Source organism: Pseudoliparis swirei, chromosome 4 (genome assembly GCF_029220125.1).
Source record: "Pseudoliparis swirei isolate HS2019 ecotype Mariana Trench chromosome 4, NWPU_hadal_v1, whole genome shotgun sequence".
NCBI lineage: Eukaryota > Metazoa > Chordata > Actinopteri > Perciformes > Liparidae > Pseudoliparis > Pseudoliparis swirei.
Window position 1 is genome coordinate 26,432,517 of NC_079391.1, and position 144,179 is coordinate 26,576,695.

The window sequence follows — 144,179 nt, forward strand, 5'->3', positions numbered from 1 at the left end:
AGTGTGAGGCACTTTATGTTTGTTTGTTGACTACCGAAAGAACACCGACATTAAACATTGAATGCGGTCAAATTAATCCTAAGGCGGGGGGAGGGTGTAATATTGATTCGGGTCAAAATGACCCTAAGGCAACACAAGGGTTAAAGGGAACCTTTCACCAAGTCAAATTCCTTGTATGTGCAACGTACTTGCCTAATAAATTATTCTGATGTCAACGGCAAACCATAATTTAAAGTGAGTTGACTGATCTATTACCAGCTCTCCATATGTTTGGCCACTTTTCCTCTCCAAGGACCTAAAATGCCCTGATTCTCACCAGATTCTCACCCTGATCTCTACCATCTGTGGAAGGAATCCGTTTCTGTGGTGTTCGAATGTGGAGCCACATTTCAAGGAGCATCAATGAATAATGAACTCTTGCCAGGTCCGAACCTCACAAGCTCACTCATTGGCGTTCTTACTCGATGGGAACCTGTTGCATTCATTGTTGACATTTCAAGCCATGTTCCGCCAGTTGGAGGTGGCTGAAGAGGACAAATGTTTTCTTTGTTTTCTCTGGTGGCCAATGGAGATGTCACTAAAGACCTAGTTGATTATAGAATGACTGTATAATTGTTAGGTGCTGTCTCTTTGCCCAGTTGTGCAAGCTATGCGTTAAGAAAAACTGCTGAGGATAACCAATCTGAGTTTGCAATAGAAGTGTGCCACTGAAGGAGAAGCTATCCGGATGATAAGAGATCTCGTTGCTCTGTGTCGGAAGGGGGGCTTCAACTAGGAGAAATGGAGTGGCAATAGTCGTGTTGTTTTGCAAGCCATTTTGGAGTATCAAAAGGCCAAGGACCTAAAGGAATTGGATTTGTACCAAGACAAACTACCAGTGGATTTAGCTCTTGGTCTGCAGTGGTGTGTGGAATCTGACTCTTTCAGATCCAAGATGGAGTTAAAACAACAGTCTCTCACCAGATGTGGTATGTTGTCACTTACTAGCTGAGTGTACGATCCTCTGGGGTTCCTGGCACCAGTAATTTTGCCGCCCGAAATGATGAAGCAAGAACTCTGGGAGAGGTTGTGAATGGGATAATGCTTTACCACAAGACATCTTATCCCAAAGGAAAAGGTGGTTGGAGGATTTACAGTAGATGGACTTCGGAGGGGTCAGACATGCCCCACTACCTCACAGCAAAGGTGGATACTGTTACTGAGGTGGTGGATACTGTAACTGTAACATACATCGGAGTAGTAAATATTACTGCACCTCTGCGCATAACACTTGACCTTTGACCTTGTATGTGCGTGCACGTGCATTGTGTGTCTGTGTGTGTGTATTGGAACAAAGGACACATTGGTTGAACAGTTGTTATTTGAATATATTTCGGGTTTTATGTAGGTGTGGCAGCTGTCCCCAATCTGGCCTCGGCTGCTGGCTGGTTGGCAATTAGTCAGCAGCCGATGCTGCTCATATAAAAAGGGCAGCAGAGCTGGAGGTAGGGAGAGAAGTGAGCAGAGGCGGGGCTCCAGTGTAGCAGCTCTATTGCCGCAACCCGTGGGTTTCCCCCAAAAGCTCCAAGGATCAGCCAGGCACCAAGAGGTTCAATTCAATTCAATTCAGTTTATTTGTATAGCCCAATTTCACAAATTACAAATTAGTCTCGGAGTGCTTTACAATCTGTAGGTTCCGTTAGACGACATGTTTTATTATCACGCACAGCATACCGCAAACCTGCGCCTCTGCTCACTTCTCTCCCAACCTCAAGCTCTGCTGCCCTTTTTATATGAGCAGCATCGGCTGCTGACTGATTGCCAATCAGTCAGAGCAGCTGACTGATTGGCAACCAGCCAGCAGCCCAGGCCAGATTGGGGACAGCTGCCACAGTAGGGTTGAACAGGAAATACGTCATTGTGTGTGTGTGTGTGTGTGTGGGACGATGTCACAGAAGGATCTTGGGGCATGAGAGGTCATATAATATCTAACGCATAAGAGGTACAAGTGTCAATGATAGATTGATATATGGTTTGAAAAGGGAAATACGTCGCCTGCATGGTTCTAAGTCTATATATAGACTTAGACCAGTGGTCCCCAAACTACGGCCCGCGGGCCGGATTCGGCCCGCCTCCACATTTGGACCGGCCCCCTGAACAATATCAGAGACGCGTTCCGATTAATTATTTTTTTCACCTGGCCCGCTGCCATTGAGATTGCAGTGAGACGCAGAGAAAATGTGAAGTGGTGCTCTTCGCAATAAAACATCTTTGATGGGACGTGTCGCGTCTCGGCCAATCAGCGTTCAGATGTCGACAACGTTTGGGAAGTTAGGTTAGCTTGAATGTTAGTCCGCTATATCTGCTGCTGTCACGTTGCACGGTGTAGCGATACTAACGATGTGATTTTGCATATTTTTTGTGTCGATACTGCATTAAAAGTGCGATCAGAGCTAGTGACTCTCACTAGCACCCCCCCCCCCCCCGGCTGGCCCTCCAGCAGACAAGGAAAACGTTATGTGGCCCTCTCAGGAAAAAGTTTGGGTACCCCTGACTTAGACCATCATTGACCTTCTCTCTTCTCTATTGTCCTTGAATTTGTTGTATTTGTTGGCATGAAGAGTCTTAAAGTGGCGACAAACGTTATATTCTTTCAGCACTGAAACTGAGAAATGTTGGGGCACGTGACCTAATGTTGAAATCGGGCAGGCAGAATGACAAGCTAGCTCTGGACTAGCTGTGGCCGACTTGCTCGGCCCGAGTATAAACAGTTTGCTTGCTTAACAGAATTGCTGTTACGACATCCAGTGGACACTTTTAGAACAGCATTTAAAAATTAAAGCTAATTTTTTATGATTTTAAAAATCAACTCTCGGTCCGGATTAAATCCGTTTGCAGACCTGATCCAGCCTGCGGACTGTACATTTTACACCCCTGCTATATAATATTTAAAGTTCTGGTCAGACAGGTCTTTTTTACGGCAGGACGCAACTACAGAGCCGTTAAGACATTCTTCTATCAAAGGCCTATTTTCGCATCAGGGTGACAATGGCTCAAATGCATAGTAAGTACTTGCTTTATTTTATTATGTTTACAATTATGTGGTTGAGTTCAAATAAAATACATATATGTATTGTTCTTAAAGCTTCTATTTATTAAGGTTTCTCAACGAATGACTGCCGTGATTAAACTATCCATCCATCTGATGAGGGTGGGGGTTAATATTTATTTCATGCATATGTATTGTCTTTTAGATATAGTCAACATCACAAAGTGAAACACTGTCAGACTTCACTGCAGAAGGCCATTTGGATGTAATTTACAGGTAGATTACTGTTTGGCATCACATTTGAGTGCCTGTCATTTACTTCCTTTTGAGTGTGCTGTGCAATTGTGTTGCATGTTGGTAAAGAGGAAGAAGGATACCTGTATATGTATATATGTATTGCACTCATCTAGAAATGATTGGAAATCGAAAAGCGCTCAATCTTGTTTTGTGGGAAAAACCAAGACATCTTGGAGCAGGGGTCCCCAAACTTTTTCCTGTGGGAATACAACGTTTATGCCTTGTCTTGGCGGCGCCAGCGGCCAGGGGGGGTGCGTGCAGACAGAAGTGAGAGTGTGCTCACCTGTGCGCGCGCATCACGGCTGAGTGGTGCGCGTGCAGACAGCATTTAACGGAGCAGCGCGTGCGCTCTGATCGCTCTTTTAATGTAGTATCGATACTAAAAATATGGGGGGGGGGGATTATAGAGTGGCGGGTAGAGATTTCACCCTGTTATAATAGTAGGGATAACACTGGAGTTGATAAGCGTGTCTTCTTGTCTGATCAATACGCAATTGTGAGGTGCGCGAATGGACCGAGCGGCCAGCTGCTGATCACTCACTCAACAGGCCGACTTACATGAGCAGACAGTGCGCGCGCAGCATTTTTTTTCAGAGCACCGAAGACTCATTTTGACCCAGGAAAAATCCTGGATGCGCGCGCCACTCGCTATGAGTGCATGCGCGTGCAGACAGCATTTAACGGAGCGAAGCAGCGCGTGCGCTCTGATCGCTCTTTTTATGAAGTATCGATCCTAAAAATATGCTAAATCACATCGCTTTTAACGTACGGATACTTTGTTAGTATCGCTACACCGTGCAGCGTGACGGCAGCAGATGTAGTGGGCTAACATCCAAGCTAACCTAACTTCCCAAACGCTGTGGACATCTGAACGCTGATTGGCCGAGACGCGAAACGTCCCATCAAAGATGTTCTATTGCGAAGAGCAACACTCCACATTTTCTCCGCGTCTCACTGCAATCTCAACGGCAGCGGGCCAGGTCAAAAAAATAATAAATCGGAACGCGTCTCTGGTATTGTTCAGGGGGCCGGTCCAAATGGGGAGGCGGGCCGGATCCGGCCCGCGGGCCGTAGTTTGGGGACCACTGTCTTGGAGGATTCCGGGAAATGCATTTTTTATCTTTATGCATGGTGATTTTAGTCTTGTGCACAGAGTAGCTTCTGAAATCAAACTGTTGGGGACAGTTTGCCAAACAAATCAGTGGGTTATTCTAGTTGACAGCTCTGTAATGTATTCCAGCCTCAGCACTTATCTCTGTCACTGGATCCAGTCTGCAGGTTTGGAATCACTACTTGTGAGAGCAGAGCAGCGCTGGCAGCTTTTTTTCTGCGAGACCCTCAACAATAAACTGGAAATAGCCTTGTATCATTCTTGATTTCAGCTTCAATTCTAAAAGAAACATCAAGCTGAAATACCTGGAGCTGGACTGACCCGCAAGGTTAGAGGCTAATGAGAGCTTCGATACACAACTTCAAGTACAGCTGAGACATGCAGACGTGAGGACGTGTAGGAAGTGGGGTAGGCATAGCTCATGGGCAAGGTACCCGGTTCGATCCCTACTCTCCCCATTGTTGCATTTCTAAAGTGTCCTTGAGCAAGACACTGTACCCCCAGTTGCTCCCCGGGCACTTCACTGCAGCCCACTGCTCCTTTATAACTAAAGATGCAAATGCAGAGAAGAATTTACCCACAGGGATCAATACAAGTGTAAATTGTTTTAAGTGCAGGAAAGGCATATATTTTGTAAAGATATCCTATTGTACATATATTACTGGGTATATTCCATATCTCTAAATCACAAATGTTGACAAATTGTATTATTTATAAATATTATTAATAATCTTTGAATACTTTTTTTTTGTGGCTCAAGGTGGGTGTGGCCAGGCCCCGTGGACCTCGATTGGCCAGCCGCCACTGAGGTTACTATTAGACAGTGATCAGAGTTTTATCATGTTTGTTTTTATCCTTAGCTAGGTATGTGTACTGCTATGATATAGACTTATCAGTGCATGTTAACACTTTAACTTAGTTTACTCTCTATTTTATATTTATACACTTTGAATAAGTTTGTGTGAATGTATTTCTCAACAACTGTTGGGATTCATCCCTGGCCAGTGATGTGTAGGCAATTTTACGACTCAAACAATGTGGATTTATTCATGGAAAAAATTGCACATGTTCTGCAGAGTAATGACGAGTCTATATATCGGACGACGAATTGGAACTCATGGTCACTGTTGTTCTAAGTAGAACCGGGGGAGGCCGTTTAAAATAAGGAAACATACCGTATGAGATTTTATTTATTTTCTTAATCGGTGTTTCTCTGTTTGTCTTGCACTTTCTAGCAAAACAGCCATGCCCGACCCTGATAAAATTAAGATATGGAACACAACTGCACAGTGTCTCATTCTTTGATGTAGGCACTTTTGAAAGTCATCTTGGTGCGTCAGTCAGTAACACCAGTAATGTACACGTGAATGCGTGTGCATGATGAGGTGCGGGGTGTTGTTAGTAAAAACAAAGGAAGACATAACCGGGCATAAGCCAGCATGGATGGACCATCTGATCTAAACAGTTGATATGATTGACAGCCCTGAACAATGACAGCAAGGAAATTATGAATGAGGATGCATGCATGAGGAGTTAAAAGCGATAAATAGACATATATTTAAAGGTATAACACAACTAACTTAAACAAACAAAACAAATAAGCTGCAGTGTCAGCCACAGGAGCGCAGCCAGCTCTCCATACTCAGGTGTTGCGTCTTTATAGCTGGCCCTCCCACCATGTTCAGCTGTGACTAAACAGCTGAAGATGCACAGCCTGAAAGACAAACACAGCTGCCTCTGGGTTGTTAAGGATCAGTTCACTTGTTTGAGGCCATTTCATTTACATAGGACATGCACAGTTTAACTTATTGTACCAATGGAGTATCTATTTTGACCCTGATGAGAACAGTTGCATTGCAGCTTATCAGTTCTGTACAACCAGCCAAGTTGAATATGCTACCGCATTTTGCAGAAAGCCCTTTATTAAACATACATATTTAGTATTCATAGTAATAACATAACAGGTGACAAAGTATGTTTGGGAAGTATGCTGTTGTAGATAATCGAACCAAACTTTAAACAGGAGACTGGTGTCAAAATCCCACGAGAAATCTATTTTTAACATTTAGTTGAAATTATTATTATTTTGAGTTTTAGGCAACAAAACTACTTAGTTAGTTAGTGTTTTATTCGAGAGTGTAATCTCCCTGCACATAAGATGATGCACCTCCTCTCTATCTCCTTCTGTTTACATAGATCCTGGTTATCTGGATCGTGGTCCATGCTCATTATTCATAATTTATGTCAATTTTGTGTAACTCTGTAATGTTGTTTATTCTGTACTCATGACATCTAATGCTTCTGTCCAAGGAAGAGGGATTCTCCTCTGTTGCTCTCCTGAAGGGTTCTTCCCTTTTTGCCCTGTGAACAATTTTTTTCTGTTCTTTGGGGAGTTTTTCCTGATCAGATGTGAGGTCCCGGAACATCCCAGGTATCATATGTATACAGATTGTAAAGCCCACTGATGCAAATTTGTGATTTGTGATTCTGGGCTCTACACAATAAACTGAATTGAATTTAAATTGAATTTGTAATCTGCTGCTTCCTTATGAACCATCCCAACCCCTCAGATCGTCTGGGACTGGTTTACTTTCTGTTCCAAGAGTCAGAACTAAAAACGGCTCAGTTTTTCTGCTCCACATACCTGTAACAAAGTCCCTGAAAGCTGCAGGTCTGCTGAGACCCTCCAGACCATTAGCTCCTTTTAATCAAGATTGAAGACATACATTGGCAGAGATAAACTACACTCCTCTCTCAACAAAAATTAAAGAAGATAAATATCGATGGAACTCTATTTCTTTCCTCGGATTAACCCATAGAATTGACTCTGTAAAAATGAACATTCTCCCACGATATCTGTTCCTATTTCAAGCACTCCCTGTAGAAATTCCAGCGAAACAATTCTCTGAATTGGATAAAATCATTTCAAGATTTATCTGGCAAGGGAAAAAACCAAGGATTACATTTAAAACTCTACAACTTCCAAAAGAAGGAGGAATGGCTCTACCCAACTTTAAAAATTACTTCTATGCTGTTCAGATTAAACCCTTAATTAACATGTGTACCCCAATTTATTACGCCAGGTGGAAAGATATTGAACTCTATTATGAATGACCCCCCAATTCAAGCAGTATTAGCACACAAAAACCAGGGAAAACTTATAGACAATTTACAAAATCCATGGATCAAATTCAATTAAAAAATCTGGAACATGATAAAAAGAGAATATAACCTAGATCATAAATTACAAATACTTCAATGGTGTGCCTATGACCCGGGGTTCAAACCAAATGAAATGGATCATAGATTTAAATCTTGGATCCCAAAAGGTATAACGACATACTATTCTTTGACAGATAAAGGACAACTAAAGGACTTTGAACACCTAAGGGAAAAATATCGTCTTGAAAAATCTGACTTTTATAGATATCTCCAGATACGCAATCATTTCGAACATAACATTAGAAATACAATAGACCTTGATGAACCAATACTAAGAATATTTCTCGGTGCCTACCAAAACGAATCAAACAGAGGTATTATCTCTAAATCCTACAAGGGCCTTATGACAAAAAAATCCCACACTGCAGTATACTGTAAAGGAAAAATGGGAAAGAGATGGCAACCTCTCAATATCAAACGAAGACTGGTTAGATGTGTGTAAATTCCAATGGAAATGTACCAACTCTCATATATGGCGGGAATTTGCATGGAAGTGTGTTATTCGTTTCTTTATTACACCGAATAAGAAGGCACGCTTCGCGGGAGGGGATGCCACATGTTGGAGACGGTGTGGGGCTCAAGAAGCAAATCACTGGCACATATTTTGGGAGTGCCCTGTCATAAGGCCTTTCTGGGCAGATTTTCATCAAATATTGGAAATCATACTTAACACTGACTTGCCCCTGGAATTTGCAACTTTATTCTCAGGAAAATTTGATTTTCAAACAGGGCGACGAGATAAATACATGTTTGGCATTTTAATAACCGCTTGTAAAAAAGCGCTCACCAGACGCTGGCTGCTTCCTGAGCCCCCCACAATTCAGGAGTGGATAGACATAGTAAATGACATCTATGCTATGGAAAGGATCACCTTCTCCCTCTGCCTTCAGAGAAGTATGTTTATTCAACTCTGGGACAAGTGGGTGAAATATGCAAATCCAATACGGACAGATCCTGTGGAGATAATAAATGAATGACCCTGCAACGCTGCTCTAGTTTAGGAAACCTCTCCGACCTCTATCCCTCTCCCTCCCTAGTCTCCCCCTTGTCTGATGTATTTCTCTGTTTGTATGTACACTCCAAAAAATGTTCAATGTTATTTAATTTGAAAGACTGGATGGTATATATTGAATACTACACCTGTGCTGATGTATACTTTATAAATTAAGATACTATCCAAAAACGAAAAGAAAAAAAAGTATTAAAAAAAAAAAGATTGAAGACATTTCTGTTTAATTGAACCATATTGAAGGATATTAATCAAATTTTGCATTTCACTACTGTTTATTTCTTTCTTAAACTGCACTGCATTGCACCTTTTATTTAATTTTTTAGCTTTGTAATGCTTTACTTAATGTTCTTAATTGTTTTTGCATTATGTTTTGACACTTTTAATGGTTTTATGTGAAGCACTTTGAATTGCCTTGTTGAAATGTGCTATAAAAATACACTTGCCTTGCCTAGGGTGGTTTGAGAATATACAATCGTCTTTTCATAAGTGCTTTACATCTGACTGCAGAATGTAACCCTAACTCCTAAATCTATTCACTCTGTTGTAAAGAGGGCATGAACATTCAATCCAACCAGAATCATTTTCTTTTTATCTGTAGCACATGTGGTCAGCACCCTGCTTCATGAAATGAAAAAAGAGCAGTGTGATGAGTACCCTGAAGAAAAACAATGGCTAATTATTCAGACACCAACTTTAATGCATACAGTTTTTAAGAATTTGATTGCCTTAGCATATTAATTACACAGTTCAGTATTCAAGACTGCTTGCTACATAATTGTGACACTGCATATATGCTTGATTTGACTACTTCATTTGCTGTGGGTAAAAATAAACATACGGGATGAATAAACCATGAACTTCATATTGTTTCATGGTGCTCACTCTTCCAACCTTCCAAATACTTTAAAAAATGTTAATGAAATACTTGCCGATGGCTCCAACACTGACTATAAATCATCCATAACCACACTCGGTATTTCCATAGAATAGAATAGACAAGAACCAGTTTTCTGTGCTTCTTTTCTCAAATTAAGTGTCGAGAAGTATCAAAGTACTTTATCATTATTTCGTTCAGCATTAGTGATGACTGTACACTACACCGATATGCAGTTTGTGCTATAACCATATTATTATAGATCTATTATGTTCAGCGCATCACAGCAAGTCCTCCAAAACAACAACATACGTCATTTAGTTTAGTTTATTATAAGTAGCACCTTTGCATCCATTCTCTTGTTAGGTTGTAATAGATTATTTTGATTCTGTAGTCTTGAGCTTTAAATTAATACATATAGAAAGATATTATAACAGGAAATATTAGGGAGAATATTGATATTATTATGTGTTATGAAGCATGTATGCACAGAGTACTGTTTACTCTATGCATATGTCAATGGAAAGAAGTAATGTTATGTATGTGCATGGAATGAATTTCAGTTAGTATTTCAGAATTGTCGAAGCCGGTTGAAGCACGTGAAGTGACTTTAATGCGGACTATAACAGACGGGACTTTTATTGTGAAAATGCTTGTTAAGTGACTTGACCGGAAGTCACGTTTTGACCCAGGGTTCGTGACGTTTGACCCCTCCATTTTGATAGTGGACTTTGAGCCAACAGGAAGGTGTTAAAGGCTGAACTAACTTTGAAGAGTAGGTGATTGGCTGGTTTGCAACTAAGACACGTTGTACTGGGGGAAATCGCTCTTTCGTCTTGACGCCGGTTAGACAGCAACACATGCTTCCTTCCTGCTTGTACCTCATCACCACGGAACCCACGATCGTGAGCTTTTGGTTGTTTGTTAAACTTTTGTTTATACTTCTTCCCATTAAACACTGTTACATTTGATTCATGGCATTCTAGTCCTGATTTCCATCGAGTGCGAGGGGCCCCATCATAACTCACTCTTTACTCTATACCTTCCAAAACCTTTACAACTGTTAGGGAAATGTCTGCACGGCCCTTGCAGACATGAAGAGACGACACACTCTATGTTACACCTAGCCAACAAGCTGCATGGATGAAGAAAGTAGCATTGGATTTTAAAACTCTCTGTAATAAACACAAAGACATGAGAATCATGTATTTGTTCTCATAATGATATCCCAAATGTATGCTTTTGTTAAATGGAAATATTCTATCACAGTCATATTTGCTTTAATCAAACCTAACATCACATTTAGTCTATATTTGTCCAATTATCTATGGAAATAATTACAATATATCATACAAATATGTGCATGGATAATAGATGTTCATCTTAAATTGTGTTACAATGTTTACCTCTCTAAATAGAAAGTATAAAGAAAATATTAAATGTATCCTTTTGAACACAGTAGCGTGCAAGTTCTCGTAGTACATGAAGGTCATCTTCTGGAGAAGTCTATTGTGTGACAGGATCCCATTCATGTGACCATAAATAAGTAGTGCAAGCTCACAACGTGTTGATATTCAAGCCAGCAGGTCTTTTGGGATGAAACAAGGAGGTAAATAATAAACCACCTCTTGCATTTATCAAACAATATGAAACAATTTAATGTGGTAATATGCACACAGTGGGGATTGTGTTGTGTGTGCTTGTTTGGTTTGGCCTGTAGAGCAACACACAACACTGTGGGGAGGGTTTTCCATTGTCTTGTTTTTTACTTCTTAAAGTCAACACATTCTTACTCCCAACTGGAAATACCACTGCTTGATCAATGGTCCGTAGCTTCAAACCAAGATGCTCTCGGTTTGCTACTATTATCAGTTCAGAGAGATTCTCAGAGTTAGAGATGGCTTTTCTGTTCAGGAAAATAATGTTGTGGGTTAAAATAAGTGCATTTGTTTATAAAAATAACTACGCTTGTTATGCAACTGCCGTTTGTAAAGTCTAGAAGTTATTTAACAAAACTACAGTTACTGTAAATAATGTTCACCTCTGGTTCCACACAGGACATGAACAATGGCCTCCGGGTGGAAGTCCTGTGTTTGTTGGACTCATACAACCTACAAGGTTATCTCCCTATATAAACTACATCAGTTGCTCTTTCAGACCAATGATGATTGGGTTTACATTGGAGTTGGTTGAAAGCACTGAAACAGCTGTGGTATTTGACGGCTCAAGAGTCTGGGTGTATTTTCCACATCTTTGGCTCTACTGATCATACTGAGCATGAGTACATACAGTCTTTGACCGGCAGATGTTCTCTGGTGGAGACAAGCATCCAAAGCCGCTGTTCTTGTCCTTGTTCTCCTTCTCACCAACTGCCAAACCATTGCCAAGCGTATGCTGGTCCTCATTTCCGTCCTCCGTCAGGCTGCTCTCGTCCTCCTCATCGTCACTTCTTTCATCTCTGATCAGCTGTGAATTACAGTAAAGAAAGAAAGCCAATATGAGGGAGATGGTTGTAAAAAGATTTTTTTTGAAATGGAAGAAGAGGGAGTGGATATTCAGCAAATACAAGCAGCTGGTGGAGCCAGAATTCAAAGACAAATAGAACCAGACATTCACCTGAAAGCAGTTTTGGAACATGTGCTGCAGAGAACACAGAGGAGGAGTTTTGGGTTCTTGTCAGTTGAAACAGTGAATCTTTGTTGATACTACTTTTTGCACTCTTTTGCACTGTTGCTCTATCAGTGAACTATTCTTATTTATTAATAGCAACAGTTCATCTGAATAATCTAATGGCCTGTTTTCATTGAGTGTGTATGTGTGTTACATTAATGGTATTGTCAAATATAAGTTATTTCCCCCTGGTTGCTAAACAAGCAGAGACAAACTGTTTACAGGTAGACATAATGAGGTGAGTCTACTAAATGACCATCAGTGCTGGAAGGTTATGTAACAACTGGTCACAGCAACATTTATTTCCGCATGAGTGATAAATAAAAAAGGAACCAATGTAATTCTTATTGTAAAGGTAACATATATTCCAACTTTGTATCTGATTTAAAGAATATGTATTCTTATTATAACTCAGGTATTTATTTGGGTAGAGTTGTCCATCCTTTCTCTTGGTTATGAACTTTTTACTCGTCAAGTTAATGGTTGGAATCTGAGAACATGGTGACATCGCCACCTCTCAAAATGGTCTGTATTGGCATTGTTCCTTCTTGACTGTAATTGTTCACTACTATAGTTAAATTGAGCTTAGGATGGCTTTATCGGACCAAATAAAGGAAATTGTGGTATAGCATTGCCAAGCAAATATTACAACCCTAATCAAAACAAATTTGGAAATATTGAGAGACAACAGACTTACAGTGCCAAACATGAATTTTCTGATCATGCAGAGAATGAGGTAGGCCCAGAATATGTGCAGACAGAGAAGAATCCCCAGCATCACATTGAAGAAGTAGTAGCCAAAGAAGGCAGGGTAGTGGTGAACGGGGTAGACCCAGGTACAGTGGATCAGCCTGAAACACAGCAATTGAGAAACAACAACATCGTTATTTTTCCATCTTGTATGTCTTGATGTGTGTAAATAGATTAAGTTGTTCATATCATTGGTACAAATTAAATTCTGTAGAAATGTTATGTGAACAGAGTGTGGTGGGGTGGCTCATGTCATGGATATAAGACAAACTGAAGTCAAACATATTAGTCTTTTTGTTTTGAATCAACAGTGGCCTCTCTTTGTCGTCCCACACACACACCTAGCTCATCACAGGACGCTGAGTGTTCCGTGGTGTGGCTTTCTGCACACAAACATTTCTTAAAGCCTAAAAATATGCACTTTTGTGTGATGTATAAAACCATCAAAGACGGTCTTTAGAAACTGACAGCCAAGTGCATGCTTAGACTACATTGTATTTGGAAATACTGCCAGTAAAGAGGTAATGATGTTGTTCATGCCAGTGTCGTCAGTGACTTCAGTAACAGTAACCACATATGTGCAAACAACTTCATGTGTATTTAGTTTACATTTTTTATTACAGGAAAACTAAGCTTGTAAAAACTAGTCAAGCCCAAAATAACGTAAACCATATTTTTGTGTAATCAGTTAAACTACCTATCTAGCACAGCTATGCAGAAGTGTTAACTCCATAAACATTTTTTGTGATAAATGAAAGAGGCAACTTGTACTCATTTGATTCTTAAAAAAGAAAAATATTGTGTTTATCTCCTCTTTATTTTCTCTGTATATATGTGTACTCTTTGTACTGCAACAATTTGGATAAACAATGGATACATAATATTATATCTTTTCTTAGTGGATGTACCAAACACTGTATAAGGTGTCTTCAGTGTGTGATCAGCAACACACTTGTATTAGTTTAAAAGAAGAAAGAAAACATTACAATTAAATGTTCTAATCCAACAGAATCGATAGGAACTTAACTGTCATATAGACTCATGCATACACATCGTGTTCATATTCTCTCTCTCCCACATGGACACACATACACCTCATTTATGAGCTTACCAGAATGGGAAGATGATCAGTCGTGTTACCATAAACACCAAGGCAAACAGAACAAAAAGGCTTTTGCAGGTTTTCTCCCATTTGGCGTAGTTGAATAATTTTGCAGACTGAAAGATAAATGAGTTGTAGTGTTAATTAACCATATTTCAAAACACAGAGCAAATTAGAAATGATTTACTGTATAGTTTCTGCTCTATGATGCTATAATTATAACTCGCCAGGTATTCATTGGAATTACTTTCAAACTTGACCATTCTGCCAACAACAATGTCAATGTCCAGTACCAATGCAAGAAGTTGTGTGTCCTTTTTGTAGAGAGGCAGAAATTAAGCACTTGGAGATTGGGGTGGGGGATGGGTATGGCATTTAACATGGGTGAGTTACTTCGGGCTACATCCTGCCCTTCAAAACTATTAATTGCTATTCTCCACCTGTTCACCACATGACTTTGGACTTTCTTCACTTAATGAATTTAATGAGGCGACTCATTACATTTGAATCCACTGCCAAACGCCGCCAGTATTGAGCAGAATAATGCAGTTTTGTCACTGGTAATCCAGCAACTCTCTTCAAAGCCTTGGCTAGTGAAGTTGCAACCTGGGAGGGCAGAGATCTTTCCTGTCACTTCAGCGTTCCTGTCTGTGAGTATTGGACCTGTTAAGCCTCAAGTCTGCTTGCCAACCTGCCCCAGCCTGCTGGGTTCCAGCCCGCACCTCCGCCAGCCATCCTCCAGCCTGCATCGCAGCTAGCATGCATTGCCGTTCAGTGTCAAGAGAAGGGCTGTTAAAATGTGTGTGGCTGTGACTGACCTCCAGTAAAACGTCAGAGGCATCATGGACAATCATAACCAGCGTTCCTATTCTAATGTAGTTGACACACCAGGAAAATGATAAGAGGACCAGTGTGGCCAAGTGGTGGATGATCTGCTCCTTAAAGTCCTTTAGGAAGAAAAACATAAAACAATGTGTCAATTAACATATATAGTCTTTTACATACTACTAAACTAGATTCTGTCACAATGAATTTAAATACTTTCATAGCTTAGCTGATTTAAGAGGTTACCGGACGATCATAATTCAGTCCGTTTAGTTTGTTGTTTAGCTGTTTTGGGAAATGGAGAGAATGGGGGCATATTTGAAAGGACATTGGACCTTTTGTTGACTAAGTGAGGAGTTGTAGATATCCATGTGCTGAACAGTGGCTTAAGGGGTTAGATTTTCTGGATCTGTTGCTCTGTTTTTTTCAAACTCGCAAAACACCTTTCCAACTGTATTTAGTTAAATTGTCAATAGTGATGGTGGCTGAGAGGGCGGGACTGACAATGGCAACAAAAACACTGTTGGTTTGACTGTTAAAAGAGAATGTATATGTATAAAGTAACGTGTGATATAAAGTGAAATGAAATGTGTGAGAGGGATCATTACCTTCGCATTGAAAATGCGGAAGGTTATGTTTTGATCGCCGTGTATTTATTTATTTGTATGCGTGTTATTCGCAGAACTCAAAAAGTATTGAACTGAATCGCATGAAATTTGCTGGGATGATTGGTTATTATCCGGGGACCAGTTGATTATATTTTGGGATCGATCAGGTCAAAGGTCAAGGTCAAAGGTCATGAACAGGTCAAATCATCTTGAATCGCATGCAATTTGGTGGGATGATTGGTTATTATCTGGGGACCATTTGATTAGATTTTGGGATCAATCGGGTCAAAGGTCAAGGTCAAGGTCATGGAAAGGTCAAAATATATTTCTTACCATAGCACGATACATTTTTGTCCAATTGGCATGCAACTAATGCCAAAATGTTCATAATTCAATGCCCAATCTTGTGACATGCGAAGGTATGCGCTCTACCGAGTGCCCATTCTAGTTATACCTGTAATGATGCCTCTTACACTTTCTACAGTCACGCTTCAATTCACCACCTCACCATCTGTGTTTAGAAAATGTGTGTATGCACGGTTCAGAGTTTCTGTACAGGTGCCCTCATTCTACCCTCAGGTTTGTTTTCATAGATCACAACGTTTGCATGGGAAGTCACGTACACCTCTTTCAGGCCCTGTTTGTGTGTATACGCAACAGTTCTAAATGAGACCTCAGGAGTGCAGGAGATTCAACAAAGAAAAAAAAAGGTGCCTCTCACAACTGCTACTCACCTTTCGCTTGACATCAAAGGCAACGCTTAAGAGAAGAGAACCATAGAAGCTCATTTCCAAGATATAATACCAGTACTGGGACTCCAGCATGGACTACGGACAGAGAGACACAACACAAAACAGTTAGGAAAACATGGACAGCATGTAACGGGAAGCTGCAGTGTGTTTCTGTGTGCATCATAGATTAATGGCAAAGGACACACTGTATCTAAATAGAAAGTTTTGGAATTATCATTTCATTGAATTCAATGACAAGTGAGCTACAATGGAATGACATTTAGGAAATGGGATTTGCATCTAAAATCACAGATTCAGCACAAATCTTTTGGTTTGCATCTCTTACAAGCCATAGTTTTCTTTGCACTTTTCGTAACTTGGTTTTGGTATCGGACAACTGTTCTAGGGGTTGTAATTCTGTGTGGTGTAGCTCTGTGGCTTGTATTGGTCTGGGAAGCGACCACAGAACTCCAATGAACTAGTGTGATGTAGGACTTCCTTCAATTTGTGTGTCTATATATATACACACACAATTCCACCTTCAATCATCATCAGAGGCTGAGTGGCTGGTTATATTATGCACTAACAATGATTGACAATAGCGAGCGTCCTGACAGGCAGCATCACTGTGCTAAGAGGATCATAACACACCTCAAACACCTTTACAACAGATCGTTCTCTCAGCTGTGGGCAGGGAGCTGCTGCCTGATGGCCGTTAAGGATGGGTGAGGAGGAGTTTCTTCTCTCAGGCTATCTGGGTCCTGAACCAATGACTGACACTCATCCGTAACTCCTGTGAGTATTTAATTAATCCACCTGCCATAATTTTAACCCTTACACTTCTGCAACAACGCATCCCTCCACTTAGGGTCGGGGAAACACTGCATGAGTTTGATGCAGTGAGGCACACTGAATGATACCCAGCCCTAACGACAACAACTAAATGACTGTCAGTCATTGTGCAGAGAAGCACAACAACCACTGTGTTGCCTCGAAAAGAAGCCTTGTGTGTGTGTGTCAGTATGTGCGTGCACAAGTTATGCGGTGAGTAAAAACTGTGCAGACCTCTTATTACCTTCGCATTGAAAATGCGGAAGGTAATATTTTGATCGCCGTATATTTATTTATTTATTTATTTGTATGCGTGTTATTCGCATAAGTAAAAAAGTATTAAACCGAATCGCATGAAATTTGGTCGGATGATTGGTTATTATCCGGGGACCATTTGATTAGATTTTGGGATTGATCGGGTCAAAGGTCATGGTCAAGGTCATGAAAAGGTCAACATCTTCTTTTTACCATAGCGCGGTCAATTTATATCCAATTGGCATGCAAATAATGCCAAAATGTTCATAATTCAATGCCCAATCTTGTGATATGCGAAGTAAACTATACAAACCTGCTTTGGAAAACCCGTCCATATTTCCCAAGTGTCATAAAACCATTTCTTCTACAAAAACATAGAGAGAAATGTTATATTTGTGCATTTTATTTAAAATGTAGAAAGGTGTAGCTTTTATAAAACACCCACAAGCAGGTAACGTAAACATTGAACCACAGCTTTCTGAAGTTGCTTTTCACAGTAAGATCTTATGATTCTGGCTGAGATGGGCTACTTTTCCAATAATATGAGCTACTCACATCGTACAGTGCTACTATTCCTCCAATGAAAGCCAACAGGTAGAAGACAAACCTCCAGCTGTAGGAAGAAGAGAATATACATGCATAGATTATGGCTATTATTGAATAATGCATTACTATTATTATCACAATTGGATTATCAAACACACAAAGTAAGGACCTAGCCTCTCTGAATTTCTTCAGTATTCCAGGATGGTCGTGACTGCGTCTTCTTCTGAACCAGCGTAAAACTTGTCTCTCTGACAAACTGCTTTTCTTAGACAGCCCATCAATGTCTGCCTAAAAAGGAATTAACACACACAAACAGGAAAGACTTAGGTAATTTAGATGTACTGTATGTCTTTCTCACACCGGAAGGAACATTGCGGTGTTAATTTTTAAAAACATGCACACAAAAAAGAGGCTTGTGTATGTGATACGAGCCCACAGAACAGTATCCGTGAGTGGAAAAGCACCCTCTGACGGTTGTGATGACCGCAACCTTGGTTACACACTCAAGAGAGTATTTTGAGACTTTCGAGGTGGGGATGGAAGAGACAGCAGCTAATGTATCCTTCGATTGGTCTCATTCAACACCAACAGTCTCCAGCCTGTTTTGTTTTATGTCATATTGTCTTCCCCCTCGAAGATCTGTCACTTTTGGGTTTATTGCCACATTTTTGCAGTCATGAAGCTTTTACATCCAAGCTATCAACCTGTGCAACCATCGTTCTGCTCGTAGTCAACAAGTGAAGATGTTGAGAAGATAAAGTGGGAAAATCTGGCTCCACATGTTGCACCTCAACGCACCAAGCAACTTGAGGAAGTGGAAAGGGTTTTCCTTCTGGAGCAAAGCTGCACTTAGCCACAGCATCACAAGCAGCGATAAACTCGCTCCCAGAAGAGGTGCCCTCAAGCCAGGAACCAGTCTTTCACCCAGCAGACTACTGTTCTTTCCACGTGTAAAAAGAGAAGTCAACATCAATATATTTATCATGTAACTGCCATACTTCTGTAGTTATTATAACCCAAATGGTAATCTTTTCCTAAACCTAACCAAGTAGTTGTTGAAGACTGTATGCATAAAACAAGCGAAAATTGATACAAGTTGTAGGATATCATACGAACTGTTGAGTTGGAGAATGCGTTGCTCTCAGCTAGTCTGCCTCTCCTCCCTCTGAACATTTACATCTTCACAGAACATGCTTTTCAGACACGACAATGGTTAACCACTGTACACACAATTACTTCCACACAGGGAATACATTACCAGCTCGACTGGCTATCCGTTGGCTGCAAGTGTATGGAAACAGCGCTGAAGCAATGAAACAGGAAATCTGGGTTTTGTCCTTAAGACAACCTAATACTTATGGCCGACTGCCATGAGAAAGCTGGCCTGCCATGAACTGAAAGAAGACTCCCCGCCCCCTATCCAGTCATTCATAGACTTGGGTGATGATATGAATTCAGCCACAATATGTGTATAATATTTTTTTTCTCACGCACAAAATGAGTGCAAACAGAATCGGTTGGATTCATCATGTACACTGCCAATTTAGTTTTTACCACCGTGCATATGTTAGTGAATCAAAATCATTCTAAATTGACTGCTATTCACAATCAGCATTATTCCACGCCTTCTTTTCTCTATCTAAGGAAATACATTTCCCCGTGAAGGGTTGTTTTTCCTGAGGTTTTGGGACAGGGATGTCTATGTGTACAGATTGTAAAGCACTCTGAGACAAATTTGTAATTTGTGAAAATGAGCTATACAAATAAACTGAATTGAATTTAATACAGATTCATCTTGGAGAAAGCAGGGAAGTTGTTGCAAAAGAGTAAAGCATAGCCCCTCATTCATATACAAAAAAGTACTGAAACACTTATCTGAAGTCTTTCCATTGGATGATATGATGATGATTATGATTAAAAAGAGGCTTGGCCTGCGAGTGAATGTTCTGTCCCCTGGACAAGGACTGTGGCTCGGGTAAAAATCTAAATGGTTTGGCATTAAAAATTATGCAAAAAAGAATAACAGACTAGAATAAAAAGAAGAAATGAGGAGGACATATGTCAGCTCAAGATGAAAGTGAATTATTGAACCTACATCCAGTGAGATATGTCCAAGAAATAAGGGTGACAGTGAGGATATCCAGCAAAGACTTTCACCTGTAGATAATTCATCTGATAAATGTATTAGGGCTGTACAAAATAATTTGAAGCAGCTATTTTATTTTGCATGTCTAATAATTTAGTTAATTTTTGCACAATTGCACGTCAAGCTCAGGGCTCATTTTCTGACGCTCCGCTCCCTGGTCCACACATGAGCTGTGGAAAATAAAAACAGCTGGGCGTGTCTATGAACTGTCTTTCCGTGAACATCAAAGGGCCTACTCCAACTCCCTTAAAGATGCTCGCTCACAGTTCTATTCCTGCTTAATCAATAAAAACCGTAGCAACTCTAAACACCTTTTTCGAAGCAGCTATTTTATTTTGCAAGTCTAATAATTTAGTTAATTCTCCTGAAACCACAACCATTCTCTTTAAATGAGGCTACAGAGGAGCAATGCAACAGCTTCATTGACTTTTCCAGATCCAAGGTCAACAATATTTGTTCTCTGATGTCCAGCTCTCCATCTCGGCTTCCCTCTGACCCCATCACCTTATCTGTGCTGTCTCGTCTACATCTTGCTGAGGTTTAGGAGAGCCATGGCGAGGAAATCCTCAGTGTAACACACCTGTCACTATCTTCGAGTTCCCTTCAGTCTGGCTGTGTCGCACCTACTCTCAAGGTTGCTGTCATCCATCCCCTTCTCAAGAAGCCCACCCTGGACCCGAAGATTCTAGACAATTACAGGCCTATCTACAATCTTGCACTCCTGTCCAAGATATTAGAGAAGGTAGTTGCTTCTCAACTTTAGGACCACCTCAAACACAACAAGATGTTTGAAAAATTTCAGCCAGGATTTCGTTCAGCCCACAGCACTGAAACTGTAACACCCTGTTCTGTTTCTCCTGTGTTCCGTGTCTCCTGTGTCTCCTCTGTGTCTTCTCTGTCTTAATTGTTTAATTCCCTGCACCTGCCCTCAGCCACTCTTGTCTCGTTACTGTCTGATGTCGTACACCTGTTTCCCCCCCTATATATTGTGTCAGTCTTTCGCTTGTCTGCTGTCGGATTGTCGTCTCTAGTTCCGTGTCTTTTTCACGTCGCCCTGTCTGTCGTATCTGATCCTGCCTGCTTCGACCCTGCCTGCCTGCCCTGACCGACGATCCTCTGCCTGCCCCTTTTGGACCTTGTTCTTTTGGTAAACTGTTTTGCCTCATTAAAGAGTGCTTTTTTTGTTATTTATATTGCGTCCAGCCTGTCTCTCTGTGCCTGAGCCTCACCCCGTCACAAAGACCTGACAGAAACAGCTTTACTCAGGGGGACGAATAACCTGCTGATGATGGCCAATGCAGGATCACCCTCACTCCTCATTCTTCTGGACCTAATTGCTGCATTTGACACAGTGGATCACACTCTCCTCCTAGAGCGCCACTCTGCATTTAAGGGATCCAACCTTTCTGGCAGAACTGAGTATGAATCACAGTGAGGATGCAAGTCCAGAGAATTGCTTGGAATTTTTCTTTTGGATGCATGGCTGTGTTGGTTGATGCATCACTGATGCTTTGTTGGAGAGGGAATTGATGGATACCGTGTACATCTGTGGATTGTCTGCTTTCTAGAACGAAATCATGTTTGTCAGTAGCATAATGCTAACACGCACAAGAGCCACAAAGGTGGCGAGTTGTAGAGATTCATGCGAGATGAATATTGATATTTGGTTATCAATAAAGTTGATGTTTGAGTTATGTTTTAAGCATGCTCATATATTCTTCTCGTACAGGTTCTGCTGTTTAATTTGATGTGCAACATAATTATATTCGTTAGCAAAAAACTACCTTGTTTTACAGTTTTTTCCCTCCAATTTCAGAGGTTGCGCGTCAGCATTGTGTGTGATTGTGTCTGCATCTCCGCTCCCCTTTCTTTCCACAAATTTAAATTGTATCCAGTTTTAGCCACATCTTACGCTGAACTTTTTTGAGGTCCTGGCTGTTTTAATCTATATTCAATTCAGTTTATTTGTATAGCCCAATTATACATATGTCTTAACTAGGCTTATGGTGTTAGCCAACAGGTACTAAACCCCTTTAAGTCTAGCACTCCCTGGACCGGATAACCTGCCGAGGCTACCAGCTAGATTCAGCTTTTAGCTTTGGTGCTAGGTAACGCAACTGAGACAACAGATACTGGGAGTCCTCACCCTCTACTATGACTCCACTCACCTCTCCATGTCAACTGCTCCCACCTGGCTGATAAAATCACAGAGCTGGAGGGAAGAATATCCACACTGTACGAGATCCAGGATGCCGAAACACTCATGGACGCCATCAATTTCGATCTAGTACAAACCGGAACAATTAGTGAATGTTTCTGCCATCGCCTCCCCTCCTCCGGTCACAGTCCCTGAGCAGACCTGGCTCAGACTCTGGGCTAAGCCTAAAGCCCTGGTCCTTCCCACCACAAGCCCTGGTATTTGGTCTATTTTGTTTACAGCAGCTGGAGAGGCACGCATCCCTCTATTGCCACTCAACAATTCAAAGTCTAGTTGGAGAATAAATACAACTTTCCCTACAGGACTTCCCTCGGCTGGCAAGGGAATTCAGCCAACCTCAGGATCTTACCCAAATCCTCTCTGCCAATCACAAAACACTCCATAAAAATAGTTCTGTTCAACATCTGTTCGCTAAGCAACAAAGACCTAATCATCAATTAATTCATTACCGACAACCTTGATATGCACCAGCACTACTATGCACTAAACCAAACCACCCCCATTGGATATCATTACCTGGACAAACCACACCCTGATGACCGCGGAGGAGGAATCGCCATCGTTTACCGGCAACACATAAACACCAGCCAGACTACCATCCAAACTCCATCCTCATTTGAGCACATTCTAACCCCTGGTCCCCCCCTCCCAACCATACCTTTCATTCCAACCTATCTGAATTTCTGACCCAGCTCTGCTCCCTCACCTTCCATTCTGCTGCTCGGTGACCTCTACATCGACTCCTCGGACTGTAAAACAGCCACAGAATTTCTGGACATGCTTGGATGCTTCAACTTTACTCAGCACATACATTTCCCCACAACCACAGTCACTGTCATAAGTCACGGATGTCGCAGAGAGAGGACCCAAATGCCGACATATTCTGCAAAAAACTATTTAATTTCCAACTACTAACAGGACAACAAACACGTGGACCAAACAGTATGAAGCCACACTGGGAATGAGACGAACAGGGTTTACATACACAGGCAGGCGGAGGTGATTGGACAACGGGGAACGAGACACAGGTGAACACAATGAGGGCGGAGCTAGCAATCACACAGGACCAGGGCAGACAATCACAGGGAGACAGACGACACAAGGACTTCAAAACAAGACACAAAACGAGACACAAACTCCAGATCATGACAGTCACACCCTGGACCTGGTCTGCTTCTCAGGACTCCCCATAAATCGCCTCTCTGGTTCTGACCGTAACTATAGCCAGCTAATATAATGTTACAATCAATTGTATGTGTTTCAGCATGTTTCTGATGTTGATTGTATATTTTGTATTTATTTTTTATGCTGCACATGTTGCCAAACTGGTTTAATTTTTTTAAATTTTGCAATGTGTTGAGCTCTCAGTTGAGTGGGAACATGTTTACCTGAGCAGGATTTCTACTCTGAGTAATGTAGTAACGTTCCAGGATGGGGTTGTCCTCTGCTTTAAGATGGACCCTCTGCTTGATCCCAGCGTAGACAGCGAGTGGTGTTGCTATACATCTGGAATACATTTAATACACACAGGGTTCAGTTCGAACAATGTCAGTCAGCATAAAATGTAGTTTACAGATGGATTAAAATGAAAACCATGATTATTTATATGACTATGTTGTGGTTGGGCGTGGGTAGGCTCAGCTGTAGTTGGGGCTGAGTGGTTATAGGAATGGTGCTGGTAGGTGGTGGAATTAACCTTAGCTGCATCGGATGTTTGTGAAAGTGTATCTCCCCAATATATACGCTATTAGCGAGGTAAAACTGAGGGAGAGAACGTGAGCGGGGATCGCAGTCTGAGACACCCGCAGGAAACACGGAGCAGCGGTTGGTGGACGGACATGGCTGATGTGCTCGGAGGCGTGGTAGGAGAACGCACACACGACAACCCAAAAGATTACTGCACAATAAATAATTATTAAGAACTCGATCATGGTTTATTGCCGTCATTGGGCATAACCAAGTCGGTAACAGAAAAGTGTTACACTTGAGCCCAACGTGGGGCTTAAGCACATGGAGAACGATGGGCAACAGCCGGAGCTGCCGGCCTAGCCAATTATCTCGCTGGGGAAGATGCTTGGGGGAAGTTGCGGCAATCCAAAGGGACCAAGCAGAGGCTCACAGACAGTTCCTGAGGTGCTCCAGGCTCAAGCCGAGAGGCAGGCCTACGCTCTGGAGCAGCTCGCGGCGCGGACAGTTGCAGCTCCGCCAGCGCCGTGTCCCTCGATACTGGCCAGGGTGACCTTACACCGGATGAACGCAACCGACGGTGTGCAGTTGTTCCTGGATTCGTTCGAGGTGACAGCAGAGGCATGCAGCTGTGGTGCGACGGAATGGACGGTCCGGCTCTTGCCTCTTCTGGCGGGGGAGGCAAAGACAGCGGCCCTGGAGTGCGGGGACTGCCGGCCCGAACATCGACGTGGGTCCGTTGCCACCGCTCTATGGCCCTGGAGACCGTCATCACCTTGCCGTCGTCCTTCAACTCACGGTTCAATTCCTGCCTCTGCTAGTCTGTGATGACGGGTCCTTGGACATGCAAGACACCCCAAATTGCTCCTGTAGTTGTGCCTACCATGCATGAATATTGTATGGAAAGTTCTAATGTGCAGGTGGCTCCACTTCATGATGTTTGAGTGATTGGAAGACTAAAAAAGAGATCTACAAGACCTACATGACCTAGATCAGAGCTCAGCTGTGTGAGGAGAAGAACTTTAAGGTGTCCGGCAAGAAATACAATAAAGTACACATGTATTCAGGAATTGCATTTGTTACTTCAGTGCAATGTTTCAATGAGTTAAAAATATATATATTTTCACTGTTACTAATATAAAATGTATAGAAACTGCTGGTTGCATTTTCGTTAAGTATGACAAAAATAGGTTAGTAATGTAAATATATGTATTTTTTTTTCAAAAGTATTGCGCTTTCTTGTAGTACTTGAACATTGACGTGGCCCTCTTACGAGATGACAATACCAGCAGTGGCCCCAAGTCAAGTTTAAGTTTGAGACCACTGCACCTGAACTATCAAACATTACACAATCATTTAACATTCCATCTTGAACAAACATTAAAGGTGTTTTATATGATGGCCTTCGGTTATCAAGCTCCTCTTTTATGGAACCAGTCTCCACTTTCAGTCCGGTGGGCAGACACAGTCACCTCATTTAAAAATAGACTTAAGACTTTGCTCTTTAATAACGCTTATAGTTAGGGCTGTCTCAGGTTTGCCCTGGTCCAGCCCCTTGATACGCTGCTATAGACTTATAGGCTGCTGGGGGACATTTAGGATACACTGAGCTCCTTTCTCCTCTTCTTTTTCCTTTACGTCTCTTCATTGCACATTACTAACTCTACTTCTTCCCCGGAGTCTTTGTGTCTTCTCGCCTGATAGGGTCCATTGGACCTGGCTGTGTCTGAAGCTGGTCCTGGGTCCTGACCCCTTGCCCCTGCTTCCTGCATCCAGCCCCTGGCCTGGACCTGGCCTCCTTCCCAATGGCCCTGCCTCCTGCCTCAAAGGCCTGGCCTCAATGGTCTAGCATCCCTTGCGATGCCTCCTGCCTCTGTAGCCCTGCTCCTGTCATGTCCATGCTGATGCCCACTCCTTTCTTCCTCCTTCTGTTTCATGGATTGCCTACTACTCCTTTTCATATTCATTGAATGTGTTGTAACTCTTTAACACTGTACACATGCCATTTATTGCATCTGTCCATCCGGCGAGAGGTATCCTCCTCTGTTGCTCTTCTGAATGTTTCCTCCCTTTTTTTCCCAGTGAAAGTTTTTTCTGTTTTTTAGGAAGTTTTTTCTGATCCGATGTGAGGTCCTGGGACAGGGATGTCGTATGTGTACAGATTGTAAAGCCCAAATGTGGGATTCAGGGCTATACAAAATAAAATGAATTGAATATGCTGTTGACGTATAGTTGTAAATATCCTTCAAACTGTAACATACTGTGTAATCATTTGAGGGAGAGGGATATGCTGTTGTTACAGTATGGGATAATAGAAGCACCGAGTGTGGATCTTACCTTTCAAACAGGTATCTGATGAGTAGGAAGGCGAAGGTGTAGGGAATAGTGACGTAGAGATGTGAAGCTTTGGCATAGACCCGGTCTTCCCTGTCCTCCAGGTCAGCCCATGTCAGGTTCACAGGCAGCCAGATTTTGTCCCACCAGAACCACTCATACACTGTGTCCAACATCCCTCCAACCTTACAGCATGAGGTCACACAAACACAATACGTTATATTATACTTTGGTAGCCACCAATAGACATGCATTCTGTATCTAATATTTGTAAAGGTCAGGACTGATAAATGGCGCTGTGCCAACGGCTGCTTGTTTCAGTAGTGGCGTTTTGCTTTTATTTTATTGTCTTTTTTTTGCACTTTTCCTCTCTTTTTCTTTTTTTTTTGTCATTCACTTGTTTATTGTCTTTTTGCACTTTTCCTCTCTTTTTTTCTTTTCTTTCTTTCATTCTTAGTTATAATTGGGACACTGGACCATAACTACTTTTTGATAATTCTACACTGTGGCTTTGTCACTTTGTCGCGTTATTAACTAGCCCGAGCACAATGAAAACACCGCTGCGCTGCCGGCCGCGTCTACTCGCCTGTAGCTGATCGCGCGAAGCTTCAGCCTGAGACGCTGGAAAGACCTGAGCTACGGAGAAGGCTACGGAGAACAGATCGTGTCAAGCGGAGGGCTAAACGCAGGCGGGCTAAAACCCTGGAGATACAAACCACCGGGGGAACTGATCACTTGAGGAGCGTGGGGTCTTTGTGAGCGCGGCCAGGTACTTTTTTTCGATAATTTACTGTTTTTGTTCACTTTATGGGAGTGTGGAGGCTAGGCTACAACAAACAATGACGGGACCGTCGCCTACTGCGGCTCAGCTGAGGCGGCTGGCTGCTGCCGAAGCTTCCGCCCCCGGAGAAGCACCTGGATCCGAGCTGGGCTAGAGGAGAAGGGCTGCAAATGATCAGTGGGAGCTCCCGAGATAGGCAGAACGAGGAGATACAAACCTCGGGCGGGCGAGCTTTCGAGGAAACGAGGTCTTTGGCTCGTTATGGCGGCGCGCTCCGAATGCGGTGTCCCAGAGGATCTTCCGTGAGAGCAGTGTGGCAGTGAGTGTGTAGGCTCGGCTGCAGAGTGGTGGGAGCGGGGTGGTTTGATTGTCATCAGCTGGTCTGATGGGTCAGCTGATGACAATCTGTGTTTTGTGTATCTGTGAGGCTTGGTCTTTAAAGGGATGGACTGAAGACGGTGGAGTGCTGAGCAGAGACGCTGTCTATAAAAGATATTGCCAAACATCCCCCCCGACTACTCCGTTCCTGATGCTTATAGGGAGAACCTACTGGTGACGGCTAGCAACGTGTCACAAGCAGTCTCTTGTGTTTCACAGACGTGGCTGCACGCGGACTATCCGGATCAGCGCGCTTTGCCCCGGCTTCAGGGACTGTTGAGGACAGAGAAGACACAGAGCGGTAAGAAGAGGGGGGCGGGCTCGTTTATGTTATGTGAATGAGCGGTGGTACCGACCATGTGCGTGAAGGAGCTCTGCTTCGAACATTGAACTGTTGGCCGTGGGGATGCGCCCGCACTATTTGCCGAGAGAGTTCCGTCCGCCATTGTGGTTGTTACGTGCGTGCCATCAGCTGACGCTGAGGAAGACGTGGACACCATCACTCCACTGTGTCTGCTCTGCTGAATCATCAGCCTGGAGCATTGGCTATCACTGGTGACTCTTTTAACCACACCACACTGGATAAAGCTCTGCCAACCTTCCATCAATACATAGACTGCCCAACAAGGAACAATAAAACTCTGGACTTGCTATGCTAATACTCTAAGGGACATACAGCGCCTGCCCTTCCCCCCCTCGGCAGGTCTGATCATGACCTGGTCCGCTGGACACCCAGGTATGTTCCTCTGGTGAAGAGGCTGCGGTGACCACCAGGACTGTGAGGAGGTGGTCTCTGGGGCTAACGACGCCCTCAGGACTGTTGCTGAGTCAACGGACTGGGATGTTGTGTGGTGGACCCTGCAGGAGGGAGGACATCAACAGTATGACCGACTGCATCCGCGGAATACATCAGGACACTGTGAACACACCACCATCCCATCACGGACTGTCTTACAACACAACAACAAGCCCTGGATCACAAGGGACCTGAAAGCGCTTCTTAACATGAAAGAAAGCTGCTGGGTGATATTTCGAGGATAGGCTGAGAGAGCCCAAGCGCAGCCTGAAGGGAGGCAAGGAGAGGATTGAGGCTCGCATCAGCTGAACAACACAAAGGAGGTGTGAGGAATGAAGCAGATAACTGGCTTCAAGGTGGGAGGAGACAGCCAGGGGGCTCCTGGAGGGGCCAACAGAGCTGAACTGTTTTTTCAAGGGTTCAGTTCACAGCCCGTCCCCTCCACCCCACACCACACGACACCTCCACTCCCTCCTCCCACCTCTGTCCCCCCACGAGCTGGCACATCCAATGAGCCCTCAATCACACGGGGGCTCACCCTCCCTCTCTCTGTGACGACTGACCAGGTGAGAAGAGCAGGAGAAACTACTACCAGCGCCAGGCTGAAGGTCCTGATGGCATCAGCCCAGGGTCCTAAAAGACCTCGCCACCCAGCTGTCTGGTGTCCTGCAGGCGCCTTCAACCAGCTGAGGGGCTGGGGGGAGTCCCGTGTGGTGGAAGACGTCGTGCGGCCCCAGGGGTCCCTGAGAGCCTCACGCCACCCAGTCGTCTGGCCTCGCAAAGCGCCAACCTGGCCTCAGCCTGAGGCTGGGGAATCCCAGTGCTGCGTCCCTGTCCCCAAGAAGTCAACACCATCTGGCCTCACCGACTACCGACCGGGGCCCCTCTCCCATGTGATGAAAGGTGCTGGAGGCTGGTCTTGGCCCACCTCGAGTGGGGTGAAATCGCGTCGCTGCTCTGCAATTTGCTTCCCGCAGCCCAGGGGAGTGGACATCTCTACCTGCTGCATGCTGCTCAGTCGCACCTGGATGGAACCGGTGTCTTGTGAGAGTCTGTGAGACTTTGACTCAGTGCATTTTCTTAACACCATCCAGCCACTGCTGCTGAGTGAGAAGCTGCGGGGGGCGTGGTGTGGACGCGTCCACCATCTCCTGGATCTCTGCTACCTCACAGGCAGACCACAGTTTGTCAGAATGGGCGTGTGGCTGTCTGGGGTGGTCAGTGTGGGAGCCCCCCCCAGGGGCTATTTCTGTCTCCTTCCCTTCACCCTGTACAGCAGTAAGTGAGAGTCTGTCAGTCATTTGCTCTGTGCTGCCTACTCAGTCTGATTGTGAGTGGTGGATATTAGGGGATGGCGGGAGGAGGAGTACAGGGCAGTGGTGGTAAACTTTGTAAGTGGGCGATAGGGAACCTGACCTCAAACCGACTGAGCGAGGAGAGAGGATGGTGACTTGGTTGGAGAGGACAGCTCACACCTCTGAGTGTCCTGGGTGTCCTGGGGTGGGCGTGAACGTAAAGGAGGTACAAGTCGACGGTCATCTCGACTGACAGCAGCCTGACTACAAAGGCCAACATCAGCGCTGTGTACAGAAGGGGATGGATGAGTTCTTTTCCTGAGATCCTTCAAGCTTCGATCCTTCAACGGTGCAGCAAGATGCTGGAGTTATTCTACCAGTCGGTTGTCGCCAGTGTGCTGCACTTTGCCATTGTCTGCTGGGGGCAGCATCAAGCCGTGACACACCAGCCGTTCTTAAACACTGGTAGGAAGGCTGGCTCCATCATCGGCTGCCAGCTGGAGCACCTGGAACAGGTGGTGAGAGGGAGGACGTTGAAAAACTGTGTCATATATTGGCGACCACACCTCCACTCCACTCACCCCACCTCCTACAAGAGAGGAGGGTCTCCCTCACGTCTCGCTCTCACGCTCCGCTGCCAGAGAGAGATACAGCAGACATTCTATGAGGCTCTACAACAGTTCACCTCTTGCCAGATCACCCTAACCCTTCTTATATTTGTGTTTTTTATTTTTATTTTTATTCTTGTGTGTTGCTGCTACTGGCTCGACAAATTTCCCCTTGGGGATTAATAAAGTATATATCTATCTATCTATCTATCTATCTATGACTTGGCGGACATTTCACAGGAAAGTGTCCAGAAACGGAGGCGATAAACTGATTCAAATAATCTAAAGAGTCAGCCATTTAACACGATTGTTTTTGGCAACAACGTTCACTTTCATTTCCCATGATATTGTCGTGGAGAATGTTGTCCCATGAAACTGTATTTGGTTTATGTCTTGGATAGACAGTTTTCAGTAAAGAACAAACCCTCGGAACCGGATGAAAAGCATTGACTCAGCCATGAATCTCCAGCTCATCACCTGGAACTCGATAATACATCCCATAGCAGTGCTTTGGATTTACATGCCCCTATCAGGTCACGTGAGGTCATTTTCTCACGCTCCGCTCCCTGGTTTACACATGAGCAACGGAAAATAAAAACAGCTGGGTGTGTCCTGGAAGAACGCTGCAGACACACTAGGCTCACTGTCCATGAACTGGATTTCCGTGAGCATCGAAGGGCCTAAAAGGATCAGACAAATTAAATCATGTACCTGTACTCCACTCCAACTGCTCTGCTCAATTTACATATCCCCACTCTCAGTCATCTCCGCCCCCCCCCCCCCCCCAATGTTGTTAACATTTCCCTTCAGTCTGGCTGTGTTCCACCTACTCTCAAGATTGCTGTCATCCATCTGTCCCCTTCTCAAGAAGCCCACCCTGGACCCGGACATTCTAGAAAATTACAGGCCTATCTCCAACCTTGCTATCCTGTCCAAGATGTTAGAGAAGTATAGTTGCTTCTTAACTTCAGGACCACCTCAAACGCAACAACTTGTTTGAAAAATGTCAGTCAAGATTTCGTTCAGCCCACAGCACTGAAACAGCTTTACTCAGGGTGTCGAATTATCTGCTAATGACAGCCAATGCAAGATCACCCTCACTCCTCATCCTCCTGGACCTGACTGCTGCATTTGACACAGTGGATCTAGAGCGCCTTCAGACCACCATTGGACTATCAGAATCTGCACTCTAGTGGTGTTCCGCATCCTCTTCCTTATTTATATGCTCTCCCCGGTCATCTCATCAGCAAACATAGGATATCCTTCCACTGTTATGCTGACAACACAAAGCTTTACATTAAAACTGGGCAAAACCCCACTGAAGCCATGTCATGTCTCACTCCCTGTCTTGGGGAGATAAAGCCGTGCACGAGCAACACCTTTTAGTTAAACAGTAGCAAAACCGAAGCGCTTGTTTTTGGCGCTCAACACCAGGTTCAGTCTTCCTCCATAACTCCGCTCACATTTAACGGTCAGGTCAGTTGAGTTAGGTACGCCCCACTTTAACCCTGTCAGATGCAGAGAAGCTCGTCCACGCCTTTATCTCCTCTAGACTCTACTGTAATTCCCTCTTCACTGGGATCACTGGCAAGAACATCCAGAAACTGCAATACATTCAAAACAGCACTTGGATGAATACCGTCTCGCCTTTCCTAAAAAGGCTGCCAATTATCCACAAAGCCCACACTCTTTGCTGGGCACCACCTCGACAACCAGCGGTTGAATGATATTGATGTGGCTATACATCTCTCATCATTGACCAAAGTCAAACATAGTCTTGCCATAAGTACACACCGATTCCACACTAACTTGACCACCGAGCGGCGTAGTCGGAAGTTATTACCAGTATTACAATGTAGCTGTCTTTACATTTATCTTTAGCCAGCAGTTTTAAAGGGTCGTGAAACTGAGCGACTCATCAGTACCTCCTGGTCTACTGGAGAGCCCAGGCTTTTACTATAACGAGACAAATATGCGCAACACTAAGCGTCTGTGTTCCACAAACTTAATGAGCATTGGTTTCGGAAATCAGTAGCATAGTCCAGTAGTTCTCAAACTATTTTGCATGAAAACTGAACTAAATGGTCCGTGCTACATTTTTTATTGAAATAACAACTTTGTGTGACTCCTGTGACTGTGCTTTTTCAAATAATAGGACAAAAAAAATTGAAATCACTTTTAATCAAAGCAGATTGCTCCATCATACAAAAACAAATACAAAGTGCAATCACTTTGTTAGAACAAAGCAAATAAAGTTGCGCAAAAAATAAATAACATTTGGCAAATAGCTTGTTGTAGCTGCAATTAACATATTTGGCACTGGATATCTTTTCAAGATAATAACAACTAGAACGGGCACTCGGTAGAGCGCATACCTTCGCCGCAGGCACTTTTTTGGTACCTTTTCATGACCTTGACCCCGATCGATCCCAAAATCTAATCAAATGGTCCCCGGAGAATAACCAATCATCCCACCAAATTTCATGCGATTCGGTTTAATACTTTTTTAGTTATGCGAGTAACACGCAAACACGCACGCATACAAATAAATACACAGCGATCAAAACATAACCTTCTGCATTCTCAGAATGCGAAGGTAATAAGTGCAACCTGTTAAACAAAACAAGTTCAAATATTTGGCAAAAAAGAGTTTTACACTAAATATCTTTTCAAAACAATAACATGCAACCGGTGCAAAAAAGAATTAGTGCAGATATGTGTGAGCCATCAAGTTGGATCAGTATTAGTTCAAATTCACTCAGATTCTCAAAGGAATCAATATTCCCTTCATCGACAGCCTGCACATTAATCATTATAATTGAATAAATAAATTTGATTCCAAAAAGTTTAATAAAGATAAAATAAATGATAAACTGAGTCCACCTCCTCTTTGCAGAATACAATGTTTACAATTTCAAGTGTACTGTACTGTAGGACACGTCATGCATATGACGGATGTTTAATGTTTAATGTCTCTGAGGCAGCACGTTTCCTCGTGAGAGCCACCGAGCTTCATGTGAAACAGCTGAAGGCTTCCGTCTCCTACCAGAGTGAAAAGAGTGGTGCTTTCAGGGACCTTGTTTTTATGAAATCGACCATGCTGATAGCATCGGTCAAAACCTTGTGTAGTTCACGGCGCATCTAGGCTTCTCTGTGTATGACAGTGTTTTCATCTGGAGAGACACTCTTGATCAGCGCCTGCACCATCTGTGCAGAAAGCCACACAACTCTCCTATTTGAGCCCGGGTTCTGTCGGGTAACTGATCAGATGATGCCACTTTCACAAAGTGATTTGCCTGCATGCGGTATTCACCAAGTTTCCTCTGAAATAATTGCGTGGTTTATTTACGTGAGTGGGGTGTAATGTCGCCAAATGTCTTTTTAATTAGTCGGGATTCATACTGTCCGCTGAGTGTTCAGACATGAAACACAGACTGGTCTCTCCTCATCTGCATCGCTGTGTTTGATTTTCTTTCCCCTCCTGCCAAATGTCTCTTCGTTGTGCACACTACTAAGCTACACGTGAGTTGTAAAGGAGCTTGGAAGTCGCGATCGCGCATGTGCAAAGATAACCTATTAGCGACGTACTCGTAACGTAAACATGTATACGTACTTTTGTAATATGTGAAGTTCTCTGCACTTCCCCACCTGCAATATCTCGGCGCCCCACTGAGAACCACTGGCATAGTCCATGATGGGTTGATGGCCCTATAGTAGTAAAATGGGCATGGCCTAAATCTCTGGTGAACGGTAAATGGTGAATGGTGCACCTGTCCATCCTGGAGAGGGATCCTCCTCTGTTGCTCTCCTGAAGGTTTCTTCCCTTTTTTCCCCCTGAAGGGTTATTTGGGAGTTTTCCCTGATCCGATGCGAGGTTCTGGAACAGGGATGTCTATATGTACAGATTGTAAAGCACTCTGAGACAAATTTGTAATTTGTGAAAATGGGCTACACAAATAAACTGAATTGAATTGAATTGAATTAACCCTCCTGTCGCCTTCGGGTCAATTTGACCCGATTCAATGTTTAATGTCGGTGTTCTTTCGGGAGTCAACAAACAAACATAAAGTACCTCACACTTAAACTTGGAAAACAATATTAATTCTAATAATTTTCTGGAGATTTTAATAGCTGGGGTCATATTGACCTCAAGGGTAAAATATGTTAATAAATATAAAGGTGAAACATTGAATCGGGTCAAATTGACCCGAAGGCAACACAAGGGTTAAATGGACTGTACTTCTCTTTTCTAGTGTTCTGACCATTCAAAGCGCTTTAACACTACAAGTCATCATTCACCCATGCATACACTGCTGGGAGGAGCTACCATGCAAGGTGCCACCTGTCCATCAGGACAAACTAACAATCACACCTATTCATACAACGGTGAAACAGCTACGGGACCAATTTGAGGTTTTCCATCCTTTGATTGAAGGACGCCCCGCTTCGTGACTTTCTCTATATTGACTTTCTCTTTATAAATTTGGCATGTTCCAGGTAAAGCGGGGCTCTTACAGTAGCAGTGGTTCTGTTATGTTTTCATTATAAACATGAGTTGAGTCATCTCACATAGGTACAAGCTGAAAGCCAGCTGATGCTCTATTCTATAATGGAGGGCTCATTAGAGCTGACAAATGGGAATCCCATACAAGATGCAGGCTGATGTAGTCTGACAGTCAGAAGAGATACATTATGTGGATGGTTTGTTACACTTTAGATTCTGGGATTTCTATCAGCGCTTGTGTGAGTGTTACGTCCCGTGATTTAGACAGCCCTCTTTCAGGAAGAGGGTGGAGCAATCTCTGTCAGGCTGGTAAACCTGGAGCAACGCCACCTGAGAGGGATCAGCTAATCAGTGGGCGGGACATATGTACACCCAGAGTAAGTGTTTCTCTCTCTCTCTCGACCTCTGATTCCTTTGGTATGGTGCCGAAGTGTAGGCCACCATTTGTTTCTCTGCGGGTGAAGCTGGGTAGGGGTTCTCTGCCGTTTTTGTTGTGTCCATTTTCTCCTGTTTTGTGGTCAGACAGGGAGGCCAGTATTGTTATTCTGTTCTCTCATGGTAGGTCAGTGGGATCTTTTGTTTTCGAGTTAGCATGGGGGTTTTGGTTGTTGTTTTGGTCTTGGAGACTCTGACGCCTATTTCTTTTGCTTCTGTTTAATTCTACCCTTTGTTAAGCCCTACCTCTGTCAAATAAATACCCTTTATTGGTTTATGTATTTAACTTTATTGTTTGCCTCCTTCGTCTTCCCTCGTAGCTGTATTCCTTCTTTGTATGTTGCGGCCGGTGCACCCTTAGACAACCAAGAGGCCGTAACAGTGAGTCAGCTCTAGCATGAACCTCTCAGTGCAATGTGCTGATATGTGGCCCCCTCAACATATTCACTTAAATTTGACTGTTAAAATCTCTCTAGTCTCCTGGATTAAATTCCAATATATTCATTACAATTCATGTTGCAAGCCTATAATTTCACACCACAAACAGACTGCTCAGGGGTCTCTGTATCTCTTTCTATTAAATCCAAATAGAGAAATGTTTTTACTGAAACCCACCTGGAATTCAGTGAGTAAAGTCCATCAGAAAATATTCAGCCTGCATGTTGTACCGACAACTCTCTGCCTGACTATTCCTCTGGTTGACTCAAAACATTAACAGTGAGTAGAGGTAGATGAGTTTTCTCTGAAATAAGGGCCAGAAGTCTTACTTAGTGGAAGTTTACAAGAAAATTACCCGTAGAGAAGAATACAACCTCTAAATCAGCATTAAACCCCTAAAACATCTGCTTTCCATGACCTCTGGGTTGATTAATAAACATTAATTGTCCATTAGGTGTAGTTTGTTTCCTGCTTCAAGTAACATTAAACACGATTTTAATTCCACCTTTACATACCTGCTAGACCTAAAAAGGTGACCCAGCAAAAAAGCTGAGATAGAAAACAGGTCTCAAACTTTACCAATGTGTTGATCTGTCTGAGAAAGTGGACTTTTGTTCATCCCACTCAGCCATGACAAAGCTCACAGAGAGAACACCTGGAACTTATACTCACACCCAAGCTAAAACAAGCAAGTGGCTCACCAATCACACTCCTGTGTCATACAGGCTTACCTTTACAGTGTCAGTGCTCCCAGATAGAGCAGGTAAGGGTTGTTTCCACACCAGCTGATGGCTGTGTTTGCCGTGGAGGACGAACACAGATGGTAAAATCCTCTATTGCCCCGTTACGACTACCAGCTAGCCACTCTCTCTTTGTCTGACATTCTTTAGGGTCACACCCCGCCCTGCCACAATTACCTGCAAAGGTTTTTTTTTCTGTCCTCCAGGAAGTAGAAGTAAGCAAGAGGATTGCCATAACACACACACACACAAGCTTTTTCTTCTTTTCTCCCTTCCCTTAAGGGATGTAATATCCTTGTTTGTATTATGTTCCTGATAAAGCACAAAAGGAGGTTCTCCCATAAAACAAACCTTCAAAGGACAGATTAGGCAACCGTGAAATGATGTTGACTTTCACAAAATGCCAATTGATGAGCTTGGCCCATTATTAGCCCTAACCCTGTTATATATATATAATCAATGACAATATCTTACAAATGTATGCTTTTTCTGCACTTACACATTCAGCTTTAAACTGACAATGATGCTGCTTTCAGCTTTTACACTACATTTATGTATATATATGTACATGTGTATACATATATATATATATACATGTACATATATATTATATATATATATATATACATATTGTTATGCTGGTTTTAAGTGGGGTTGCAGTCTTTGTGGTTCAGGGTGTGTGTGTGTACGACAGAGCAAACAGTGTACTGGTACTCAACGTCAAGCTCAATCAATAGAACCTTTTACAGACACTCCTAACTTCTGACAAACATGCCACATGAAAAGGTACCTGGAGAGTTCTTATAGGGCGTGGGCCCATATAACGATTTTCACTAGAATAATCTTGGTCACTAGGCTGACGAGTCCATTTTACGTCTTGTTTTCTCTTCTGATCGTCATACATCTTTCTTGGCCATATACATCAGGTCTTTTTTCTCTCTTGATAGCCATTACTTCTGTGTATAAATTTATGCATGTTCCCAAAGACAATTAATTGTGATCAGTGCATATCCCTTCTTGCCACCCTGGATATCATGTTCATCTTTACCTGTCATCCTATATGCTATACAATCATCGTTAGTTGGTCTGTCACATGTTGGAATAACACTTTTCCAACTGGTAGGCTATTATCACTCCTGCTACCAGTCCACAGTTCTCTGTCTGCCTTCTGTTTTGTCACAGGTTGAAATTCAGTTGGACTTGTGCTTGCCACTATTTATTACCTTCGCATTGAAAATGCGGAAGGTTATGTTTTGATCGCCGTGTATTTATTTATTTATTTATTTGTATGCGTGTTACTCGCATAACTAAAAAAGTATTAAACCGAATCGCATGAAATTTGGTGGGATGATTGGTTATTATCCGGGGACCATTTGATTAGATTTTGGGATCGATCGGGTCAAAGGTCAAGGTCATGAAAAGGTACCAAAAAAGTGGCTGCGGCGAAGGTATGCGCTCTACCGAGTGCCCGTTCTAGTTGTTATTATCTTGAAAAGATATCCAGTGCCAAATATGTTAATTGCAGCTACAACAAGCTATTTGCCAAATGTTATTTATTTTTTGCGCAACTTTATTTGCTTTGTTCTAACAAAGTGATTGCACTTTGTATTTGTTTTTGTATGATGGAGCAATCTGCTTTGATTAAAAGTGATTTCAATTTTTTTTGTCCTATTATTTGAAAAAGCACAGTCACAGGAGTCACACAAAGTTGTTATTTCAATAAAAAATGTAGCACGGACCATTTAGTTCAGTTTTCATGCAAAATAGTTTGAGAACTACTGGACTATGCTACTGATTTCCGAAACCAATGCTCATTAAGTTTGTGGAACACAGACGCTTAGTGTTGCGCATATTTGTCTCGTTATAGTAAAAGCCTGGGCTCTCCAGTAGACCAGGAGGTACTGATGAGTCGCTCAGTTTCACGACCCTTTAAAACTGCTGGCTAAAGATAAATGTAAAGACAGCTACATTGTAATACTGGTAATAACTTCCGACTACGCCATTCGGTGGTCAAGTTAGTGTGGAATCGGTGTGTACTTATGGCAAGACTATGTTTGACTTTGGTCAATGATGAGAGATGTATAGCCACATCAATATCATTCAACCGCTGGTTGTCGAGGTGGTGCCCAGCAAAGAGTGTGGGCTTTGTGGATAATTGGCAGCCTTTTTAGGAAAGGCGAGACGGTATTCATCCAAGTGCTGTTTTGAATGTATTGCAGTTTCTGGATGTTCTTGCCAGTGATCCCAGTGAAGAGGGAATTACAGTAGAGTCTAGAGGAGATAAAGGCATGGACGAGCTTCTCTGCATCTGACAGGGTTAAAGTGGGGCGTACCTAACTCAACTGACCTGACCGTTAAATGTGAGCGGAGTTATGGAGGAAGACTGAACCTGGTGTTGAGCGCCAAAAACAAGCGCTTCGGTTTTGCTACTGTTTAACTAAAAGGTGTTGCTCGTGCACGGCTTTATCTCCCCAAGACAGGGAGTGAGACATGACATGGCTTCAGTGTTTTTTTTAATCCAATTGGCATGCAACTAATGCCAAAATGTTCATAATTCAATGCCCAATCTTGTGATATGCGAAGGTATGCGCTCTACCGAGTGCCCGTTCTAGTTTGTATTGGGTTTGTGCTGTTGTCTGTCTGTTTTGCACTCTGGTTGGAAATGTTGCCCCCACCTCTGCAATCAACTGTGTTATCACCAAAACAAAGCTCATAATAGACTAAAGCATTTTCTATAAGACTTCTTGGAAACATCCTTTTGGTTTCTCTTCGAGTCCTGTAGTTCTGTCATCCGGACTTTTCTGCAATTGCTGCCAGTCTCTGAAGCACTGTTTTGTCTATGCTGATCTTCTCCTTGAGCCGTTCCCTGTCTTTTCGCGATACACTCCTGGTCCATGGTTATCTTTTGCTCATCTCGGACTGCAACTTGTCTGCAGCCAGGGTGAACTGGGATTTGAGCAGCAAAAATATGGTGATGTGTATGGCAGTTAAGCTTCTAACATAATTTTACATGTCTGCTTCAAACTGCTCAAGCAGTGGTTGTATTCATTGTGTTCCCTGGTGTAAGGAACTGACAGTTCTAACCGTTGGCATTTTTTTCGGAGTTATATGCATCATGCGGTTAGTAATACATCTCATGTGTATTACTGCAAATGGTACGGTATCTGGCCATTCAATCTTCACTATGATTGCTATCTGAAATTATTTTGGCTATTTTGGCTTTCAATTGCTCCATCAACCATTCCTTGAGACTGAGTGTTGAACACATCGTAGTCTGTGCCTAATTATTATTGACAAAGTGTGAACCATTTCTTTGCTGATATATGCTGGAATGCCAAATCTTTGTTTGACTTCTTTGGTAAAAAATTATTGATGATATTAAGGATTATATTGCTTGAGCGTCACTGTTTTCAGCTGGTGTAGCTTGAATTGTTCTGCTGAATCCATCAACAACAATCAGTGTGTACCTCAAGCGGGTACATCAATGCAATCTGTCAATATGTGTTTGAATGGCCCTTATGGCAGTGGTATTAATGTGAAATGTGAGGTTGTAATGTTCTATGCATGCTGTATAGTCAGCTAAAAACTTGCCTCCCATAGCTGTCAAATTGGGCTGCCACAAAAACTGTCTAATAATCTTAGTCGTGACTGGATTAGTGAGTCTATCCTGCTTCTGGGAGTAGAGGTTCATCATTTATTACTTGCGCCATTACACAGACTACCACCAATCAGGTTAAAGGTGGACATTATTGCAATGGTCAGTTTTAAGATAGAGTCACAACAATAGCAAATTCACCTCCCAAAGGAATCTGCTTTAGCATCGCATCAAGGAAAACTTGATACAAAAAAATACATACATGTGTTGAATTTGTGTCAGTGCCAGAAAGCACCGCACAAGGTACAAAACAGCTTTCATACAAATCATGGGACTTATTACCTTGCAGAACTAAAACTGAATTTAGACCTATACATACCCCTAATACATTTCATGCAGTCCCTCTTGATGTTCCATTAGAGTTTAGACTGTCCTTAGCTTTGATAATAATGACAATAATAACAGCATTTAACATATATGTTACATACTTTATGAATGTGCTGAAATAAGAAAATCCTTTGAATCATTTCAGATTAATGTTTTAAAACAACTTTTCATTATTTACGACGACTCAAAGCTCTTTAACACGTCATTCACCCAATCACACCCATTCATACACTGATGGGAGGAGCTACCATGCAAGGTGCCACCTGCCCATCAGGACGGACTTTCTATTTACAGCATGGCTTCCATTGACTCCGCCGTATCCATGTTGAGTATGTAACTGATGTCGTCAGTTACAGTAGTATCAAACATCTACTTTACATAGACCTTAAACTATCTGTTGTAATATTTTATTTTACTTTTAAAATATGTCACCCCATCTGTTACTCACCAGCAACGACGGAGCATTACATAAATAAGCGACATGCTGCATTCACAAGATACAAGAGTTGTTGTGGCTGTTTATTAGCAGTATTTACAGACTCAAACGTGCTTTGACTACTACTTCACATGTTTTTATCTTGATGATTGTGTCTTATAACATTGTAACCAGTGAAATCTAAATAAATGAGGATGAAGTTGTTTTTTACCATGTTCCCTGAATGCAGCACCATGTGTCAGCAAGTGGGCGTGGTTAATGTGGCCCATCAACTTCCGGGAAAACAGCGTGAGTTGTGAATGCCCACATGTCATACCAATATGCTCTTATTCTCAAAGTAATGTCCTATTTTACTCGACACAGCTCGTGATGTTGTGTGAAGAATGTATAAACCAGACTGGGTCTTATTATTAAGTCCGTGACAGGGTTACACGAGGCTAGCAGTGGCAGAGTCGAATGTCCAGTCTCTCCCACTGTGTGTTCATTGTACTCTGGATGAGAATGTACACACACTGCCTCCGCTAGCTCACAGGACGTGAGCCGGTAACTGAGACTGTTCTCGTACAACCACGTGCTCACGTGAAGATAACGTGGCTGTTCTCTTATTAGTGACAACGGAGCAGTTTACGGCAGGTGTAGTGGTGTCATTTGTCTCAGCGGTTCGCCATGGGACTCTCCAGCCTGGATAAGATCATCGCACTGCAGAGAAACCCTGCCAACATCAGAAACGTGTGCATCCTGGCACACGTGGACCACGGTGAGCTGGCACACGGACATTACGTCTTTTCACTTCTACGGTTACGAGCCTCTAATTTACAGTTCTTAGATGAGGGCAATCCATAATCGACATTGCATATATAATATATATATGTATATGTGTGTATATATATATGTGTGTATATGTATATATATATATATATATGTGTGTGTGTATATATATATGTGTATATATATGTATATATATGTGTATATATATATATATGTGTGTGTATATATATATATGTATGTATGTATGACATTCACCACATGTCATACAACACATATGTTATTAACATAAAATGTCAACTCAATATTAACTTGAGTTGCCAGATCATACAGAGCAACTAACTGAAACAGCTTTCTAAATCTCTGGTGGGTTTTCAAACACTTTTCACAATCGGATTTAGGACCATTTAGGAGTCAAATGCTTTTTACTGATTTGGTGTAGCAAAATGTCATCATTTAGGAAAAACGATCATCACTAGAGTAAACGTTTCTTCTAGTCTAACCATTGATCCACTATACTGCTCAACAGCCACTACTTTATATGTTCTTAATTCTAACAACTGTATTTTTTAAAATTCATTTCAAAATTGCATATCATGTTAGGGCTGCCACTTAGGTCCAATAAGTAACATCACTTCTATAAATCATTCAAACATTTTAAAACAGAGAAAAGCAGGTAGTTTAAATGATTTAAGATTGACAAAGGTTTCTCTTGTTCGGTAATTAAAAGGTTTTGGCGTTACGTTTGTGAATCATTTGGAACCATCTGAATCTGTGCAGGCAAAACTACTCTCGCTGACTGCTTAGTGGCAACTAATGGTATCATATCAAGTCGACTGGCTGGGAAGGTAAGTGGCTTCACTTGCTGCAAATGCCATGTTTTTCAGTTGTTTCGTCATGATTTGTGCCAATTTGCGGTGTGTTAATCTGCCAGGTGAGGTATCTAGACAGCAGAGAGGATGAACAGATCCGAGGAATCACGATGAAGTCCAGTGCCATCTCTCTGCATTACAGAAACGGTAAGCCCGCTTTGGTGAGCCAACTCTTCATGATTTGCTATAATTTCCGGTTTTCCAGAGTGGGTGGCCTAACGCAGGGGTATACAATTCAAAGTCCAGTTAGAGAGCATTTCCTCATACAAAGATCCAGAAGATTTAGTCTCATATTTATTAAAGTAGCCATCAGTTGTATCACGTCTATGTAGACAATAACTGACTATCAAATAACTAAGTTCAATTGAATAATATCTCAACAATATCTATTGTTAGACTTCAAATTGAACTGGATGAAATATAAATAATATATACTCAGAAAGCTTTTAAAAGATGTCACTTAAAATATAGTACTTCATTTTAGAAAAAGTAAGTTAACTTAGTTGTATTTGCCTTGCAGCTTTACATTTAATTGTGATCAATAAAAGGCACGATATTCATCTCATACATTTTTGTGCAGGGAATTTCACTGGTTATGGAAACCTCTTAATCCAGCTCTAATTCCCTCTTTGTTAACCTCTTTGTTGGACAGTGAATTCATGTATCATCATTTTGGGCTCTTAGTGAGTGGGCGGAGCATCATCAGGGCCGTGGCATCAGACCCAGCCAGGTCCAATGGACCCTATGAGACGTGAAGTCACAAGGACTCTGGGGAGGAAGCAGAGTTAATAATGTGCAATAGAGAGATGAAAATTCATCCATGAGGAGACAGGTGCTCAGCGTATCCTAAAACGTCCCCCAGCCAAAGCCTATAGCATTTCATAAGGCTGGACCAGGTAAACCTGATTCAGCTCTAACTATAAGCTCTGTCAAAGAGGAAAGTCTTAAGTCTACTCTTAAATGAGGTGACTGTGTCTGCCTCCCGGACCGAAGGTGGAAGCTGGTTTCATAAAAGAGGAGCTTGATAACTGAAGGCTCTGGCTCCCATCCTACTTTTTAAGACTCTAGGATTCTATTTTCTGTACATTAAAAAATGAAGGCATAGAAAATGGACCTGAGTGGAAACGTTTGTTTCAGAGTATTTCTTTGTCTCGTAGTGGCTCTTCACATTGCTGCTTTTATAAATCATTGTGGTCTCTGAACATATGAGACATACTGGTTTTAAATTGCCTGTGGGAAGAATGAACAAGAGTCTGTCCATTCTTGGTAAAGACTCTGGTCTCACTTTCCACTTTTCTCTTTTTGGAGAATGCCATGTGAAATAACTTCTTTGACTCATGTACTATCCCAGCTGTTTGCGCTCTCTCCCCATCGCTCTCTTCTGTGTGTGTATAGATACATCCCACGTCTCCTTTGTTTCCTAATTTGAACCAGGAGTTGTTCTGCTTTGCCATATTGACGGCCGTCCCAAAGCTCTTATTCTGCTCTGAGGAGCGAAGACCGAGGAGGCGCGAGCGTGGGCGTCCAGGAAGTGTTTTAATGCTCGACACGCCTCCTCATTGTTCATCAGTTATTTGATTGGATGCCGCAGTTGATCGAACTGATCGCTGGAGTTTCATACCAGAGTGAAGACGGATCACAGATTAAACTCAAGTTATATTTTAGATATGTTTAGATTGTATAAATAAATAAACAGTTTGTTCAACAGGTAACAGAGCACAGAGAAAACATCTCCACTTTGACAGTGATGATAATTATCTTTACTATTGTTGATACAGTGATGATAACTGACTTTACTATTGTTAATACAGTGATGATAATTGTCTTTTTGTTAATACATAAATAACATAACTGTCTTTATTAGCACAGGGATGATAACTGTCCATTAGCCTTCATTTTATAAATACAGTTGTAAATGTTTTTGTAATTGTCTTTGAGTTTCTTGAAAAGCTCCCCTTCAATAAAATCCCCTTCAATAAAATCGAACATAATAAAGAATCAGCATAGTTTGCAACAAATTATTTTTAGAAGATCGATACTGTGTTCAATGTTAAACATGATAATCATGCATGCCATACATTCCTAGTACCTAATCTGAGGTCCTGCTCTTGAACTGTAGCCTGCCATTGGTTTAAATGACACATTGTGTGGCCTCTTCTCCTCACAGGCGACCAGGAATACTTACTAAACTTGATCGACTCTCCTGGTCACGTCGACTTCTCCTCAGAAGTGTCCACTGCTGTCCGGCTGTGTGATGGTGCCATCATCGTGCTGGATGCTGTGGAGGGAGTGTGTCCACAGGTAACGCCTCATTCTGTAACACATGTGTTACTGTAGATTCCGGTGAACATACGAAGTCTAAGTATGTGGACTTATTTTTTTTTCTGTAGTTCAGCGCATTGAATTGAAGTCGATAATTGAAATGAGACTATTACTGCTGTCGGATTACATTTGATTGTGTTTACATAAACCTCACATGAACAGTGTAGGTGCTCGCTCTCATGGGACTAAAAGTTACTTACAGTAGATAATGAGCATGCACGTGTCATCACGCAACCTTAATACCCATTCAATCTGATGCCAGGCCAGAAGATAAAAAGTGTAAAATAGGAATACTGAGTTCCACGGCCGATGGGCCCCATGATCTAAGAAGAGTGAAGATTCAGCAACTCGAATGTCACGTTTTGTTCAGAAATAAATTTTGGCAGAGTGCTGAGAAGAAATAACTGAACGTTATTAGCCATTTGCCCTGTTTCCAAATGAGGGGTAAGCAAATGCATCATGCACTTAGGTTGTCGGTGTTTTAGGAGTGGGTAAGATACTCTCATGCAGCCTTGAAGATCCTTGGAGGCATTCGATGACGTAGCAACCTGAAATTCAGCCGCTGGAAAACCGCTTCATGACATCGAGAAACAACCCGTCTTTTTAATTTACTCTCAGAAAGAAGAGAAACTTGAAACTAGTTTCTTTTACATTTCATCTTTTTTAAAGTTTAAATACAATTTCCAATAACTAAGTAACCTTTGAAGATTGTTAATCATTTAGATTTATAGTCTAGTATGATGGTCAGTGTTTTTATATAATTACTTTAATAACAACTAAAATGACTTATTTATCGAAATGTGATCCTTTTTAAACATGCATTGTGTGTAGACCCAGGTTGTTCTGCGTCAAGCGTGGCTGGAGGACATCAGGCCCGTTCTGGTCATCAATAAGATAGACCGACTTATCATGGAGCTGAAACTCACGTCTCAGGAAGCTTACTCACATCTGCAGAAGATCCTGGAACAGGTGAGGCTCGTGATCACTTTATTTTCCCTCCATATTTCATGCACGTCATCAGTAACGCGTCCAGGGAAATTGTTGCGCCACAAAGAAGCCTTCAGTGAAATGGTTCTGTTTGTGTTCAGCTGCCTTGAGTCTTGTGATTGTGTATTTTCTGTTAACTCATGGAAACATGAAGGAGCTGGTCGCCTTTTGCCCCTAAGAGTCAGTGTGCCTGTTGCTCTTTGTAGGTGAATGCAGTGACGGGGTCTTTGTTTACGTCCAAAGTGCTGAAGGAGCGAGCGGAGAAAGAAGAAGAGGAGGAGAAGAAGAAGAAAGACGGCAAGACTTTGAGTGGAGACCAGGTTTACGACTGCAGCGCCATGCTGGAGGAGGCTGACGACTCTCAACTCTACTTTTCTCCTGACCAAGGAAATGTGGTCTTTGCCAGCGCCACAGATGGATGGGGATTCAGGTGAGGCCAGTTCCCTCTTAAAGACGCAGTGAGTAGCATTCAGGGGGATGTATTGGCACAAAGGCAATATGGTATTTGTATCTGTGGTTCCATTGGTGTACGATCGCCTGAAATCAAGATTTAATTTTCGCTAACACACTTCTAAAGGGAGGGGTGAGCAGATGCAGTTCAGCTAGATGCAGTTCAGCTAGATGCAGTTTGCAACCTCACCACTAGATACCATGAAGTCTAAAGGTGCGTTCACACCAAAAGCGAAACAATTTTTTTGCGCGACCGATTCCCATGAAAAGTCAACGTACAGACGCTTGTGGCTGCGATAGACGCGATGTGGGCGACGCGTTTACAGCGGCGCAATTTTCGCCCCTAGTTGAAATATTTAAACTTTGAGGCGGTCATCTCGCAACTCGGGCCAATCAGCTCTTGAGTTCTCTCTCGTAGCGCTGGAAGCGGAAGTCTTTCAGACGTAACAGTAACTTCATCGGTGAAAGTGACCGAGCTGAGTGAGCCTACGGGTGACGTCATGAACCCAGACACCAGGGCGTTAGTGTGTGAAACGTCCACAACAAATATAAAGCAGAACTAGTTGTTAGTTATTCTGGTGGATGAAGGAGATGATAACGGTCTTTACGGAGATGAGACACGGAGATAAGCCCCGCCCCTCGCGGAGCGTCTCGACGCTTATGGACTGAACACGGTGAATGGTCGAGCGAGTAAACTCACGCGTTTTGGGCGACGCGAAAAATCGCGTCGCTTTTGGTGTGAACGCACCTTAACCCGCTGCTTCTTTTTAAGCTGCTGACATCAGTGGAGTGGAGGGTCTAAGTGGAGGCCCAGGTCCTCAGGTGTAGAGCTTGGATTTTCTTTTTTAACCACTGGCAGATTCTCAATAAATGACAAAGGGCCAGTGTTCCCGTGACATGTCTTTTGTGAAAGGCTTTTCTTTGTGCTGCGCCTTTTTTATGCGGCCAATCAGTGTGCTGAAAGTTGAAAATCTCTTTTCAGACAAGCGAAGTGCAGTAAATGGAGGAGAAACTTGTTTGGTCGTTTCTGTCTATCCTGATCTTTTCTTTTTTCAGAGCCTGCTTCACTTTGTCAGGCAGGTTCTGTTTAAGAGATTCATTGATTCAACAGGTCTGCCAGTAATCAGCTCGGTATGGCTCGTGAAATTTAACTCCGCTTCATAATTTATCAATTACTTATTTTCGTATCGGTAGGTTTGCATAGATTTTTTCCCTTTTTTATAAATGTTGTATATACTCGGGTTATCTTTGTCTAATGTTCACATTTGTTTGATGATCTGAATTATTTAGATGACAAATATGCAAATAAGAAACCAGGAAGTCACCTCGGGACTACAGATGAAAAATAGCTTCTTGCTAACTCTGGCACTTTTATAGAAATGTTTTTACTAATGTACACTGTCCCTCATCAAATAAACTAAAGTAAAAAAGAAGAAGAAAAAAGGAAGGGGGCAAATACTTTTTCACTGCACTATGTTTGGTGCTCATTGTGAAAAAACGAGAGTGGTGATATTGTTGTCATGGAATCCTAAACATCCTGAGAGAAGGACACAGGCCCTTATGCATTGTCTGGAAAGATGATGGAAGCATTTCAGAAATGTCTTCACTAACTGCCATTCTTAATAGTTAATAGACTGGTCCACAACAGACAGATGTTATGCTTATGTGTTAAACGTTTTGAATATGTGACTAGATTGGACAAAAGGATGTTAGCGCTTGTACAAAACAAACATGAAGTAGATGCAAAAAGCAATTGATTTATAGCACTTCAAGTAATTGAAGCGATCAAGCAGTGCATGGAAAACCTGCAAAAGCACTTGAAACCAAAGTTAAGAGTGCATTGTGGAAGAGATATAATCTTGCAAAGTTTACTCGCACAGAAGTCCTTCCATGGAAGGAAACATAGTGTTTTGACAGGCAGCATCACTGAGCGATTGGTCACTGTTAAAAAGGGCATTCTTATATCAAAGTAGTAAAATAAATGTACAGGACTGTCTCAGAAAATTAGAATATTTTGATAAAGTTCTTTATTTTCTGTAATGCAATTAAAAAAACAAAAATGTCATGCATTCTGGATTCATTACAAATCAACTGAAATATTGCAAGCCTATTATTTTTTATATTGCTGATTATGGCTTACAGCTTAAGAAAACTCTAAAATCCTATCTCATAAAATTTTAATATTTCCTCAGACCAAGTAAAAAAAAAAGATTTATAACAAGGCTCAGGAAACCCTTGCAGGTGTTTCGAGTTAATTAGACAATTCAAGTGATTTGTTTAATACCCTACTAGTATACTTTTTCATGATATTCTAATATTTAGAGATAGGATATTTGAGTTTTCTTAAACTGTAAGCCATAATCAGCAATAAATCAGAATAAAAGGCTTGCAATATTTCAGTTGATTTGTAATGAATCCAGAATGCATGACATTTTTGTTTTTTTAATTGCATTACAGAAAATAAAGAACTTCATCACAATATTCTAATTTTCTGAGACAGTCCTGTATACTATACTGTTAGTTTTCTTTCGTATAATTTGCTTCGAACTATTCATTTTGACAAAATTATTTAGTGGTCCATTGGGAGTTTATTTGTGTGATCTGGATGATAATCCAGCCTTCTGGCTGAGGCCCAGCAGGCCCTCTTCAGAGTCCTATCGGGATGCTTGTAATGTTGATAAGATGTTCAGTTCAGCCGAGTGCATTGGCCTTTTTCACATTTGTCACATTTGGACACATTTCTAATGTCACCTTTTACATATTGTCCCTGAGGTCCACTGCAACATCACAACGGGTTTGAGGGCTCTCTTGTTTGCTTTTTATGTTGAAATAACCCAGTAATTTAACCTGCCACACATCCATTTCATTGTGTACTCGCACTACCTTTAAGCAACTTTGATATATTTTCAAATGTCCACTAGATGGTGCTAAAGTTCTCCTACTTTGGTCCAGTGCAGGACTTTCAAAGTACAGTGCCGCTTCCTTACCTTTCATTACTTGTAATTGATAATTTTGTCAGTTACTTCACAAAATGTAATCTACAACACAGTGACATACAGTTTACAGTCTGGTCTGCATCTGAACCCAAGACACGAGATCCAGACATCGATCCTTTTACAATCTCTCAGCAGTCACAAAAGCAACGCTTTAAACTAAAGGAAAAAGCTGTACATTGCCTTATAGTTTGCAATAAAGATCAAAGCCTCTGTCAGTGAACCTGCATACAGCATGTAAATGGGAGACATTTTATGTTTTGTAGCATCCAGCAGTTTGCCCAAATCTACAGCCAGAAAATGGGTATCAAGACAGAGGTGCTGCTCAAAACCCTGTGGGGAGATTTCTACCTCAATGCAAAAGCAAAGAAGATCATGAAAGGAGCTCAGGTAATGTAGCTATTGAGTAATCATAAGTCTATGTATTTTAAATCCTTCTCCCATGTCCTTTTCACCTATCCTGTGTATTTTAAATTTTCTTAAACTGCAAAGGAATATTAAAAAACATGTAATACAACTCTTACTCCTGCTGTCTGGGTGCTGAATTTTGATGCATGTTGATTAAATTCAAGCAGAGCGATTTCTGAAAAGTGAAATCAGCACTATAATGTTTAAGTTTTTCTTGAAAATATATAATTCCTATTTTTTTTTGCATTAAACCATCAATATTACAAAAAGGCTCCGCTTTGTGCCTAACAACACACCTGAGCTGCTGTAAAGTCACAAAATCACGCTTATGTCGCTTATTGCTTAATCTGTTCCACTAATTGTTGGTGTTTTTTGTCATTGGTGAGATCAGTTCTCTGTCTGATGGCATCTTAAAGTGAGACTATATTACTGTTGAAGGACTCAGTCTTACACTCGTGAATTTTAAAGTAAAATTCAGTTGATTTTGTAAAGCCCAAAATCACAAATTACAAATTTGCGTCAGAGGGCTTTACAATTTGTACACGTATGACATCTCTGTCCCAAGACCTCACATCGGATCAGGAACAACTTTTCAGGAGTTATAACACATTCAATGAATATGACAGAAATTAATAATAATATGAAGCATATGGAGCACAATCCAGACCTCCCAAATCGGAAAAAAACGGAAGGAGGAAGAGAGCAGGGCCGTGGCAGGAGGCAGGGCCACGGAGGCATCCCAAAAGAGGCCGGACCAATGATGCTGGGCCCTTGAGGCAGGAGGCACAAAGGAGGCAGGGTCATTGGGAAGGAGGCCAGGCCCAGGCCAGGGCTGGATGCAGGAAGCAGGGGAAAGGAGTCAGGACCCAGGATGATTTAGTAAGCGCAACTCTCTAGTGAGGTAATATGGTACTATAAGCTTCTGAAGATATGATGGTTCATCACCAATAAAGGCTCAAGTGATTCTTGATTCCATAGGGAGCCAGTGCAGAGCAGCTAATACAGGAGTAATATGACCTCTTGTCTTAGTTTTAGTGAGTACACGAGCTGCAGCATTCTGGATCAACTGAAGGGACTTAAGAGACTGATTAGAGCAGCCTGATAAGGAATTGCAGTCATCGAGTTTAGAAGTCCTGGATGGACTGGCGGCCTGTCCAGGGTGTCCCCTGCCTTCACCCTATGTCAGCTGGGATCGGCTCCAGCGCCCCGCATCCCTAATGCGGATGAAGCGGTATTGATAAATGATGGATGGATAGTTTAGAAGTAACAAACTAGTGAACCAGTTTTTCTGCATCCTAATACTAGGAGACTTTCTGTCTCTTTCTGATAGATACCCTTAGATTCCTCATTCCTTGGCAGCTCCAAGCACTTCTAGCTGAACATATCTGACCCTTTCAGAAAGGTGCTGGTGCTGTCACTGTGGCTCCTGTTCAGCTAACAAATCATATTCTAGAAGAGGAGCTGGGAGCTCTTTTCTGATGAGGCACTTGGATGAGCCAGAGAAAACCACTACATGGACACGTAGCAGTGCTTGGCAGTCACATTTCTCAAAAACAACAACATCAGTAAAATGTCCAAAGAATAAGAATGAAACAAAATGTTTAACAAGATTATAGAATGATTGTGGGAGTTCTATAGGTGTGAAGGAGTCCATAATGGACTGAAAACAAGGTCTCAGTTTTCTCTTGCATTCGTTTTCATGTGTTTTCTTTGTCACCCTCCATGCTGCAGGCCAAAGGAAAGAAGCCGCTGTTTGTGCAGCTTGTGCTGGATAACATTTGGAGTTTATATGACGCAGTTGTCACAAGGAGGTAGGTGACCCGATGCACTCAGTTGCGTTTTAAAATCAGAAGATGTATTTCTTTCTTAATTGAATGATTTCTCTGAATTAATGGGATGTTTTAATATGGAGATATACTGTGGTAAAAAGAGGTTTTATTCACACCTACTGATGCGCCTACTTCTGAGAATACTCTGCTTTTTAGCTTATCTCTTATCAGGAAGCATTGAAGTAAAATGTCAAATAAAAGGTAGCTGATGATCCCATTGATGCATATATGTTGGCATGTAATAAATGTTTCATAAAGGATCAAGACGGCATCATTTAGATAGCGTTTTCTGGAGATAAAAACAAAAACAAGACGGAACTAACTAAAGGAAATGTGAAAGAAACATGGAAAGATGAGAACCAACTCCATGTTTGTCACATTAGAGACGTGTGTTTTGGAATGTCTTTGCACAATTACCAGCATTTCAAAGGGCATTATTTCAAAGCAACGTCAATTCATTTTAGTGTCACAATTATTTGATCTGCTCACCGTTAGTCGAGATCCTTAAGGGAACCTTTTGAGGGAACAGTCTCATAGCCTATAAGCTGTGTTTCCACTTTAGTTTAACTTTGTCCTGCTGGACTTCAAGCAGCTTTACTGAAGAGCTTTGTTTAGGTTTGCAGACATTTAGCCAGCCTGCCAGCCGGCTTGGAGCGCCTTCGTAATTGACAAAACTGACTACTGAGCATGTCAACCTCATGTATTTCTCAAAACTGTGGTCATTGGGAGTCTACAGATGGTTTTAACTTTGTTTTTCTTTCGTTTTATGGACTTAGGGGAATCTATTTTTACTGCTTTTCTAGAACAAACACACGCCAAATTGGCAGCTATCCACAGCCTTGACCCACACAGCCACAATGGCCTCATTCATGGGAAACCAGAATTGTCCTTAAAGCTTCCCAAACTAAATCAAACCCACACTGAGCTTGGATCATGTTAGGGAATGACGGCACATTTGTACTCAATATTTCCACTAAACTGCTGCAATGTACCCAGCTCAGGTCAGAGTGTGTGTCTGTAAAGAGAATTGATCCTGCTTGTGCGACTAGAGACAAGGAGAAGGTGGAGAAAATGGTCACATCACTGGGGGTAAAGGTTCTGGCCAGGGACTTGCGTCACTCCGACCCCAAAGTCCTCCTCTCTGCCATCTGCAGCCAGTGGTTACCCGTGTCCCAGGCTGTCCTATGTATCCTTTGTGTTTATTGTATCTGTTATCGGTAGGGCTGTCAGCGTTAACGCGTTAATCTATGCGATTAATTTGGCCGCGTTAACGCACTAAAATGTTTTAACGCAATTAACGCAACTTTGTTTACTTCCGGTGTTCGTTGAAGTTTTTACACTCAAACCGAGTGTCAAACCGCGGCAGTACGGTTTAACACTGTTTCCGTTTTTAAAACAATTATTTTCCCGCGAAAATAAGAAGCAGAAATCCGTTTAAACTCGTGGATGAATCAGTCGGGTTTCCTCCTGCTCCTCCTTCCTCCCGTCTCACCCTCTGATACACAGAGGAACGAAGGGGCGACGTGTCGGGGGACGCAGCGCGGAAAGAACTCGTCACACGAAACCTTCAACGTGATTGGTCAATCCGTTTGTCTGTCAACATTTTGGGGAAAAAACAACCAATGAACACTCAGTAAATCACAAAGGACCTCACAGGTAAGGCTCTATAGCAGCCTGTCAGTCAGAGAGCAGAGAACACGGCACCAGGATAACTGAGCCTCATTGAATAGAGCTGAGATTGTTCTGGAATGTTTGATGTAGAACACGGGGTATGTGTCATATGCAAATGCCTTTAAAAGGCGAATTTTGTTGTTGTTGTAAAATGTATAAAATGCCCCCAGCCTCCAGAGGGTTAACGTGACATATTTGAATGTCAGTCAGTCACCAAGGCCACTGGTTCTGCTGCTGTTCAGTGGTAAAGATGACAGGACCAATGGGGTCTCAATATACTTCTTTTTTTTAACTAATCTGATGTTTCACTGAAGAAACAATTCATCATCCACAATATTAAATACCTCGCTGGCACTTTATAGGTAGAAGCCTCTTTGAAAACACAGCTCTGTGTGAAGTTTGGTCTTTAAAAAGAATGAACTTTTAACTTTTAATCGCGATTGATTAATCGCGATTAATTAATCGCAATTTCAAAATGTGCGATTAATTAGTTACTTTTTTTTAATCGATTGACAGCCCTAGTTATCGGCTATGTGATCACTGTTTATTTATTCACTTGTCTGCCTCAATTCAGCATTTTTTGGGGATGTCTGTACTTTTGGTGTCATGTGTTCTTTAACACAGACTACAGTGATGGTGTGTGAGAAACTGCCCAGTCCCTTAGAAATAGCAGCAGGGAGGGTTGAGAAACTGATGAGCGTTGGAGCGCGACGATTTGACTCATTGCCTGAACAGACGCAGGAGCTGAAAAGAGGTACGCACACACAGACACGCACACACACACACGCACGCACATATATGCATATATATAGACACACGTGTGTGTATACATATGTCAGCCGGTGTATGTGATTTGTGTCATCTCAAATGAATAGTGTGTTTGAATAAGGTGTTGCCCTTTGGAACACTTTGGCTTTATGTGCGTTTGACTCTTCATCCTCCACAGCGTTCCTCCAATGTTCCAGTGGAGAGAAAGATCCGCTCATTGTCTTTGTGTCCAAGATGTTTGCTGTGGACACCAAGGCCTTGCCTCATAACAGACAGAGGTGTGTGTGTGTGTGTGTGTGTGTGTCTTTCACAGGGAACAAAGGGAAGACACCTTCAGGAGAGCAACAGAGGAGGAAGCAATAGATGCTATGTGTACAGAATGAACAGCGTTACAGAGTTACAATACATTCAATAAATATGATAGAAATGATGAAAAATGATTGGTAGGCATGGACCACGATGCAGATCTCCACAAGCCAAGTGAGCCAGCTTTATTATACTGGAAGGCCTGGATTCAGCACAATGTTAGCGGGCCAAGGCTGATTTGCACTGCATGAAGAATCGAAGTTCCCTGATAGTCTCATAGAAGACCCTGCACAAAATAATCCATTGGACTAACTTAGTGATTCTCAAACTTTTTCTGTGGCGCCCCACTTCAGAGGAGAAAAATATTCATGCCCAACCCCCCAACAAAATTGTAACTAAATGGTCCACACTGAATTTGTTATTGTTTTTATGAAATTGACCAAGCTGATGGCATCGGTAGAATCCTTGTGTAGTTCACGGCACATCTAGCGCTTCTCTGTGTTTGACACGGTGTGTCCACCGCACATTGGAGAGACACTCTTGATCAGCGCGTGCAAGCTCTTCCTTTTCTCTGCCATGGTCTGACATCATCTGTGACGTTACGATCGCGCAAGCATAACCTGTTAACGCCGTAACATATATATTCACACATACTTTTGTAATATGTGAAGTTCTCCCCACTGCCCCCCAACTGCAATACCTCGGTGCCCCAGTTGAGGGTCGTGCCCCACAGTTTGAGAACAACTGGTCTAACTGGACCTCCTGGATTGCATTTCATCTTACTTGTTCCTGGTGCGACTACAGCCTTCACTTCTCATGTTTCGACTGTATGTGTGTTCAGGCCGCTGACTCAGGAGGAGATCGCCCAGCGCAGGGAGTTGGCAAGACAGAGACATGCTGACAGCAGGGCAGCTGATCAGAAAGGCCCCACCCACTCCGAGAGGACACCACAGGAGGGTCCACCTGCACGACTTGACACAGGCAAGCTTGACTCATTTCTCTCCATCGCTTTTTATCCATGCACAACACTTAAACAAACGATGAGTAGAAATGTTTCTGGCTGACTTTGCAAATAGTTGACAGTTTATTATAATTGTTACATCATTGCATTTCAGAGTTGTGGAGAAAGGCTGGACCAAATGCTCAAAAAAGTGAGGTATTGGCAGAATGTATTCCACGGCATATTAGCCATCATAGTCAAAACCTAGCTAAAAGGAACACATATTTTACTCATGATGAAATAGATCAATCATTTGATGCAGGTAATATTCAGATTCAACTTTATTGCCATTGCACCGAGTACAAGTACGAGGACAACGAAATGCAGTTCAGCATCTGAACAGAGGTGCAAAAGAACGCAGTAGAAGTGCAATGTGCTGGATTGTAACGTATACGGAGGTCCTGCTCCAGGGAGAGGATGAGAATTGGGGGGGGGGGGGGGGGGGGGGAGTACTAACACAGTGGTCACTCCGTTGGCGTATCCGAGTGATCTCTGAGAGACTAGTGTCTCACCGATATCAGTATAAGGCTTCGGTCTTTTATCTCATCCCGTAGTTTGATCATTAGGATTTAGGAACCCAAATTGCAGACTGTTCCTGTGGTGTATGAATGTGAGATAGTCCTGATGGGCGGATGGCACCTTGCATGGTAGCTCCTCCCATCAATGTATGAATGATGAATGGGTGAATGATGACATGTAGTGTTAAGTGGTCGGATGACTAGAAAAGCGCTCTACAGTCCATTTACCATTCTGTCTCCCTTTCAGGTCAGATGGAGAGTCGAACACTGAAAGACTCAAAGCCAGAGGAGGAAGAGGAGCACCAGACCTTCATTGCGTTTGCGCGGGTCTTCAGTGGAGTGGCGAAGAAAGGACAGAAAGTATTTGTACTGGGACCAAAGTATGACCCCGCCCAGGCCCTCAGCATGGTAAATCCAGTTATATATCAACCGTTATAGTATTTCTCTCTCTTGCAACAACAATATTTAGTTAATTTACTTTTCAGCCCCAAAATATCTCTTTTTTAAAAGTCATTCGGGAGGTTTGCCATGCTTTTTGTTGGTTTGTTTAACTCCTGTAGTTCAGGTGAAAAACCAAATCATCCATTGTTGCCTTTGAGCTCTGGTCTGCTCACACGGCCCCGCTGCACACGATCTGTAACTGATGGAGGAAATCTTCGAGGGAAAAGTTGTCTTGATCGTCGAGTCCATTTGGTTCCAGCTTCTCACATGTCTCATACATCTTCTGCTACATCTTAGGGTCTGGACTATTTCAAAGATTAAAAATAATCTTTCAAAAGATAATTGACAGGTTAATCTATAATGAGCTTGCATCTCTAAACTTAATGACTTTTCTTTGTTACAAACAATGACTGAGTAGGAACAGAACATTTACCAAATAACAAACTGCACTAGACTAACGCTAAATAATTCTTCTTATTTTGTATTTCAGTGATTTAAATAATTTGTTTCAACTCAAGATCCCATTACATGTACTGTACTCTAGTGTTCCACATTGGATACAAGGCAACGAGTACAGTTAAACTGTGTGGATGGTTCAGTCTGGAACAGCAACAAACAAATCCCCCTTTTTATCAGAGATCAGAGACTCCGCTTGAGTGGTACAAACAGTATTTTATGGGACCTGATGAAAGAGAATCACAGCAGCTTTAATTCAAAACAGATATGACATCAGATCTTCACGAATAAATTACAAATCATTTTTGTTTTATATCTCCAGAAAAAAGTATTTTCTTGGTTAAACTTTCACAAACCAGTTCAGGAGATGTGACGAGGACAGATGGCTGGTGGATCTGTGGCGCTGTGAAGTGAAGGAGGTGTCAGCTGTGTGTTTCTGGTCCTAGGATCAGTGCTCCTCCTTGGACGCCTTGTATGTTCTAGGTTCCCATGAGACTTTCTTTTCTGTACACTAACTATTGTTTACATCTTGACGGATATCTGTTGAGAGATTATTGCATCCGCAACATAGAAAAAGTAAAACATCATTATATCATGATAGAAAAGGGGAAATTGCAAAACCTTTCACATTATGGAGAATATAATATAACAACATGAAATACACTTAAAGTTGGTGTTTAAAAAGGCACTTTAAATGTTCTGCTTGTATAACAAAACGAGTGACCGCAACAGCGCAACTGCTACTGCGCATCACTCAGAAATTTAAACACAAAGACATTCTACACATAGTTGTAGTCCTACTTAGAGAATCGACTCATTGCCTGATAATCATCGTATGTTATACAGTATCAAAGTGATCCAGTGAAAGTTGTTTGTACACCTATCGCTACATTGCATCGGCAACTGCTAATTCAGCAAATTGTTTTATGGTGCAGATCTGAAAATGATTACCAGTGCTCAATTATGCAACAAAGTTGGCCTTCAGCTATATAAAGCAAAACACAAATTTGAAATAGAGCTACGTAAACAAAGCAGCAATTGTGGTGCTCACTGCCAAAGCAACACTTGCTTCCATCACAGCATCTGAATTTTTGACACATGCAGATCATCTGAGCCATCAAATCTTTCCATTTACTGTTTCCATTTCACCTCCCAGCGACGAGGGAAATGAAGTGCCACCTAGCTGCCCCTCTATTGTGATCCCAATGCTACATTTGTGAGTCTCTTTGTTCTTCCAGTTCATTGCTTGTCTCCTCTCTGCCAGCTGCCAGAGGGTGTCAGTGCTTCAGACTGTGTTTCTGAGGTGCCTCATCTGTCCTGCTGTACCATGGAAAGCGTCTATCTGCTGATGGGAAGAGAGCTAGAGGAGTTGGAGGAGGTGCCTGTAGGAAATGTGCTGGGTAAGTACATTCCCTTTCTTCCTTCTGGTTATTGCAATAAATATGTTCTTCCTCTCTTTGTTGGACAGAGTTTGTTATATCAGGTGAGCGTGCTGAATATCAAACTGAAGCAGGCACTTGTTTCGAAGAGAGGCTATGCCCGAACATTCGCCATTCACATTTTTATGATTTGTTTTTAAGAAAATACACAATTTGTTCAACAACAAAGAACGAGTTATCTTTGCTGTGATGAGCTGAGAACAAATCAGTTCTAGAAAGTAAGATGGCAAATCTTACTTTCTAGAACTGATTTGAGGAACATGGCTGCGTACAGTATGTAACTGTCATTGCCAAATTCCACAGCTGTCTGCATATGTATGAGCAAATCTTGAGTGTCAAAAAGTTCCACTAACCAGAGAAACAGTGTTTCTTTAACTGTGGAAACAGCCATTGACACCAGACCCACTTGAATCACAGGACAACTTTGAGGTTCGTTGTCCTCAGATCATCGTAGATATCTCTCATATAGTGGAAAAGGCAGTACATTATACAAACTTCTATAATCTTGATAATATTGGCCAATTGAAACAAATATGTCTGTGTCGTCATCAAAAAGAATTATGCACTCCTCAGTGCAACTAGGAAGCCACGTTGTCCTCGGCTGAGACCAGTAGAAGTTTCACATGTATGTTGAACAACAGACTGCTGAACACGGAGTGGAGAGGACAGCAGAGGTTGTATAAATGTAAATAGTATAATATACATAACACGTATAACCTTCATTCTTTTTCCAACATTGGTAACACTTGTGGGCACTTGAACACATGTTGGATATTTAGCTGGAACGTTAGATTTCATTGTTTTCCAATTTTTGTAAAATGATTCATCAAAGAAAGTTAACTTGCATTGATTTTTTTAGGGCATTATACCTGCGTTATTATGCACTGAAGGCATGTTGGTGTTCCCACTACTAGCTATGATTGTTCCGTTTCCATAGAGGTTCAGGACTTGCAGTGAAAATCAAGGGCACAGAGAGCAGAACACGCCTTGAAACCTCTTGGAGTTCAGAGTACTGACACTGAATGGAAGTCTGACCACTAAGATACCCTCCATTGTTGTGAATTATGAGGCAGACGTGCATTACGATATTGAGTGCAGTCGTCATCTGTTCTGTGTTTGTGACAAAGCACAATAGGAACAAGTCAATAAGACAATTACCTTACAGACTAACAACAACAAAAATAACATCTGCATTTTGGATCATAAAACGGCAAACTCAGTGCAGGACTGATGATGGCGAATGTGGGCCGTCACTCACTACACACATGCTGGCTACAGCGGCACTATGCACCCAATAACGATCCATCCAGCGAGCTCGCTCTCAGCTGAGGAGAACATTTATGTTTATATATAACATGGTATATCTGTTAACATCAGAGTAAAAAAACCACTTCTGACTGTCTGTTCGGGAATTATTGAAACGTCGTTTTTTTAACGTATTGCTATCGGGGCAGTGTCTGTGGGGATACATTGATTTACCACTAATGGGAACGTGAAACAGGGCCCTAAAGTGTGGGCTAAGTGCTAAGGCTATGGTCCATTGTGAGGTTGACATTTTTCCTTTATTCACTTGACAAATTACTGACATGGCATATTTGTATGCGGGGCAGCTGGCACCCTGTCTGTCATCAGTGTATGAATGTTGTCTGAGTGAGTGAATGTTGACAGTACAGAGCTTTGAATGGTCGGAAAAAAAGAAAGTTGCCTATACCATTTACCTGAGAACTGTCGCCCCTTAATTATCCCCTGATGCTTTATATTTGTTGAGTCCTTTTTCTCTTGCAAACTTTAAATCAATGAAGCATAAAAGTCATATGAAGGCAGTAGTCCTATTTCTGTATTTCAATTCAGTATATTTGTATAGCCCATTTTCACAAATTACAAATGTCTCAGAGGGCTTTACAATCTGTACACACATATCCCTGTCCCAGAACCTCACATCGGATCAGGAAAAACTCCCAAACAACCCTTCACGGCGCTGTATTTGTCTTTGTGTGTTGGTAGACCCTCCATTGAGGTTGTTTTTGAATGAATAACAGAAGACATGCGCACACACAGAGGCAGGCTGATTAAGCCTTCCCAACAATATTGTCTCTGTCAGAGTCCCCTCAATCATTCACAGGATGAGGTTTAAGCTGCAGCTGAGGGACAGGTCTCACTGAAGACCTGAAGTTAGGATGAGCTGTGATTTGTATTGGTCATTGAAAGATTGGGTTAGTAATCCCGAGCAACTAGTAAGAGTCAGCGAGATTTTAAGAATGATACACCCTTAAAACACAGCCCACTGTTCAAACTCTTTTCCAATGAAAGTCGCTCCAAAAGACGCTAAATGTAGAGTCATTAACACCGACAGTCCATCCCTTAAGGTCTCCCTCAAAGCCCCTCCCTCAACATGATCACTATCATCAATTTGTGAAATTGGACTATACAAATAAACTGAATTGAATTAAATGTAATCAACTGACACAGCTGCTGTCAGTACTCAAAGCTGTAAAAGGCAGAGTTGGTAATGTTCTTCAAGAAATTGTAGAAATTCCGATGACATCCTGACATCTACTATTGAATCAAATGCTTTGACAAAAAGAAGAAAAAGATCTGTTGTCCGGGTCTGTCGCAGGACTGGAATCATTCACCAATCATTTCATTCCCCCCCAATGTAATGTAATGACACACCTGTCTGAATACCTGTCTGACTTCCTGTCTACCAACCTGGTTTCCCACCATTCTGCCAACCTGTCTGTCTGTTTCTCTACCAACCTGACCACCAATCTGTTGGCCAACCTGTCTCAGAGAATAATGTTGATATATTAGGAAAAATACAGTCCTTATCCTTTGAATTGTGTTTTTTATGGAAATAACCACTATAGATACCAGAAACAAAGTTAAAAGATAACTGTGCCAGCTGTCTCCAATTTGGCCTCGGCTGCTGGTGATTGGCAATCAGTCTGCCGGATCTGGGGGACCGGGTTTGGGAGGAGGGAGCTCTGGGGTCGGCCGGGACGGGGAGCTGCAGCCCGCCGGGACGGGGAACTGGGACCGGCCGGGATGGAGACGGAGCAGAGGTAGCTGGCGCCGCCGATGGGGCCCGGGGATCCGGACCGGCCTTCCAGTGACGGGTCCCAGGGAACAGGGGTCGTCGGTAGCGCCGACGAGACGCGGGGAACAGGGGTCGGCAGCTCCGCCGGGTCCTGGACCTCGGGGGTCGGCAGCTCCAACGGGTCCTGGAACTCGGGGTTCGGCAGCTTCGACGGGTCCTGGACCTCGGGGGTCGGCAGCTCCGACGGGTACTGGGGCTCGGAGGTCGGCAGCGCCGACGGGTACTGGGGCTCTGGGGTCGGCAGCTCCGACGGCTCGGAGGTCGGCAGCTCCGACGGCTCCTGGAACTTGGGGGTCGGCAGCTCCACCGGGTCCTGGGGCTCGGGGGTCGGCAGCTCTGACTGGTCCTGGGGAACGGGGGTCGTCAGCTCCGACGGCTCCTGGAACTTGGAGGTCGGCAGCTCCGACGGCCCCTGGGGCTCGGAGGTCGGTAGCTCTGACGGGTCCTGAGGCTCGTCAGCTCCGCCGGGTCCTGGGGCTCGGGGCTCGTCAGCTCCGCCGGGTCCTGGGGAACGGGGGTCGGCAGCTCCGACGGGTCCCGGGGAACGGGGGTCAGACGTGGCGACGGGTCCCAGGGGTCGGGGGTCCGCGGTGCCAGCGGGTCACGGGGAACGGGAGTCGGCCTTCGCGCCGACGGGTCACGGGGAACGGGAGTTGGCCGCAGTGCCGGCAGGTTTTGGAGGGCCTTGAGGAACAGGCGGTTCTCCTCCACCTGTGCCCGCCGCATCTCCTCCATTCGGGCCAGCATCTGCCCCAAGCTGCTCAACAGCTCCTCTGCCGGATCTGGCTGCATCCCTTCCAGGCGCTTTATTCCAGGGGGCCCCACGTTGGGCTCCACTGTAGCAGGTCGCACACCGCTACCCATGGGTTTCCCCCAAAAGCTCCAAGGATCAGCCAGGCACAAAGCGGTTCCGTTAGCTAGCATGCTTTATTTTCATCACACGCACAACACAGAGCAGACCGCACGACGACGCGTCTGCTCTCCACTCTCCACTGAGCCCTTTTATGAGGGTGGCCTCGGATGCTGACTGATTGCCAAACACCAGCAGCCGAGGCCAAATTGGAGACAGCTGCCACAATAACATTTATAATTTTAGTTATTTTTGCCTGAAAGGTTCCTTCTGTTTATTTAGCAGACACCAACGTGCCTGTATTTGAGACTCTGGAAAAACAGTCTGGGTCCACAGTGTTTTACAAACTAGAATGTTTGTGATATACTGTATATCTCCGAAAAAGCAACACCTATGGTGACAGCTTTGGTAGGAGTGTGCTGGTGCCGTTTGGTTGTGAAAGAGGCAGAAACAGAAAGTGATGCCTTTTAGTTTTTCTGTTACATTTACATATGAAGACTTTTAAATGAAAAGAAGAATCTCACCTGCAGCAGGAGATACACAAGACCGGCATCAGATCAGTTGGTACCTCAGGACAGGATACTGCTCTGAAGGATGTAACTGGTTCCCTGCCCTCTCTATGCTGGAAGAATCACAGCTCGGTCATTTCTAAGAAAATATATCGGGTTTTAATCGCACTCTAAAAGAGTGAAAACTTTGAAACTTCTAACTACCCAAACGTCCCAGGGAACTATAACTAAAGTGTCAACGCAGTCCACAAACACTGTGCTCATCTACAGAAACATGGTGGAAGTTCTGAATCAGAACATTGCATATATTCATGCATGCTGAAACGACCTGAGCACAAGTCCTGCATCATTAATTAGAGCAGCTGCATTGCGTGAGCTAATCGTGTTTTAAGGACCCGTTGATGTTGGAACGTAAATCTGTTTTTACCCCTTTTGAAAACTTGACGGCTGGAACCTTCCTCAAGTTTAATGGAAGGTTCTCATCCCACAGCCAAGAACCATTCTTCACCTCCTCAGTCCTTCACTCTCTCCCCCCACCTCTCCCCTCCCTCACAACCCTCTCTTCCTCCCTTTTTCTCCTTCACTTAGCTGCTTTAAATCTGTTCTCTTCAAACATAGTTTCAGATCATTTGATCTCAGGCTTATTGGTTTTTTTTGGTGCCGTGTTACGAAAATAACCCTTAATTTAGACTCGAGTTGAAACGGAACAAGATAAAGAGAAGATATTATGTGTTTGACCTGTATGTGTTTACAGTACAAGCTTTTTCTCTGAACCGTAGAGAGCGGTGAATGACAATAAATGTTAGACATGATGGTAGACTATACCATCAAGGAGATAATGAGATTGGCCTTGTATGTGTCTTTTCGTGTCTGTCAAACAGATCTTGCATTCTGAAGAGGAGTCAGGAAGTGAATTCTTTTCGCTCACGTTTACTTGTCTGTGTCACAAAGTCGTCCTGAGTTAACCATCTGTGGAGAGTAAGAGAAAACGCCAGAGGCTTTCTGGAGGCAGGTCAGCTCTGAGCAGTGTACAATTAGACTATCACCAGCCTTAAAAGATGCAAATGTGCTATTTCCTGCTTACCTCTATTGTTTCCCCTCTGTACAGCAGGGGCCTGGTCTTAGACAGAGATTCAGGGCCCGGCTGACCTCATCCCGCAGCATCACTGACATCTCAGAGCAATCATTCATAATGAGTATCTTCATGGTTCTAGACCCACTCGCACTGTGTTCTCCATTGTTACTGCTGGCTGCCTGCCCTCATATTTCATGTGGGCCGTGTGCTGCAGCCACTAGATGGCGGAACTGAGAAGGGCAAGGGAATGGCCGCTTCACTGGTCTGAGGTCAGTACAGCTGGGACTCTTGGATTTCACTGCAGCATCTGATTTCATTGACTGTAGCATTCTCATTGCCAAGCCCAGTTGTTCACCTTTTCAACTCCTGCTAGATTGAATACTTAGATGTCTGACGAGGACTTCATTTCAATGGCCGTTTTTGTCACAGCAAAAGAACATATCTAGCTGTGTTCCACACGGGAGCTGATTGGGTCCATTTTCATTATTTTCTAAATGATCAAATGTTTGAAATGCTGATGTAATTATTCATGCAGAAAAATCAACATTGGTACGTGCCTCACCATCATTAGAGATGAGCTGCCTACCATATTATACTATACTATTGAAATTGCATGTATTCAGAAGTTTTTAGATGACACAACAGTGTTGTCTTTGTTTGGCACTGAAGATGATTCTAGTATTCACCAGGTTTTTTGGAATAGATTAGTGTTGTGGAAATGGTTCAACATAAATGTTTGTCTTCCAGGGAACTCTGATCCTCCACAAGTTACTGTCCATAACACAGAGACTGAACCATAACTAATTGGGCATCTGTGTGGGCGCGGCTTTATCCAGGAGCTCACCTATGCCTTCTATGTGGAGCCAGGTTTCTTAGGGCCTGAGGTCATTTGGAACCAACAAACGGCCTGCTGCATCTCTCACGCAGCAGAATGAGAGATTAGTGGACGGACACGGAGGTGAACACTCACTCACAGACGCATTCATGTGAAGAATCCATGATTGAATTGATTCATTGTGGGGTTTTCACCTTAAAGATAAAGCCCCGCTAGTTGAATTACCAGACCAACTCCACTGACCACAGATGACAGACTCGAGCCGTAGTTTTACTTGCCACAAGGAGAATGCCCTGAGCTGTGCCTCTGCACGTCTCCAAAACACTCTGGCTCCATTCTCCCCCGACAGTGCTTTTATTGAAACAAGTGGTTACACAAAACAGGATGAGGTCTCTTATCAGTGATGAGCTTCATGACCTTGAGTCCTGTGTGGTGTGGGTGTGGGTGAGTTATGTGGGGAGAATTGAAACAAACCCTTGTTCCTGTGTCTGCTTATTAACCAGATGTGACCCTGGAACCTTTTGCTCTCAGGGTGACCGGTACAGAATAAACACAGCAATAATATGATTGTAATTATTAATCTTCTTCTAATAATTACAACCCTGTGGAGTAAACAATAATTCATAGGGCTTACATTCTTTAATACAAATTGAAAACACATGCTCTAAAACCTAACATGCATGAAGTGTGACTTGGCTCAGAAAGTAGAGCGCGTCGTCCCTCAATCAGAAGATCGATTGTTTTGATCCCAGTCCATGTCGATGTGTTCTTAGGCAAGACGTTTAACCCCAAATGTCTCTCGCGGGCTGCTCTTGTGGTGTATGAATGTTAGTTAGTCCAGATGGACAGGTTGCACCTTTCATGGTAGCTCCTCCCATCAGTGTGTGTGAATGATGACATGTAGGGGTAAAGAGCTTTGAGTGGTCGGAAGGCTAGAGCAAGAGAGAGCGAGAGAGCGAGAAAAAGAGAGAGACAAAGAGAGAGACCACGGCTGTGCTCTTTATTTACCATTTGCCATTGTGAATAGAGTTTTTTTGTTTTTGTGAATATATTCAGAGGCAATTGAAATTCAGCTCAGAATGTCCTGTCTCAGGGTCAGATACAGAGTTATTTAAACCTGCTGGAACACACCACAGCCAGAGGCGCTTTTACCTGGTGGATGCCAGCTGGGCTATATGGAGGGTTTTTTACATTTGCAGAAATTTCAGACTTTTAAAGTTTGCTATTGTAGTCATACTTTTTACCTGATGTATTTAGATCATGCTGGAGATGAATGGCCGTCCTCTCTGCATTGTGTGGCGCTTTACACACATCAGTATAAGAAGCCATTCGATGAAAGCTTTGATACACGTTTGATTTTCTTAATTCAGAGTCAGTCAACTGTGAATGTGATTACCAAGTTAAAGGTATAATATGCTACAATTACCTCAAATATGTTGCCTCAATCATCACTTGTGACCCGCTAGAAGTGTGTGGTGCTGGAAAAAAAGTGCCATCTCCCCGTCACCATCATTACCCGTGTCAGTTGCACCTGTGCCCCATATATCAATTACCTGCCACACGGCTCCACACTGCCACCATATGCCCCACACACAAACATATAATACAGACTTGGTTTAGGTGCTCCTACAATCATCATTATTAGAATTTCATACACATGGCGAATGATAAGATGACCGACTGCTACCTGACTTTTTTGGTTCAACTTTTAGCAGGTGTGAGAGGAACTTTAAGGACGCCTCTTACTGAATGTTTGTAGAAAGCAGTGTAATTCAGAGCACAGTAATAAACAAGTATTCCAATTATCACATGTTTTAAAACTGTTACTTTGGTGACACAGTTTTATGATGTGGCATAAGTAGTCACCTTTTAAAAATATATAAATACACCCGTCACATGATGTATTCAAATTCATTGTGATATGCTTTTAGGCCATCCGCCCAGCAGTGGGATTATAATAATCTGCAGGGTTTTTTTTGCTCGCCGTGCAGCGCCCTCACTATTACTGATGCATTCACGATATGCTCATATCTTGGCTACATGTACTTCAGCTCTCTCTCTTTCGCACGCGCACACACACACACACACACACACATTTGGCTGTCTGAAGCTTGAGTTGGACTTTCCAGTGCAAGGGAAATTCCATGGGATGTTAAGGGGGAATAGAGTTCCAAAGCTCTGACCTTGTATTTAATTAAACATGATTCACACAGAACATTTAACAATTTCCAGCCCCACATTGTATTGTTTTGCTTTTCAAACTGCTGTTTTTCCACTGCTACAGTGCTTCTCTAAATAGAAGAACCTAATTCATGCCATATGCCAGGCTCTGTGATGCTTCCTGACAATGACACTCAGACTATGACGGCAAATCAATGTCAAAAACCACGAGCAGAAATGAGATCGAAGCTTGCGCTTGTGTAGAGAGGGCTTTCACATCACTCCTATTGTACGATTTACTCCTACATCTCAGAGGCACATAATGTACTTTGTATTCCTCGATATCTGAGAGGTAAATAATGTACTTTATTTACTCTACATCTCAGATATAAATAATGTACTTTTTAATCTAAATCTCAAAGGTACATAATGTACTTTTTACTTCTCTACAGCTCAGAGGTACATAATGAATTTGTATTCCTCGATATCGCAGAGGTAAATAATGTACTTTATTTACTCTACATCTCAGATATAAATAATGTACTTTTTACTCTAAATCTCAGAGGTACATAATGTACTTTTTTCTCTTCATCTCCGTAAAATCGGTCTGAACGCAGCCTAGCAGGACTGTGCTGCCCCCTGGCTGCTAACGGCTAATGTTCACATGCTCTCCTCCTGCCCATCTTAGTCCACAATGTAGCATTATCGGCAAATGTACTTTTTACTCCTCTACATCTCAGAGGTAAACAATGTGCTATTTGCTCTACTACATACTACACATATTGAGTCGTCAGACGGCAATGCTGTTGTCCAAACATTTGAGATGACGATGATCAATGAATGGGAATCAAAACGATCGATACATTCCTATAGTGCAAGAGTACTGGCACATCTGCCTCTGGCCAAACCTCAGTCAGCCAGATGAAAGAGTGTGTGCGTATGCTTGTTTCCAATGAATCAAATTCAAAAGGTGATTTGTTATGTATGACCTGCTGAGAGGAGCCACGCTTAAGCTCTGCTGCTATGCATTTCATGGAGTGTCTGCAGCAGAGGTTTTGCGCTGAGCCAGGTTCTTTGAATTAATTTAGCTCTCTTTTAGTTTTATTGTTCTTTGTCGGCTTTGAGGACCACAGGATCCAGTCACCTTTGGGTAATTACAGGGTCAATCAGTTCCATTGTCTTTTTTTGCTGTTTATTTTTTAGGATTATTTTTGTCATGTCTGGCATTATTCCGATGCGGGAGGAGGCTGGGTAAAATTGGTCTGAACGCTGCCTTAGCAGGACTGTGCTGCCCCCTGGCTGCTAACGGCTAATGTTCACGTGCTCTCCTCCTGCCCATCTTGGTCCACAATGTAGCATTATCAGCAAATGTACTTTAAAAGAGACAAGGAGTCTAATTGGTATTTATTTTCATAAATCAACGCTATTGGTCAACCTCAACATCTGTCAATGGGTTTTTACAAATGTTTACCCTATGAACATTTTTAAAAACAACAAAGTGACTGAATTCATCGTCAAGCCGTCAACAAAACCGTAAATCTCTTTTTGAATGAAGAGTCACTTACAGCAGAGTAAACAAATAATAACGAGGTGATTTCGTCTGACTTCGTCTCAGGCAGTGTTTCCTGCAGTTTCATCATGACTCCTTCAGCAGCCTGCTCAGCTGGCCTTGTGACCTCTCTCCAGCACTGGCTCATCCTCAGCTGAGGCATTTCCTCCACAGCGGTGCGCAGTGACCGGCTCAATGTTGGCTTGTAAGGCCCAGGGTGAAGGTGGCTCGCGGTTCAGACCTTGAACTTTACAGCCTAACAAAATAACCCTAGTATTTGGTCAATGTAGGAGGATCCAGTGATATGGAGGTTGACTCATACAAGTTAAATAAAAATAGTTTTAATTCTAAGTACTTAAAAGTGTGTTGATTTGAGTCCTCTTTGTCATCAATATCTGATGTTGGGTTGATATTGACTCAATTACTGGATCAAGTATCATGACAGAAGGGCAGACCTATTTAAGTAAATTCTGTTTATATAATATTAACATTATTGACTGTAATATATGTTCAATGTTTAATTTTATTTTAAAGTGTTTAAACTTGAATTGTAAACTCTTTTCATTTGTAAGATCTTTTGTTTTCATTGAGTGTTACATTTTTACTAAATAGCTGGGTTGAGGTCTCACTGAACGTCCTTGATGTTGCAGTCTGTTGATGTTCTTCTCCTCTCTTATCAGGTATCGGCGGTCTGGAGGACAGTGTCTTGAAGTCAGCCACCCTGTCAACATCCCCTGCCTGCCCACCCTTCACCCCGCTCAACTTTGAGGCCACACCCATTGTTCGGGTTGCCATAGAACCCAAACATCCAAGTAGGTCTTGGGAGGCACACACAAACCAAATTAAATTAAGACATATTTCACGTTAAACATTTTGTCTTGGAGTAAAGTTTTGTTTTTCCATACCATCAATCGACAACATGCATCATGGGGCAACTGTGGCTCCACTAGTCCAATGTCGATGTGTCCTTGGGGAAGACACTTAACACCAAATGTCTCCCGTAGTTCTGTGTTATAAGTTGCTTTGGATAAAAGCCTCGACTAAATGTAAAAAATATTTTGTTACGGTCAATGGAGGGTGCCTGTGGGTACAAAGGGCGTAACAGCAAAGAAACGGCTTTAAAAAGGGTGAAACAAAGGAGGAAAACAAATTGTGTGGAATACTTGAGCAGCATCAAGTAGGATTTATTGACAGTTTATGGATTACAAAGGTAAAACGGAAGCAAAAAGGCATCAGGGTGTCTAAGGCCAACACAATAAACCCCCACACTAACTCGAGCATAAATTCAAACTGGCTTACCGTAGCGAAAAGAAAAACAATACTAAGCTCCTGTGTAGCCACAAAAAAGTAGAAAATTAAAATGGCAGAGAACCCCTATGTAGCTTCCCCCAAAAGGATGCAAATTGTGTGTGTGTGTAGTATCTTTCTTCGTATAAGCATTCAGAGAGTGGTGTGCCCCAAAGGGGGACATTTATTTAATGTGTTCCTTAAGTATGGCTAAGCGAATATGTATGCGTGTCTCACCGTCATTAATAATGGCAGTCAGCAAGCTGCCCTTCTTCTTGCTGGCGTGTCGGTTGTAGGACAAACACTGCAGGTCTCTGAAGCTGGTTGACCCCTTGGGACAGGGAGGATATTCACAGGCCTTGTGCTCCACATTGGCTTTCTGACAGTGTCGCCCACCAGGACCAGGCCTGGACGGACGGACAAATTAGGACAGACGGACAGACCACTTAGTACAGACAGACAGACAGACCACTTAGGACAGAAAGAGATCGAGGCTATCAAGTAGGGATGGATGATTACCTAAAATGTATAATTCTGTATTTATTTTGTGGTGCCGGTGTTATGTCACGGTCAGTGGCGGCTGGCCTTGAGCCACAAAAAACAAGAAAGGTATAACAAAATATTCTAAGAATATTAATTACATTATAATTAATACAAATTATCAATATCATATATTGTCATATATAATATGAGTCAAGTCGGGATGAAACACCCCCTTTCATAAAAATATGCATACATGCTTTTAAAGTGATGTCACACACAAACATACCAATCCTTTGAAAATTACAATCTGGACAAAGTATTTGCAACTAGAACGGGCACTCGGTAGAGCGCATACCTTCGCATATCACAAGATTGGGCATTGAATTATGAACATTTTGGCATTAGTTGCCTGCCAATTGGATATAAATTGGTAAAAAGAAGATTTTTACCTTTTCTTGACCCGATCGATCCCAAAATCTAATCAAATGGTCCCTGGATAATAACCAATCATCCCACCAAATTTCATGCGATTTGGTTTAATACTTTTTTACTTATGCGAATAACACGCACGCACGCATACAAATACACGGCGATCAAAACATTACCTTCCGCATTTTCAATGCGAAGGTAATAATGTTGTTAGCACCCTTCTTGTGTATAATCTCAAGATTATACTCTTGAACCAGTAAATTCCAGCGCATCAGTCGCAGTCTCTGGTTCTGGTTGTACGTCCGGTTGAGGAACACCAAAGGTTTGTGGTCAGTGTATAACTCAACAGCAGTTTCACTGGAACCCACATAATCTTTGAAATGTTGCAAGGCAAGGAGTATAGCTAAAGGTTCCTTCTTGATGGCGGAATAATTAAGCCTCACCTTAAACCTGACCGAGTAGTACGAGACCGGCTAATGTCGTCTGCTCTATCTTTAAGCAGCACTGCTCCAGCTCCAGTAGCCACCTCAATCTTGAAGGGTTTGGTGAAGTTAGGGGCAGCCAATACAGGAGCACTACATAGAAGAGATCTGGCACAATCAAAGACATGTTGACAGTCATAAATCTACACAAAAGGTTGCTTTGGACTACCAAAGCGAGTGCCTTATAAGTGGGATTGTCTGCGCTGATGCATTTAACCTGTTTGTGCATCAGGTTATCGTTGCAGCTTGTTTGGGCTCAACTGACGAGAGGTATCATGCTGTCATTGTGGTATCCGGTCCAAAAGATCAAAGATATTTGGTTATAATGTATTCCAATGATGACATCTTTGTCTAAGGAGCTGAGAGCTGTATTTTGGCTTCACAGTTTAATATAGACTTGCTAGAGGAGCTGAAGATCCTTGTATTTCATGTTCTTTTGTTTTTGTTTAATAGACATAAAGCTGGCATTGGTATGCATTGTGCTCTAGCCACCTGGTAGACCGGTTTATCTTACCAATGGGTTTGCAAACAAAACATAAAGATTGCAGTTTAAGATGTCCTCTGACGGACATCAAAAATGTGGTTGGGACAATTTAACGGGTCACAGAGAAGATGTTCTTTCCTGTGTTCTGGTGCCTTGTAACAGGTGGTGTAATACTTTTGTCGAAATACATCGACATGAGGAAGAGTATTGGTGCATTTTTTAATTTCATCCAGAGTTAGTGGTTGTACCCAGATCACATTTTTGAAGATATCAAAATGCTAGACTGATTAGATGACTAATTCAGAAGCTATCTTTAATAAAAAGCACTCACTGTTAATTTAAACTCGAGAATCTCTTCATGCTTGCATGCAGTCACAATTTCTAGTAAATCAATTTATTTAATGGGTGATGTTGCCAACTGTAGTTTATCGGAGAATGCATTGGGGCATTACGTTCTTCTTTCAATTTAATGTATTCTATAAGGAATCCCTTAAGGCCGATGACGCAAAGCTCCATCAAGTTTGTTAGCCAGGTGTCTTTGCTTACACAAGTGGTTCTTAAACTTTTGCCCCACTGCCCCAACAAAGTTGTCCACGCTGAATTTCTATTGAAATAACAACTTTTTGTGACTCCTCCATCTGTGCTTTTTCAAATAATATCATAAAGAAAATTGCAATCACTTTCTAACCCTAACTCTAGCTCCATCAGACAAAAACAAATACAATGGGCAATCTCTTTGTTTTAACAACGCAAACAAAGTTCGATCTGCGCAAAACATAACTATTATTTGGCAAAATATTGCTGATTGTGGCTGCAATTATCCTGTTTTGCACTGGATATCTCTTTAAGATGATAATAATACAGTTTTACACTGCATATCTTTTCAAAAAAATATTAACACACAACCTTTACAAAACTAAATTTGTGCAGATATGTGTGAGCCATCAGGTTATATGATTATTATGGGCTGCAATGAGCCTGCAATGAGCCAATCTTTTTAAAACGGGATTGCAGACTTGATACGGCTACTCAATTGATGCTCAATGTTGAGCTTTAATTTTGAAGGGTAGCAGCAGAAAAGACAATCTAAATTCATGTTCAATGTTGAGCTTGTGTTTTGAAGGGCAACAACAGAAAAGACACTCATTTAAATGTTTATGTAACGCAGTATGAATTGAAAGTAGGCATTTCGCCATGTATTGATTAATGATTTAGTTTTTTGACGTGTCATGTGAAGTTCTTAACCCTTGTGTTGCCTTCGGGTCATTTTGACCCGACTCAATATTACACCCTCCCCCCGCCTTAGGATTAATTTGACCCCATTCAATGTTTAATGTCGGTGTTCTTTCGGTAGTCAACAAACAAACATAAAGTGCCTCACACTTAAACTTGGAAAACAATATTAATTCTAATAATTTTCTGGAGGTTTTAATTGCTGGCGTCAAATTGAACCCAAAGGGTAAAATATGTTAGTAAATATAAAGGTAACAGGAGGGTGAAACATTGAATCGGGTCAAAATGACCCAAAGGCGGGGGGAGGGTGTAATATTGATTCGGGTCAAAATGACCCGAAGGCAACACAAGGGTTAATAAAGGTCTTGTCATTTCCACTTGTGCCCCACCTGTAATACATCCACGTCCCACTAGAGGGGTGCGCCTCACAGTTTAAGAACCACTGGCTTACACTCATTACACTCCGAGAAGCATTGCACAGAAATATTGATAACAAAAGTCCTTTCATGAAAATCAGTGGTCTTGAATTCACAGGTTTGAGTAGTGAGTGTTCGATTGATAATCTTAGAATAGCTTTGTGATAATGTTATGTTAATTTAGAGCTAAACCCAGGAGCTGAATACAGAGATCAGGATTAGTTTAGTTGTTTATTTAAAAGAACCAAGGGCTGTAATGGTCGGGGTTGGTATCGAAGTGAAGACCTGCGGTGTATTCCATTCAGTTTATTTTGTATAGCCCAAAATTATAAATCTGTCTCTGAGGGCTTTACAATCTGAACACATACGACATCCCTGTCCCAGGACCTCACATCGGATAAGGAAAAAGTCCCGAAAAAAACCTTTCACAGATAAAAAAGTGAAGAAACCTTCAGAAGAGCAACAGAGGAGGATCTCTCTATAATAAATATGACAGAAATGATGAATAAAGAGTAGCAGGCATGGACCACGATTCAGACCTCCACAGTCGATGAAACGGAAGGAGGTTGAGAGGAGAGGGGGGGGGGGGGGGGCATCAGCAGGGCCATGGCAGGGTGCAGGGCCACGGAAGCAGGAGGCTGGCTCGCCAGGCAGGAGGCATCGTGAAAGAGGCCGGACCATTTGAGGCAGGAGGCACAAAGGAGGCAGGCCCATTGGGAAGGAGGCCAGGCCCAGGCCCAGGCCAGGGGCTGGATGCAGGAAGCGGGGGCAAGGAGTTAGGACTCAGGAGACGGGACCAGTTTCAGACACAGCCAGGTCCTATGAGGCGAGGAGGCACAAAGACTCAGGGGAAGAAGTAGAGTTGGTATTGTGCAATAAAGAGAGGTAAAAGAGAGAGAGAGAGAGGAGCTCAGTGTATCTTAAAATGTCCTCAAGCAGCAAATACGATTATAGCAGCATATCTAAGGGCTGGACCAGGTGAACCTGATCCAGTCTTAACTATAAGTCTTAAATGTTAATGAGGAAAGCCTTAAGTCTACTCTTTGAATGAGGTGACTGTCTGCTTCCCGGACTGAAGGTGGAAGCTGGCTCCATAAAAGAGGAGCTTGATAACTGAAGGCTCTGGCTCCCATCCTACTTTTTAAGACTCGAGGAACCACAAGTAGCCCCGCATTTAGTGAGCGCAGCTCTCTAGTGGGGCAATATGGTTCTACAAGCTCCTTAAGATATGATGGAGCATCACCAATCAAGGCTTTGTAGGTTAGGAGAAGAATTTGAAATGTGATCCTGGATTTTATAGGGAGCCAGTGCAGAGCAGCTAGTGCAGGAGTGATGTGATCTCTTATCTTAGTTTTAGTGAGAACACGAGCTGCAGCATTCTGGATCAACCGTTGGCGCTTGATGAGTGGATGAGTTGCAGATGTGCAGGTCAATTGGCAGTAGAACGGAATGAAGAGCCACGCCCAGGCAGACAAAAAAAAAACCGCACAGGACAAACGGGATCACTGAGAAACACAATGAAGGGACTGGGAGGGGCGAGAGGCACAGCAGAGATCATGATAGGTTTGTCATCATGATAGCCCTGGATGTACTTTTAGATTTTTAAATAGCGGATAACAAAACATGTCACACACAGATCCCGAAAATCTCACCTCAAGATTTTGCCAAAATTAACCATCAACAATAACTTTAACCCTTGTGTTGCCTTCGGGTCATTTTGACCCGATTCAATATTTAACCCTCCTGTCGCCTTCGGGTCAATTTGACCCGATTCAATGTTTAATGTCGGTGTTCTTTCGGGAGTCAACAAACAAACATAAAGTACCTCACACTTAAACTTGGAAAACAATATTAATTCTAATAATTTTCTGGAGATTTTAATAGCTGGGGTCATATTGACCTCAAGGGTAAAATATGTTAGTAAATATAAAGGTAACAGGAGGGTTAAACATTGAATCGGGTCATATTGACCCGAAGGCGACAGGAGGGTGAAACATTGAATCGGGTCAAATTGACCCGAAGGCAACACAAGGGTTAAGGAGTTGATGTTGGAGACTCTAAACTAATGATTTGAAGAAGTGCCTCCCTTACATAGAAGCTGTGACGCCATGTGATGCCCTCAGCCAACTGAAGGCCCAGAAAGATTTGTTTTCTTTCATGTTCTTAGTTTTCTTTCTTTCCCCACTATTTCCCCAACATGCAGATGTACAATAAACTGCTAAATCAGACTAAGGTAACCAGATCATTATGTGTTTGTGTACTAGGTGAGATGCCAAAGCTGGTGCGTGGGATGCGTCTGTTGAACCAGGCAGATCCCTGCGCTGAGGTTCTGATTCAGGAAACAGGAGAACATGTGCTCGTCACTGCTGGTGAGGTTCATCTCCAACGCTGCCTGGACGACCTCAGAGACCGGTCAGTGTGTAACATTTCCAAATGTCTCTTTATCTCTGCTTGTGTGCTTTCACCATTGTGCCATAGTCTACTGCATACTTCTGTCTTTGTCACTTGTGTGGGCTCCTGTACATGTCAGTGATTAGGTAGTGAAGGTTGAATATAGTGTGAGTTCATATACTGAGTCTCTTAAGAGTGGCTGAGCAACATCATTATTTAGCCATCATCACATGTGGTCAGGAGTCATTGCAGGTCTTCTTAGCAGAGCACCGGCTCACCGACAGACTAGCAGATATATTTTTAGGGAAACCTTGTCTTTATTGGGCAATACATTGCATTTAAATACAAATTATTGTTTTGTGGAGAGAAATATTTTTTCATTGTAACCAGTTCTAAAGAAAACTGGGAATTATTGAAATATGTTTTTAATCTCCTACAATAGCACCCAATAATGACTTTTCATTGGTGAAAGCACAAGAAAACCCTTTCACTTGGAAAAAAGCGAAGAAACCTTCAGGAGAGCAACAGAGGAGGATCCCTCTCGCCGGATGGACAGAAGCAATAGATGTCATGTGTACAGAAGGAATCATTACAGAGTAACAACACATTCAATAAATATGACAGTGTATAAATAGTTGGCAGTAGTAATATATATTGAGTAACTTAATATTATATTTGCATAACATTATCAATCAAAGTGGCATGAAGCGGATGGAGACGATGGAGATCAAACCGACATTAGTGTCAATAACAAGATTTTCACATGTCTTTTTGAAGGTTCGCTAAAATTGAGATCAGCGCCTCCAAGCCCATCATCCCATTCAGAGAAACAGTGATACGTCCTCCAAAAGTGGACATGGTGAATGAAGACCTGGGCAAGCAGCAGAAAGTAGCCATCATTCACCAGGTCAGTCAACCGCATATACATTGAACTGACGTGCACGATTATATTTTATATATATATATATTCTGTTTATCAGTTTTACAGTTTATATTACTGTGTGTGTGTGTGTTGCAAGGTGAAAGAAGGTCGTTCATCTGCCACCCTGCATGTGGACTCAGGTGGCCTGGTCACCCTCACCACTCCCAACCGACTGGCCACAGTCAGCATCCGAGCAATCCCGCTGCCACAGGGTAAGACCTGGACGGAGAGGTTTCACTTTTGTTTACAAGTATGATAAAGTATTTACTAGGGATGCACCGATCTGATCGGCGCCGATCCATATCGGCCGATATTCCCATTATCGGTTTTGATCGGCGTTCTCAAAACGGCCGATCAGATGACGTAACATCTGCGAGAACTATCAGAGACGTTTCAATCGCCGCGCACCGCAACGGAGACGATGCGCCCGGCGAGGGCCGGCAGAGTCAGAGGTCCACGAGGGGATCCTCACGCACCGAGCGGCGTCCCTGTCCCCCGAATTTAATCACTGCGTCAACTCAGCCGACACTCACATGTCTGAGCCCCTATAGACTGATGTTGACGGTACACGCATTCGATCGGGAGCGCGAGGGTTTTGATAAAGTTAGTGGATGGTTTTACGTGACACAACATCTGGTTTTGCAAAGTTAGCAGAAAGAACCACGTGAAACAACATCCGTTTATCAAAAATCGGTAATTTCTTTAATGTTTGAGGTGCTTTACATATGTATTTCCTCATAGGCAATAATGCTACACAATAAAAGAATGCTTCAATCGACACCGTGATCGGTGATCGGTATTATCGGATCGGCAGGTACTGATTTCAGTGATCGGTGATCGGCACCAAAAAACCTGATCGGTGCATCTCTAGTATTTACTTTTTAATCCCAAATATTGTATTACACGTCCAGTAACAAGCGTAGTCGATGTGAACTTGAGTATCTTTCACGACAAACATTTTACTCTTTCCTCATGCTTTTATGATTCCAATCCATAACTAGTGGAATTCAGTTATCTTAAGTGTTTTTTCTTTGCCTGTTGATGAAACTCCACTCAGATGTCGTACATCATCCTGCAGCTAACCCCTTTTAGAGAACCAGAGATTGATTTACACCTGCAGCCTATAATAATGGAAACTAATGTTTGGATAGAGCAACTTGCAGTGATTTCTAAAAACAAGTTTTCTGAAATGATTGACGCTATAATGGAGTGACAGAGATGTAAAGTTTCGTAATTTCACTATTCTATGACACTTTGCCACTTGCCATGCTTTTCCTGTCAGAAGTGACCAGTCTGTTGGAGAGAAGTGCAGAGCTGATTCGAACCCTGGAGCAGATAAACATGTCCCTGAGGGAGGGAAAGAGTCTAGACATCAGCCAGAGGACCCTGGAGGCCATCATTGGACTCAAGACCCAGCTGGAGAGTCTGCTGCAGGGGAGGAAGTGGAGGAATGCTGTGGAGCGGGTCTGGGCCTTTGGGCCTCGCAGGTCTGACACTGGCTTTAGCAACATGGTTTTAAATAGAATGTGACTCTTCTGACATGAATCGGGGGAGGCAAAATGTGTATGGAACATAACATTCTACTGATGTATAAGAAAATGTTGCTACAGGAAGTGTGGCGTTTATTTAACTCAACTACAGAACCTACAGGACCTATATTTAAGACAGGCCTGTATTCCTCATTTGAGTTAGCAGTCGATATTGCGAATTTGTGGAGTGATTAAATGTCATTGGTGTGTTCAGTTTTAGTTTAGGGGTTGTACTGTCTTCTAGTGGCCAGAAATCTCAATTATTGCAGCTAAAAATAATGTATTGTCACTTTTTTAAGTGATAGATAGGTGGTGTTACGAAAATACTTTGGAATGAGGCAGCACTACATACCTGGGGTTTATATTAACACAAAATAATGATTTAGTTCTTTTATTTGTACTATTCTTCTTTTCAGAATTGGTCCCAACATTCTGCTAAACAGTGTGGAGGGCTACCAGCGGCCCTCGGTGTGGCAGTGTTTGGGTAAAGCTGGAGCTCAGGCTGCGGCTCTACGAGACTTGGACAACAGCATCGTCAGCGGCTTCCAGCTCGCCACTCTGGCGGGGCCAATGTGTGAGGAGCCACTGATGGGAGTTTGCTTCTCTGTGGAGAAGTGGGACATCCAGTCTTCAGCCCCGTCACGACATAAGGACTCCTTGGAGGAGGACTCCATATCCCATGGGACTTTAGAAGACAGCAAAGTGGAGGGAAGCAGTGAGCCACTTGAGGAGGGCGAGACGGCAGGGCCGATCCAGGCCAGGCGCAGGCCAGAAGCTGCATCAGTAGACTGCTACGGGCCGGTCTCAGGCCAGCTGATTGCTGCCATGAAGGAGGCGTGCCGTCACGCTTTCCAGACTCAGCCCCAGAGACTCATGGTTGCGATGTATACCTGCGAGATAATGGCTACCGCTGATGTGCTGGGTAAGAGAGCATTGTCAACCAATTTTTGCCAAACAAACAAAATATTCTCGGTCTGACTGATTCGATGATAGACTGCCTGAAACCGATTTTATGAAGGTCCTTTTTTTATTAAATTAAATTAAATTAAATTAAATTCAGTTCATTTTGTATAGCCCAATATATCACAAATTACAAATTTGCAATCTGTACACATACGACATCCCTGTCCCAGGACCTCACATCGGATCAGGGAAAATTCCCAAGAAATAGAAAAAAAACGTTCACGGGGGGGGAAAAAAAGAAAGAAAAAACATTACATTTGTATATCCCAAAATCACAAATTTGCCTCAGAGGGCTTTACAATCTGAACACATACAACATCCTTTGGCCTTTGACCCTCACCTCTCAGGAAAAAACAGGGAATCTTATGTGTTCTGCTGCCCATACTGGGTGTGTTCTGACCCTTTGCCTCTTCCTTTACCAGGCCGAGTGTATGGTGTACTGGGGAAGCGAGAGGGTCGCGTCCTCCATGAAGAGATGAAGGAAGGGACCGACATGTTCATCATCAAGGCCGTTCTGCCTGTGGCTGAGAGCTTTGGATTTGCAGACGAGTTCCGCAAGAAGACCAGCGGCTTGGCCAGTCCACAGCTGGTCTTCAGCCACTGGGAGGTGAGTATTGTATACATATGGCAATAAAAGGGTTGGGGAAAACTTGACACCACATGCTATCGCATTATTTTGCGATCAATTTCAGCAAACATCCAAGTATGATTAAATGCAAAAAGGTATCAAACACGCAAACACTACTTTGTAGTTAAATATTTCACATTTATTCCAACAATGACATAAGGATTTAATAATCAGAATATATTCCGCATAGATATCCTATTTTAAAAATATTACTGGGTATATTCCATATCTCCAAAACACAGATATTGACAATTTGGTATAATTTATAAATAATATTATTCTTATTATAGTTTTTGTATCCTTTTTTTTAATGACGTATAATTCCATTGATTTACATTTTGGTGTGTTCAACCTCCATTCAGTAAAAATGTGTGTTGGATGGAAGTAAATTATAATTTGTGTTCAAATTAAATCTTTTAAAATGTAAACTAAAATAAAAAACTGTTTTTACAGCAATATAAAATAGATTTTAGCTATGAATGATATCCTGTTTAACCTACTAACACTTGCTTTAAACAAAAAGAATAAACACTTTCAGTACAACCAATATAGTCCAACAGCACCTCAAACTACAGCCTCCAAATTAAACAAAAGTTTGAGTCAACACATCTTGAAAACAGATTAAACAATGGAAACTTGATAACGGGAGGATGACATTTACAACAGTTGTAATGGACTGCATTGCTTTTTGTTAGGGTAACTTAATAAACTGGCAACTGAATCTATGTCTTTAACTGGAACTCATTCATTCACTCTTCAAACATGCATTCAGTGCTTGATAGATCAGCTGCTATGGTTTCTAGAGAGAGTGTAAGGCATCAAATAGTTTTTTTAAGTCACTGTTATGTAGGGCTGTAGGTCAACGTGAATTAGGGTTAATGAGACTGTTCCCCAGGGGAGCTGGGATTAGAACCGACAGACATGTGTGTGAAACCGTTATTCCTGCTGCTGGTCTGCTCTTGCTGCAGTATGCATGCACGCACGCACACGCACACACACACACAGATACAAATACTCACACAAACCGATACAACTACACACACACACTCTGGCCATGATGGACAATGTCCGTTGAGAGAATAAGTCCAGTTGTCTGTGGAGAGAGAGATTAATCTGTCAGCATAGTCTCATTGTGAATTTGTATGTTTCAGTGTTTTTTTAAGCCATTTTAGAGCCTCGTCGTACTATAAGCTCTGAAGTTGGGTAATATGATACTATTACATTTAATTTAATTTAGCCGATACTTTTATCCAAAGTAACTTATTGTTGAATACACTTATTATGAGTACAAACTCAAAACAACAAGAATCAAGAAAGTACAATTTCTTCAAGAAAGGCAAACTACAAAGTGCTATAAGTAAGTGCTAATAAAGTGCAATTATTGATTTATTTGGACCATAACCTGTGCCGCCTTCTGAGTGAGAAGGGAACGCATTCTCCTGATTATGTTTAGCATGTACCTACGGTAACGTATTGTTGCAGTGATGTTGGCAGTCAGGGAGAGTTGACTAGAGTATCACACCGAGGTTCCTGTCAGTCGGGGTCAGGGCTAACACAGCGTTGTCGAAGGTAATAAACAGGTCATGAGTGGCAAAGCCGTTCCCTGGAAGGAAAAGTAGTTCATTCTTGTCGGGGTTGATTTTTAGGTGAAGTGCAGACATCCACTGAGAAATGTCAGGCAGTTAGCTCAAGTGACTTTTTTTTTTGCTCCGTCCCGATGCGCGCACTCTGCGACGCGCGAGACGGAGAGCCGAGAAGTGTTAACGCGACACGTAGAGACAGAAATGACATGCTGTTGTGTAGATACGATCAACAGACGGCTGTTTAGTTTAATAAAAGAACAAAGACGTGCTATAGAGAAAATTACAGGGGGGCGGGCCAATTTTTTTTTTAATGTCATGCGCTCTACCATACTACACTGCGATCGACCGGTAGGTCGCCGCGATCGACCGGTAGGTCGCCGCGATCGACCGGTAGGTCGCCGCGATCAACGTATTGACCACCCCTGGTCTAGAAGGATAAAGGTGGATGAGAGAGAGGCTGCTTCAGCAGTGTGAAGTTGTTCAGAGAGAGCAAGGAGGGCAGTCTCTGTTGAGTGGCCGGCCTTGAATCCAGATTGGTGAGGGTCAAGATGGTTGTTACTGTGGAGATAGGAGGACACTTGGTAAAGATAGCTCGCTCAAGAGTTTTGGAAAGAAAAGGAAGAAAGACAGGTCTGTAGTTGTTGAATTTAGAGAGGCTGAGGGTGGGTTTCTTCAGGGGAGGGTTAATGCTCACCTCCTTCAGAGATTTAGGGAATTAGCCACTTGAGAGGGAGCTGTTAACAAGATGGGTGAGAAAGGTAAGAAGGTCAGAAACAATAGCCTGGAGAATGTGAGACGTGATGGAGTCAAGGGGCAGGTGGTCAGGCGGGCGGAGGTTACCAAGGTAAGAACTTGATTAAGAGTCGGGGATATAAAAGGGGATAAAGAAGAAATTGATCGAAATGTCTTGATAAAGTGGCTTGGTAGATGGAGGAGGGGGACTAGGAGGTTGGAAAAAATAGAGAAGAGTTTTTGGGTAATGGAGAAAGAAGATTGAATTTTGGTTTGGATCAAGAGTGGGCTTCTTCAAGAGAGGTTTAATTACAACTATGAAGAAATGTGGTACATGACCTGTTTGTAAAGACTCATTGATAATGTCTAGTAGAGGTGCTAATTAAAGGTTATATTATGAAGGACTGTAATAAAGACACACTGATAATATCTAGTAGATGTACTAACTAAAGGTAGGTTAGCACAGGAGTCCACTTTTATATTGAGACTTGGTATTGAATCAAATGCAGAAAAGAAACATTTCTTTAAATTTAGCTACAGCACTCAGTTAGACATCTGGTGTAGAAATGTTTGCCAAACGATGTACACTCCGGCAGTATAAATTCAAAGTGGATTAGGTAATGGTCTGATAAAAGAGGGTTCTGTGGAAAGACTATTAAATGTTCTATGTTGATGCCATATGCAAGAACAAGTTTGAGCGTGTAGTTAAAGCAGTGAGTGGGTTTCTGTACTCTCTGACCGAAGCCAAATTAAATCTAATAATGAGATAAATGCAGCACTAAGGCAATCATTATAGACATCCACATAAATATTGAATCACCTAAAATAATAACTAAATTCAGTGGGCCGACGGAACGATAAGAGGTTACAAACTTGATAACTCAAAAAATTCAGAAAGAAATTCTGAATAATATCACACTATATGCTCTCTAGTGGGATAATGTGGTACTTTGCACTCTCTAGTTCAGGGGTGCTCAATACGTCGATCGCGATCGACCGGTCGATCGCGGCGACCTGCCAGTCGATCGCGGCGTAGTATGGTAGATCGCATGACATTAAAAAAAATTGGCCCGCCCCCCTGTCACTTTCTCTATAGCGTCACATTACAGCAGAAGCACGTCATTTCTGTCTCTACGTGTTGCGTTAACAGTCCTCTGCCCGCCGTCTCGTGCGCCGCGGAGCTCGACACCGGTTTGCGCATCGGGACGAGCAAAGAAAAGCACCCGTCGGTCGATCGCCTTGACTTGGTCACATAATAAGTAGCTCGCATGCTGAAAAAGTGTGAGCACCCCTGCTCTAGTTGGTTAATATGGCACTATAAGCTCTCTGGTGGGGTAATATGGTACTTTGAGCTCTGTAGTAGGGTTTTATGGTACTATAAGCTCTCTAGTAGGGTAATATGGTACTATAAGCTCTCTAGTTGGGTAATATGGTACTATAAGCTCTCTAGTTGGGTAATATGGTACTCAGAGCTCTCTAGTTGGGTAATATGGTACTCTGAATCTTGAATCTTGGAAACAATGTCCGTTGAGAATAAGTCCAGTTGTCTGTGGAGATTAACTTGTCATAGTCTCATTGTGAATCAAATGAACAGTGTTTTTTAAGCCATTTTAGAGCCTCGCCAGACTATAAGCTCTGAAGTTGGGTATGATTATTACATTTAATTTAATTTAGCCGATACTTTTATCCAGTAACTTATTGTTGAATACACTATTATGAGTACAAACTCAAAACAACAAGAATCAAGAAAGTACAATTTCTTCAAGAAAGGCAACTACAAAGTGCTATAAGTAAGTGCTAAAGTAATTATTGATTTATTTGGACCCATAACCCAGCCGCTTGAGTGAGAAGGGAAATGCATTCTCCTGATTATGTTTAGCATGTACCCACGTAACGTATTGTTGCAGTGATGTTGGCAGTCAGGAGAGTTGCTGACTAGGAGAATACACCCAGGTTCCTGTCAGTCAGGGCTGAAATAATAAACATCATGAGTGGCAAAGCCGCTCCCGAAGGAAAAGTGTCTATTCCTTGTCGGGGTTGATTTTAGGTGAAGTGACATCCGGGAGAAATGTCAGGCAGTTACCATGATTTCTTGCCCTATTCCGACAAGGCAGACTTATGACGCGAGACGGAGACGAGAAGCAATAACTTGGTTAATGAGAGATTAGAAATTCTATACGTGCCATGGTGTAGGATAATGATCACTGGACGGCTGTTTAGTTTAATAAAAGAACAAAGACGCGCCATAGAGAAAATTACAGGGGCTTAAGTCAATTTTTTTTTTTAATGTCATGCGCCTACTACTACACTGCGATCAGGTCGCCATCGGACCGGTAGGTCATATCAACGATTGACCACCCCCTGGTCTAGAAGGGACAGAGGAGAGAGAGGCTGCTTCAGCAGGAAGTTGTTCAGAGAGAGCAAGGAGGCAGTCTCTATGAGGTCATTCTGAATCCAGATTGTGAGGTCAAGATGGTTGTTACTGTGGAGATAGGAGGACACTTGCAAAGATAGCTCGCCCAAGAGTTTTGGAAAGAAAAGAAGAAAAAGACAGGTTCAGTTGTTGGAATTTAGAGGCTTGAGGTGGGTTTTCAGGGAGGGTTAACGCCACCTCCTTCAGAGATTTAGAAACACTTGAGAGGAGCTGTTAACAAGATGGGTGAGAAAGGAAGAAATAATAGCCTGAGAATGTGACGTGAGGAGTCAAGGGCAGGTCACGGGCGGAGGTTACCAAGGTAAACCTGATTAAGACCGGGATATAAAAGGGACAAAGAAGAAATTGACTGAAATGTCTTGATAAAGTGGCTTGGTAGATGGAGGAGGGACCAGGAGGTTGGAAAAAATAGAGAAGAGTTTTTGCAATGGAGAAAGAAGATTGAATTTGCTTGATCAAGAGTGGGCTTTCTTCAAGAGGTTTAATTATAAATTAAAGTTGCAAGCAGCATGAACGGTCCTTCCTGCTTCGTGACGCCGGGGTGTTATCGACGCCGCCCCTCGGCCGAGAGGCGCGCACGCACGGCGCCTCGGCTGAATCGCCTGGCCACGCTAATAATTGATTTTACTTTGCTAGTCGGCATGCTTTTGACTCTATGAAAAAGGCTTGTTGATATCCCCAGGCCTTGAATTCCCCACGAAGCATGAGAAGTTTGAGCAGATTTGAGCGAGTCCAGGTTAGCAGTAGGGACGCCATGTACAATGAACATATACATGCATCATGTATCCATGTGAAGTCTAGACCTTGTCATGTAAATTCATATGTGAATGTGATTCAATGTGTCGCCACGAGTCTACAGGAAGCATCATCGAGGTCTTAGGTCTATTCTGGCATATTTTGAGAGCTTATCTGAATAATCTGCAGGAGCAGTGTATAAAACTAAAAACATGTAACCTTTAGTGCCACTAGTTTGCGAAGTCCAGAAAAAAAATTAGCATATGGATGTTTTCGTGGTCATTATGTCATGATGGCGAGAAATATGGAGCAGATTCCATTATATTGAGTTACACAACGCTAATTTTCATGGCGTAATGTATGCTTTTCCAGAAAAAATTAGCATATGGAAAATTAGTATGGATGTCTTTCAGGGTCATTATGTCATGATGTATGAGAAATATGGAGCAGATTCCATTATGTATGGTTGAGTTACAACAACGCTAATTTTCATGGCGACGTATGCTCAGAAAAAAAATTAGCATATGGAAAATTAGCATATGGATGTCTCTAGGTCATTATGTCATGATGTATGAGAAATATGGAGCAGATTCCATTATGTATGGCTGATACAACAACGTCAATTCTCATATGAATGTATGCTTCTTCCAGAAAAAAATTAGCATATGGAAAATTAGCATATGGATGTCTTCAGGGTCAGTATGTCATGATGTATGAGAAATATGGAGCAGATTCCATTATGTATGGCTGAGTTGCCAACAACGGCAATTTCATGGTGAATGTATGCCTTTCCAGAAAAAAATTAGCATATGGAAAATTAGCATATTGATGTCTTCAGGCCAATATGTCATGATGTATGAGTATGGAGCAGATTCCATTATGTATGGCTGAGTTACAACAACGTCAATTTTGATGGCGAATGGCTGCTTCAGAAAAAAAATTAGTATATGGAAAATTAGCATATGGATGTCTTCAGGGTCATTACAAGTCATGATGTAAGGAGAAATATACAGATTCCATTATATATATGGCTGAGTTAACAACGCCAATTTTCATGGCGACGCTTTTTTTGCCGGTCCGCAAACGCATATAGTTTAATATTTTGAAATCTTCAAAGATTTCAAGACAAAGGTCTCAAGACCCTACTGCCTAAGTTTGGAATGAATCGGCTTAAGCACTAGGAGGAGTTAACGTTTTACAACCCTAAAAACATGAAAAAGGCCAAAAAGTATAATTTGAGGGATTGATTGTAGCGCCTTAATGTTCAAATATTATGAAAAATCAGAAGTTAAGGGTGTCTCAGGGACATAGGCTACCAATTTGTGAAGATAGACCAAGGATTTGAAGGTGTCTTACATATTATACCACACCCCTTGATGTTCATTGGTCCATATCTTCTGAAAACAATGACCTATCAACAATCTTTCAAAGATTTCGATGGCATCGAATCCATAATGAACCACAGTGTTGTATATGATTTGACAAAGCGTTTAGAGGAGTTAAACAAAAGTGTTTTTAATAAAATTCAAAATGGCGGAAAATCTAAGTAGGCGGAGCTAGGGGTCTGAGAGGTTTTGTAGAGCAGGTCAATTTTGGACCTCTGACCAAATCTCTAATTCAATCCGCCATTAGCGAAAAAAACCGTGAGTACTTAACACTCTAGGGGCGCTATGTTTGGCTTTTATGTACTAATACTAAAACTAATAATATGAAAATTTTCACCAGTCTGCTTCTGCATGGAATTTAGTTGCTTGGGGCGTGACGTGGGGTGCGGATAGCTCACGCTTTTATGGACCGAGAATAATAATAATCCTTTCATTAACATTAATCTTCTACTAATGTTTATTTGTGACCCTAATATTACTAACCTAGAAATAATAGGTTCCTCTACGACGAAGTCGACGAGGACCCTAATTAAAGCTGCAAGCAGCGATGAACGGGTCTCTTTCCTGCTTCGCAGACGCCGGGGTGCTGGCCGACGCCGCCTCGCCGAGAAGCGCACGACGCTCGGCGATCGCTCGTCACGCCGACACCGATTTTACTTTACAATGTGGCGCTTTTGACTTGAGTGAAAAAGGCTTGTTGATATCCTCAGGGCCTCTTTGAATTCTACGGGCATGAGAAGTTTGGAGCAGATTTGACCAAGTCTAGGTTAGCAGCAGGGGACGCCAGACAATGTGAATATATACATGCATCATGTGGGGTATCCATGGAAGTCTAGACCTTGTCATGTAAATTACATGTGAATGTGATTCAACGTGGTCGCCATTTAGCTCCACAGGGAAGCATCATCGAGGTCTTAGGTCTATTCTGCATATTTGAGTTTATCTGAATAATTCAAGTAGGAGCAGTGTATAAAATTAAAAATATGTAACTTCCTAGTGCCACTAGTTGGCGCTAAGTCCAGAAAAAAAATTGTATATGGATGTCTTCAGGTCATTATGTCATGATGTATGAGAAATATGGAGCAGATCTATTATGTATGGCTGAGTTACAACAATTTTCATGGCTTAATGGCGTTTCTTTTCAGAAAAAAAATTAGCATATGGAAAAATTATGGATGTCTTCAGGTCATTATGTCATGATGTGCATATATGGAGCAGATTCCATTATGTATGGCTGAGTTACAACAACGCCAATTTTCATGTATGTAATGGCTTTTCTTTCCAGAAAAAATTAGCATATGGAAAAAATTATATGGATGTCTTCAGGGTTACGCTATGCTGATGTAAGGAGAAATATGGAGCAGATTCCATTATGTATGGCTGAGTTACAAAAACGTCAATTTTCATGGCGTAATGGCGTTTCTTTCCAGAAAAAATTAGCATGGAAAAATTAGCATATGGATGTCTTCAGGTCAGTATGTCATGATGTATGTGAGAAATATGGAGCAGATTCCATTATGTATGGCTGAGTTACAAAAACGGCAATTTTCATGGTGAATATGTTTCTTTTCCAGAAAAAATTAGTATATGGAAAATTAGTATTATTGATGTTTTCAGGTCATTATGTCATGATGTGGCGGAGTGAAAGAGGAGCAGATCTCCGTATTATGTATGGCTGAGTTACAACAACGTCAATTTTTGATGTATGAATTTATGCTTCCAGAAAAAAAATTAGTATATGGAAAAATTAGCATATGGATGTCTTCAGGTCACATATGTCAATTTAGGGGCGCCATAGAGCCATTTCCTTTATGTACTTACCACTTAAAACCACTAACAGGAAAATTCTCACCAATTGCTTCTTGCATGGAATTTGTCTGCTGGGGCGACGGGAAGTGACAGTCGCACGCTTCCTTTATGGACCGAATAATAATAACTTTTTATACCATAAGCCTCTAGTAGGGCAATATGGTACTATAAGCTCTAGCAGGGCAATATGGCACTATAAGCCTATGGTCAGTGGGCCCACAAGACTAACCAATTTCCAGGACCCAAATTGATTTAATATTTAGTAATAGGCCTGATAGAGTTCTAAAACTCTCAACATGGTAACTGGACTTTCTGACCACAATCTAACTCTGGTAGCCAGAAACTAACCAGCAAGCGGTTTAGGCCTTTGGTCAGGAGGATGAATCCTTTAGAATTCCCAAAAGAAATCTAGATATCTTTCATCATACTCTTCAACTTATTGATTGGGATGATCTACTGTTGGGAATAGACATCGATCGGAAGACAGTAAAACATTCTCAGATAAGTTGGAGAACACTATGAAGGATTTCAGTTGCAAATTTAGGCACAAACATATCAAACACTCTGTTCCTTGGATGAATGATGATATCTTAAAAATAATGAAAGAACGGGATTCTGCCTTAAAAACTGCAATTAAAAATAAATCGAGCCATGACAGACAACATTTTGCTATGCTAAGGAACAGAGTGGTAATGAAATTAAGAAAGGCTAAGGCAGATTTCTTCATGACTGTAATAGAAAAAGCGAGAGGTAAAACTAAAATGGTCTGGGATCAGTTACACAAGCTAATGGGACATCCCAACAAAGTAAGGAAGCTGCAAGAACTTAACATTAATGGTAAACTGTCAAATAATCCAGTTGAAATAGCAAAGCTTTCAATCACTATTTCATTGATTCTGTTGCCACCATTGCTAAATGTTTCTCCCCTGAGATTAGACCTGTCTGTACAGTAAATACATTGGAGCCAACTTTCATCATAAGAAGTGTCACTCACTCAGACGTCACAAGAATAATCAGTTTTCTTAAACCATCCAAAACTAAAGATACATTTGGTATGGATGCCGTTATGCTCAAAACTCTTACCAAAACACTAATAAATCCATCAGCAATATCATCAACCTCCCAATCTCTCAGAACATGTTTCCCAGTGTTTGGAAGTCGGCTGCTGTTATTCCAGTATTTAAAGAAGGAGATCGCTTTCTCCCTCTAATTACAGACCAATCAGTATCCTGCCTACAATATCAAAAGTTGCAGAGAAGTTGGTAGCTGAGCAAATGATCTGCCATTTGAAAAACAGTCCTTTGCCCTTCATCCAATGCAATTCGGCTTTAGAGCCAATTATTCCACTGAGACGGCCACCTGTTTCTTTACCGAAAAATAAAATTTCTACTGGACAAAGGGGTGTTGTTGGAGCTGTGTATCTTGATCTCAAGAAGGCATTTGACACTGTAAATCATAGTATTCTTTTGTCCAAATTGCACAGTTACAACTTCTCCTCAGGTACACTTAAATGGATGGAATCATATTTGCTTAATAGGTCACAGTCTGTCCAAATTCAAAAACATCAATCCGCTGCCCTCCGCTTGTCCACAGGTGTCCCACAAGGATCTGTCCTGGGCCCATTATTATTTTCCTTATATATTAATGATCTGCCATCAGTTTGTCCTCATTCCAATATTCAAATGTATGCCGATGACACGTCATTTATCTGCATGGCAGCAATTTGGGAGATGTAGCAAAGAACTCACTACATCCATGGCTAATGTGACTACTTGGTTAACGCAATGTTGTTTACAACTCAATATATCCAAAACTGTGTGTATGTTTTACCAAAAGAAACTCTGATAGTGTAGAACCGGATGTTTTGTATCTGGGAGAGGCTAAAGGTTGTATCTGAATACAAGTACCTGGGAGTACTTTTGATTCAAATCTGTCTTTCAAATCACAGGTGAAAAAGTTTGTAATCGGGTAAATTCAATCTATCCAATTTCCGATTCTCGCGCAACTACATGTCAACAGAGGCAGCTAAAACATTCATGCATTCAATGGTTATTTCCCATATCACCTACTGTTTAACAACCTGGTCACATGCTAGTGCCACTACGCTCAAACCATTACAGTCATTATACAAGCGTACACTCAAAACTCTTGATAAAAAAAAAGTTCTGTCTCATCACTGTCCTATTCTAAAAAAATACAACTTGCTTAGTTGGGATAACTTGATTAAATATGTGCACGTCTGTCTGATGTACAAAATCATACATGGATTGACCTCTCCTCCTCTCAAACAATTTGTCACCACACGAACTGGATATCGCTCACAAGAGGTGCAGTAAGAGGTGATTGTCTCGATCCTCTCAGGAAAAGTGCTTTTAGTCATGCTGCTTTCTCAGTACAAGCAGCAGTTGACTGGAACTGCATTCCAGTATCTATCAGAGAGCTACAATCATTCAACTCTTTTAAAGCAGAAACAAAGAAATGGTACATTACTACCCAGCTCTGTCAGCACTAGACTGTAACTACCTCCTCCATCTGTCCAGGTTGGACTTTCATTTTGTCTGTCAGTTGTTGTCTGTCTGTTGTCCGGTCTCTGTATGTCTTGACTTGCTGGTCGGCCGTTTACTCCACCTGCGTGTCTTCTCTTGTCGTTCACCTGTTTGCAGTTGTATGTCACATTTAGTCTGTAAGCTTTTATGTTGTATCTCTGACATTATGTTTTTATTCTGTCCATTTTAACATTGTTCTCCCCTATTTTATTTGCTTTATCTGTAGATTGTATTTGCAATCTTATGTTTTTAGGTTTGTTCTTAACATCAGCAACATTGGGACTACAGATGAAAAATAGCCTCTTGGCTAACTCTGGCACATTTACTGCAATGTTTTTATCAATGTGCACTGTCCCTTATTAAATAAACCATTTAAAAAAATACACATTGCCATGCATCTTAGAATTGAGAAATGTCCTAACCTGTAACTGCCAGCTGCTTTATTCTGATCAGAACCAGGTTCGACTCATCACTTTGGTTTCCACAGAATCTACAAGGTGTCCTCTTGGTATTGTCTGCTGATACAGACGTACACGTTCCTCTGTCATCAGTAATAGAAGAAGATGCTAAATGAGATCATACAAATTCTGATGAATCAGAAGGGAACGAGGCAAATGTAGATGATGAGACACATAATGAGTTATCTAAATGTTATACATATATGTGAGTATTAGAGCTTTGACATAAAGAAAACTGCTGTACATATGCTCTTTTAATGGGGGTTACACTTAAGCTTAGTTCATACTCGCTATAGTGAAGCCGAGGCCGTGCAAGGTAATGACGTAATCTTGGCCGTGGTGTGCTGATTTGTGCACTTCCGAATTATTGAAACCTGGCGCTCGATCACGTCACAAATATTCCCTGATAAAAACTGTATGTACATTTCTAGGGATTATACAAAGAGGGACCTTTTGTTTTGAAATTGCTTTTGAAACAAGAGGTCTTAATCTAAATCTTGAGTAAACTTTTTGCAGTCAATTAAAAAAGGTTTAAATTATGATAGATATTCAACCTTTATTTCTTTATAATGCATATAATACTTGACTTAGTTCTTCACGGGGCTTGTAGAAAGGCGATAAAAGGAGTCCATGAATATGAGATATGAGTTTACAGATAACAATAATCCCTCCTCAGTTTTGTGGATGTTTATGGTATACCATCTACACCTACAGTCTATGTTCATATCTCTGGGTTACACTTGTTGTCTTTTCAATTCTTCACAGTTAATTTTTTTTTTACGGAGTTCTGGAGAATAATGCAGTGCAGTGTGTAAACGGCTCTGTTCATGCTCTGAGCTCTACGCAGCCAAGTGCGACTATAGACAAAGTAAGATCACTGAATTTCACACGCCACACTAAATCAAGAATTTGCACCCAAATCTGAAAATATCAACACTTGAAATATTTACTCTGACAACAAGTAGATGTTTAGTGTTAATGTTCTTTGTGAACTGTAGCTGCCGTGGAGCCTGAAGAGCACATGTAGACCTTTTGCATGTGTTTAACCATCATTTTAACCCCCCCCCATCTTGCAGCACTTTGCTGCACTCGCTTAGTGTTGTTGTCAACATTCTTCCTGACAGCGATTTGATGGGGCCAGGATATTTGATTAACATATGAATAAGTGTAGAGGGAGCAGGTTTTGAGCGTTGTATTGTTGTGTAACTGGGGGTCCGTGAACCCTGTGGTGACGTTTACATTAAATTTCCATCAGAATGGAGCTTTTGTTCAGCGGCAGACTGGAGAATAGTGTGAATAAGTCTTGTATTGATCAGCCAGAGCATCTGTCTGACAATAAAAGTTTGTGTGTGCATGTGTGTGTGTCCAGTAATCCGCTTGTTGTTGGAGCTGGCTCGAGTAACCAGAGCATCTGTCTGACACTAAAAGTGTGTGTGTGTGTGTGTGTGCGTGTGCGTGCGTGTGCTCAAATGAAGAATACAAAGAAGACCAGACAAAGTCCAAGACCCACATTTCCTATGATCCAAAACCATCTTTGTGTCGTTTTGGATTACAGCCATCATAGGCAAGGCAAGTTTATTTGTATAGCACATTTCATCAACAAGGCAATTCAAAGTGCTTCACTTAAAAGCATCAAAACATTATGTAAAAGCAAACAAGATTTAAGAACATTCATTAAAACAGTCAAAAAGCAGAAATGGATTAAAAGTCGCAATGCAGTCGAAGAAATAAAATGCAGTAGTGAGATGCATCCTGGAATATTTTTTCCATTAAAGGCAACAGCAAACAGAAAAGTATTTAATCTTGATTTAAAGGAGCTCAGGGTCTCTGAGGGCCTCAGCGTTCAGGGACTTGTTCCAGATCTGTGGAGCAGAAAACCTGAACGCTGCTTCTCCATGTAGGGAGAATAAGCTGTGTCACAAGTTGGTTAACTTTACTACAACATGACTATATTCTATCCTTCTCTGCTGCAGGTGATCAGCAGTGATCCATACTGGGTTCCCACCACAGAGGAAGAATACCTGCACTTCGGGGAGAAAGCCGACTCTGCAAACCAGTCCCTAAAATACATGAATGCTGTCCGCCGCCGCAAAGGCCTCTACGTGGAGGAGAAGATCGTCGAGCATGCAGAGAAGCAGAGAACACTCAGCAAGAACAAGTAGACAAGAGAATAGACAGAAGATCCCTTCAGAGTGGCTGAGACACACTGCTGGTACGTGCTGTACACTTGCTACTGAGCGCTGCAGGAGTGAGTCCGAAAACCCAGACATTAGTCGGCATATTTGCTCTTTTTTTGCTGTGTTTTTGGTTTGGATGTCAGAAATAAGGTCTGTGGTCAACACAATGGAGACATTCTAAAGAAACAACAAAAGTATGACTTCCCAGCAGTGCTCCATTCTCAATCACTGGTGAGCCTCAGAACGCCATGTATCAAAAAGTCTGCTAACTTTATGTAGAATCTGATTTGTTTCGTTAGTGTTTAAAGCGGAACGATAGCGTGAGGTAAATACTGACAATCAAATGGCACCATTGGATGGTTAAATAAACAATTGTTTTGGAATTTGATTATGGACATTATTTGTCATTGCTTTACAGATTTACAGTTTTTTGACATGGCTTTGATTCCTGTTGTCGAGGTACGTTGTGGAACATATTACAATATTGAACAACTAATAGTTCTCCAAAACTTCAAGAAAACGTAACCAAAATATTATATCTGCTAATTATATATAGTGTATAAAAGTGAGTAGAAAGTATATAAAGTGAAGCAGCGCACGGGTTATTGATGTTGATTACATTTGAGGAGGATCTGGCCAGAAGTGATTTATTATAAAGTATAATCGCAGTGGGCAGGAATGTTCTCCTGTTTCAGGAATGTTCTCTTGTTTCAGGAATGTTCTCTTGTTTCAGGAATGTTCTCCTGTTTCAGGAATGTTCTCCTGTATCTGTCCTTGTGACAGCGGAGCTGAAGCAGTCTGTTGGAGAACGTGCTCCGCCGTCCCTGCAGTAGGTGGTGGAGAGGCTGGTTCGGGTTATCCAATATGGACAATAATCTCTTCAGTGTCCTCCTCTCCACCACCTGTTCCTGATAGTCCTCTTTGCAGCAATGATGGAGCGGCCTTCCTCACCAGTTTAGTGAATTGGTTGGTGTCTCTGGCTCCAGCGCTGCTCCCCTAGCAGACTATGGAGAAGTCCAGAGCACTGGTCAAACAGACTGGTAGACCATCTCCAACATCTTACAGCACATATCGAAGGATCAAAGTTTCCTCAAGAAAAAGTGTCTGCTCTTCCCCTTCTTGTACACAGCGTTGATGTTGGCCTTCCAGTTCAGTCTGTTGTCGATGGAGACGCCCAGGAACCTGTACTCCTCCACAAGGAACCGTTCTGGCTCCATTCCTCTTCACCATCTACACCTCGGACTTCAAGCACAACTGACAACGTGTACCTGCAAAAGTTCTCTGCCGACTCTGCAATCGTCGGCAGAGATGACGGGGCGTGCAGAGAACTGAACCAGGACTTTTTGGAATGGTGCCAGCGGAACCGCCTCCACATCAACTCCAGTAAGACCAAGGAGCTGGTGGTGGACTTCCGCCGTGGTAAACTCACTCCTCCGGTACCAGTGAGCATCCAGGGACTGGACATTGAGATTGTAAAATCTTATAAGTACCTGGGTGTTCACCTGCACAACAAACTGGACTGGACTGACCACGCACACGCACTTTATAAAAAGGGACAGAGCAGACTCTTTCTGCTGAGGAGACTGAGGTCCTTTGGAGTGCAGGGAGCACTCCTGAAGACCTTCTTTGACTCTGTGGTGGCATCCGCCATCTTAAATGGAGTGGTCTTCTGGAGCAGCAGCATGGCAGCGGCTGACAGGAAGAGGCTGAACAAGCTGATAAAGAAGGCCAGCAGCGTGCTGGGTGTCCTGTGGATACTGTGGAGGTGGTGGGGGACGGGAGGATGATGGCAAAGCTCTCGTCCCTGATGAACCACACCTCCCACCCCATGCATGACACTAGCAGCTCTGCACAGCTCCTTCAGCCACTGGCTGATTCCTCCCCGGTGTCTGAGGGAGAGGTACCACAAGTCCTTCCTTCCTGCTGCTGTCAGGCTGCACAACACACTGCAGTAGATCACTGGAGATCCTGGCAAACTCAGCACTTTACTCAGCACTTTACTTTATTTTCCCCTTGTATATTTAGTATTAGTATTTCGTTTTTAGTATTGTGTTTTGTGTTTTATATTTATTTTCATTGATGTTCTCATGTGCACCGCTGCTGTGATTTTTGAAATGTCCCCACTGTGGGACGGATAAAGGAATATCATATATCATATCCACATCCTCTCTCAGAACTCTCAGCGGTTGTGGAGTTGTCATCTTCCTCCTGAAGTCCACCACCATCTCTCTGGTCTTGGCCACATTCAGGATCAGGTGATTTCTCCCGGTCCACTCCACAAAGTCATCCACTGCTGCCCTGCACTCCACGTCCCGTCCATCCTTAATATATTGCCGACCACTGCAGTCATCAGAGAACTTCTGCAGATGGCATGACCCCGAGTTGTATTTGAACACATTGGTGTCCAGGGTGAACAGGAAGATAAGATAAAGAGGTTTATGGGGGGGGGGGGGTGCTCGGGTCCTTGCTGAGGTCGCTAGCCTTCTTCAGAATCAGAATCAGTTTTATTGGCCAAGTAGTTTGCACAAACAAGGAATTTGACTTGGTAAAGTGTCTCTGTGCTTACACAAAATATACATTACAACACAGAACAAACAAAACAAATAGTGCAGTACAGAACAAACAGTGCAACGGTCTAAGAAGTTTTAGAAAGTGACAAAGTATATACAAGAGGAATGGCTATATACAGTAGCGCCAAAAGAAGTGGAGAGTGCGAGAAGTGCAGGGATAAATATATATGCTACAGTGGGTTATTGTTTGGTAGTGAGACGGCGAGGGGGAAGAAACTGTTTTTGTGTCTCGAGGTTTTGGCGAACAGTGATCTGTAGCGTCTACCAGAGGGGAGGAGTTTGTGTCCGGGGTGGGAGGGGTCTGCAGTGAATTTTTCTGCCCGTTTCCTGACTGGAGGTGTACAGGTCTTGGATGGTGGGCAGGTTGGCACCGATGATCTTCTCTGCAGACCTGACTGTCTGTTCTGATCCAGTTTGGTGGCCGATCCAAACCAGACAGTGATTGAAGTGCACAGAACAGACTATAATTGCGGTGTAGAACATGATCAGCAGCTCCTGAGGCAGGTTGTACTTCCTAAGCTGGCGCAGGAAGTACAACCTCTGCTGCTTGATCTTGATGTTTTTTGTTGTGTTCCCACTTGGTTCAGGTTGGGGGGTGGAGAGACCTGACCTGGTTTGATCAGACAACACACACAGTGTTATTGGTATGGGGGGGGGCAGGCTGGTGCTCCCTGTCTCACAGATCTCCACAGTCACAGTCTTGCCGTGTTCAGCTCTATGACCGGGTGCCAGCACCACAGGGAGTTCCTGTCCAATTCCTTCCAGACTCGATGCAGATCATCATTGATGCGCAGTGGATGACCGATGTGTCACTGCCTGAGTGCAGGAGGGTTGCAGATGGGTGTTGGTGTAGAGGAGAAGAGCAGTGGGGAGAGCACGCATCCTGAGGTGCACCAGTGCTGACTGACCGGGTGCTGGATATTGTTTCTCCCAGCCTCACCTGCTGCTTCCTGTCCATCAGGAAGTTTGTGATCCACTGACAGGTGGAGGCAGGCACAGTGAGCTGGGTGAGTTTGGTGAGGAGGACTTCTGGGATGATGGTGTTGAACGCTGAGCTGAAGTCCACGAACAGCATCCTTGCATCGGTCCCTGGGGAGTCGAGGTGTTGCAGGATGGAGTGCAGCCCCATGTTGACTGCATCATCCACTGACCTGTTTGCCCGGTAGGCAAACTGCAGAGGGTCCAGCAGGGGGCCTGTGATGCCCTTCAGATGGGTCAATACCAGTCTCTCAAGGGACTTGATGACCACAGACGTCAGGGCGACGGGCCTGTAGTCATTCAGTCCAGTGATGGAGGATGTTTTGGGAACCGGGATGATGGTGGAGCGTTTGAAGCAGGAGGGACTTCACACAGCTCCAGAGATCTGTTGAAGATCTGTGTGAAGATGGGGGCCAGCTGATCAGACAGGAGGGTGACACACCATCTGGGCCTGCTGCCTTCCTCGTCTTCTGTCTCTGAAAGAGCCGGCACACATCCTCTTCACAGGCCGTCAGTGCCGGTGGGGGGTCAGGGGGGAGGGGGGAGGTGATAACAGGGGATGCAGATGACTGTGTGAGGTCTGAGTTGGAGCGGGTGAAGGGTGTGAATGTGGGGTGATCAAATCTGCAGTAAAACACATTCAGATCGTCCGCCAGTTGAGGGTTCTCCATGGAGTGGGGGGAGGATTTCCTATAGTTGGTGATGTCCCGCAGGCCTCTCCACACTGACGTAGACGGCGAGCGCACGCCGTGTCCAGAGTCGGGAGCTTGGTCCCTATGATCCTCTGTGCTGTCTGGACTACCCGGGCCACGTCTCTCTGGTTCTCTGCCGTGCAGCTGGTCTACCACACAGTGGCGCAGTGGCAGAGAATTATTAGAGGAGAGTTTGGCTTTCTTGAGTTTCCTCAAGAAGAAGAGCCTCTGTTGTGCTTTCTTCGCCACGTGGGAGGTGCTAATGGCCCATTTGAGATCCTTTGTGATGTGGATTCACAGGAATTTGATTTTGCTTACACTCTCTACCTCCTCACCGTTTATGTGGAGAGGGGGAGGTGTGGTCTTCCTGGTTCTCCTGAAATCCACAATGATCTTTGTTTTTTTGTAGTGTTTAGGATCAGGGTATTGTCAGTACACCAGTCAACCAGATGTTGTAACTCCTCTCTGTAGTGCGCCTCCTTGTTGTTTGATACAAGACCCACTATAGTGGTGTCGTCAGCGAACGTCACCATAGTGTTGGAGTGGATCGCTGTGCAGTGTAGAGTGTGTCAAGGGTCGGACTGAGCTGTTTGTGAGGAAGTCCATAATCCCTGAGCACATTACGAGTGTGGTGGATAATCCACGTTTATTCAATTTGTGAACTAATGTATGGGGGACTATTGTGTCAACAAATAGCATCCTGGTGGAGGTGTTTGGATGCTCCTGTTGGGACAGGGATGTGTGGCGCGCTATTCAGACAGCATCTTCCGTTGATCTGTTTCCCCGGTTGGCAAACTGATGGCTGTCCGTATCATTGGGGACGCTGGCTTTGAGGTGAGATAGTACAAGTCTCTCAAAGCACTTCATCACAATTGGTGTCAGAGCTATTGGGCGGTAGTCGTTGTGACCTTTGACTGTTGGTTTTTTTGGGCACAAAGGTAGTGTATTTGAGGCAAGCCTTGATTGGTGATGCACCATCATATCTTAAGGAGCTTGTAGTACCATATTGCCCCACTAGAGAGCTGCGCTCACTAAATGCGGGACTACTTGTAGTTCCTAGAGTCTTAAAAAGTAGAATGGGAGCCAGAGGCTTTAGTTATCAAGCTCCTCTTTTATGGAACCAGCTTCCAATTTCAGTCCGGGAGGCAGACACAGTCACCTCATTTAAGAGTAGACTTAAGACTTTCCTCTTCGACAGAGCTTATAGTTAGGGCTGAATCAGGTTTGCCCTGGTCCAGCACCTGTATATGCTGCTATAGGTTTATAGGCTGCTGGGGGACGTTTAGGATGCACTGAGCACCTATCTCCTCTTTTGTCTCTCCTTAGGGATGAATTTTCATCTCTCCATCACACATTACTAACTCTGCTTTCTCCCCGGAGTCCTTTTGACTTCACGTCTCATAGGGTCATCGGACTCTATGAGACGACATAGATCCTATCTGCCTGATGGATCATCGAGGTCTGGGTCGTGGAATTCCTGCTACCGACTACACCACTGTCCTGTTGAGACTCCGCCCACTTCTCCTCCCCACCGCCATCTGCCTGATGGATCGTGGAGGTCTCCATCGTGGAATATGCCGACTATAAACTATTCATACACTCTGTCATATTCATTGAATGTATTTAAACTCTAAATCTGTCCTTCTGTACACATTACATCTATTGCATCTGTCCATCCTGGAGAGGGATCCTCCTCTGTTGCTCTCCTGAAGGTTTCTTCCCTTTTTTCCCCCTGAAGGGTTATTTGGGAGTTTTTCCTGGTCCGATGTGAGGTTTTGGGGCAGGGATGTCTATGTGTACAGATTGTAAAGCACTCCGAGACTAATTTGTGAAATTGGGCTAGACAAATGAATTGAATTGAATGGTCGGGATTGCACCACATCTTGTTCACATACACACACAAAAAAGAAACAAGTTGTGAAAAAGTTACGGTCTGTTGTCTGACTGCTACTTTTTAACCAAATGTGAAATAAAAGTGAAAAAAGAATACATGTAACAAGATGGCTTTAGAGGACTGTGCTTGTTTGTGAGGCCGCTGACATCTTGACACCCAGTGGAGAAACACATGATCGTCCTCCGGCTCTCCAAAAGGTTTGATGCCACAGGGAAAGGACCTTGTGTTGTCTATATATTTCTTCATTCTCGAGGCAGTCAGCGGTTCTATTCCTCTAGTTCTTTCTCACCCACTCTGCTGAGACAATACTCTGCTGATGTGTTCTGCAGAGTTAATTTTCTTTTCTGACAAATGTCCTCAAGGAGCTCTTGGGCAAGTCCCTATAGACCCAACACACAGGATCCATCCCTGCTGTCCATCTGGCAAGACAGCACAGGGCACTGACACACACACACACCTCCTGATGCCAGGACAGCGATGTGGTTAAGTGAACGCTTTGTCTTGTTGTCGCTGCTGCATTGTCTGCTGGTGAAATCTCTGGCTGGCTCTCTGCTCACGTGCCAGCTGACTTTGCCTTCTTTGTCTCTCTATTTGTTCGGGCTGTAGAGGAGCGGAGTGTGTTGAGAGGCCAATTAACCGGTGGTTCTGCCAGCTTGGTCAAAAGGCCAGTGTTAAGAGTGTGTGTATTTTTGCATCTTAAATTTCTATGGTTGTAAGAGAGGATTTAATGTCTTAGCGAATCGTCTGAGGGTTAGGGGTGAATGCTTTGTTTTGAATGATGGTATTAATGTTAATCTTTCAAAAGGCTGGGTCTTAAAAGGTTAACTTAACTAAAACAGCAATGGAAAGCTTGGTACATTTGATTGCACTAATATATAATGAACGAATATAATGATATATTAAAACAGCAGAGCCTGAGGTACAATATCAAGTAATCCATTTCATACACAACTCAACAACCCGTTGGATGTCTAAGATGATGACCAAGTTCGGACATTTTTTTTGTGTTTCATCATCAACCACCTTTAACCAGTAACACATATACTGCTATATACATATATTAATACATCTTACAACTGTTATTGTTCTAAGAGCAACAGAATTATTAAAATAGCCCTTGGAGGGAAACTATTTTTAGCTTTTTATTTGAAAAAACGGCTCATTTTGAAATAGGAACAAGAAAGGGTCGAGGGATGAAGGCATGAGGGGATGTAGGGGAGCAGGAACGAGAAGAGCGATGAGAGACTTCAGGCGTCCGGGGGCTGGAGGGAACAGTGCCGGTTATACATGTAACTGTCAGGTTCTTGTGACGGGGTGAGGCTCAGGCGCAGAGTGACAGGATATATACAGCAATATAAATAACAAAAAAAGCACTCTTTACAGTAACAAGCGTTAACTGACATGCCGCCCAACACAGAACTGACACTAGATGGATGCTTAGAGAGTCATTGTGTCACGCCTAGCCACCAAGTGAGTGTTACTGGAAAATGAAAATGAGAACTGTTTATTTAAATGCTTATTTTAGGTATTTATTTCCGATGTCTTGATGTTCACATATACACACAATATGTATCTTTACCGCACTAGATTTTTATTTTTGTGTATATGTGTTTGCTGATTAATATCAATCTCTCAACACCACGACTTCTCCAGCTGAGCTCCTGCTAAGTTATGAAGTCACTGTGTTTTTTGTTGTTACAATGTTATGCTGATTAAAAAAAAAAAAAAGTATCCTGGGTCTGGCCTCCTTCCCAATGGCCCTGCCTCCCTCTCTGTGCCTCCTGCCCCTCAAGGGCCTTTTGTGATGCCTCCTGCCTGGTGGGCCGGCCTCCTGCTGATGCCCCCCTATCTCCTCTCTTCCTCCTTCTGTTTCATTGATTGTGGAGGTTTGGATCGTGGTTCATGCCTACTAATCATTATACCTACATTTCTGTCATATTCATTAAATGTGTTGTAACTCTGTAACGCTGTTCATCTGTACACATGACATCTATTGCTTCTGTCCATCCGGGGAGAGGGATCCTCCTCTGTTGCTCTCCTGAAGGTTTTCACTTTTGTCCCTGCAAGGGTTTTTATCGTCTCTTTTGGGAGTTTTTCCTGATCCGATGTGAGGTCCAAGTATTTCCTTTACAAACTACCTAAAACTTTTATTCTACTACATGTATCTAATTTTATTATTGTTTATTTGCTTGTGTTATTACCCAAATATTGTGTATTATTGCCTCTTTTTTTGCATTTTCTTCTGAAATGGGTACAAAATTAAATTAACCTTTGTGATGCTAATAGTGCTCTCAGGGGATTCAACAATAAAGGAGGTTAACATCTGGAGTTTTAACTGTGATTTTCTTTTGGATTGTCCTTTGGATAACTTTTCCAGTGTTTTTTTTTTTAAAGTGCAAAATGAATAAATGTAATGTGAGTAAAATATGTTCTTCCCATTCCCAATCCTTTCACCTGTCAATGACTGATTGATTATTCCACATCTTCAAAAGGCAGGACAACATTTCCTTTTGGATTTGACCCAGAATACATTTTTCAGACTAATCCAACCAGCACATCTGGACCAAGTGACCCACTCACACCCATAGTATAAGCAAAAGAAGTTCAAAGTTGAAACCAGACACAGTCCTTGGGACAGAGGATTGATTCATGCTGCGAAACTTCCACAGTCAGCTTGCCGTTCAAAGAAAAAAGCAAACTTTCAGCAGCAGCAAAACATGGCAGTAAATGAGGTTCTTGTTTCAGGGCAGGCCCGGCTGCTGCCGAGTTCAGGTTGGAGACCTTTTCATGGCTCCCTCCCCACTGGTGGGTCAGGAGGAAGTCCTCTCTGCACAGATGCAACTAGATGCAACCATTCAGAATATTACAGCTGCATAGTTAAAACAATGTTGTGAATCCTTTGGTAGCACTATAGAAGGGTTTAAAGCATTTTAGACAATACAATGTGCGACAACCATTGAAAAAAACTAGTATAACACACTGTCAACAAGTTAGTCAATCGATAAAAAAATATATATTATTCATGAATGATGCCATGGACCTGCTGATGCCATCTCAGCCCTCACCCCCTCTTCCTCTTTCTGTTTCATGGATTGTGGAAATCTGGATCGTGGTCCATGCCTACTACTCATTATTCAGAATTTCTGTCATTCATTGAATGTGTTGTAACGCTGTTCATTCTCGACACATGACATCTATTGCTTCTCTCCATCCAGGGAGAGGGATCCTCCTCTATTGCTCTCCTGAAGGGTTCTTCCCTTGTTTCCCTGTGAAAGGGTTTTTTCAGTTTTTTAGGAGAGTATGAGGTCCTGGGACAGGGATATCTATGTGTACAGATTGTAAAGCCCTCTGAGGCAAATTTGTAATTTGTAATTTGTAATTCTGGGCTCTATAAAATATACATGAATTTAATTGAGTTGAATAAGTAACGTTTTTGCACCGTTTTAAATGTTTTAACACTCAGAAATCCCATTGTAACCTAAAACAACGCAAAGATGTTTTAAATATTCAACTATTTAATTTGTTTCCACCCCAGGCTCCTCCAGTCAGCAGTCAGTCCTGCTCATCATTCATCATCGGGTTCAGCAACGCTCTTCTTCTTCACCACTACCAGTGTCTGACTCCACAAGGGATTCTGCCTTCAGAGATATCAGCATGCTCATCCTAATTCAGCCACAGATATTGCACTATTCAAATATATGCAATTGTAACAAATTATTGTTGAACTCTAAACAAGTCTCTCCTTATTGAACTAGCAATAAAAGAGCCTGGAGAGTCGGAGATGACTGGAGAGGAGGGACAGAGAGACAATGCAGGTAGACAGTTGGGAATATGACTGAAATGGGGGACAGAGAACTTTGTAACATATTCTAGATCTAATCTATGAATACTTTCATTATTTATTCTAGTTTTTTTATAAAAAATATTATATAATAATTATAAATGGATGTATTATTTATATAATAATTAATTAATAATTATTTATTATAAGCGTCTGAGTACTATGAAAAGCGCTAAAGAAATTTTATGTATTATTATTATTTATTATACTGCACCTCTTTTATACCTTGGCATACAATTCGGCAATGCAGGTAAAATAGTCAAACCATGAACAGAAGTCTTCTTTCCTCTGTGATTTAAGGTTTAGCCAAAGAGGTATAACAGCTGACTGTATGTTATCTCTATCATACTATCTATATCACTAATGGAGGCAGCCTCTACTCTCAGTGCATTACCACAGCCTTTTGAGCTCCATTTGGATCTCCACAGTGGTCCCATTTGCTAGTCCATTAGGATCTGATTTCCGCCATGGAAACATCACTCAAAGCTAATTCTCAGTCTCCACATCTGTAATGTACCATCACTGCCAGCTTGCCCCGAGCAATCATCCATCCCTTTATCCATCCACCTCACCATCGCGTCATCTCTGCATGCAACTGTACTGGGGCCCCACCCAGAGTCAGCCAGAAACCATGATCTAATGTTTACATAGGAACGCCTGCAGCTTTCTGGCTGAGTAGAGGGATCTGACTGATGCAGGGTCCTTTGTCCAGTACCAATACCTTGTTTTTCTTTCGTTGGTTTATAATGTGCAGTGCTGCTGTAAAAATAAAACTTTCAAGTTCAAAAAAGAAAGTAATGCAATGGTGCTGGAATAAGTATGCGATTCATTCATTTAATAGGTTGATAAACCCAATGACTAGAGCTCTGACATTAACTATACGGCTAGTAATACATCATTATCATATTCTATGTTTTTGAATCTGGCTTAAAACATCTTTTCATACTCATCATATTTGTATGGCGGTTTAGAAATCCTTTTCTGATGCACATATAGTGAGGAGACAAACAGCTTATTATTTATTTTACACTATCTCATTTGGACACTCAAATAAAATAGCAGTGGCTAAATGTAGTGCATCATATATAGGGTGTTTCATGCAGCGCCATAGTCTAATGTTTCTACATTCATCTATGTATGCCTTTAGCATAAAATGTAGGATGGATGTAATCTATACTATAAGAATCTTTATTTTATTCCCGGAGGACAAGTGGCAGGTTGTATTCTTGTGCAAATGTTTTTGTAGAATCAGTTCACCGGAAAACCAATACAGGTTTGTACAATAAATTGCATTATATCAGTCATATCCGCATTGGATCACATAGCAGAGACCCGATCAGATTTTCAATCAGAGAGCCATTACTCCAGCATACATCTACAAAACCATTTTTATTACTCCCTTTAGCAATAAATACACACAAAGCAGAATATGCAAATGAAACACTTCAAGGAAAACACCTTTCAAAGAATAATCCGAGCCAGGGGAAGACGAGATGGAACCCATCGCTGTTTCTCCACCAGCCTCATATATTCTTAGGAATTTGCAAGGAAAGGGTTGATGACAAAATAACTTGGTTCAGGTTAGAGAAAGGTTGTCATCATGTTAATAGATACCAATATTGACTGTTGAAGTTTTGCATTGTGTTGTAACGGCATGCTATTTCCTTCCTTAGTAAAATATTCATATGACACCATAGGGTGGTCAGCTCAGCAATTGACTGAATATCAGAAGAGATGGAGAGAGATACAAAAAGCTGTGTTATGGCTGGCTGAGTAGGAGGAGGAGGAGGAGGAGGAGGAGTGGGAGGAGGAGGAGGAGGAGGGTGAACAGAGCGCTGTGGTGCATTGTGAGCCGCCGGCTCCAGCTGCCCTGCTGCTGTACTGCTTGGCTCAACCAGCGTCTGGCAGGCAGCCAATCACAGCAACAGCACAGGGAAGTGCCACTTCAGTTCAGTGTGTCAGAGCAAACAGGGGAGGGTAAGAGGAGAGGGAGGGAGGAGATACAGAGATGTAAGGAAGACCAGAGAAGGGAGCAAGGACAAAAAAGGAGGGAAGCATTGAAGAAGCAGGTGGGGGAGAGAGGGATTAGAGGACGAATTGGAAATGGGAGAAGACTATAAGAGAAAAGGGAGGACAGCGCTTCATCCATACCTGCACATAGCCTGCACCATTTCAATAGCTTCCAACACTTCAACATACACTGCCCCTCTGCATGGGCACTAATCGGAGTAGATTTCTTTTTCAAACATACTCACAAAAAGAGCAGAGGCTACATGTCTTCTGATGAGCTTGTATAAAACTTGCCTCCAAGTGTCAACAAGAGGAGGTCATTAATCATTATTGTGTCTTCTATTGATCTGAATGCCATGCAGCACCGGACAAGGGAAATCGGGGCACCCTCCCGGAGCCAGACCCAGGTGGGGAGCTCGCCGGCGAGCGTCTGGTGGCCGGGCCTTCGCCTATGGGGCCCGGTTGGGCTCAGCTCGAAGAAATAACATGGAGCAGCCACCCTATGGACCCACCATCCGCAGGGACAAAGCATCGGGGTCTGGTGCTATGTAGACCGGGCGGCAGGCCAGGCAGGGGGCTTGGACGAGCCGATCGCCGGCAGCATAGAGTAGCTCTAGGGGCGCGCACGTCACCTCGCTAGCGGGGAAGGAGCCAGAGTTGGTGCGGGAGGTGGAGCAGTACCAGCTAGATATAGTTGGGCTCACCTCCATGCACAGCACTGGCCCTGGAACTAAGCTCCTGGAGAAGGGTTAGACTCTGCTCTTTTCTGGAGTTGCCCAGGGCGAGAGGCGCCGGGCGGGAGTGGCCCCCGGCTAAGCGCTGCTGTGTTGGAGTTTTCCCCGGAGAATGAGAGGGTGGCCTCCCTGTGCCTAATGGTTGCTGGGAGTAAGGCTCTGACTGTGGATTGTGCATATTTACTAAATCGCAGTTCGGAGTATCCGGCCTTCTTGGAGTCCGTAGGAGGGGTCATGGAAAGGGCGCCCCCTGACGACAGCATAGTTCTCCTGGGAGAGAATAACGCTCACGTGGGCAATGACAGAGAAACCTGGCGGGGGGTGATTGGGAGGAACGGCTTGCCCGATCTAAACCCGAGCGGTGTTCTGTTATTGGACTTCTGTGCTAGCCACGGTTTATCCATAACAAACACCATGTTCGGACATAAGGTGGTTTATAATTATACCTGGTACCAGAACACCTTAGGCCAGAGATCGATGATCAACTTTGTAATCGTATCATCTGATCTGCGGCCGTATGTCTTGGACACTCGGGTGAAGAGAGGAGCAGAGCTGTCAACTGATCACCACCAATATCCCTGGCAGAGGCCGCTATGGTTGTGGAGTTTCCTCCGTAGGGTGCCTGGGCTCAGCCTCAGAGATAGGGTACGGAGCTCGGACATCAGGAGGGAGCTTGGAGTCGAGCCGCTACTGCTTCGCGTCGAAAGGAGTCAGCTGAGGTGGTTCGGGCATCTGATTCGGATGCCTCCTGGACGCCTTTCTTTAGAGGTTTTCCAGGCACGTCCAACTGGGAGGAGACCCCGGGGAAGACCCAAGACACGCTGGAGGGATTTTATCTCCCGGCTGGCCTGGGAACACCTCGGGATCCCCCAGAATGAGCTGGACAATGTTGGGGGGTGAGAGTGAAGTCAGGGTCAGCCTGCTGGATCTGCTGCCTTTGCGAACTGACCCCGGACTAAGCAGATGAGAATGGATGTTAATACCTGTGAGTAAAAAAGCTTTTTTGTGTAAAACACCACCCTGTGTGTGTATGTGTGTGTTACGTGCCAGTTGATTCCCAAACTGCACAAGCACACTGTATCCTTCCATCTCCATATGTGTCTGCTCTCTGGTCGTTACACCGTATTCTATCAGCCATTCATATCTGATACACTGAAGCTGCATTTTTTACCCATCATTTGTATGTTTTACATGTTGTCCTTTCTGTGGATCCAAGGAAGTTTAGTGGCCGCTAAGGTGTCAGCTAATGGGGATCCAGTTAATAAACTAAACTAAACTGTTGAACACCTAGCCTAATTAATGTAAAAATGAATGATACTTCCATCAGATTGACTCCAACTTCAGTAGCATTTGGCCCTGCATGTCTGGCTGGGTTGGCGGACGTGAGCAGTGATGGGCTTAAGGTCCGCTCCTCATGATGGAATCCAATCCTCACGTCTCCTCCGATGATGATGATGAGCGTCTTCTGTCTGATGTCATAAGTGCTCCAGTAATAAACATTAAAAGTGCAGCAACATTTATAGAAAGACTGAAAATATGGATTGAACTCTTTTGATCTCTGTATGCGTTAACCAAATTTTATGATCCACCCATTGTGTAAAATCTACATCATTAAAGCAATTTTCCAGAATCGTAAGACAAGACAAGATAACAGAGGTTGCTGCACTCGAATAGTGACATTTTTTAAATTGACTTCTTCTGTAAATAGTGGAAACTATTTTTCCCCTTCATGGTCGAACAAACTGAAACGATATCTGACATAAAATCACCTATAAAGTCATGTGTTAGTAAACCGGTTTATACATCCAGCAGACATGTTGCAACATTTACATTTATTAAGAGTAGCTTTTGTGTCCACATGGTGGATGTAAGTCTCTGTTTTGGTCTCACTCCTGATGAGACTCCTGATAAAAACATTTGGATTTTAAGCCTCTTAATGCTCCACTTTGATCATCACTAGCTAATGTTATCTGTCTGCTGTTTGGTGTTGGGCGGGTAGTTTACAGTTCATCAGAACTTGTACTGCTCTTAGAAACATCACAGAACCTAAACAATCAGCTGAAGTCTATTAGCTCACATATCTGATCCATTACAGTAATACTGTACATCAATGCGTGTATATTTTGAGCCTATTGCAGGGAAAATCGACATGAGAAGGAGTTTATTTGCAGTGCTGTTAAGTCGCTTTGAATACTGTAGTTGAATCAGAGACAAACATGGTCCGTCATTAACACAGAACTGCATAAAGTTGGCATAAAAGATGCATCAGGAAGCCTATGGACGATTCCTGTTTCTAAGTATGTGAGGTCAGAGTGTAACGAAGCAGTGTGCAGAGAGGCTACTCAGTTCCTGTGACCTGCTGTTTACCATGACCCAGTGTCTCTGTCTGCAGCCTGGCAGCTCCAGCCCAGTAACTGGCAGAGCAATCAATAAGCCCTATCTGCCTGCATAAGCTTTTCTTCCTCTCATTAAAAGGCATACGGGTAATCGCTTCTAAGCAGCTGGCTACTGCCTAATACCTAACAACAAATATCAGGGGTGGTGCTGCAATCAGCATCCGTCTGGGTCTAAGAAAGAGCAGTGCGAAACAATGTGGTCCTGTGCATCACCATGACAGCACCAGCACGACAGCTACACGAAGTGAAGTTTTTGGTTTGCTTCTCTCCAAGGACCAGAGGCAAGGTCAGCAGAGGTCAGGTGCAACCAACAGCAATAGATGGATTGTATTGAAACAAATTGATAGTAGCTTAGTTTAGCTCTATATCAAAACTATGGAACCATCTGAAGATACATTGAATAGATGTCAAATGTGGGTTGAGGAGTGAAATTCGTTCAGTTCTTAACCACTTGTCACTTTTGGCGCACAAAAACAAGAAGGTGACAGACAAAATGTTGAACTCAAAGCTTCAGAACTGTAGTCCCAGGGAAGTTGGTGCTTGCTAAAGACACAGAAGGAACCCATTGGCATCTGCTAAAGACACATCAGGAACCCGTTGGCACCTGATAAAGTCACAGAAGAAACACCATGGCATCTGCTAAAGACAAAAAAGGGAACCCTTTGGCATCTGTTGCAGAATCAAAATGAACCCGTTTGCATCTACTAAAGACACAGAAGGAACACTTTGGCATCTGCTAAAGACACAGAAGGAACTGTAAAGTAGTTCTGAAACTGGGCACTTCGCAGATGATGGAAAACAGGCTCACGGACGCGCGTGAATTAAGTTATCAACATTTAATGGCAGGAAGTGTAAACAAACATTCAAGGCGCTCTTCCTTGGCTCCCGGCTCCTCCGGGCCCTCAGCCTTGCGGCCTCGGGGATACCTGTAGAAGAGACCCGATTTCTTTAATCCACGGAGTTTCATACTCAATCTCACTGGCCCCGGTCAAAACGTCACTTCCGGTCAAGTCGCTAAACAAGTATTTTCACAATAAGAGTCCTGTCTTGTTATTGTCCGCATTAAAGTCACTTTCACAATAAAAGTCCCTTGTTATTGTAAGTCACTTGACGGATTTCAACCGGCCTCGTCAATCTATAATACTAACATACATTCACTCTCATGCAATATACATTAATTCTTGCCATTTACATTTGCATAGAGTAAACATTACCCCTATGCTTCATAATACATTAATAACAATATCAATATTCTCCCTAATATTTTCTATTATAATATCTTTCTATATGTATTAATTTAAAACATAAGACCTCTGCAGATGTTATCAAAATATAAACTATTAAAAAAAAACTAACAGAACCCTTTGGCATCTGCTCAAGACACAGAAGAAACCCTTTGGCATCTGCTCAAGACACAGAAGAAAACCTTTGGCGTCTTCCAAAGACACAGAAGGAACCCATTGGCATCTGCTAAGGACAAAGAAGGAACCCTTTGCTAAAGACACAAAAGGAACTCTTTAGTGTCTGCTAAAGACAAAGAAGGAAGCCTTTGATGTCTTCTAAAGACAAAGAAGGAACCCTTTGCTAAAGACAAAGAATGAACACTTTGGCATGCTGCTTAAGACACAGAAATAATGCTTTAGTGTCTATTAAAGACAAACAAGGATCATGTATGTGTCTGTTATAGACACAGAAGGAACTCTTTGGCGTCTACTAAATAAACAGAAGTAAATATAATAATAATAATAATAATAATAATAATACAAATATATCTTTTATTTATCCCTGTGGGGAAATTCTTCTCTGCATTTGATCCATCCTTAGTTATTATGGATGGGTCAAATGCAGATTAAATGTTTGTGCTACTTATATCTAAGTATGTGTTCTTTTTAATCCATAATAACTACGGACATTGAAGTGAGATTTTTTTTGTCAACTAACATTTGCAGTTGTAAGTATTTGTTCAATGTGTAAAGAATATACAGCCGTCTTTAGACCTTCAAATTAGAAGATAACATTTAGCTTGATATTGCATGTTTTTCCAAATTAAAGATACAAACATAGAATAGATGGTGAAATCATTCTGCACACATTCATGTCTAGTACTCATCTATAAGCAGTACAGGGTTTCAGAGAGTAAGGGGAACACTTTGCTTCATAGAAGTGATTAGATTAAAGATTTCTAGGAATTGAGAGGAGGTGGGAGGGGGGAGCTAAGGTGTCAAATATTAACAAGAGGGGCCCATGCCATTACCTCCTCCAGTTCCTTAGCGGTTCCTCATTAGCATTGGTATTGTGCTCCAGGAGTGAGGTGACAAAGCAAAGTGCTTCGGGTCTCAACGGTTTTGAATCGGCTTGAAATCTCCTTTGTGTCACTTAGTTTACCATCCTCCCGCCTCTCTCGGTCTATGACCATACTCAAAGGCCACCGACCCATCACCCTGCAATACTCTTAATGCTTAGGCTTCATAATCCCACACATGAGAAGAAGGCAGAAATCATTATGCAAACGGCCTGAAGCTGTCGCCATTAATACTGCAATGCTGGACCTGAGATCATTTATTTCCTTTGTCAAACATTCTTACATAAGGCTGGAAGGCTTTCCACTGTCAAATAAAACTGCCTTACCAAAATGTTACAAAGACACTGTACAGCAAATTATGACCAACAACTCTGTATGTCACATTGAGTTAGAAAAAATTAAATTTTAATTCCAAAGAATCACTTAGTTAATTTTTCACAGCTTTCAACTCCTGGTGTCTTTCAGCAGATGGAGAAATATCCATCACATGTTCACTCCCAGCTCGTCAGATACTGACGCTTGGTCAGTGGCCCTACGCTTCCCATTATGACCCTTTGCTCACTCTGTGTCCGTTTTGAACACTTGTTTCATGCAGAGTACATTTTAAAAATAACTTTTCACAGGAAGTTAGGTTTGGTCAACAAAACGCCTGGGTTAGGTTAGTCAAGCTTTGACTTTAACTTGACTATCGATTCACATGACTGACTAGATAAAATGTATAATTTTAGTTTGCACACAACACTAACAGCAGTCTCCTGGATGAAGGTCCACCCACCCTTTGTGGACTATCTCGCCCTTCAGCTGATCTAACGTCTAATAATGACGCAGGTGGATTGACATTGGTGTCAGTTGAAATTGCACTGATATCAGGAGCTGAGGAGCACTGACCAAGCGTTGGGGAAGTTGGGAGTAAGTTATTTATATTATTCACATGTAGTTTAAATTTTCCCATGAAAGAATGCACTTTTACATATCCTTTTACATACTCATCTGTTTTGTTGTATAACACATTATTTCACTGTATTGTATGATGCTGAAGAGTTTTTATTTGTCATTTCTTTTATTGTATTTGACACATTTAATGATGCAATATCATTTTAAAGGTGCTTGTGTCATCTAATGATTTTTATGTAATGACTTTTCTTAGTCTACAGTATTATCGTTTCCTCTCTGAAAATTAAAAGTTGTATCGAATATAGTGGAATTCTAAACTGATGGTAACATATTCATATCTTGGTGTGCTCCTCTTCTAATGGCTTTCCATCCTACTTGTTTGAGGTCCCACTGCTGTATGTGTAATAATAATACTAATAATACTACTACTACTAATAATAATAATATTAATAATAACACATCTAATAATAATGATAGTAATAATACCAACAAAAATGATTGTAGCCTAATAATAATAATAATGACATCATTGTCAATACGTTGTTCTTTTTCTGATAAGACTGTAGAGACGTCTAATTACTTGCAAGACCTATTTTGAACCAACTACAACTACAAATGAACATACTTAGAATTGTTGAGCGGTTGAGGAGGCCCTGGGTATCAAGGACCCCGAACACAACATTCGGCTAATGTTAATTTCCAGTAAATTAAATGTGTCTGATATTTAGCGCCACGTCAACTGTTGGTTGTTTGTTCTTGTTCATAAAATGTCAACATCCTGTGTTGGACAGAGTAAACTTGCACCATCCCACTACTGTCCCACTGCTGTGGGATGGTAACTGAAGGACAACAACATATTTACAGATTTCATATTCATAAATATTGAGTTAATATTCGTACTGTTGTTGCCCCCTGATGTGTCGTGTACTGGGTGCTACAGTAGAAAATGAAAATAAAAAGCTGTAAAAGAGCCTGAGTGAAGAGAAACATGAGAAGCAGAGACAAAGAGACAGGCTCAGCACAAGGAAGAAGGCGTTCTTTTCGAGCCAACCCGCCCACTCGTCTCCCTCCCAGCCAATCAGCTCGTGGATATGCAAATGTTCTCGCAGCACCGCATCGTCCCTGCTCAGGCGGTGACGTCACCCGCACATCTCTGTCTGGCTCTTCGAAGGACTCAGACAGAAGCAACAGAGGAGCTGAGGGAAGGCAGCCGGGGAGGGGCCATTTGTCATAAGGAATATCAGTACTCTGGATTAAAAATATTTCCGTGCAACAGCCCAACACAGCCCGGCTCGGCTCTGACCGGGACGACCACTTATATCGGGAATCGAAGGGGCTGGATGTTTTTTTATGTCGCTGCTGCTTTCACTGTTTTTCTGTCCTCACTGATTTATTTGCACTGACCAGTTGTCTCTTGAGACCGGGTTCGGTGCCTCTCCCCTCCTCCCTCCCACTCCTTCCGTTCTCCCCCGGTCACTCCTTCTTCACCCTCCTTCCTTTTGACTTTCATCCGATCCCGCGAAGATGCCCAGCTCGCTCTTTGCAGACAGCAGCATCCAGGGAGACGCGCGGGACGAGCAGAGAGCCCTGCAGATCGCCCTGGACCAGCTCTCCCTGCTCGGCTTGGACAACGACGAGAACCCCCTGTACGACAACCAGGAGCCCCGGAAAAAGAGCATCAACATGACCGAATGCGTCCCGGTTCCCAGCTCCGAGCATGTGGCTGAGATTGTGGGCAGACAGGGTGCGTGTTTCTCTCCTAGTCTGTGTATTTGACTTGTTTCACAGCAGAGCAGAACAATCAAACATCTCGGCTATATGAGCACGTCCCGAGTCCTGGTCCTGTGTGGGAGGACCAGGAGACCAGTACCCTCTGGACCACTGTCCCACTTATCTGCATGAACTGCTTTTATTATGTGGTGTATCAATGTGGATCTCTTTAATCTGTCGTTAGTTCAATTAAACGCCAACTTTATTGAGTGTGTTGGTCACACATTGCCCCCCCCTTTAATCCCACTGCGGTGGGCGCAGCCAGCAGCGGACCCAGGGACAAAATTGACATTTAAATCCAACTGAGCCTATTGAGCCGTTTCTGTGTGCAGGGATTGATTGACTTCGAACTATTATTTGTGGACACGTACAATTTAGCATGAATAGAGGATTAGATTTGAGGAAAGAGGACTATAATAATTTTAGAACGTGTTCTGAGGCTCAGTCACCAAGCTGTGTTCTCAGAGGAAACACTGGCTCTCGATAACTCCAGAAGATGTCCTTCTTTGTTTATCAACGGCTTCCAGATCGATTCCCGTCTTTGTATTATGAGAATGAGCTGAATAGGATGAAGTTGGGACCATGGTCACGGTCTTACTTTGCCGCCCATAGCTGCACAGGCCAGGCTGACAGCAATCAGGGCCGCAATGGTGCTTGGTTACAAATGCGGAATCTCATCCCTCTCTGCAAGACCTCTGCTGCTCCCAGACAAACATCTCCAGCGAGTGGAGGATCTGTTTACATCAGATAAGCCTCTCCCTTTTGTCGGCTTATTTCAGTTACATACGGTAGAAATGAAGTAGTGGAGTAACCGTGACCTCTGGGATTATCTTAAAGCAGAGACCCTTTCTCATTTAACCTACATTATGATACTTACTCAAAATGAATTCATCTCAATAGGCTAGATAGACTTGAGTTTACCCTCCTCCTCATCCCTGGTTATATCACCCTGTCCCACTCAGCTGGCGTTGCTCTGCTAATTATGTCATTCTTGTGAGGCTGTTTCCTCAGCCAGCCCATTTTGATCATGAAGACATGTGTGTATGTGCTTGAGGGTATTGAAATTCAACTTTATTCACCAGTGGTCAGACCTGTGATCAAAGAGCTGCCTCTTCTCGCTCTAATGCTACGAGTGTAAAGTAAAGAAGTCTAACAGCATCTGTTGTCGATGCTGACTATATTGTAGCAAATCCAGAAGTGAGCTTTCTGACTAACTCCCAATTTTTTGTCCAACCGTATGTTGGTGGTTGTGCAGCATGTGGTTTGAATTAGTTCTTCTCCAAAAGCGAGGTTTCCCCTGAAACAATAATAATCATCCAGCAGCTGTTTTTAATAGTCCATAAGTAGTGGTTTGACATATCTGGAGCTGTTGCGAGGCCTGTCCTCATTCTTGCCTTTTTGTTTCCATGCTTCAGGTTGCAAGATCAAAGCACTGCGAGCAAAGACCAACACCTACATCAAGACCCCGGTTCGAGGCGAGGAGCCTGTGTTTGTGGTGACGGGCAGGAGAGAGGACGTGGCCATGGCCAGGAGGGAGATCATCTCTGCTGCTGAGCACTTCTCCATGATCCGAGCCTCCAGGAACAAAAACACCAGCCTGAACGGGAGCCCCACCCCTGCCCCCGGACCCCCTAACCTGCCCGGACAGACCACCATCCAGGTGCGGGTGCCTTACCGTGTGGTGGGGCTGGTTGTAGGCCCCAAGGGTGCCACCATTAAGCGCATCCAGCAGCAGACCCACACCTACATCGTGACGCCCAGCCGAGACAAGGAGCCAGTGTTCGAGGTGACGGGGATGCCGGAGAACGTGGACCGAGCACGGGAAGAGATCGAAGCCCACATCACCATGAGGACAGGGGGTCTTATTGAGCTTCAGGATGAAAATGACTTTCACGCCAACGGGACTGATGTGGGTTTGGACCTGCACGGACATGCCATCCTGTGGTCTAAGCCCAGCGCCGGGATGACCCCCACCTCAGCGCGGAAACCTTTCTCCAGCTACCGCAACGACTCGTCTTCCTCCCTGGGCAGTGCCTCCACAGATTCCTACTTTGGTAACAACAGCTCACGTATAGCCGACTACAGCCCCCCCAGCCCTGCACTCAGCTACACCACCACCACCACCACCAACGGCAACAATAATAATAACAACATCAACGTGAACACCAACGGCAATGGGTTTGTTTACGGAAGTGAGGCGATCTCGCCTGACTGCACTGATCTGACTTTTGACTCCTCGCCAGGGTTCGAAACGTCAACCCCGCCGAGTCTCCTGTGGTCCCAGTACGATAGTGGCATGACCCCCTCCTCCACCGGATGCAGCTCCCCCACCTCCACCTCTGCCATATTCCCGAGTCAGAGAAGGGTTAATGGTTGCACCACGCAGCCCAGACTGTCGCCTCCCCTCCACAGCCTCACTGAAGGTCCCAGTGAGCACCCGTTAGCCCGGAGGGTGCGCAGTGACCCAGGCGGAGGCTCCCTCAGTTTCCCTATGTATTCAAGCACTATGGCCTCCCTGCCGGGCCCTCACCTCCCCGGGGTTCCATGCGACTCCTCCGCCTCGTCGTCGTCCTCCTCTTCCTCCTCTTCCACCTCCTCCGGCACCAGCCGAAAAGACAGCCGTGACTGTTCGGTGTGCTTCGAGAGTGAGGTCATCGCGGCCCTGGTCCCCTGTGGGCATAACCTCTTCTGTATGGAATGTGCTAATCGTATCTGTGAGAGGATCGAACCCCAATGCCCCGTCTGCCACACCAGCGTCACTCAGGCTATACGTATATTTTCATAAGAAATGTAACTCTTTGACGACAGCAACACATAGACTCCTCAAACTGCTTTAATGGGATCAGCCAATAATGAGTTTAGAAATATATATATATATATATATATATATACACACACACATACATACATACACACACACATGTGTATGTAAGAGGCTGCAGTATCCAGAAAAAGGGACGGCCACAGCCTCTTGGGCACCGTAGAGGTTGTTAATATACTATAGCTTTGGGAAATATTTTCAACATCAAAGTGCATGTTTTTAATATTACAGCATTGTAATTCATAGTTCAAGTAAATAGTACCGTATATTTATGAAGTGAGGAGGCACAGTGCGGTCTGAACGGAGGGACGATGGTCAGACTGTAGATTGTTACGCTGGGAAACATGGAGGGCCTCCAGCCAAACGGGACCATTGACTGTCAGAGATACTGCAGCTCCAAGTCAGAAACAACGCGAGAAAGAGCAACATAGCCTACACACACATATATTGAGTGTGTGTATGTATAGAATCATTGAACGTTTTAAATGACATTAATACAGAATTAAGTATTTTATTATTTTTTTGACTTGAAAGAGTATATTTCTTATTGCAAAGATGTTTACAGATATTTTTTCATTTAAGTTCAATGAACTTTTTGTAGCTGGGTTTAAATATTGTTTATTTTTTAATATGGAAATTGATCACTGTATTATTTTGATATCACATGGCTGTTGGAGCAAATCCCAGTCCATAAAATGTGTATTTGACAGTATTCTGTTGGGAAGGAGTTTTTATAGGTTCAGCAAAAAAATTCTCAAATCTTCTTCACCCAGCATATTTTTTATTCAGTAATATAAAGCATATTTTATTCTATATTGTTATAAAACATTGAAATGTACAAAACTTAGTAAATTGAACACAAAGAAACCGTTTATGCTTTCTAAAATTCTTATGAATTAGATTCCAGTGGGAATTACAGGCCTCTGTTGCACCACAATAGTTTTAGTATTTCTATTTTAATACATTTGTTTACCACTTGTTTATGTATATGTTGGTGAAGTTACTTGAGCGTAAATGTACTTTATTGAGCAAAGTTTAGGAACAAAGTATATTTTATTTTATGATAAAGGGTCTTTAACCTCATGGTCAAATACTAATATTATATTTGCTGAGACAAGATTTGAAAATGTATCAATAGTTTTATTTTTCTGACATTTAAAATTATACATGATAAAAAATCAATCTCAAGTAATGGTGCTACTTCATGTTTTTTTAAAAAGTATTTCTATATAAGTCCAATAAAAACTGGTCCATTACGTGGTGTGACTTCTCGTGTTGTGGTTTGTTCTGCTGGTACCGGCAGCAGACGTAGCTGAGCATTGTCTGATCCTTTTCTAGACATTTGACTCTCCGCTTCCGAAAAGAAGCGTGGAGCGGCAGGATTATGACAGTGGCCGGATTATTGGCGCCTGGTGCAGTGTGATCTGTTATTATGCATCATGTGCTTTTCCTGGGGACGTTGGACTTTGGGTTGGGAGCATCTTTAGACATCACGTTAGGCCCTGGGAATTTGTGATGAGTATTTTCCAGTCACTTTTTTCTATAGACTAAACGATGGAAGAAGTATATATTTTTTTATTAAATCAACATTTAACTTTAATTATTTTTTTGAATATGTAAAGTAAAAAAGCTTAAAGAGAGCTGCATTTCTTTTTAAATAAACAATTGTGGCCAGAGTTATTGACTAGTCAAAAGCTGTCTTTGACGTAAAGTGTATTAGTATTATGCAAAAATGAAAAAAATGAGAATGACATATTGTTCAATTAATTAATGTATAACTTTTCTTTAAAATATCAAAAGATTGTTAAAATAGTCCACTCGTGATTTTGTCAAGCATAGGGTGATTTTTTTTATGGAGTCAAATACTTCCAATTATTTTGTTAAATAGTAGCATAAGGCAGAACAAGAAAGGTATTGTCATTTCTGGTTGAACTATGAAAAAAATAGTTTTTAGACTGTTCATTTATTGATGGACTAATTGTTTTTGCTGTAATTACATACTAACTAGACTAGTATTACCAGGTGTTTTTTGACTCAACATACAATGATGAAAAGAGATGGACATCAGAGGGGTGAACTTTGAAGCTGAATTAGGAGGTTAGCCGGGTATGTAGATTCGCATTTTTCTGCCAAACCGCTTCATTTGCACTGTTGCTTTTTGCTGTTGTGTTTTTTAAATATTCTCCATAGCTCCCCACTCCTCCTGAGTGATCGGCCCATTTGGTGAGGAAATGAAACCAACACTCCCTTTTTATGGGGACGTGCACAAGAAGCCGGTGTGACCCTTTATCTCTCACAGGGCCTTGGGGTTTTGTCGAGCTAGCTACCACAAAGAAAACCTGACTGTTACGTCGTACGCCACTCAGGTCTGGTACATTAGAACAACAATGGATCAGGCATCAGTTTTTTTCTGTGGGGAAAAACGTGGGCTTAAGAAGGTTCACGAAAAAACATTTAGAAAGTTATTGTAAAACAAAAGTTTTCTGGTGTCCATGTTTGCGTGTCCTATGATGGTGTTAATGCCTTCTCAAGGAGCAATGGACTCTTGAAATGCAATGTAAACACATTGCACACAAGCAATCTCAATACTGTAATATGCTCTGTATTGTCCTTGAAAATCCATTTAGGTATAGCCTTAAATAATACAGTGAATAATAAAGAAAAGTAGTTATAACTACTCTCTGCCTCGTCCTCCCCTCCCCCACCCCTCTGCTGAAGTGCAGCCTCATGCCATGTGGTCCGTTTGGAAACACTGACACATGCTTTGCTGCAAGATAGTAAATGTGGAGAGAGCAGGCTCTAATGATACGTTTCAAATGGAAACATCCAACACAGGCCACAGAAACTGGTCCCAGAAACCATATTATTAGGAAACAATCTTAGCACTGCAGAAAGAGCTGACGAGTGTGTTTAGCCAAATGAACAACACATGGAGTTCACATTGTGCTTCCACTGGGGAAAGAGTCTCTAGAAGAAAGGAAGAAATAAATGACTCACCCGACTGCCATGTTAAGCTTTATGTGTAGGCCTACATCTGCTTCATGACGTTTTTCTAATCAATACATTATTTTTCATAGAAGTATTTAAACATCATACATTTAAGAATATTTGATTTTTCAATTCAGTTTATTTTCTATAGCCCAAAATCACAAGGCATGGCACATCAGCATGGCCATGGCAGGAGGCATCAGACAGTCAGGTCCTGTGAGACGTGAAGTCACAAAGACTCCGGGGAGGAAGCAGAGTTAGTAATGTGCGATAGAGAGATGTAAATTCATCCATAACTACAAAGAGAAGAGAAGATAGGAGCTCAGTGAAATAAAAATATCCCCCAGCAGCCTATAGCAGCATATCTAGGGGCTGGACCAGGGCAAACCTGATTCAGCCCTAACCAGAAGCACTATTATCCAGCACAGATGGTGGAGTGATGAGAACAGCTTGCATCAAAACTGTATAAACATGTAGGAATATATTAAAAGCTCAAATGTATCCATTTTAGCAGCTTTGAAGACCATTCAGCTGTAGTCTTACTGGTTTGTGTTAGTTCCAGCTGGACTGCAGCAAGCTTGAGGTGGCTATAGTCTCTTACTGTTCGGTTACTCATGTCAATATTTCCATCATTGGTGTAACTTCATCTTAGTGGAATCTACACATTCAACTTTGATTTAACTTGATAGAATATTTTGATCTTTTTTGCAGCCTTGCAAACAAGTCAATACAATGTTAAAATGATGCCCATGCAAACAGAATGCTTCTCTTCCACACTATAGCTGAATGCCAGCGGGCAATATAGATATTCTAACTCACAATACAAATATATTTCAGTTCTTTATAGTTCTGGGGATATAAGAGTCAGTGGAGGTCCTGATCTTTTTATTCCTGGGGATGTAAGAGTCAGTCAGTGGGTCCCCTGGTCTTTATAGTGCTGGGGATATAAGAGTCAGAGTCAGTGGGGGTCCTGGTCTTTGTAGTCCTGGGGATGTAAAATTCAGTCAGTGGGGGTCCTGGTCTTTGTAGTCCTGGGGATGTATAATTCAGAGTCAGCGGGGGTCCTGGTCTTTGTAGTCCTGGGGATGTAAAATTCAGAGTCAGTGGGGGTCCTGGTCTTTGTAGTCCTGGGGATGTAAAATTCAGAGTCAGTGGGGGTCCTGGTCTTTGTAATCCTGGGGATGTATAATTCAGAGTCAGCGGGGGTCCTGTTATTTATAGTCCTGGGGATGTGAGAGCCAGAGTCAGTTGGGGTCCTGCTCAGCAGCCAATCCCCCTCTCAGCAGAGCGGATGAGGGGCTGCAGTCTGCCCTGGTCCTCACAGTGTATATAAATATATATATGTGTATATATATATATACATACACATATATATAAATACCTACATACAGACATACATACACATACAGGATTTATTTGATTAGTTGGGAGTAGAACAGGTTAGTTCCTCCCAAAATCGAGAATGGCATAGATCGTTCTGATGTGGGCATTACTCCTATGGGAGTATGAAGAGTAGAACGAGGATGGCAGACTTGATATGTGAGCCATCAGTGGAATAGTGAGACAACTCCTCTCTTTAAAAAGCTCCATCTGGCTGAGCATCTGGCTGCAGACGAAAATGTCTGGTGTGCCGGTCTGTGTTAACAGCAGAGGAACAACAGAGTGTGTCTGACATATTCCACACTTTGACATACATCTCATGTATTTACTGGAGGTGTATTTGGACACACATGGATGCACACAAACATAAAGCACTGAACCAGAGGAGGGAGAATCCATGCAGAGTGAATGTTTATATTTTATTCATGCTGTGCTGCTTGTTTCTAGTCTGTGGTTTATCCAATAGGTTATAAATGGGCGTCACCCATTTAAACACACTTTCTCCTAACAAGCAGCTGATACACATCCAGCCTATTTTTTTAAAGCTTTGGGTCCATCACCACAAAGATGGAGGCACTAAGTGATTCAGACTTATTGTCCACACAAATGTTAAACATGAACTTTACATGACATACTCTGATCTAAACGAATCATTAGGAGCACTTCACCAGCTCTGGTTAAGCAGAGCAACAGTCCCACACAAAGCTCAGTTGTCTCTGAGAGCAGAGCTACCGGTCAGTGGAAAGACATTTTACAAGTCAAAATAAGTGAAGCGCCCTAATCAGCTCTCGTGACTTCCATTTCTGACAGAAAATATTTGCACCTGAAGTGAGCTTTGAAATAGGTCCCGCCTTTTCAGCCAATCAATTGTTAGAATGCTAGGTCGTCTTGGGAGAGATATTCTTTGGGAGGGCTCATTGGAATTATCCAATAAATAATGTTAATACAATTTGAACACATTGCCTTAAATAGGTAGGGACAAACTCTAGAGATGGCCACATACTTGTGTGAATCATGATGTTATTAATATATTTTCAAATTCAAGCTCAAATAAAGTTACAAGGTTTTTGACCAGCAAATGTCCAGCGAATGTAAGTTTATCCCATCCCGTTAATCAGCTAGTGTCCTCAGAAAACCCCTCCATCTATAAGAGCCTTTTATATTTACAGTCTCTGTTTCTGAACGTCTGCTTGTGCTTCTCGCCCATCTCACTTCTTTTTAGAGGTATTCTTAGATCTAGGTGAGTTTGATGTTATTATTAATGATGTGTCTAAATAAACCTGGATTATTCTTCAATAGCTCATGTGATTGTATTAGATGTCAGACGATGCCAGCCCATTTACTTGTGTGTCTTACTTAGCTGCGAGACCAAATATCAGAATACATATGAGTGGGATTTGTAAACCCTGTACTGGTTGAACCTACTCCTCCAGCATGTCCCTTCCTGTGAAAAGCAGAGCAGCCTGTGGGTTTTCCCCTCCACTGCTTTAGTAGTTGGGATAGGGGGGAGGGGCGGAGGAGGAAGGGAACTGGGTTTGTTGTTCAAAGCCCAACCTTGGCATATGCATTATAAATGAGCAGGGTTTGTGGCACGTCTCTTCTATGGAGGACTCAAAATGACTTAAGTATAAATAAATAAATGCATGAATAAATATAGGAATAAATAAATAAATGCTTAAATAAATGTATAAATAAATAATTAAATGCTTAAATAAATAAATAAATGTATAAATAAATACAGGAATGAATACATATAAGTTATAAATCAACAGGACATCATAAAATAAACATATTTCCACATTTCTGTGTTTCTTCATTTATTTATTTCTCTATTTATGTGTCCACACGTATTTATTCATTTATTTATGTGTGACATTTACGTGTCCGTATATTCAAATGAGCTGGGGTGGTCCGAACCTCTGTCTAAAGCATGATTGGTCACAGGAGTGTGATGCACCTGGTGTGTTAAGCTCTACTACTTCTGCCTGGCACATGATGCTGAAGTTGGCTCGCTCAGCTAACCGTTAGCAGAAGTTAGCCTAGACATCTTTCTTACTTCAGCCGTTTATCAATTCCATGTACACAGAGTACAGACTCGTGTTCTTTTGGAGTCTGGTCTTGGGAGTCTGATCTTGGGAGTCCAGACTCTCGAGGACGCAGGACGGTCTTTCTGGTCTTGTGACGTCACCACATAAAATGTTCTTGCTCATGAATTTACTTCAATTATTCACTGTAAAATACTTTACAGTGGAGTAGAATGTGTTGCGGTGTTCCCTGTCGTTTGGCGTATACTCTGCCCACAGTAGCCTGGTACTTGTTCCCGAATAAATGGTAATAACTATACAACGTCTCGTAGCTTTCCTGACCCAGGGTCGCTACAATATGAAGTTATGAATCTTAACCCTCAGTCAAATTGACGTAACGTTATCTTGTAATAAATAATGAACTCGTTGTGCTCTTTAGATCCTCCAAAACCTAATTATATGTTTAGCCGCATCGGAGAAGTCAGAGCCAGCGGAGCATTTAAAAAAGTCCTGCCGAGATCAGGCTTCTCTCGGCGGCCACACTGCGCGCTGAGCGCCCTGAGTTCAGTGGTCCCGCGAGCAGGACCTCAAATCTCTGTCGCATATCCTTATTAGGCTGAATCTCGATAAACCGACCACAGATTTGATGCTTAAACTACTAACTTCTCGGCTGAAAACATCCTTAAATTACATTCCGTGACTCAACAACAGTAGTATTTAGAATGTACAGACAGGAACGCATAATAAACTCTGTTCGTCTAGGTCCAAGTGCTAGGGATCGATTGCTTCTGTCTTGCTCCCTGACATGACCAATCCTGTTTAACAATGAGGTTCGGACCGCCCCAGCTCATTTGAATATACGGACACATAAATGTCACACATAAATAAATGAAGAAATACGTGTGGACACATAAATAGAGATATAAATAAATGAAGGAATACAGAAATGTAGAAATACATTTATTTAATGATGTCCTGTTGAGTTATAACTTATATTTATTCATTTCTGTATTTATTTATTTATACATTTATTATTGTATTTATTTATACATTTATTTAAGCATTTATTCCTGTATTTACTTATTTATTTATACATTTATTTAAGCATTTATTTATTTATTTATACTTATGTCATTTTGAGTCCTCCATACTCTTCCTCTCTCTCTCTCACTCGGTCTCTACAAGTGTATTTGTGTAGGTGTGTAGAACTGTGTGTGTATTATGTGCATAATTAATTTTGTATCCTTTGCAGAGCACGGCGGTCACACTTTGTCCGATTCCTCATGGTTTTTATTATGCCAGACGGTGAGAGTATCGGCGGAGACATACCAGGCTACCGTCTGCCCTCTGTATCTCTACACACAGCGACCTCTGCTTTTCTGCCACTGTCACCTCTCACCTTCTTGTCCCTGCTGTTTAAACTTCATGCTGGACTCTGTTTCTTGTGATTTTATCCTGTGAATAAACACCACTCTGATTATACTTTCTATATGTAGAAGGTAAGGTGTACTCTGAGAGGCTCCTAATGGAAGCAAATCATTACATGATGTATGGTTTTTCTAGTCATTAATTCTGTATTTATACCTTCTTATATGCTTAAATGACAGTGATTTTCAGTTTGCTCCAAATGTTGCTTGTGTTGTTGCCGATTAAAGTAAGATATTTTTCTGCACTCGTAAGATGCGAGTTGATCTCCGTCCTGGTAGAAGAGCTTTATGCAAATGTAGCAACTGCAATTGGTTCATTCTTCTTCTTCTTTCCGGCAAGTAACCACTGACTTGCCAGACAGAAGAGGAATACAACAAGCTCCAGTATGTCCTTCTGCTGCTGCAGCTACACCTTGGAGGGATAGAATTAGATGAGGTGAGATTAGACTTTATGTTCCTCTCGCCTGGCTTTGGTCTTTAGTTTTCATCATATATTCACAATACCTGAGCAGGAGCTCCTCATGTTATACTCTTCAATATTCATGCAAGGATTAGGTCAACTTTATTTTAAAGAATAATCTTACATGTTGGAAAATTATCTTCTCTAAACACAGAATGTGCAATCTTTACTGTACCATATTACTATATCATATTACTAGTCTAGAGCTTGACAGGAAAACATTAAATGTAAATTATAACAATAATTCTTTTTAAAACCATGAGTAATATGCAAGAGGAAAACAGCGACACTGAGTGGACAAATAAAACAGCTGTGTGGGCTAGAGTGATTTTAACTTTAAACAAAGGAAAACCTGCAGAAGACAATATAACACACACAAATTGCCTTCTGGTCTCTCTCTTTCTGCACATCTGCTTCCTAAACTTACAAAACAACATCATTTACACAGGGAAATATATATGTTAGGACGACCTGACTTAATACAAATGGAAAGACAGGCATGGAAGCTGAGGAGACGCAGAAGAGGTGAGATGTAATTTACGCAAAATAAAAATAAGATAAATATTCACACATACGCAACAAGACTCCTCCGCAAATTGCCACCTTAATGTGGTGGAAGGGTTTCAGTGGCTCAGTGTTTGGGAGAGACGTGTTTTAGGGGGCACAAGCCCCTGGTCGGGTCTCCCAAGGCCAATGGGTCTTGGGGGAGAGCCCAGACTAAGATAGTAGGACTAAGACTGAAGGATAGCGGCCTACGGAATGAAGCTACTTTGTCTGGACCAGGGCACACTCCCGGAGCCAGACCCAGAAGGGGAGTGAGCTAACGAGCATCTGGTGGCCGTGCTCAGCCCCAAAGAAAGAACATAAAGCAGCCACCTTGTGGATTCAGCACCCGCAGGGATAAGCGTCGGGGTCGTTGCAAGGGGCGAGCCGATCGCAGGAAGCATAGAGGAGCTCTAGGGACGTGGAACATCGCCTCGCTAACGGGGAAAGAGCCAGAGCAGTTGCAGAAGGTGGAGCGGTAGGCTACTAGCTAAATATAGTTGGGCTCACCTCCATGCTCAGCACTTGCTCTGGAATCAAACTTCTGGAGTGGGGATACTCACGAGCCCCCAGCTGAGCGCCGCTATGTTGGAGTTTTCCCCTGCACCCGCGGGTTGCTGGGGGGTAAGGTTCTGACTGTTGTTTGTAGGCTACTTATGCATTAAACAGCAGTTCGGAGCATTCAGCCTTCTTGGAGTCGGTGGAAAGGGAACTGGAAAGGGCGTGAACTTTTATGTAAACTTGTATTCGAAATCTGTGGTTCTTAACTGGTAGGCTATGGCTGTGTGACCCGCCATCACCCAAATGGTGCAGTTTCAACCTGAGATAGTACAGAATATCACAGTATGCCAACACAAAATAAACCAATTCACTGATATCTTTTTACACTCAATTAAAAACCAAAAAGTCCATCTTAAAGACACAATTTCAATTCAATTCAGTTTATTTGTATAGCCCAATTTCACAAATTTGTCTCAGAGTGCTTTACAATCTGTACACATAGACATCCCTGCCCCAAAACCTCACAACGGACCAGGAAAAACTCCCAAATAACCCTTCAGGGGGAAAAAAAGGGAAGAAACCTTCAGGAGAGCAACAGAGGAGGATCCCTCTCCAGGATGGACAGATGCAATAGATGTAATGTGTACAGAAGGACAGATTTAGAGTTTAAATACATTCAATGAATGTGACACAGTGTATGAATAGTTCATAGTAGACATATTCCACGATCCATCAGGCAGATGGCGGTGGGGAGGAGGAGTGGGCGGAGTCTCAACAGTGGGCGGAGTCTCAACAGGACAGTGGCGTAGTCAGGAGCAGGAATTCCACGGCCCAGACCTCGATGATCCATCAGGCAGATAGGATCTATGCCGTCTCATAGGGTCCGATGACCCCATGAGACGTGAAGTCAAAAGGACTCCGGGGAGAAAGCAGAGTTAGTAACGTGTGATTGAGAGATGAAAATTCATCCTTAAGGAGAGAAAAAAAAGAGGAGATAGGTACTCAGTGCATCCTAAAACGTCCCCCGGCAGCTATAGGCCTATAGCAGCATATCAAGGGGCTGGACCAGGGCAAACCTGATTCAGCCCTAACTATAAGCTCTGTCAAAGAGGAAAGTCTTAAATCGACTCTTAAACGAGGTGACTGTGTCTGCCTCCCGGACTGAAGGTGGAAGCTGGTTCCATAAAAGAGGAGCTTGATAACTAAAGGCTCTGGCTCCCATTCTACTTTTTAAGACTCTAGGAACTACAAGTAGTCCCGCATTTAGTGAGCGTAGCTCTCTAGTGGGGCAATATGGTACTACAAGCTCCTTAAGATATGATGGTGCATCACCAATCAAGGCTTTGTAGGTTAAGAGAAGAATTTAAAAAGTGATTCTTGATTTTATGGGTAGCCAGTGCAGAGCAGCTAGTGCAGGAGTGATGTGATCTCTTTTCTTAGTTTTAGTGAGAACACGAGCTGCAGCATTCTGGATCAACTGGAGGGACCTAAGAGACTTATTAGAGCAGCCTGATAATAAGGAGTTGCAGTAATCCAGTCTCGAAGTAACGAATGCGTGAACCAATTTTTCTGCATCTTTTTGAGACAAGATGTGCCTGATTTTTGAAATATTACGTAGATGAAAGAATGCATTCCTTGAGATTTGCTTTACGTGGGAGTTAAAGGACAAGTCCCGATCAAAGTTAACGCCAAGATTCTTTACAGTTGTGTTGGATGCCAGGGCAATGCCGTCTACAGAAACCACATCACCAGATAATTGATCTCTGAGGTGCTCAGGGCCGATTAAAATTACTTCGGTTTTGTCTGAGTTTAACATCAAGAAGTTGCAGGTCATCCATGTTTTTATGTCTTTAAGACATGCTTGAATTTTACCGAGTTGGTCGCTCTCCTCTGGTTTTATCGATAGATATAGTTGAGTATCATCTGCATAACAATGAAAGTTTATGGAATGTTTCCTGATAATATTGCCCAAAGGAAGCATGTATAAGGTAAATAAAATTGGTCCAAGCACAGAACCTTGTGGCACTCCGTGATTAACGTTGGTGGTTATCGAGGCGTCATCGTTTACAAATACAAACTGAGATCGATCTGATAAATAGGATTTAAACCAAATTAGTGCCGTGCCTGAAATGCCAATCGACTGCTCCAGTCACTGTAATAGGATGTCATGGTCAATGGTGTCGAATGCAGCACTAAGGTCTAACAAGACCAGGACAGAGAGGAGTCCTTTATCTGCTGCCATTAAGAGGTCATTTGTAATTTTCACCAGTGCCGTAATATAACAACAATTCAGTAACTTCAGCCTTTTTTAACATACTCAAGAGTTCTAAAATGAACGAAATGAACTCCTAAGAAATAGTTTCAAAAAGACTCAAATTATGTGACTTTACATGAGAATACTCACTCACTGATTCTTTGAACACCAACATTGCACTATGGAAACAATTCAGTGTGTTGAGGAGCAGCTTTTATCCACCAACTCAAAATAAATTTGTTTCAAGTATACAAAATGTACTTTTCTTCTGATTGCCTTATTAGTACAGTAGGTAAATACTGAAAAACATTGTGCATTGAAGAAAAGCACAACATTCCCTCACAGTAGTTAAGTCATAGTAGTGTAGTAGCAGTGGTGTATAGTAACAAAGTAGAAATACTTCATTTAGTCGTGTTTTAGATATCTGTACTTTACTACTTATATTTCTGTTGGCTTTTACTTTTACTTCACTACATTTTTCAATGAAAACTTAAATTAACTAAACTTTTACACCGATACATTTCCCCTGAGACCGCATCATTACTCATTACTACGAAAAATAATAATCATGAGATAAACATCGGGGACTGTGGTGGAACACAGACTCTAATGCTGCGTTCACACAGAACGTGAACGCAGCATTAGCAAACATGTTTGACGAATCAGTGGTCCTTGCCACATTTTGTATATTACCAGTGATGGCCAGGATGCTAGGCACTACATATACAAGGACTCATTTCATTTAGAAAGCAGTAATGGAAGCGCTTGCGCTATTCCCGCAAACAACAACCATGGTGACCAAGACCAACACCCGTGGCCATATTTGGGCAATTATTTTTCTTTTGTAGGAGTAATCTTACCGTATAAAGTGCCTCTTATTCCTACCGAAAGCTACGGAGATATTGGCCTTCAAAAACTCACCATCCAACCTCAGGAAACACATTGAGGTGAATTAAGATTAATCCCATGAGCCGCAATGTTAATGTTTAGTTATCATAATTAGCATATACCTGTTAAGATATCTAGCAGTGTTTCCCACAGGATTGGACTATATCTTTGGCAGTTGAGGGGGGGAAGATAGATGTCTGATCTTCTAATTTAGCTACACATGGTGTATGTTAGGCTAACGTTTGCTAGCCCGCGTAGATAAAATAGACAATTACTGCATTAGACAGATTGATAGTAAGTTAATGAGCTGAGGAAGTGTTGACAGTTGTGATACTTTGTATATTTGAGTCATCTTAGCTATAATATAATGCTAATCATTGCCGCACTAGTTGGTTAACGTTAGCTTAACATTAGCCAACATTAGATTAACGTTAGCTAGGGTGACCAGACGTCCTCTTTTCCCCGGACATGTCCTCTTTTTGAGACCTAAAACATGCGTCCGGCAGGGATTCCAAAAACCTCCGGGATTTTGCTTCGTCGGATATTTGTGTTTCTCTGAGTCTTTCACAAACTAGTTATTACGCCCTTACAAGTTTTGGAAATGGTATCTCCCTGTAATGGTTTCAGGTACTGGAACCCAAAAGCACGACAAACACAGGAATGCAGGAGGAGGCTGTTTACTTAATCTTTCAGGCAGGGTCAAAACCGGGTGGTCAGTCAAACAGGGCAACAAATCCAAAAGGGGCAGGCAAAAATCTCAAGTCGGGTGAACAGGCAAACAGGGTCGTAACAGGCAGATCAGAACTAGTACAAGGAATTCGCTGGAGAGTTTGGCGGTGACACACAAGACAATCTGGCAGAGGACAAGTGGAAGTGAGGGACTAATGAGGGGATGGGCTGCAGGTGAGAAGGGAGTGAGGACCAGGTGAAGGAAATGAGGGACAATCAGGTGAGGATGACAGGATCTGGAATGACAGGAGAGTTAATTAAATGTGTAAGCAGGATGAATTTAACTAGGAAGGTGGGGAATTTGTGACACTCCCTTACGTTCCACCTTCTTGCGCGAGCTCCGACTGTAGAGAGAACAGTCATTGGTCGACCGATCTCAGTGTTGCCAGATACACGATAATTATCCTCCAAATACGACCATTTTGAGCCTTTGGTAGGCTACGATACTTCATCATTTCCAATCTGGCAACACTGAGCACCTTGCCGCCTACACTAGTTGCATTGTTTACAGCACATTTCAATTCAATTCAGTTTATTTGTATAGCCCAATTTCACAAATTACAAATTTGTCTCGGAGTGCTTTACAATCTGTACACATAGACATCCCTGTCCCAAAACCTCACATCGGATCAGGAAAAACTCCCAAATAACCCTTCAGGGGGAGAAAAGGGAAGAAACCTTCAGGAGAGCAACAGAGGAGGATCCCTCTCCAGGATGGACAGGTGCAATAGATGTCATGTGTACAGAAGGACAGATTTAGAGTTAAAATACATTCAATGAATATGACACAGTGTATGAATAGTTGACATGACATCTTTTTCATTTGTTACCATTATTGCTTCAATATATGGAAAGACACTAATGCGCTGGACTAAATGCCACAAAAAAGATTTGTTTTACATTTGCACTTTGCAGTTTTGTTAAAGTTCAATAAATAGATGTTCATATAGTCATTTGTGTCATTTTTGTCATTTCATTTGTGACATTTGTATGCATTCACATGGTCATGGTGCGGCATGCTATACACTACCCCCCCTCCCCCCGGCGACGAAGTGCCCTCTTTTTCACAAACTCAAATCTGGTCACCCTACGTTAGCCAACTAACTTAACGTTAGCTAACGACCACACAATAGGATCGACAGGTGCCGTGAGAGCGTAGCGTGATTTGAACCGCTTTGGAGATGCATGCACGCAGGCACGTGCACAGACATTTTGGGGGGCAGGTGCTCAAACCAAAAAAAAGGGCACCCAATGCCAAAGAAAAATTCTGACAGAGTTGAAGCATAAGCAGCATTACACTGCTAATGCTGTCTTCGACCTGCGTTTCCTCTGGGCAGCATCAGACCGCTAGCTTACATTTTCTTTATGAATAAAGATGAATTATTATATAGCAACAACAGTAAAAGCGTTCTGATTGGCTAATGGGCGTCATGCCAGCCACGTATTGCCCTCCTCGCTGGTCTGATACGGATCCGTACTGCCCTCTTACGTCATTTTCAAAATGAGCGATATTGATAGACAACAGCCAAGAGCAGTGGTCCTCAAACTAAGGCCCGCGGGCCTCCACATTTGGCCCGGCCCTCTGAACAAGAGAGGCCTTATGATTTTTTTTTCAGTCTGGCCACGCAAATCCTAGACAAGCCCCTGTTAAATAGAATGGAATAAGAATTCTCTCTCTCTCTCTCTCCTCTCTCTCTCTATTCTCTAAACATAACTAACGTCAGTAAACAGCTGGACAAGGCTTTGAAATCACGGAGTTTTTGATTGTTTATTTTTTTAGGAAACGTCGGACCAGTTGTGACGTCATGTTTTCAGCAGCGCTAATGTGGTTGATTTATCACAAAACAACGTCAGGGGACAAACACCGTCATGATCTGTTTGCAGGGCTCTCAAGTGTCACGCATTGAGCGTGACAGTCACGCATTTCGGTCTTAAGTCACGCACTCCCGCCACACATCGTATTTCTCACGCTGAAAAAAACTCTCGGCTATTTAATGTTTTAATGTGCCGCAGCGCGCAAACATGAGCTGGCCGCACTGCCCTCACTATGGAGGAATCAAGCGCTCCCCTGGAGTTCTGCTGTGAGGTGCCGCTTATCAGCCGATCCAAAAAAAAGAAATGGGCCTATCAGAAAAAACCTGTATCTGTTGCATCTGGGTAAGATTTAATCCAGCAACCAATGAAAATAAAGCATCCTGGAATTGCGAGCGTCGCGGAGCATGTCATGGCGAAATTCTCACAAGAACTCAAATAAATAACCTGTCGGATATTAAAACACATTTGGGGGGACTTGATGACAGAGAGAGTAACTTTTATTCTTAAATACTGATGAATGAAAAAAGTGGGCTCCAGCAAAAAGGGCACTTTTCTCATCCAGGGCAAAGGGGCTGGTGCTTGAGCACCACTAGGGCTCTATCTGTGCACGTGGCAAGTGGGGCTAGCTAAAGTAGTTATGCTTTTCTGGCATAACTGGACATTTTGGTGGATAGCATTGTTTTCGGAGTTGTTAGATTGTATTGTGTTGGTGCTGTTAAGTTGTAATAGTTTATTTTGATAACATCTGCAGAGGTCTTATGTTTTAAATTAATACATATAGAAAGATATTATAATTATAATTCTAAAAGAAAATATTAAGGAGAATATTGTTATTAATGTATTATGAAGCATAGGGGTAATGTTTACTCTATGTAAATGGCAAGAATTAATGTATGTTGCATGAGAGTGACTGTATGTTAGTATTATAGATTGACGAAGCCGGTTGAATTCCGTGAAGTGACTTACAATAACAAGAGACTTTTATTGTGAAGGTGACTTTTAATGCAGTCAAAACCAAGACGGGAATCTTATTGTGAAAGCGACTGGAACCGGAAGTGACGTTGGACCGGAAACAGGAAGAGTATATGACTGCGTGTTTGTAGAGGGATCTTTCTCTTTCTCAGGTAGGCTGCGACGCGGCAGGTTGTGTCTCCCATGTGGAGCCTGCAGCCTGCAGCCGGCGCCGGGATACGAGGAGAGTGCTTTGAATGTTTGATTTACACTTCTTGCCATTAAATGTTGATAACTTAATCCATGCGCGTCTGGAAGCCTGTTTTTCCACCATCTGCGAAGTGCCCCAGTTTCAGAATACTCAACAGTGCCTTGCCCCCCAACAGTGTTTTCTGGTTATTACAATTTAAAATGATTTACGTAACTTGTGGACTCCTCTGCTTTCACCTGGATTGGATGCAGGACGATACTCGTTTTCACCAATAAGTGGCAGTTGCGTTTTTTTGCCTTGACTGGCGCTGTAACGGTTGTCTTAAACACACAACTTAGAGCAGCCAAAGAAGTGATGCTCCAGAAATGCAGATGATATTGATTTGGGACCGTCTTGTTGTGTTTACACAGATACAAGCGCAATAAATTAATCTGGAAATACTGAATGGAAAGACTCATCATTCAGTGTGTAACACTTACTAAATATTTGTGTCACTGTTTCAGAGAAAGCATGTACACCATCTTCAAAAATATGGAGAGCTGACATCAGAAAAGAGGAAAAGGGCTCCTGAGTAAGCAGTAAGCAGACCACATTAATGAACATCATGACCGTGTCTCAGAGGTCCATTGACCAAGCTGTTGCAAAGTATGTGGTCCAAGGGCTCCAGCCATTCTGTGTTGTTGAACAACAACCATTCAGAGATTTTGTGAAGGAACTGCAGCCTAATGCAAAAATAATGACACGTCCGACCCTGCGCTCCATGATTGATGAAGCCTCCAAGGAAATGAAGAAGGCGGTGACTAAGGCCATGAGGGAAGTTCAATTCAATTCAGTTTATTTGTATAGCCCAATTTCACAAATTACAAATTTGTCTCGGAGTGCTTTACAATCTGTACACATTGACATCCCTGCCCCAAAACCTCACATCGGACCAGGAAAAACTTCCAAATAACCCTTCAGGGGGGAAAAAAGGGAAGAAACCTGCAGGAGAGCAACAGAGGAGGATCCCTCTCCAGGATGGACAGATGCAATAGATGTAATGTGTACAGAAGGACAGATTTAGAGTTTAAATACATTCAATGAATATGACAGAGTGTATGAATAGTTCATAGTAGGCATATTCCACGATGGAGACCTCCACGATCCATCAGGCAGATGGCGGTGGGGAGGAGTGGGCGGAGTCTCAACAGTGGGCGGAGTCTCAACAGGACAGTGGCGTAGTCAGGAGCAGGAATTCCACGACCCAGACCTCGATGATCCATCAGGCAGATAGGATCTATGCCGTCTCATAGGGTCCGATGACCCCATGAGACGTGAAGTCAAAAGGACTCCGGGGAGAAAGCAGTTAGTAACGTGTGATTGAGAGATGAAAATTCATCCTTAAGGAGAGAAAAAAGAGGAGATAGGTACTCAGTGCATCCTAAAACGTCCCCCGGCAGCTATAAGCCTATAGCAGCATATCAAGGGGCTGGACCAGGGCAAACCTGATTCAGCCCTAACTATAAGCTCTGTCAAAGAGGAAGGTCTTAAGTCTACTCTTAAACGAGGTGACTGTGTCTGCCTCCCGGACTGAAATTGGAAGCTGGTTCCATAAAGAGGAGCTTGATAACCAAAGGCTCTGGCTCCCATTCTACTTTTTAAGACTCTAGGAACTACAAGTAGTCCCGCATTTAGTGAGCGTAGCTCTCTAGTGGGGCAATATGGTACTACAAGCTCCTTAAGATATGATGGTGCATCACCAATCAAGGCTTTGTAGGTTAAGAGAAGAATTTTAAAAGTGATTCTTGATTTTATGGGTAGCCAGTGCAGAGCAGCTAGTGCAGGAGTGATGTGATCTCTTTTCTTAGTTTTAGTGAGAACACGAGCTGCAGCATTCTGGATCAACTGGAGGGACCTAAGAGACTTATTAGAGCAGCCTGATAATAAGGAGTTGCAGTAATCCAGAAAGTAACGAATGCGTGAACCAATTTTTCTGCATCTTTTTGAGACAAGATGTGCCTGATTTTTGAAATATTACGTAGATGAAAGAATGCATTCCTTGAGATTTGCTTTACGTGGGAGTTAAAGGACAAGTCCCGATCAAAGTTAACGCCAAGATTCTTTACAGTTGTGTTGGATGCCAGGGCAATGCCGTCTACAGAAACCACATCACCAGATAATTGATCTCTGAGGTGCTCAGGGCCGATTAAAATTACTTCGGTTTTGTCTGAGTTTAACATCAAGAAGTTGCAGGTCATCCATGTTCTTATGTCTTTAAGACATGCTTGAATTTTACCGAGTTGGTTGCTCTCCTCTGGTTTTATCGATAAATATAGTTGAGTATCATCTGCATAACAATGAAAGTATATGGAGTGTTTCCTGATAATATTGCCCAAAGGAAGCATGTATAAGGTAAATAAAATTGGTCCAAGCACAGAACCTTGTGGAACTCCGTGATTAACGTTGGTGGTTATCGAGGCGTCATCGTTTACAAATACAAACTGAGATCGATCTGATAAATAGGATTTAAACCAAATTAGTTGACCATATCGCCACCACCACCGACTGCTGGTCTGTCAGAAGGAGAAGCTTCATTGGTGTTACTGCCCATTGGATTGACCCTGACAGTGTAACACCCTGTTAATGTTGTGTCTGTCTCCCCAGGAATTGGTCATTCCCTGCACCTGCCCTCAGCCTTTCCTGATTGTGTCATTCCCGTCACCTGCCCCAGCCACTCCCGTCTCGCTGATCCCTGATGCCCCACACCTGTGTTTCCCCACCTTATATTTTCTCCCAGTCTTTGCTTTGCTCCCTGCCAGATTGTTGTGTGTTTTGCCCCTCGTGTCAATTCGCTCATGACCAGTCTGGTTTTAAGTAGTGATGGTGAGATGAAGCCTCATGAGGCATCGAACCACTTCAGCCAATTGGTTCGAGAAAGGGTTCATTTCTCGAAGCTTCATGTGTTCACGAAACCACCTACTGGCCAAGTGCATAATCACAGGCAGCTGTATCTGAACCACATAATGTGATGCATTGAATTTTTGTGTCTGTTATGGCTGTTGGGAATGACTGAATGCCAAAAATGTATGACCAAATCATTTCTGTACATAAATTATCACATGTGCATTATAAAATATTTTTTTAATGTATTCTGTGTGTAAATGTTCCCAAAATGGTAGTATATGATATGGCAGGTTGTGTAATAATGTAATGATGTCACTTTAGGAAAATGGCATGGGCTTAAGCAGGCAGAGGACAGTGAACGTGTGTGTGTGTAACTAGGAAGAGGGGACTGAATATGCTTGTGTAACTTGGACAGTGATGTACAGGACAGGGGACATTTTATTCATTTTTATTCAGAAATAACAGTTTCTCAACAGTTCCATCTTATCACATATCATTCTCTCCTCACTCTCCTAACTCTCCAAACTATCTCTCTCTCTAAACTCTCCAAACTCTCAACCAACAACCCACATTTTGAATGGAGCCTGAGGGGTTTGTATTGCTGTCAAACCTCCCGGAAAAATCTGAACCACTTCCCGAAGCAGTCACGTGGTACAGCCGGGCAGCGAGGCTTCGGACGTCATCATTTTTGGCTCCTCCCCTAAATGAAGCAAGCCTCGATACGTGCTTTGAGGAAACGCCCCCTCCATTACTCGACACACGCTTCGAAGCGTCGGCACATCTCGTAACACTAGTTTTAAGTAAAAACAGTTGTTCCTCAAACCCGGAGTCGGACAGTTCTTCTGCACTTGAGCTTACCCGTGTGAACCTGTGAGAGAACAATCTGGCCTGAACCTGGATTCTCTGCCTGCCCCTTTTGGACATTGTTTTTTGTAAACTGTTTTGCCTCATTAAAGAGTGCTTTTTGTTATTCATATTGCGTCCAGCCCGTCTCTCTGCGCCTGAGCTTCACCCAGTCACAAGAACCTGATAGAACAATCCGACCATGATTGGCTCAGCGGAGGACGGTGTGCATGCAGCTCTCCAGATGCAAGAGAGCGTCTTTCAAAGATTGAACGTTTAATCTCTGGGAGGTACAAGGAGCTTCACGACCAGCAAAGTGTTTTGTCGGAACAGCTGAGAGATCTCCTACTCCCGAGCGAGCCAGCTGCAGTCGCCAGAGGGGTCAGCACCGCCAGCCCCTTCCGGCTACCAGCCCAAACCCTCACCGTTACCCGCTGCCGCCTGGAAGCCCCCGCCGGGCCTGTCCGGTATTCCACGTGACCTGTCGGAGCCCCGGCCGTTCTCCGCGGCCCCCTGGCAGCCGCCGGCGTTCCTGTCGGGCATTCCCTGTGTCCCGCCGGCTCCCGCTGCCACCTTCATGCCGCAACCCCAGCCGGTTCCTGCTGTCGCCTCGGTGCCGCATTCCCCGCTGGTTCCCACTGCCGCCTCCGCCGTGCTGCAGTTTCGGCCGATCCGACCTCCCCGTGTCCCTTCTCCGTCCATGTTGACTCTGGTTCCCCATGCACCTTCCCTGTCCCGGCCGGTCCCAGTTCGAAGGTAACTGTCATTCTCACCATTGTTGACCGGTTCTCCAAGATGGCCCACTTTGTGCCCCTGCCCAAGCTCCCCTCTGCCAAACAGACTGCAGAGATTATGCTCTCCCAGGTGTTTCACCTTCATGGTCTCCCACAGGCAGGGGCGGCCCTAGCACATTTGGCGCTCTAGGCGAGCTTCACTCGTGGCGCCCCCCCAAAATAAAAAACGATTTTGCACGAAAACGGAATTGCAACTTACAAATGCTATTTTGCCCTGCAAGACTGAATTTCTTTCAAATAAACAGAACAACGATCGCAACAATGAACAAACATTAAATAAAGAACAAAATCCCTGAGAAAATGTCACGTCTGTGCTGAACTCCGCTCCGGCCACGCCCCCCTGATCAACGGTGCACATTCACTCCCTCGTCGCCTGCAAATAATGTTTTTTTTGTTTTCTGTTCTGTTGATGGCTGGCAAACAACAATCTTAGACGGTCTGGGTCACTTGTGGCACATATTATTCACTAATTTTAAGCAATCAATCTAACTGAACAAAATGAGACAAAACGGAATTCACCAAAATGTGAAACGGAACATTCTTTAAAAAAAAATGGAAAATCATTGACGCTATTCTTAACAGTAGTGCTTTATTCATAGCAAGAGTGCAAAGTGTACACTATAGAATCAAAACAAATAAACAACTTAGTTAACAAACAATAATAATAAACAATACAATAATATGTACATTTAAAGAATCAAAATATAAGATTAATATATTGGTTGGAGATATAGATGGGGGCGCAAAAAAAACTGCCCACATAGACATCCCTCTGAATGGCGCCCTAGGCGGCCGCCTATACCACCTGTAGGAAAAACCGCCCCTGCCCACAGGATGTAATCTCCGACTGGGGGCCCCAGTTCGTGGCCGGTTTCTGGAAGGAGTTCTGCCGACAAATGGGGGCTACGGCCAGCCTCTCTTCCGGGTTCCATCCCCAGTCCAATGGTCAGATTGAGCGGTACAATCAGGAGATGGAGACAGGACTTCGTTGTATGGCCTCCCAGAACGCCACCTCCTGGAGCCAACAACTCAACTGGGTGGAGTACGCCCATAATTCTCTTCCCGTCTCTGCCACAGGTCTCTCCCCCTTCCAATATGTCTACGGGTACTTACCCCCCTTGTTTCCGGACCTCGAGGGAGAGGTTGCGGTTCCGTCCGCACGGGCTCTGGTGCGGCGGTGTCACCTTACGTGGAGAAAGGCGTGGGCTGTGTTGCTCCGGATGTCGTCTTCTTCTTCTTTAAATTTGAATGGCGGATCGCAACCAACTTGCCTGGGTGCATACCGCCACCTACTGTACCGGAGTGTGCAGATTCATGGATGACTGTACTAACTAACTACTCAAAAAATAAGAACAAAAAACAAAATAAACCAATAAAACAAAACACTAATTAACTGCCCAACTACTGACCCCGCCAACAGACCTACTCGCCACTAAATCCTGCGGCCTAGCCCCGTATCTTTGACAAATCGCAGCAAAGCCCTGTAGCGCTCATGCCCATCCTGGTCCGCTGCCAGCACTCCCTCCAAACTCCACCTCCGTCCCCGCTGATACATTTTTTCCTTCAACCGTTTTCTTTCAGAGCTGTATTTCACACACTTCATGATCACATGCTCCACATTCTCATTCTCATTACAAAAGTTACATTTAGCTGTTCCCACTTTTGCCATTAAGAACAGAGTTGCATTCAGCCCTGTGTGCCCGAATCTTAACCTTGATATGATGACCTCCTCTCTCCGACACTTCCCTTTGAATAACTTTACATTTATGGATTTTTGTATCTTGTGATAGTGCCTTCCTTTGTAGTTGTTGTCCCACTTCCTCTGCCATAATTCCCTCACTGCCTCTCTAATAACTGCTTTTGCTTCCCCTTTCCCAAACGGAATACTCAGTATTTCCTCCTTCCTGAATTTCAGCGCTTTCTGAGCGATCCTGTCCGCTCTCTCATTTCCCTCAACACCCATGTGAGCAGGAACCCAGCAAAAATACACACTAATCCCCATCCTTTGGATTCTCAACATTAGCATTGATATCTCCATCACTAAATCCTCCCGCACAGAGCGTTTGGACCTAATGCTGTTCAACGCTGCAGCAGAGTCTGAACAGATGACTACTCTCTCAGGCCTGACCTCTTTGCTCCGGATGTCAGACCGCTACAAGCACCGCACACCTGCTCCTCACTATCGGGTGGGACAGAGAGGGGGGGTGGGGGGCTACTGTAACACCCTGTTAATGTGTCTGTCTCTCCAGAAATTGGTCATTCCCGTCACCTGCCCCAGCCACTCCCGTCTCGCTGATCCCCCACACCTGTGTTTCCCCACCTTATGAAGCTTCGCGTAAGTTCAGACAGGAAGACCATACCCCTCACACCAGCTTTCATCCCTCAGTCCGATAATCATTTCCCACTCATTACTTACTCGCCGTCGTCAATCATGACTCCACTCTATCCAATAAGCGGGGAAATGAGGACATGGCGAGCCAATCGTCTCGCTGCTGTCTCACTCAAATATGACCGTCTCTCTACCTTCAGTTCATTCAGGTTGCTGTCACGCACGATTCACGCCGGCGTTATCCGTGTTTACACCAGCAAGCACCTGCGCGCTCATCACGAACCAAGGATTTTCCCGCAAAACGTCCACTTTACCTTTCTCCAGCCTCGTCCCAGAGCCAGCGACGCCCCAGCAGAGGAGAAAGCACCTCCTCACAATCGCCCCCTGCGGAGGATTTTACCGGGTACTCGGGGTCACTCCAGGCAGGTAACAACCGATCGGCACCACGCAGCGTCCAGCTAAACTCAAGCAACCATCCACGCATTAGGACCGGATATCCTCAAACTTCTGCCGCAACAGCATTCCCCGCGGCCAGCTCTTCGTGCCAGCGGTCTCGCGCACTCCGCATGCATCTTATGCCAAGCGTGCATCATTCAAAGTAAATACTCATCAGCACGTCGCACCCGGATCTTCTCCCGATCACATCAACATGATCAGACTGCGGCCAGCAGCCCAGGCGCACCGTAACATCGCTCAGTCTCTCTGTATTTCCCCGTTCGACGGAAGAAACATTTCCGTAAATCCCGCAATAGCACGGACCCCCCCAAAAAACAAAAAACAAAACAAATGGACTAGCACAATGGCATCTACTCACTGCGGCTTCCCTGAATGATGATGATGGTTTATTTGTCGTTTGCTAGAGTACAGGTACAAAAGCATCGAAATTGCAAGAAAGGGTGGATGAAAGATTACAGCATAACATGAGGGAAGAAGGCGAGAAAAAAAAAAAAAAAAAACCCCGACTATGCCCCGAGAGGGGTAGTGTGGAAGCCGGAAAAAAACACCTTAGCACATAAGCACATACATCTTAGACATGACTTGCAACGAGTAGGAAGGGGGGAGGGGAGGTAATCCAAAGACTGGGTGATCTAAGCCCATCCATTGGGGGCAGAAGGTAACCAGCACCGACAAGCAGCCAGCCGGTCCAGCAGCCTTTCACGGCGCCAGCCACAGCCCCGTCCTATCACACTGGGGGTAAGAAGCAGGCAAAGGCGTGGGATGGGGGGGGGGGGGGTAGTGAATGCATATCAGTGTGTTGAAGTTCGTGTGTGAGTGGCCTGGTATGTCGTCCTCCCCCAGGCCACAACGGACAGAGTTCTCAGTCCGCAAGATGGTCGTTGCCATGGAGATAGCCTTGAAGGGTCCTGGGGAGAAAACAACCACAGGTGTCTGTGGATAGGGGGAAGGGAATGAGAGAGATTCTCACTTCAGTGATCTTCGGGGGAGTTGTTGTTCCAGTAACGGCCTTGGCCAAGGCCCGTCCTCGTAGAGGGAGCCGAAAGCAGATACGATTGGGATTGTTTGGTCTTCCAGTAGCTGCATTTCAATTTGCGCAACTACTATTCCTCCATTTTCCTCCCATTTCCCAATAGGATTTCAAATCGATCCAATTTCAAGAAACATTACTTCCGTTCCGTCGCCATACCCATTGTCGGACGCACTTCTAAAACATGTGAAATCCCATCTACCGAAATTGAACTTCCTGACAGCCAGGGTTGCCAGGTCTGCGTGACAAAACCAGCCCACGGCTAATCAAAAATCAGCCCAATGGCCAATAAAACCAGCCCAAGAACCAGCCCAATATCAGAACTCAAAATATGCCCGTGCCAAACCATATACACTGCTTTTAAAGTCCAACAGCATTGCTATCATTGCCAAACGTATCGTAATATCTACAAAGTAACACCAAATGTTTAGCATGCCAGCATTAAAAGCAGTTTCCCCCTAAACTAACAACAGAAGTAGGTCACATTTGCTGACGTAAAGCCATGAAGCAATTAATGCGGCCGTGTCCTTCGGCTCAAATCGCCGTGATGCAGAAGGTTTCTGTAGAGATCTAGAATCCGCGCAAAATCCTCTTACTTCTAACAGCTCGATTTCACGATAGCATGGAGCTACGTGTCGCTATTTCCGGAAACGTTCTGAGTGGCCGATTCCTGACGAAATGAGGATTATGACTATTTCAGTTGGCATTTAAACCGTGGCGAAATGGCTTGTTGAGTATTATAGCCCAAGTCGTGTTCTTTAATTTAATGCGCAACATCAATATATTCGCTCACGTTTATTAGTGTTTCGACAGTGTAACAACAATGTCCAAAAGGTCCAATGCCGCCCTTCTTTACTACGGATTCATCATAATCTGCATCGGACGAGAATCTTAGGCCCCGTTTACACGATGAGAAAATGCATATATTTTCATTAGGGCTGTGAAACGATTAAAATGTTTAATCAGGTTAATCACAGGTTTCTGTGGATTAATCATGATTAATCCCATATATACATTCAGGGTTTTTCCTGGGTCAAAATGGGTCTTCGGTGCTCCCAAAACTCTTTTTGGCGCGCTGCGCGGGAGTGCGTGAGTTAAGACGGAAATGCGTGACACTTGAGAGCCCTGCATTGCTCACCAGTGCGAGCGCCAGCATCGGAGCTCTGCCGCGCGAGCCAGGAGAAGAGTTGTTGACGGGAGGGGAGGGGAGGGGGGTGCAAGTGACTTTTTTTCGTTCCGATGTGCGCGCACACGCCGGCATCCGAGCTCTGCGGCGCGCGAGACGGAGATCGGAGTCGTGTTAACACAACACGTAGAGACAGAATGACATGCTGCTGGAGAGACGACCAACAACAGACGGATTGGAAGCTCATTCTGCGCATGCGTTAAATGCGTAAAAAAAAAATAGTTAAACCTGTAATTTAATTCACTGAGTTAACGCGTAATTTTTCACAGCACTAATTTTCATGCGTTTTGGCCTTTCATTTACACAAAAACGGAGGTTTTATCACGGAAAACGATCATTTCTAAAAACTCCGTTTTTGTGTTTGCTTGTGAACTAGGTCAAACAGAGTTTTAGGTTGTCAAACGTCACAGTATGCGACTAAAAATACTTCGTCATGTGAGCGTCCTATGTTTACAGTTAGTTTGGCCGCTCCTACCAGGGTTGCCAGGTCTGTGACAAAACCAGCCCAATATCAGAACTCAAAATATGCCTGTGCCAAACCATATACATTGCTTTTAAAGTGTGTGTATGTGGACGTGTCCAATGTCCATGTGTGTACGTGCTGATCTGGAGTCAGTTTGGTAGGATTTGTGTATAAATAAATTTCATTTAAAATATGGATTTTTATTTAAAGATATTCATGTAATTTTCATGCAAAATAGGTCTACCCGAACCAGCGGACAACAAATTCAACCCGCGGCAACACTTCAAAAGTAGCCCAATTCGCTGAAAACATGGACCTGGCAACACTGGCTCCTACGTCCAGTGTCGACTGCCTTCATTTTCGTTGTCAGGTGCGCCCGAGTTATTTCCTCCTTGACATGAGGATACTTCTCGGAGGTCTCGAGTCTTGAGAATTCTGATTGGTTTGCATGTCTTTATCCTTCTCGTTACGCTGCCGACTACAGGTTTGGCATAGTTATGACGGCGCCCGGGGGCGTATTTATGCGGGTTCATATAAACAGAAACTTTTTTGAAAACGACCTTGTGTGTACAACGTTATTTTTGAAAACGGAGGGGCAGAAATCTTCGTTTCTGTAAATACCCGGCTTTGTATAAACGTGGCCTTAATCAGAAGCTCTCAGGCCTCGGGAAAGCAATAGATACACAAATGTAATGTTACGGAATCAGTCGCCATCATTTCTCAAACAATGGAAAGAAGAAGAGGAAAAAGAGGCAGGAGGAAAAGCAATTGTAAGAGTATTCTGAAACTGGGCACTTCGCAGATGGTGGAAAACAGGCTTCCGGACACGCGTGGATTAAGTTATCAACATTTAATGGCAGGAAATGTGAATCAAACATTCAACGCGCTCTCCCTCGTGTCCAGGCTGCCGGCTCTCGGCACCTTCCGAGAGCACAACCTTCTTCGCTTACCTGAGAAAAGAGAGCGATCTCTAAAAAACGCTCATTCAATTCAATTCAATTCAGTTATTTGAAAGCCCAATTTCACAAAACAAATTTGTCTCGGATTGATCTCTGAGGTGCTCAGGGCCGATTAAAATCACTTCGGTTTGTCTGAGTTTAACATCAAGTTGCAGCAGGTCATCCATTTTATGTTTTAAGACATGCTTTGAATTTTACAGTTGGTTGCTCTCTCTGTTGTATTTTATAATATAGTTGAGTGTGTCATCATCTGCATAACAGTTTATGAGTGTTTCCTGATAATATTGCCCATTGCCCAAATGTATAATGTAAAATTAATGGTCCAAGCACAGAAGCTTGTGGAACTCCCATTCCGTTTGGTGGTTAATGAAGGCCATCAAATATCAAAAATAAACTGATACTGGATCTCGATGAGATTTAAATAAACCAAATTAGTGTCAGCCTGAATGCCAACTTAATGCCCCAGTCTCTGTAACAGTCTCTCAAGTCTGTGTCGGTCTACGGCAGCAAGGTGGTTCAAGACCAGAAGGAGAGAGGTCCTTTTAAGAGTCTGATAAGAGAGGTCATTTGTAATTTTTTCCAGTGCCGTCTAAATTCTCAAATAAACTATTATGATGTAGAAAGTACGACAACTGATTTTTCATTTTTTCTCAAGGATCTTAGAGGAAGAGGAAGGGAGGATAGAGATCGGGTTTGTGTTAGCCACTGGATCCAGGTGGGCTTCTTCAGCTTCAGAGGATAAAGGCCACCTTGAAGGGTATGATGCGTGGCCTGTTAAGAGAGAGACATTGATAATAAATAGAAGAGAGCAATTAAAACAAGGTCTTTAAACAGCCTCGCGTCGGGATGGGGGTCCAGGCAGGTAGAACAGGAATAGTAGAAACAGTGAAACCGGTTGGTCACGGTTGATAAAAGAAAACAAATAAAATATACACCAGGGCAAGCAGGTTTCCAAAGTTTCCAAGACTTGAGGAGGCTTTGGCAGGGCAATATATTATTAATCTTGTCCCTAATAGTTACAATCTTTTCATTAAAGAGTAAACATTACCCTATGGTTTATAGGAATGCTCGGCTCACAGAGCTGTGACTCGTGTCAGCCTGGGCTACAGTGCTGAAGA

General features: G+C 42.8%; 3 protein-coding genes across 4 annotated transcripts; 2 read left to right on the top strand and 1 right to left on the bottom strand.

Moving 5' to 3' along the window:
- Window positions 1–9,343: 9,343 nt before the first annotated feature.
- Window positions 9,344–36,428, bottom strand: cers3a (ceramide synthase 3a). Its single transcript, XM_056413640.1, has 11 exons — window positions 36,213–36,428; window positions 26,250–26,431; window positions 23,615–23,732; window positions 18,032–18,150; window positions 17,872–17,929; window positions 17,630–17,680; window positions 16,234–16,326; window positions 14,885–15,013; window positions 14,076–14,182; window positions 12,912–13,065; window positions 9,344–12,010 (listed from the first exon to the last, which is right to left on the bottom strand). Exons 2-11 carry the CDS (start codon window positions 26,420–26,422, stop codon window positions 11,804–11,806), a joined length of 1,209 nt encoding a protein of 402 aa, XP_056269615.1. The 5' UTR covers window positions 26,423–26,431; window positions 36,213–36,428; the 3' UTR covers window positions 9,344–11,803.
- A 4,532-nt stretch (window positions 36,429–40,960) lies between these two features.
- On the top strand, window positions 40,961–93,433 carry efl1 (elongation factor like GTPase 1). Of its 2 annotated transcripts, XM_056413637.1 has the most exons (23): window positions 40,961–41,396; window positions 42,185–42,252; window positions 42,339–42,423; window positions 44,444–44,577; window positions 45,430–45,567; window positions 45,792–46,015; window positions 49,295–49,418; window positions 51,168–51,247; window positions 52,315–52,451; window positions 53,568–53,690; window positions 53,883–53,982; window positions 54,852–54,991; window positions 55,126–55,161; window positions 55,776–55,936; window positions 57,690–57,825; window positions 68,620–68,751; window positions 75,018–75,165; window positions 75,922–76,051; window positions 76,164–76,278; window positions 77,349–77,553; window positions 78,012–78,517; window positions 78,981–79,165; window positions 92,842–93,433. In XM_056413637.1, the coding sequence occupies exons 1-23, from the start codon at window positions 41,306–41,308 to the stop codon at window positions 93,028–93,030; spliced, it is 3,387 nt and encodes a 1,128-aa protein (XP_056269612.1). In that variant the 5' UTR covers window positions 40,961–41,305; the 3' UTR covers window positions 93,031–93,433. The 2 variants fall into 2 exon arrangements, with proteins under 2 accessions (XP_056269612.1, XP_056269613.1); XM_056413638.1 differs by lacking the exon at window positions 55,126–55,161.
- A 19,153-nt stretch (window positions 93,434–112,586) lies between these two features.
- Window positions 112,587–117,203, top strand: mex3b (mex-3 RNA binding family member B). The gene is made up of 2 exons (XM_056413639.1): window positions 112,587–113,100; window positions 114,542–117,203. The coding sequence occupies exons 1-2, from the start codon at window positions 112,881–112,883 to the stop codon at window positions 115,909–115,911; spliced, it is 1,590 nt and encodes a 529-aa protein (XP_056269614.1). The 5' UTR covers window positions 112,587–112,880; the 3' UTR covers window positions 115,912–117,203.
- Window positions 117,204–144,179: the final 26,976 nt, after the last annotated feature.

Bases quoted from the DNA above. Each gene is read 5' to 3' on its own strand.
- mex3b (XM_056413639.1), top strand. From the start codon at position 112,881: ATGCCCAGCTCGCTCTTTGCAGACAGCAGCATCCAGGGAGACGCGCGG. The intron at 113,101-114,541 runs GTGCGTGTTTCT...TCCATGCTTCAG, and splicing joins TGAGATTGTGGGCAGACAGG to GTTGCAAGATCAAAGCACTG.
- efl1 (XM_056413637.1), top strand. From the start codon at position 41,306: ATGGGACTCTCCAGCCTGGATAAGATCATCGCACTGCAGAGAAACCCT. The intron at 76,052-76,163 runs GTCAGTCAACCG...GTGTGTTGCAAG, and splicing joins AAGTAGCCATCATTCACCAG to GTGAAAGAAGGTCGTTCATC. The intron at 77,554-78,011 runs GTCTGACACTGG...TCTTCTTTTCAG, and splicing joins TGGGCCTTTGGGCCTCGCAG to AATTGGTCCCAACATTCTGC.
- cers3a (XM_056413640.1), bottom strand. From the start codon at position 26,422: ATGTTGGACACAGTGTATGAGTGGTTCTGGTGGGACAAAATCTGGCTG. The intron at 17,930-18,031 runs GTCCTTACTTTG...TTCTTCCTACAG, and splicing joins AAGAAATTCAGAGAGGCTAG to CTGGAGGTTTGTCTTCTACC. The intron at 12,011-12,911 runs GTAAGTCTGTTG...TGTAATTCACAG, and splicing joins GAAAATTCATGTTTGGCACT to CTGATCAGAGATGAAAGAAG.